Here is a 144,179-nt window from a genome sequence, read left to right on the forward strand (position 1 = left end):
TGTTTTGAATTTTTCAAAACTTTATAGCCACTTTTTGGGCCTCTTCTCATACATGGCCTTTTGCGTAACCTGTTTTTAATACATAAAATGTCTAATTATGAGCCTAATTTTGATTTTCATCAAAGGGAAAAGCTGTGTAAGTGCATTATTTGTTGTAACTATAGGTGTAGACTACTTGTGCAAGCATAGTTATGATTAGTTTTTGATAAAAGATGATCAAATTTTACATTTTTATTTTTTACAGTTTTTTTAGAACTAGGCGATAAGAACCTACTTAAGTGAAGGCCAAGTTAGTGTCATACACATCAAATTATGGCTTATTTATCTCATCTCAAGCATGAAAACCAATAATCAACATTCTCATTGATAGGGCTACATTATTTTTTAGTGGCGTGATTGAGTTTTGATAATACGCGTTACTTTTGCTAATTTTATGTAACTTTTTTGGAAAAAAATCTAGGAAAGGAAAATGATTTTTTTGGTGAACTTCTACCTCCTTGGACTGATGTATGCTATCAAAATATATTGGGAAAAATGCTATTGATATCATTGGATTTTTTTTTGAGAGAATGATGCTTGCATATTTGGAAAAATCCTGAAAAATGTTCATTTTCAAGACATATGCTACTTTATTGCTTATGTACTTCCAAATAAAAAGGCATTTTATATGTTTAGCATTTTTTACATAAGCATAGGGTTATGTTCTACATGCCCAATGAAGCATTTTGGTTTTTAAAGCCTACATTAGGAGTTTGATTTTTTTTTTGCAACCCCCAAAAAAGGACACTTAAGTGTCCTGTTTTGGTACCAAACTAGTGTTAAGGGAATGATTAGAATGATCCCTAATTGGATCATTAACCCTTAAAAAAATAAAGCATAGATAAAGAAAAACCATTAATTTGTGAGAGAGAGAAAAAACCATTAGAATTAAACATAAATGGAAATTTATATAATTCTTTACTATCATTAATTAATTAACTTCAATAACATTCAAAAACCATACCAATTAAGCTTCTCAAGCTATATATATATATATATACATACATATTGATCTTGACTTGAATTTGAAAGTGCAACTTCTCTACTTACACACACTAACTAATGCCAGGGAGAATGGAACCCATATCCTTGGGACTAACCTTAGAATGGAACCCATATCCTTGGGACTAACCTTACCACTACACTATTCTGGTACTGTGATCTATCCTTGGGCAGTTAAATTCTGGGCCGGGTGCTAAATCACAAGCCAGACAGCCAGATCCGTTAGTTGCAGTTTCCGAGGTAAATCCGCCGTGTGTCTCTTTCTTGCCCGAAGGATCGGTGACGGATTTATTTGTGTGTGCGGGGATTGATACAGGCGGGAAATCATGAGGCCTTTGGGATGGTGGCTCGTGTTCGTGGGCTTCATGCGTCTTTCGTCTGTGTGGTTCGGATTCGTGGACATCTGGGCGCTGCGCATGGCCGTCTTCTCGCAGACCCTCAGTAAGTGTTATGCTTCTTCACCTGGAAAATGTATCCATTTGTACATCGCCTTTCTCTTACTATCTCCTGAAATGTCAAATTCGACTTTTGAAGCGCATCGATCTGTGCAGCAAAGATTGCCCTAGTTTGTGTATGTTTAATGTACCTTGTTAAAGACAAGATAGGATATTCTAATTACTGCATCAGTGTAGATGGTTGAAGATTTGAGTTTCAAGGTTGGTTTTCAAAATTGTCATCTGAAGTAGCTTATGCTAGATTTTTGTGTGTATGCGTTTGACAAAGTTTGTATGTGGTTTTAACCCGTGTTGGAATGGGCCCTTTCTTAACTCCATGAAGGTACAATCATTTTGTATGACCATGTCCCTAACTTGATGATACTCTAATTAATGCTGACTAGCAAGCTGATTAATGCTAATTAAATACCTAAGTCCCTAATGTTACACATAGACCAAAGAGTTGACCTAATCTACTGTGCATTGCAAAATACAAATATTTACAATATTGGACTCAGATGTAGACTATGATGCAGTCTGGACTCTTTTCTATGTGTGTTAAGCTACATCCGGAAAAGATGACTTGTCTGGTTTTTTCCGGGCTGAATCTTCCTCCCTGGGAATGACCTTTTGTTGACCCAAAACTCACCACTGCTGCTGTAGGGTTCAGCAATGTAGTACTGGCATTGGATGCCTTCATCTGTCCCCCAACCTCCTATTTATATGCTCCTAATGGACTGGTCAGTTGGTGGACTGCTGGTTGAGCAACAAACATGCCCATAAAACACTATTTCACGCTTGGGCTGGTCCATCTTTGGGCTCTTGACTTAGGCGGCTGGGTGATCCCCATTTGGCTGCTTAAAAGGAACCTATTCTGCCTTTGAACTTGCCCTTGAGCGAGCCGATGCTTGCAACCATGTCCACACTGCACTCACTGATGTGATGTATGTGACATCCCCTCTTGCTAAACTAGGAGCACAAGGGAGCATGATTTACATTGCTCCATTTCCACCAGGGTTGTCTACTCCTTGATTATGACTTCGCCGCACTCCTCAATCGGAATCTGGAGTGATTGATTACACATGATGTCACAAAATGCATTATTCCTACAATCATTAAATCCCTCAACTTTCTTGTCTACCGAAGTAAGGACGAAACATGCTCGTCGAGGCATGTTTCGTGACCATATCCTCCATGCTGCCGCTGCCACTGTCAAACAAGACTAAGGTCACCTATGTAGCCAAAGGTCTTGAACAATTCATTGTGCTCATACTCCTGGTCTTGGACGCCCTTTTGCTTATCTTCGAGCTCCTAGCTAACGATTGCACCAAACGAAAAATTGGGATCTGAAGAACTAGGGACTGCTGTTGGGGTCTGTGTGGGAGCAGTGGAAGCTGGGGTGGTCGTTTGTGGAGTGGTAGTCTTCTTTGGACAATCCTTAGAAGTGTGTCTTTTTGTGTGACAAAAGAAACACCTACCCTCCTTATACTGAGCTGTCTCATCAGCACTTAGTTTCCACCGGTCTTGCCTGCCTGAGCTTTTTGGTCTGGAGTAAGCTTGGGCACATTGGTCGAGTTCTTGGAACCAAAGGTTCCCGTGCTTTGTCCCGGGGAAGATCCCCTCTGGTTTCGGCCTTTTTTCCCCAAGGCGGATGCTCGGGGAGTTGAAGGCTGGAAATTCTTGGGCTTTCCACTATTGCACTTCATCTCAATACTTTGTGCAAGCGAGAGTGTACCTCGAACGTGGTTGGCCGAAGCATACGCACTTCCCACTGGATTTGCGTGTCAAGGCCATAAAGGAGATGTCCTTTCTTGTCCTGGTTACGCGTTTTGGCGCGCCTTCCTAAACTCGGCTTTGAGTCGCTCAAGGTAATGGGGCGGTAGAAACCGCCGCTTAAGATCGAGGACAAACTCGTCCTAGACACAAGATGCCATACCTAATTTGGTGTGGGCATGAGTGCACTCGGTCCACCAAGGAATGGCCTCACCTTCCAAATACCAACTAGCCAAGATCACTCTGTCAATATCATTCTTTCTAACTGTAGCAAAATAAGCTTCAAATTGATGCAACCAATAATAAAGAGTTGTGGAGTCGAGTTTACCATTATACTTACTGAAGTTCATCCTCTCGGGAGGATGACTCGAGGAAGCCGTTGGTGTCTTTCTTGCATCTAAACCCGCAAGATATCTTTTGTGTTCCATGCGTTGCTTGGTGTCGTCTCGTACAGTAGCACGGGATGTTGCCACAGGGTCTTCTATCAATCGAATCTCCATTGCTCGCATCTGCAACTTGAGCATCGAACTCGATTGCGGTGGTAACCCTTCAAAAGGGTCATTCGGTAGAGGATTTGCTATCGGAATCTAAGAAACAGAAGGAGAGGGAGGAGGAGATGGAGAAAAAGGGGCTGGAAATGGGTGCGCTCTTCCAGGGCCAAGATTTGCGCCTTCTGCTCTTCCAATTTGGTGCTATGTTCTGTAATTGCTCGCATCATTAGTTGGAACATATCATACACACTCATGTCTGCCGCTCTCGAAGGACTGCCTGGTGCTCTTTGTTCGGAAGTAAGGTGCTGCTCATCCTTTAGCTGTCCCCACCGACTAACTTTAAGGGAGTTCAACGCTTCATGGGACATGTTGGCTGTATGCCGATATAGCTTGACTCCTTTACGGACTCTTGATCCTCCTTGAGTAGACAAAGGAATGCCAAGGCTTATACCACCCTCAAGAAAGCCTTGGCAAGTGCTCCTATTCTAAGGTCCCTAACTGGGACATTATCTTTCATGTCCACATCGACACATCCGCCTTTGTTGTTGGATGTGTGCTGGCCCAATCCAGTGAACACAAGATGGATTTCCCCATCAGCTTTGCCAACCGCCAACTAAATGAGGTAGAAAGAAATTATACCACAACTGAGAGGGAAGGATTGGCCATGGTTTACATCGTTCAGAAGTTTCGCCGTTATCCTTGTTGTGGAGAGAAGAAGGCACCAGGTGGTAGACCAAGACTAGGCGTGCAAGGTTGGGGCAATAGAACACAGGCGTGAGCAGAGAAAAGGAGGGGTGTGAGCTATCGAAAATTGAGAGAGGAGAGCAATTCGTAGGTTGGGGGAAATGGCCATACGATTTGTATTGTTGGCCTTTCCTTTTATCCAAGTGACTTTAAAAATAATGTGGCCATGTCCAATGTGAACATGGCCAAGGCTTTAAATGTTCTAAGCCTTTAAAATACATGTACAATATACACATTGAGGGGTCATTTAGGGCTTTAACCCAACAACCTCCCACTTAAAGGCATAAATGACGCCTTTAAGCTATCCAACTCCCACCATCTGTATGCAATGCTCATGTTGAGCCTTAGCAAGACTCTTGGTGAGAACATCTGCAGGGTTATCCTGTGTGTTGATCTTAGTCAAGGTGACTAGACCATCCTCGAATACCTGTCGTATGAAGTGGTACCGCACATCAATGTGCTTGGTACGAGCATGAAACATGGCATTCTTGGCCAAATAGACAGCACTCTGGCTATCACATCCCAAGACTGGAGTACTCACAGGCATGCCAAGCTCCTTTGCAAGTCTGCCCAGCCATATGGCTTCTTTTGAAGCTTCAGTAGCTGAAATATATTCAGCTTCAGTAGTACTCAATGCCACAATTTTCTGCAACCTAGAACACCAAGAGACTGCACCACCAGCAATAGTAAAGACATAGCCACTGGTAGATTTCCTGGTGTCCAAGTCACCTGCCATGTCTGCATCACAATATCCCTGCAACTTATAAGAGATACACTTTGGTTGTGTACCTAACAAGTATCTCAAAATGCATTTGACAGCTTCCCAATGTCCTTTGCCAGGATTCGACATGTATCTACTGACAACTCCCACTGCATGAGCAATGTCAGGACGAGTAGCAACCATAGCATACATGAGGGAACCACAAGCTGATGCATAAGGGATTCCCTTCATAGCTTTCACTGCCATATCATCCTTCGGGCAATCTGCTTTGCTAAGCTTAGTGTATGGAGGTAAAGGTACTCCAAGAGGCTTAGCATCAGCCATATTAAACCTGTCAAGTACTTTAGCAATGTACTTCTCTTGAGATAAAAACAGCAATTTCAGCTTTCTATCTCTTTTAACACGCATGCCCAAAATATGCTCTGCATCACCTAAATCCTTCATAGCAAAAGCTGAATTCAGCTTGCGTTTGAGAGCATCAAGACTGGTCTTATGTTTCCCAGCAATCAACATATCATCCACATAAAGAACAAGGATAATAGGACTTCCATCCTCATCCTTTTTCGTATACAAACAATGATCTGCATGGCTGCGTTTAAAGCCTTGAGACAGCATAAAAGTGTCAAACTTCTTATACCACTGCCGTGATGACTGTCTCAAACCATACAGTGCTCTTTTCAGCTTGCATACCAATTCCTCTCTTCCAGGAACAACAAAACCCTCAGGTTGCTTCATGTAGATGTCCTCTTCAATGTCACCATGAAGAAAAGGTGTCTTCACATCCATTTGATTCAATTCCAAATCAAGTATTGCAGCGAGAGCAAAAAGGACACGCAATGTGGTAAGCTTCACAACAGGGGAAAAGATTTCTTGAAAATCAATCCCTTCCTTCTGTGCATATCCTTTGGCAACCAATCTTGCCTTGTACTTGGGTTTTCCATCAACACACTTGACTTTGTACACCCATTTGTTAGGAAGAGCCTTTCTCCCTTTGGGCAATGGTACAAGATCCCAAGTATCATTTGCATGCAAAGATTTCATTTCTTCTTGCATTGCAAGCACCCACTTGCTACTCAACTCACATGACTTTGCCTCCTTGTAAGTAAGAGGCTCACCCTTATCTGACAACATTATATGATGCAAAGAGGGATCAAAACGTTGCGGTTGCCTTCTCAAACGAGTGGACCTGCGTACCCAATGATCTACATTCTCAGGCAATGGTTCCACATCGAGAGGCAACTCATTTTCAGCTTGTTCATGTTGCTGAAAATCATTTTCAGCCAATGCAGGTGGCTGTCCATCCTCATTAGGAGCATCAATATCATGTCCTACCTCTTCTGGCTCAAGGTTAACTGGCTGATTATCAATTTCAGCCTGTGGTAATGCATCATGAGGCTCTGTTTCAACACCAATGGGTGGCACAAGAGGCTGAAATTTGACTCTTTTCTTGTCAAACTCAGCAGATGTAGCATTTTTGAGCAACTTTGCCTCGTTGAATACTACATCACGGCTGCGAATTACCTTTCTAAACTGTGGTAACCACACTCTATAGCCCATTTCACCTTCTTCCCCATAACCGAGGAAGAGTCCCTTAATGGACTTCATATCAAGCTTTGTTCTCAAGTCATTACGTACATGAACAAAAGCTTCGCAGCCGAACACTCTCAAATGATCATAAGAGGCAGGTTTGCCAGACCAAACCTCCTCTGGAATGTCATTTTTCAGCGTACTATTAGGAGAGCGATTGCAAATATGAACTGCAGTTTTCAATGCCTCTCCCTAGAACTCTTGAGGGAGATTAGCGGTGGACAACATGCAACGCACTCTCTCACATAAAGTACGATTATACCTCTCAGCCACACCATTAGAAGACGGATTATGAGGGGCTGTCAACTCCCTTTTAATCCCGTTATCATCACAAAAACGCTGAAATTCAGCAGACACGTACTCTCCTCCATTATCAGATCTGAGACATTTAACCTTAGCATTCTTTTGAGTGGTAACAAAAGCATGAAACTTCTTGAAAGCATTAAACGTCTCACTTTTATTTTTCAACAAATGCACCCAACCCTTCCTAGTGCAATCATCAATGAATGTCACAAAATATAATGCACCACCATGAGATTCAACAGGCATAGTGCACACATCGGAGTGAATAAGGTCAAGAGGATTAGCTTTGCGAGAGACACCAGAATAATAAGAAGTTTTCTTTTGTTTTCCAAACAGACAATCATTACAAAAGTCCAACTTTGTGCCCTTTACATCAACCCTCTTCAAAGAGGAGAGCACATCAATACCCTTCTGGCTCATGTGGCCAAGTCTCTTATGCCATAACTCCAAGTGGGAGGCAATGTCAGCCACTGCAAGAAACTTGCCAGGCAAAGCTTTACAATGTAAATAATACAAAGTACCATTCTTGCAACCTTTGACAATGAGCATAGAACCTTTAAGCAACTTCCATGAACCCCCAGCAAATATGGTCGTATAGCCATGTGCATCCAATTGGCCCACTGACAGTAGACTCTTCTTAATGCCTGGAACATACCTGACATCATTCAACATAAACTCTTGGCCATTGTTAAGAGCCAAGCGTATGGTGCCCATTCCCTCAATGTTGCAAGCATGGTTATCACCGAGGTAAACTTTGCCATACTTGCCTGCTGTATATGTAGCAAAACACTCCAAAGATGGAGTAACATGGAAAGGGGCACCCGAGTCTACTATCCAAGACTGAGATAGGCCATCATTAGCACTCAGCAATGCATCAATGACATCCTTTCTTGAGATAAGCATGTCTTTTGCATTCAAAAGCATAAAATCTGAGGGCCATGAAGATGCAACCAAAATCTCCTCAATGTCTGACAACTCCTCAATGACAACACTAGAGGATACATTTGCATTCTCCGCATCTTTGGAAGAGTCACCTGCTGATTTTTCCCCTTTCTTCTCGTTCTTCTTCTTCTTCTCCTGCGCTTCCTTCTTCCTTTCCTGCTCTTTCTTGAAGTACCTGCAATCGGGCTTCTTATGGCCCTTTCAGCCACACTGATAGCAAGTTACATCCTTGTCCTTTGTCTTGCTTTTGCTCCTGTTTTGAGTCCTGTTACCTGCACCTGTATCCCGCTTTTGACTCCTGCCTCTTGCATTATAGGCAGAGCTGCCACCTTCCCCACTGGCCTTGCGTCTAATCTCCTCATTGAGAATAGAGCCTCTCACTCCATCATAAGTGAGACTAGGGCTATTACTGAGAGAAACCACAAGCGTTTCCCATGAGTCAGGCAAAGTCATAAGCAAGAAGATAGCCTTGAGCTTATCATCAAATGGTTGTAATCCTGTGTCTTGCAACTGACTCAAAACACTAGTAAAGGCACTTCAAGTTAACCAGCTTACGCATCAAGTGCACCTGATTGACAGGCGTAGCATTTTCATGAGTGGCCTTCAGTTTCTGCCATATAGCAAATGCAGTGTCCAAACCCTTGATGTCAACAAGAATGTCATCATTCATTGCCATCTTTATGTAGGCTTTGGCCCTCTTGTTGAGTCTGGCCCAATCCTCATCTGGCATGTCTGCAGGCTTCGTTTCCAAAAGAGCATCATCGCAATCTTTGAGAAACAGTATGCCCTGCATTCTATCCTGCCACAAATCAAAACCTGTACCATCAAAGCGTTTGATCTCCATCAAACTTTTGGCATCAGATGCAGAGGAAGTGGCGGCCATGATGACTCACTGCGACTATGTACCACAAGAGGAATGCAACACGCTGAAAATTTCAGCAATTGGGCGCAACCACAATGCTTGCGTACATAAGACCACAAATATCGTACATAAAAGCAGTCCGAATCTGAAATTTGCAGAAATTTCGACTGAAACTGCGTTTTCAAGTGCCTGTTTTCACCTGTTTGATCAATTTCGTGAGGGGAAACACTTATACATGTGAATTAAACGATTTGGTACACCTGCGTATTGCTGTCATAACCTGTTTTTGACCTAAAAACAGCCTGTTTTGGGCTGTTTTGGTACTCTAGGTACCCCCCTTGAGCCCGGGAACCCTCTTCTTCGCGATAGAAACAAAAAACATCGCCAGGAAAGCATCTTTCTTTCGCTGTCCAGCAGCCTGCGCAGAGGGTTTTTGGAACCCTAAAGCTCTGATACCAGTTGTTGTGGAGAGAAGAAGGCACCAGGTGGTAGACCAAGACTAGGCGTGCAAGGTTGGGGCAATAGAACACAGGCGTGAGCAGAGAAAAGGAGGGGCGTGAGCTATCGAAAATTGAGAGAGGAGAGCAATTCGTAGGTTGGGGGAAATGGCCATACGATTTGTATTGTTGGCCTTTCCTTTTATTCAAGTGACTTTAAAAATAATGTGGCCATGTCCAATGTGAACATGGCCAAGGCTTTAAATGTTCTAAGCCTTTAAAATACATGTACAATATACACATTGAGGGGTCATTTAGGGCTTTAACCCAACAATCCTTTGGCTACCAAATTTATCTTTTTTGTAGACCATCAAGCTCTTCTATATTTGGTAAACAAGCCCTGAACAACAAGAAGAATCACCAGATGGTTGCTAATCTTGCTTGAGTTCGACTTCACTGTCACAGTGCGCAAGGGCTCACAGCATGTCTTGGTAGACCATATGTCAAGAACCCCCAACGGTGGCAAGTCACCGGTGGGAGTTGATGATTTACCAAACGTCGCTCTGTTTCAATTATGTTCAATTCCGGAATGGGGAGAGGAGGTAGCACACTTTCTAGCCAATGGCTTACCAGTTGACCCCCTCCTCAACAAGGACCGTGCACGACGCCTCATTAAACAAGCGGCCCTATCACAGGTCCTTCGCCTTGCTTAGTATAATCCAAGTGTAACTCAAGTACATGTGACCATCAATCCACGACCCACAAATCCATAAAGCAGTTGCACTGCGAATCCATAGTCCGAATGTACGCCGGTGCCATGGCTAATCTCCAGCATGAATAGCCTTAATCTGTGGTTAATCATCAGTTAGCAACATTAACATCAGTAGCATCAGTATCAGATCATTAGCAGCATCATCATCATCAGCAGAACCATCAGCACCATCATCATCATAATCATCATGAAGAGGGTTTGGAACCCTGTTGGCAGCCATCAGGGGCATTCAGCCTGCTGTCGGCAGCCCATGGGGGACCTAGACAGCCTATCAACAGCAGCCAAGCAATGGCCAGCAGGTGTTGGGCAACATGCTGGGCAAAGCGCAGCATTGAAGATACAATATCATGAATATTTGTCCCGGCAGCTGCAGGTGCTGGCCTATTTCTACCTCAGCATACTATATAGGCAAAAGTCCTCATTTTCAGCAAAGGATTCAATTATTTCATCAGTTATGCATTCTCAGTCAGTAGAGCATATGTAGGGTTTGAGGTCAACCCCATTGGGGCTGACCAAGGGCCTCAACCATGTACATTCATTAAGCCACCTTTTTGTACCATATTAAATACAAGAAAAACCTTGACACCAATCTCTCTCTTCTTCTCTCTCCTCTGTCTTAATCATGTTTAAATCAACATCTTGTTCTTAATCAGGCTTAGGAACGCTTCTGCGCATGCAACATTGGTATCCCAAGGTGCACAGTTCCAGCAAAAGAATGCATCTGGATAGGAGATGGAGTGGTCTGCCAACATGCGAAGCCATAGGAAGCATTCCCGGAGGGTATGTACGCATAACTAGTACATCATTAAGCTCTCAGATCAGTTCCAAAGGCCTGGCAACAGGCACGATCAGTTCCGGTGGGTGACCCACCATTGTGTTAAGGGTAAGGGAAAAGCAGGCATGGGGACAACAGTGGAACAGATGCTCAGTTCTTCAGCAAGACTTGGAAGTGGAGATTAGAAGTGTAAGGTGTTTAGACCCAAAAAAAAAAAGAGAGAGAGAGAGAGAGTCAAAGTCAAAGTTAAAGTAGCAAGTTAAAGTCAAAGTCAAAGTCAAATAGTCAAAGGAGGAAGGATGACAAAGTATCCACCCCGTCATCAAGTTTAATGGGAGGGGATGTCACGTGCATGCATGTGCCATGGCTGATCTCTAGCATGAATAGCCTTAATCCGTGATTAATCATCAATTAGGACAGCAATTAGCAACATTAACATCAGTAGCATTAATATTAGATCATTAGCATATCAACATCATCTTCATCATCAGCAAAACGATCAGCACCATCTTCAGCATCACCATCATCATCATAATCATCATGAAAAGGGTTGGGAACCCTGTCGGCAGCCATTAGGGGCATTTGGCCCACTGTCGGCAGCCCATGGGGGACCTAGACAGCATGTCAGCAGCAGCCAAGCAATGGCCAGCAAGTGTTGGGCAATATGCAGGGCAAAGCGCAGCATTGCAGATACAATATCATGAATATTTGTCCAAACAAACAGGCTGACAGCTGCTGGTGTTGGTTGATCTGTACCTTAGCATAGTACATAAGCAAAAGTCCTCATTTTCGCCAAAGGATTCATTAATTTAATCATTAAGCTTTCTCAGTCATCCCCTTTGGGCCAGAGGTCAACCCCTTTGGGCTGACGAAGGGCCTCAGTCATGTACATTCATTAAGCCACCTTTTTGCACCATATTAAATACAAGAAAAACCTTGACACCAATCTCTCTCTTCTTTTCTCTCTCTTGTTTTAATCATGTTTAAATCAGCATCTTGTTCTTAATCAAGCTTAGGACTGTGGATGAGTACAAGGCTTCCACTACTCATGCAACACCGAAGTTACACCTCCAAACTCTGCTGAATGTTGTCATGTAATCTTGAATCAAATTTCCTCTTCTTCTCATCATGGGAAAGGCTCACAAGGTTTTTCAACATCCATTGTGTTGGCAATAGCATCAAGAGTGTACCTGCATGTAAACTGTCTCTTGATTCCCTGTTTCCTCAGAAAATCGTTGAACTCATTGGAGAAATATTCTCCCCCATCATCTGATCTCAGGTATTTTATTTGCATGCCTTTTTCTTTCTTGACCAAGGTTTTAAATCTCTAAAAGTGAGCAAACACCTCACTTTTAACATTATGTGCAATAGCCTTAGCCTTGGATTCCAAATCTTTCGTACATCCGGATCATCTCTCAAAGGTGTGAGCTCCTTAATCTCACGCATCAAAGTGTCAAAGTCGGTAGATGTGTTCTCGGCATTGATCCTGTCATTGGTCCCTTCATGCTACTTATGGTCGGTAGTTTTCTCCACACTCTGAAAACATGGCTGGCCACAGTGATCTAATCAAGTCTATAGTGAATGATTCCATGCCCAAACTCTTTCCCACAAAGAGGAAACCATGCTCTGATACCAATGTAACGGGGTGGAGCGTGTTACTTGGGATCAATTAATGGTAAACAATGCTAATCACACTTCGAAGAGAAGCTACAGGCCGAACGTAGGGCGCTGAAATAAACTGTACACCACACCCGGAGCCAAAATGATGGGCCGAACTCCCACCCCCCAAAAGGTATTTTATTACCCAAAGGAGTTTACTCCCAAGTACAACATCACGGGTGCCTAGGAATCTCACCAGTCTGTACTTGATTCTTTAAGTACATGTAATGAATACAAATCAAAACAATAGGGTTTGTGTGCTTCCCAACTGCAAAGTGTCCACCTCTCTCATTAGTTGATTTTGGTAAAGTACAACAGGAAGAGGCCCTTTCAAGATTTTTGTGAACATGATGTTTGTCTTCTGCATGTTGATGACCATAAGATGTTCAAGGACACCCATTAAGTTTTGGGCATCCTCCATGAAGTGAGTCATGAAAACCATATTATCAGTATAAAGAATGAGAAGAATGACTCTTACGAGTGCGTGCATCCTTGCATGAGAGAGAGAGAGAGAGAGAGAGAGAGAGAGAGAGAGAAATTGTTTTGTCAAAATACACAGTGACTGAAATCCATGGGAGAACTTTTGGAACATGGACGATTCTCACATGTACCTTATGCTTCCTTTGCGCATGCAACCTTCAAAATCGGCCATTGTACATTGCAACACTCTTGTCATTTGTTTATGCCCTTGGCCACTTTGCAACAGAGTACTTCATTTTTCATACCATGGCAACAAAGAATTTGCTTACCGTGGGATTTTTTGCAGGTATGTGCTAAACCTCAATATTTAGAAGAACTCATTTTTTCCTTGCATATGCTGCTGCCTCATGCAGATTTTTTGGGTTGCACACTTGGAATTTCATTAAGAAGAAAATTGCATGGTCCAGGTGCTTTCTTATACTCTCAAAAGTACCATAGATATCTAATCTATGATTTGACCAAGGCTTAAACAAGACCCCCACTACGGACATGACTGTCTTTGTATGGGAGATGGAGGTACTGGAGTTGTCCCATCAATACCTAAGTGCATGGAGAACATTTAATAGAGTCTGATTCAACGCCGGGGGAAGAATGTACAACATTATGAAATGCAGACCAAGGGTATTTTGTGTCTTATCTCTGCTTTGCATGTCTTGACGGCATGAGAATAGCTGTAAGGCCTAGCACAAATGAGTAATAGAGAAAATATGCAATGGAACTTGACCTAACTTGAAAAACTGCTCCAAGTACAGTCAATAAGAAGACGAGAACACTGCCTGCCTACTTTCAGTTGGAGAGGATCTGGCTGTTGATTTCCTCAATTCAGGCAAAGAAGACTGGAGAGGAGAGGGCTCAAGCTCAGCATTAGGATTATTAAAAATGTAAGAGGCTTTCCACGGACTTTCATAGATGATAGTGTTGTCTCAGAAGGCACCTTAGAGAAATGAAGATAGTTGTAAAAGTGTCTAATGAATAAGTGGTCACCAGTGGAAAGCAAGAAGTGACTCTTCTCGTATATCAGATGTAAGAATGGAAAGCAGCCTACGCTCGGTCCTAGACATTTTAGCCGCTTAGAAAGAGCAAGCAACATATGGGGTGAAAGAATGTGCACAAGCGGAAGCAATGAACATGAGAGAGAGAGAGAAAGATTGCAAGCAAGAACTGAGCTTTATTAGCTTGAGGTTACAGAGTACAAGAGCCAGCAAATAGGGCAGGAAATGATATGTTGGAATGAATAAGGGAGCAACTCTTATATACTAGTACATGAAGCAGTCGGCTGTAGGAAAACAGGCCGACAACTCCACGACAGCATAAAAGAAAAGATGCAATATTTTAACACCCCCTCTGCATCTTGAAGTGTGCAAAAAAGTCAGAAGAAAAACTGATGACGAAGGTACGACCATGGACACCTCAGCATGGCCAGTATTAAGTACACCTCGGAAAATGCACACGTCAGCTTGTTGTCTTCTGAGAACATAATGCCACTATAGAGAGCAAAAGAAAATTTGCTTGGCTCCAAACTCAAAGTAGAACTGTGAACACATCACATCCAATAACCTCGAACAAATGAACATAGAACACATCCTCTCCATAGTCTTTGCTAACCAATAGTTCTGGAACTCATCCGAACCATGAAGGAAACTTGGTTGATCCTGGAACTCATCCGGGCCATCAAGTGAACTTGCCTGTCTTTATACTTGGAACTCCGACACACGGGTCCCATGCTCCAGATTTAATATAAGAGAGCTTTTGAAAGCTCCCTCACCCGCCCACAAGCCGTTTCTAGAAGGAGCACGCGGGGGATGCCCTTAGGATCTGAGCAGGACACCAGTCATGTTCTCTCCAGATTGTAAGGCCTTGGGAGAGCTGGGGTTGTCACTAGACGAGTCTGTGTCAGTGTCATGTGACTTGTCTTTGCCCTTCTTGGAAGACTTGCCCTTGTCCTTGGCTTTGCCTTTGTCCTTTGACTGACAATCCTTTGACAGGTGGCCTTTCTTCCCACACTTGTAACACCGACTCCGAACTTTCTTCTGCACTGTCAAGAGTGCCTGATAAGGTCCAATAGACGATGGAACTTTCAATTTTCCCTGAGAAACTAGGATGGATTCCTCTTCCAAGAGGAGAGTACACAGATCATCAAACTCGAGGGAACGTGTTGTGATCTGACCCCGCAAAGCTCGGGAAACCATGTCATAATCTGCAGGAAGCCTGATGAGGAGAAGAGCAGCTAATTGAGAAGAGGTTAGGGTAGTACCCATTGCCACTAATTGGTCATGAATTACCTTAACCTTCATCACAAATGACTGCATGGAAGTCCCTGCTGTAAACTCCAGAGAAAAGAGCTGACCCAATAGGTTGACAAATTGCATTGTAGAGTCCCGTGCATATAGGTCTGTCAGCTTTCTCCAAACAGAAGCAGCTCAATCCAATGTTTGCATGATGGTGGGGGAGACCTCTAGTGAGATGGCTCGTACAAGTGCAGAGTGAGCTTTTGAGTCTTGATTCTCCCAAGCTGAAAGTTTGGTGAGAAAGGCATCCTCCTGGTCCTGAGTCCACTTCCTAGAGCTGGTAGGGCGTTCGGGCTTTCGTTCGTGGCCCTGAACAATCTTCCAGAGACCATTGTGTGTGAACCAGACCTTCATCTGTAGCTTCCAGTGATCATAGTTTGTACCACTAAGCTTGTCCTCCTCACACCTATATTCCTAACCTTGTACGCCTAATGTTATAAAGGCAACCTATGTTCAATACCACCTATTTCAATTTTCTTTCATAGTTGGTATTGAGGGGGGGTATTAAGAGACTAAGGTTTTGTAAAAGGGGAGGAGAAGGGTGTGTGTGTGAATGGACTTATGGTCCACTAGCTCACCTATTTAAAGGTGGAGCTAGAAGGCATTTCAGGCATGGAGCAAGAAGCCTAGTTGCATTTTGAGCAACTTAATAAACAAGATGTTTTCTTGTATTTTGTGAGTCTTTCTCCTCCACAATGATCTAGCATGAGCACCACGAAATTCTATCATAGATGTCAGTGGAGGCACTTGGTATGAGTGTCTTCATGCTAGAGTCTGACACACATCCATAAAATGTTGGTATTAGTGACCAGCCATGTTCTCTGTTAGAAGAGGGACCAGTTCAACACATCTGTTGCACTTGTAGAATGACCTTAGCCATATCTATCAGTGAGTGTCCTTGCAACTTGCACTTCTGGAAAAACTTTGGGATTTTTGCTGTGCAAGCATATTGATGGTTTGTCTGTTGCTGCTTGTCTTGTCACAGGTACATCTATAATTTGGATGCTGTTGGATTGGAATAAAATAGGAAGTCAGAATGCAGTCAAACAAAGTTGAGATTTTCTTGTGATGGCTTTTTGTTGGCAAATTTTTTCATGATTGAACAGAATGTACGCTAAGGTGAACTTTTTCTTTTTATAAAAAAAAGTGGCTCTGGAAATGCCCTGAGTGACTTCAAGTTAGAATGGAGAGAGGTACATTTTTCGCCCTCAGAATTCCAGGTTTGGATGCTTTTGTGCAATCTTATGCAAGTATGCTTTCTGGGTATGTTATAGCTAACTACTAAAAAGATGGAAGTGGTGTGCATAGTGAATGAGCAGTTGGGGCATCGTTTTATCTGTTTTGGTTAGCTTTGAAGAGACTACTATGCAGGCCCTTAAAACACAGACCTGAGCATGTGTGGCTTCAACTTCTGAAGCTGTACTGAACACATAGATTAGAATTGATAGTATAAAGGGGCTTCTACGGAGGGGGCCATGCTCTCAGAATAAAAAATTACAAGACACTTTGTTGTGCTCTCTGTGATTGAACATTTAGTATGTCATGTATCTTTTAAACATTCATGATTTGTAGTAAAGTTGCACTACGGTTATGGGATTCACTACATAATAGCGAAGGGATAAATGGGTGAAGAGGTTCCTATGAAAGAGAAGAATCCAACATGCTTATCTGTAGGATTAGAGACAAATGTGCATGTAATGTAAGTGAATCTGACAATGTTCATTGGCGGATTAAAGTGTTTCCTCCTTTTAGAAGTAGGGTTTTGTAGCATGTAAGCTTCTAGATGAACTAGAAGTGTGGAGAGAGTAGGTGCAATGTGATCGATTTTACATGGACTATTGGAAAGTGAATTGAGTGTCACGTGCATGCTCTCTTGAGTGAGACGTGGACATACTTCTATCCATTGGCCATCTCAGATGTCGAGTACGTGGCTGGATTCATGTGTTTGTAAGGGATTGTACTAGATCATTGTAATATTGTTTTGGCACCCAATGAGCAGCCCAATCTGGATGCTCATTGAGTGAGACGTGGACATACTTCTATCCATTGGCCATCTCAGATGTCGAGTACGTGGCTGGATTCATGTGTTTGTAAGGGATTGTACTAGATCATTGTAATATTGTTTTGGCACCCAATGAGCAGCCCAATCTGCATAGAGTTATTGGGTTATTGTGTGAACACACTTAGTTGCACATTATTATTATGAGAGTTGGTAGCAAACTCACCAGCGTTAAGAGACTAAAAATAGGAGTCTAGGCTTTAGCCATATTCATTCATTGATAAATGAGTATCATTGAGTCATTGAGAGCTCAGGAGTAATCCTACCGTTATCTCTATTCGCATTGTATGTACTTCATGTTAGTAATACGTGGTAGATTAGGTCATCTCTCTCTATTGTGTATTGAGCATGAAGAAAAAGTAGTTTGTTTTAAATCTGATCAGGTGCTAGTCACAATTAATCAATTGATAAACATGCTCCGCAAGCAGCCATGGTACATGCAACTCTATTTAGGTTGTAGGGCAACACAATGTTGGCAATAAAAATGCTGCCTTAGCATAATTCTTCAGTTGACTTCAAGGCTTCCACATATTACAAGTAATGTTCTTTCCCCTTGAGGCTAGGTGGGTTTTTGGCTCTAATTTTTGTTGGCTTCTTAGCTCTTTGGAGTAGAGCTTCTCTCTTTTTGAGGAATTCTATGAGAAGAGCTTGCTGTGTTTTGGCGACACTTGTCCTTCTTTGTCTTCGCTTTTGGGGGAGCTGCTTGGTGCAAGACTTGTAAGCCTCTAATTGGCACAATTTTTGGCTCTTTGGAAAACTTGTCTTATTTTGATTCCAAATTGATATATCTACTTTTAGAAGCATTTGGTTCCAGTCCTAATTGGGATTGTGTCTCTACGTTCTTATATAAATTGCGTTCCCATGGGTGTTGGACAGACATCCATCATTGCTAGCAAGTGCATCTAGTTTTCCACCTCTTCAAGATCTAGTAGTGAAACTACAGAAGCTTCATCTTCCAACTCACATCTTTTACCACTTTGTCCACTGAAGTGAAGTATGTGTATTAAGTCCGAGCGAGCTATTCGTGTCTGACCCCAAGTCGGTAGGCATTCTCGTGACTTCTTTGTACTTATGGTCTTTTAGCTTTACCTTAATGGTATTTTCCTCTTGACGAAGATAGATAATTTATCATTTTAGCTCTTAGTTGTTGTTTATCATTGTTTCTAGTCTTGCTTAATCATTGCTTCAATAGGGAAGTGATTTGTTTTTGCTAGTCTAGTTGTAATTACTTGCTGAGACTGTCCTTCACCTTCGGAGAAGTGATGGAAACTCAGCTCGTTGGTCTCTATATAAAAATTGCGTTCTCTTGGTTAGGATAAATTTTTTAATATATGTAAACTTGCATCGATGACGTGAGTAGGGATGTCGTAGCACCTAGTCCATGCTATGCATGATGAAGTTGATCTTGTACTTCATTATTGGGCAATCTTTGAGGTAAAGTTAGCACTTTTTGTATTCTTGTCTTTACTTGTTTTGTTTTAGTGAATTAGTCATTTAAAGTTTGTTTTGCTAATTAGTCATTAAAATTTTGTTTAGCTTGTTTGTTAGAAATTCTTTTGTTGTGGTTCAATAAAGAATTTGTGTGTGAGCGTGTATGAGTTATTATTACTATTATTATTATTTCTCCAGTCTCTATTAAGTTTTTATTTTTATTTTTGTTTTTTTTGTTTTTAGTGATTCTCTTCTTTCTTTTAAAGCTATTTGTAAGTTCAGATTCATTATAGATAATGTTATAAACCCAATCGTGGATCATGAACAATTGGTGCATGAATGGTCTTCCCGACATTACATCATAGTTGGTGGACATTCTATACTCATAGGTCAGGCCACACGATGTTACCTCCATATCCTTTAGGATTCCCGTACTAGGGGTTCTTAAATTTCCATCCGCTAGCTTGATGACTATTTTTGCTCTTTTTAAGGGCCTTGCTTTCCCATCTTTGCTACATGTCTTTGGTAGCAATGATCACTCTTGCTCCCTCGTCAAGGATTGTAGTGGCGTGGTCACTCCTCCCAATTTGATTGAAATGGTGGCATTCATATCATCACCTTCCAAGTACTTTTCCATTGCATTGAGACTCCAACATCCTTGAATGACTGTCGTGGGTTATCTATTTTAACTGGATGTGTCTCAAATTCCCCAATAGGTTTAAGTTTCTCTTTTAACCATTGTGATGGACTTCATCCTAAGCTTCTAGCTTGCATGCACTAAGTATTCAGCCATGGCTATAGTGACTAGGGTTGAGAGGGTTTCTCTTGAGGCTTTCATTTCTCCTTTCAATGTAGGCGTTTAAGATGGCACGTTTAAAACTGTCATCGACTCTTCATCTGTACCCATGTAGGATAGTGCGGGCGGTAATGCGCTAGGCTTACATTTACATAACACCCACACCCATATTCAGAAGGCAGTCTCTCGGTGTATTCTCACATGAGGGCATGTTGCCCCTCTTAGTCAAGCCTCTCTTTTATGATGTACTCGTGGAGAAACCTTATATTCTCTATTTTCCATATGCTCTGGGAGCTCTTTCAATGTTTTTGTTTCGTTTTTGAGCTCTTCATAAGGGGGTCTAGCTTTTCTATAGGAAATTATTATTCCTTAATTGAGACACTCTCCTCATGTGATTCCTCTTTGATAGTCTCTAATGGCGTTGTGAGACGGGGGTCCTCTCTTGGAACATAGAAATTGGTCCCGCTCTGGCCCTTCTATTTCTAGCTACGTCTGTTGCACCAACTCCTGCGTTCCATTTAACCTCAATATTTCCTCTCTTGGGTTAGGGTAAAGCTTGTATCTTCTTGGAAAGGTGTTCTTCTAATCCTCAAAATTTGTACTTCCCTTTTACGGCTTTCTTGGCCATTGCAAGAAGCTCGTCCTTTTGGTGCACAATGATTAATCCGACTTCACTTTTCTCCCTCCATTCTTCATCACAATGGTTTGAATTGGCAGTTCAAGGATGATTTCTAGCTCGGATTATCAATTAGTTTTAACCTTGGAGTTGTTTGTTCCTCTCTATGAGCTTGTGAGGCTCTTCCATATTTCTTTCGGAGTTCTAGGGTTCTCTCTACCAACGCAGGTCCATCAGGAATGTTTCACCCCTTCTCTTCATCCAAGCTTAGAACATCCTCGATCTCATTGTAACTTGGATAGTCCTTGGGTCTCTTACCCTTGTCTCTAAGGCTGGTGGTTTATTGGGTACTTTAGTTATCTCTAAGGGGGTTAATGTAGCTTTTCTTTTGTTACGATCCTTGCCTTTTTAACACCTTTGGAAGTTTTCGGAGCTTGGGTCATAGACTGAGGACTAGCTTGATTTTGCTTTTGTTGGGCTTGTGCTCTAGTCACAATCCTTTCTCTAGTACTTCCTCCTCTTCCTCTGAAGAATGTCTTACGACACTCACGATCCCAAAGGTTGCTAGTGGTGGTGGCTACAGTGCGATAGTAGATGGATTTGAAGTGGTGGACTTGTGCGGGCAATCGCATTGATCAAGTGATCTATGCCACACCGGACACACCATCTCTCAAATGGCAACAGATTTATTGTTACCACTTCTAGATTTGACTTCATGGGGCATCAGCCACTTTGTGGGGGCCTTGACATCTAAAGTAAGCAAGAGGGGCTCTCCTCCCGGCCATTAATGTCCCATGGTCTGTAAGCTCTAGATGCTATTTACATTATGGTAGAGTCAATGTTTATGTATCCCACTTCATTGGTCTTGGTTGTCCCGAATGATATTCACTTCTAGGTGGGCTTCCAAGGATTAAGTCTAGATAGTTAATGTACGATTCCCACGTGCTAGGGGGTTCATCTGATATGTGGTCCATCTACTAGCCTCATCGACCTGGTTCTTGGTGGTGTTGGTGGTAACATTGGAGGTGAAACTACCAATGTTTTGTAAGGGTTTCTTACCACCAATGTAAGGTTCATTGCTATACGAGTAGCATTTGGCCCAGCTATAGGTGGGGCTTGTAAAGCCAATGGCTAAGGACCTTCTAGTAGTGTAGGTAGCCTTTTGTTATTCTTATCATTCGTTGTGTGTGGTAGTAGTTAGACAATTCATGATTTCCCTATCTTCTATAATACCTACACCATTGGTTCCCTCTTACTCTCCAGATTGGGCACTCATGCATCGTGTGGTTGCTTTTGCATATTGTACACCAAGTTATTTTCCATCTTTGGAGCTAAATACGGATGGCTTGTCTCCCTAGGCAGAGGGTTTCCACACGTATTCTAGCCCTTTAATCATTGCCTTAGCAATGTCCTCTATGCTCTTGGGTTCTTTTGTTTTCCTAGTGTCTTGAATATTGACACTGGGTTCTGTTTTAACCAAAGATTTAGGTCTTCTGCTTTTTGTGGAAGGGATGCCTGTAAAGTTCGCATCAAAATCTATTGCATCTCGGCAACACTCCACTAGCATTATGTGTCTCCGAGTATTGTCTCCTCCTCAATTTCTCTAAGAACAATGCGATCAGCCTGGTTTGGCTCAGTTTTTCCTCAGTAGGACATTTGTTGTTTAAGTTCTTGTCTCTCACCATGCTCAAAAGCTACTTGAATTGATATAATTGTGTCACTTGATGCTAGTCTTTAAGAAGTTTGTGGTAAATACAGCTCAAGATCCTCCATGGTCCGTTTTTGTAAGTCTTCTAGCATTTAAAACCATAACAATGCATTACCTTCTAGCGTCAATCCAAAGGCATCAACCTTAGTTCTAGGATCGATTACTCTCTCAACCAATGCAAATTTGATTAAATGTTGCTAAATGCTGCTAGGTAGTTATAGGGATCCTGTGATCCTTCAAACTTGGACACTAGCTTAGATATATGCGAGGCTCTAAATCTCGGATGGCGATGGTCATATTCATCTCTCGTTCCTCTTGGCAGTCTGACCACCATGAAAACGACATCCAACACTTCTCACTTTATCAATTCGTGCTCTAGGTTTTAGGATCAACTGTTGGTTCTAGAGCCATCGGGGCTACATATCTAGGTTTGTCTCTAAGAGGTATATGTGCATAGGATGGTACTACAACTGATGATTTTGGTAACGGTTTGGGGAGCACATTCGTTGTACGTGTCATAGGGTATCCCACTAGCTGTGTTGGTTAACTTGTAGCTTGTCGTTCATGATATATAGTCTTTCGGTTTTCCCATGCTCCTTGAGCAGATACTCTTGGTTGTAAGGGAGTGGTTACCCTCTTTCGGAGAGGTACTGCCTCTCTTTTGGATGGCACTATTTTTCCTTGTCCTTTCTTCTCTGATTAGGTCCAACAAGGAATCCAAAAGTTGGTGTCCTCTTGTTTGTGGCTATAGAATGAGAAATCTTGCTCCTCTACTAGACTGCCTCTTCTTGACGTGATTTACTCTTGAGAGGTCCTCGCTACCCTTCCTCTTGTTGTCCTCTTTCTTTGGTAGGTGAAGGGTGGTGTGACTCCCACCTACCTAGATCTTTCTATATTTCTTATCTCCTCAGCAACAAGCGGGTATACGTGTTACCTTCCTCATCAACATGCATCATTTGATCACACTAGCTTGCTGATAACACTAGGGGCACTTCAGGGAATCGACGGATCCCTGTAGGTCTAGTACTATCAATGGTTGTGTAGAGGTTGTGTGAGGCATCCTCATACAACACCATTCCTTCATTATTGACTCTAAGCCTCCTTAAGAAAAATTTATCAATGGCATTAGGGAGATGAGTCCTTACTGTCTCTTATTGAGATCTGGTAGCTTCTTGCAATCTTTTGGGCCTTTTAATCTCATCATCCATGGCCAAAGGTCTATCCTTCTTGATTTATGTTGTTGGAATATACATCATCCCATCGGAGTCCAGATAGAACTCTTGGTTTTGACTAGTTGACAAATATCACTCGTGGGTTGTCTAAGAGGTCAGGCTCAATTCCATGCATTGATGGCATTGGCCATCTCTCCTAATAGTATCCCATTAGTATCAATGAAGAATGAGACTTGGTTAATTGTGTGGAAGCCATACCATTGTAAGATGTATGCTTCACCAATTCTAATGTTGCTAAGCCTGGCCTCTAACTTGTTTGCTTGTGGCCCTTCTCTCACCCATTGGACTTCCAGCTTGGGGCCTTTTGGCTTCTTTTGATGACTCACCTCTGAACACTCTATGGTCTCGTTTGACTATATCTAAGTTTGGATGGTGAATTGGTCTTATGCCCCACAATCATGATATGGTATCCTCCATTGTGAAGGATTCTAGGTGAATTATGTGGTGGCATTAGCCAGCTCTCCTAATAGTATTCCATTAGTGTCAATGAAGAATGAGACTTCTTTAGTTGTGTGGAAGCCATACCATTGTAGGATGTACGCTTCACCAGCTTGGGGCCTTTTGGCTTCTTTTGATGACTCACCTCTGAACACTCTATGGTCTTGTTTGACTATATCCAAGTTTGGATGGTGAATTGGTCTTATGCCCCACAATCCTGATTTGGTATCCTCCATTGTGTGAAGGATTCTAGGTGAATTATACGGTGGCATTGGCCATCTCTCCTAACAGTATCCCGCTAGTGTCAAAAATGAAGAATGAAACTTGGTTAGTTGTGTGGAAGCCATACCATTGTAAGATGTATGCTTCACCAGCTTGGGGCCTTTTGGCTCCTTTTGATCACTCAGCTCTAAACACTATATGGTCTCGTTTGACTATATCCAAGTTTGGATGGTGAATTGGTCTTATGCCCCACAATCATGATTTGGTATCCTCCATTGTGAAGGATTCTAGGTGAATTATGCGATGGTTATTACTTCTACTAGAATTTGAAATCATGGTGTCAGTTTGAAAAGGAACGTCACGTGTCAGCTTGAAAAGGAATGTATCAAAGCTGATCACACTTTGTCAAGAATTTTCAACAGGGAGGGACTAACATGGGTTGAGGATGATCTTCTAGATGTGCCTCTATTTCAAATGAACTTAGTGCCAAGGTGGAGTTATGAGATTACTAAAATACTTGAGCAATGGACGAGACCATTTCCCTAAGAAGAAAACGCCAGTTAGTGAAGGTTGCAGCCCCGTACACCCTCATTTCAGGACAACCCTATAGAAGAGGGAAAGGTGATGTCTTAAGACTTTGTGTAAATATGTGGATATTCTAGCACAATCTCATGCAAGATTCACCGAAGGGCACTTTCGAGGAGACATCAAAGTAATAAAAGTCGTATATGTAGGACTATGGTATGGCCGACACTATAATGGAATACATGAAATGTTGCGTGACACTTCACCATTCCACAATAAACGAGAAAAGGGTAGGACACCTTTACAACCAATCATGTCTATAATACCTCTTCACCAACAAATGGGCATTGACTTTGTAGGACCCATTAGCCTAGCAACCCGCTAGAAGCATGCAAGCGCAATACATCATCGTGGCCCTAGTGACTATGTGACGACAGAGAAGGCTAAGGCCACAGTTAAAGTGAACACGGGGATCACCGCCGCCAAGTTCATTTATGAGCATCTCATCACTAGATTTGTATGTCCTCTAGTCCTACTTAACAACCAAGGGACCAATTTCTTAAGTGACGTGGTGGAGCTTCTCTTAGAAGATCAGATGGTAGTGTACCATAACTCTTCCCCATACTATTCACAAATGAACATCCAGGATGAAAGCACAAACAAGGTCCTATGTACTGTGCTTACAAAGAAAGCAACACGGACGGATTGGGAGAAAAATATCTCATCCACTTTATGGGCTTATATAACTACCTACAAATCCTCAATTGGGACTACGTCGTATGACCTAGCCTTCAGACTTGATGCTATACTCTTGGCTAAATTCATGATCCCAACCTTGAGGGCAGCAAAGACAAAGGAATGGAAGAGTAATTAATTTTTTGAACAACTCATAGGGCTTGAGAAACTTGATGGAGCAAGGGTACACTCAATGTGTGCCAAGAAAAAAAGAAGGAAACGGTGATTTGACACCAATATCAAAACCAAGAGGTTCAAGGAAGGGGACCTAGTCCTACTTTATAACCTCAAGAAAAATAAAAAGAAATTTAAGTTGAGAGGGATGGGTCCTTTCAAGATCTAAGAACTCACGACTAGAGGCGAAGCACACCTAGAAACGCTTGACAGAGTCAAAATGGAAAGATTCCTCAATGGAAGAAAACTTATAAATACTATGGGCTTGTTATGGCTCACCCAAACTCCCTTCGAAACACATCCCAACAAGAAGATTACCTGGTGAACCACAACTGTCGTGAGGATCTTTCTCTATCCACATTACATCACATCCACATCATATCTCATTCATTCCATCCACATTACATCACATCCATATCCATCCATATCTTATCACATCCATACACATTCGATCTCATTCATCCACATCCATCTAGTCATCCACATGTACGTCTATCCACATCCATCCATACATTCCTATTCACATCCACATATATTCACATCACATTACATTTCATCCACATCTCATCACATTCACATTCTCATCCCTTTACACCACATCACATCTCATCGACATCCACATCCACATCCACATCCATTTACATCACATCACATCCTTTCACATAACCTCACATCTCATTCTCATCTCATCATTCACATCCACATTCATTTACATCACATTCTTTCACGTACACATGCACATCCATTTACTTTACATCTCATTCTTTCACATAACCTCACATCTCATTCTCATCTCATCATTCATATCCACATTCATTTACTTCACATCTCATCCACATACATTTACTTTATATCTCATCCTTTCACATAACCTCACATCTCATTATCATCTTATCATTCACATCCACATCCATTTACTTCACATCTCATCCACATACATTTACTTTATATCTCATCCTTTCACACATAACCTTACATCTCATTCTCATCTCATCATTCACATCCACATCCATTTACTTCACATCTCATCCATATTCATTTACATCACCCCCATCCTATCACATCCCATTCATATCTTATCATATCCATTTACATCTTATCACATCCCATTCATATCTTATCACATCCATTTACATCCTATCACATCTCATTCCCATTTAGTAGCTTTTTTTACTTCGATACCGACGATGGAACTTTTTCTAAATTTATGTCAATTGCTTGGCCTAGATAAAGGTTCTTTTTCTCGAGACGGCTATTTCATATTCTTTCTTAAATTTCTCAAGTGAAATATGTTCAATATTCTTCTTTTGAATAAAAGAATTCATGGGATTTACAAAAATCAATTATATCCATATTTCCCAATAATGTTCAAAATTTTACTTTTGATAAATATTCATAAATTAAATTATACTAAAAATTTATCTTTTTTCATTTAATTTCTTGGATCTCAAATATCATGGAAATTTCTCTTTTTGCATTTAATTAATTGCATTCCAACTGTCATGAAAAATTCTCTTTTATCATAAAATAAATTTATCTAAAATAAAATATCCATTAATTTCAATATGCTAAGAATTTTACTTTTTCTATTTAAATGATTGAATTCCAAATGTCATGGGAATTTCTCTTTTAAAATTTTTCCATGCATAAAATAAATTTATCTAAAATTTCTCTTTAAATTTAAATAAAATATCCATTAATTCCAATATGCTAAGAAATCCACTCTTTCCATTTAAATGATTGAATTTCAAATGTCATACAAATTTCTCTTTTATCATTTAAATAAAATTATCATAATTTTTTCTTTTCTTAATTATTTAATTATGCATAAACCTTAAAAATTAGTTTTCCATTGAATGTGATGAAAATCATTCTTTTAGCCTAGGATATTCAATCCTCGAATATGGTAGGAAGTTCTCTTTTCACGTTATGCATAAGAATGAATTATGTATCAATTTCTTAAAAAAATTTACCATAGCTCCGCTGCTATTACTAATAATTTTTAATATTTTTGAAAAGAATAAACTTAGTAATATAATTATGATAATATAAATATCTTCTAAACTTAAATCTAATTTATGGATTTAAATCATAAAATTATCATAATTTTAGAAGCATAAAAGTATAAAAAATCACTTTCTTAAACTCTAGCTTCACAAGCCTAGAGTTTGATTTGTGAATTAAAAATTTATTAATGAGAAGCATCATTTGAATAGAGAATTGGTCATAGAAATGACCATTCTTTTGGGAAGAGAGAGATATACATAAAAAACATCCTAAATTAAGCATAAAGATAAACTTTTCTTAATTATTCATTACAACTCTTAAGAAAAGCTTGATTTACATTATAAACACTTAATTAGAAACTTCTCAAGCTTGAGAGGGATTGAGAAGTGAAAACATTGAGAATAGTAGAGAAAAACCATGAAATTACATCTTACCTCTTGATTTTACTTGCTTCTCTATCTTAGAAGAAGTCCCCAACCAATCAATTGGTTAGTGTATTGAGAGGAAAGCTCCAAGGATGGTTGAAGAGAGAGAGAGAGAGAGAGAGAAGCTCCACTCTCTCCAAAAGTAGAGGATTTTTAAGGGATAATAAAAAATATCATTATTTTAATGTAATACTAGCATGGTATAGCTCAAAGATTTTTTTACAAAAGACTAAGGATCTATTTATAGGTGAGGGAACCAAGTCCAACTGGGTTCTAGAATTTTCCAGGTTCAGTTTGGCTAAATTTGGACAAGATTTAGACCTAGTTTGGCTCCCTTTTGATTTGGTTTGATCTAGGAGAGAGGAGAGATAAAAATATCACAATTTTATCGAATTAAAAACTCATCCACATGTGTGAAATAGGCACCTACCTTAAAGGTTTTTCCTTCCTTACCAAGGTGTTAAAAATTCATCATTCCTCCAAAATATCTCATTTTTTTGTAATATCTCATAGTTTTTAACTAATAAACCTTGTACTTAGTCAACTCTTCATCTTATGTGAGCATTTACTCATTCTTGGGTATTTTCTTTTATTCTTTGGATTTATCTCATCCAAACACTTGGATTAATCTTATTGGCTTATAGGAACCTTAATTGGACCATAATCTAAAATTTTTAAAAAATCTTGACTCTTAGGCTAAGGTCCTTTATACACATTTTCAATTAATTCCAAATGCGCATTGGAAAGTTCTTTTTGAATTTCTATTTCAGGAAAAATCATTTTAGACACTAGGAGGATTTTTATATCCAAAAATATATCAATTTTAGATTATCTCTCTAGATATTTTCTCTCTCTAGGCCAAAATAGGGTAAAATAAGATCTTTCTTCTATTTCAGAGAGGAAAATAATTACAAGAACAGAAGGGGAGGTTCTTACACCTTTACACCTCAAAAGCTGGAGGGAGGAATCTTACAGGGTCGTTGGGTCAGTTCTAGTTTCTTGATTGGATTGTGAGGTGCACTGAGTGATGAGACAAAACTTGTTTTGTCCTCACTAAGTGACGTACAAGAACTTGTTTCATCTTCTGACTTTTTTTGTATTGTCAGGTTTTCATTATGGTTGCTTATGCGATGAGAGCAAACTTTCTTTGAGTCCCTCTCGGGATTACCCTGAAGAATCCGCTACACATCATTGGTAGCTTTTGGATCTTTTGGGTTAGGTCTTCCATAGGCTCCTTTCACCAGTCCTTTATTTCAACCTTGGTTTCGACAGTTTGTTGGCCCTTGTTTTTTTTAAGGTTTAGAAGGTTTTGTATCCTCTTTTGGTTTCTGTTTTAAAACATGATTCTCTATCCATTTCAAAGTGTGTTCTTTTGCATTCTTTTTTACTATTTCTCGTGCGCCTTTGCTTGCAATCGTGTAAGAACATTCAAGGGTACCATGGACAATTACTCGTTTTGTACACTCAAGATGTTTATAGTTTTATTTTGTGAGATAGGTTGCATTGAAGCAATCTGCTTTGGGCAATCTTGGACTATGTGATCGATGCCACATCGTTCACATATGGGTTGCAAAGTTTCAGTGACTATAAGCATGGAGGTATTCCAAACCGTGCAGTCTGCCGCTTTGTGTGGTCCACGACAATAGAAGCACTGAAGTGTTCGCTTAACTACTTCCTGAGCAGTTTCTACCCTTCTGTTTAGGGCATGGGAGATTGAGGATTTGAGGTAATTGTAGGTGAATAGGGACATTGGGGTGTGTCATGACCAAAGTTTTTGCAATGTATGCAGTACAGAAAGATAGGCCTAGGATACGCACATTGGGGTTTGGGATGGATGTAGTGATGGCAATGAACACAAGGCATTTCGCTCATCACTTTGAGAGGCATTAAAGGTGTTTGGTTTTGAAGAAGCTCATCCTCTCTTGGAGATTCCGGTTCAAAGCTTTTAAGTAAGGCTGTGTAGAATTCAGGGAATGAAAATTTCGAGATCAATTTTTGTTTAACCTTTGCTTCACTTGGTTTAGATGAGGAACATCTCATCTCATGATCATCCTCCATTATGTTGTCATCTAAATGTATTGCTTCTTTACAACATTGATCGAATGTTTCTGGATTGGACACAATGATCAAGTTGTGTGAGCTATTTTTCGTTATGCCCATCATGAAACATCTCTTCAATTGAGCATCGTTTAGTTTCTTCCATGGCTCACATCGTGAGTCCAAGATCTTTATATCCGAAGGATAAAATCTCTAATGGTTTCGTTTTGTTTTCGCTCAATCGAATAGAGTTCTCTTGTTGTACTCCACTGATCACCTTCTCTTAGAAAGCAGTGGATAAAGGCTGCTTTCAAGGTCCTGAAGTTTGTCTTAATCGCAGGCATCAATGTGATGAACTATCGACTAGCCTTTCCCACTAACCAAAGGTTCAACGCATGTACATTGGTGGGGCAATTTGGATTTCCAAAGGCTTCACATATCTATTCAAACATTTGCATATGAATTGAATAGGACTGGTCGTTCCATCATACTTACCCATGATTTTGGAAATCTCTACGGCCACATTCTTGGATGAGTCACTGAGGCCATATGTGGGTGCTCTTGTGGGTTAGGACCTCATTTAGTCCTTGGGCAACCTCCCTTCCTAGATTAGTCAATATATCCAAGGTTTGGGCATTTAGGGACTACAAAGAGTTGGTACCTAGCACTTCTAAAGGATTAGGTCTTGTGGTAGCGTTAGACAAGGGAACAGATCTCAGAGGGATGGATGTGACAGGGGTGTAAAACCCGATATGACCTTACAGATATTTTTTTCGAAAAAAGTGCGCGCCTCATTGGGAGGATGTAATCTTGCCTCATTTTCATGCGTGCAAGTTATATTACACCTACTTATCCTTTTACAAGCCACATTGAACAACCGAAGTGGATGTAGGGCTACTCAATTGCTTCAATAGAGCTCACATGTGCCTGAATCCCATTCAAGCAAAAGAAAACTCGGTAGATCTGATTTATGTAGAGATTACGAGGGTGTTAGCCCTAAAGAATCCAAAATCTGAAAGAGCCCTTCCTGGGAATTGTACCCTTGCTCACAAGAGTCATTTATCAAGCCATATACTCTTTGGACAAGCTCTCACGACTGCCTAATAACAATAGGTGCTAGTTCCCAACAATAAGAAAGACAAAAAGGACAAGACGAACAATAGACCAAGGGAGGATAGCAGTGAGAAACCACCACCCAAGAAGCAGAAATTTTCTACCAATGATGAACATGGTAACATTACTGTTGAGTCTGGGTCAGAGTTAGAAATTGACAATGAAGAAAATAAAAAAGCCCAACAAAAGAATGAGAAGGGTAAAGAAAAGGAGGAATAGAGCAGAGACCAAGGCCAAGGTTGAAGCAAAGCAGCAAGGCACATCAACACCGCAGCCTGTCCCATAGCCTCCACCACTAATGCAGAGTCGAACCACCCCCTCTACAGTATTCATTGAAATACAAAAAGCCGGGTGGTTCTCCTTCAATACATTGCAACATTTGCAGTCACACACAACAAAGATGCAGGTGTATGAGACCGACCGCTTTGCAAGATGCACAAAAAGCAAAGAAAAAACCCTCCATTCCAAATGGATCATTCTTGAAGATCAAAAACTAAAGGTAGAGATCAAAGTCAAAGAAAAGGTGTGCACTCAAAAAATAGAGTTGCTGGATGACCAAAGGTGGTTGTGGTGGCAACATTGATGGTGGTAAAGGAATTAAAATTCATACTCCTTAGGGAGTATTAAAGAAAATATGGGCCTTCATGATTGAGATATTAGGCACATTAACCAAGAGACAATTTCTTAAGAAAGCTCATTAGAATAAGGCAAGTATTACATCCATTTTAAGATCAACAAGGATGCACGACCATTTTCCTTTTCATAATTATCTCCATCAGATCTCCACAAAACACTTGATCTCCCCTGGACTCTTTCAATTACATTATTCTTTCCTAGAATTTCTCAATCACCTAAAATCAATTCAACCTAATTCAACCTTTGGACAAGCAAAATAATTTGATCACACCATGTGAATTCATAAGGTCTTTTAGAACTTCACATGTACACAAAAATACATATATCAAGCACTCCCCTCAAACACACACCATCCATCACCACAATTTCTAACACCCCGTCAAACACACACCATTCATGACCACAATTTCTAACACTCCCCTTGGTGATGAGTTTCCCTTACATATGTGCGTGTGTGCCCCTATACTTAGAATCACATGGCTCAGGTAGACTAGGCATGTTGACTCTAGTTTTGGCTTCTCCCATAACCTTTTCACTAAGTGGGGACACTTAACAAGTTTGGTGGAAGACATGATGGTGGACACATGAGCCTCAAAGGCCCAACTAGATCTCCGCCCATATCATGATTGCTTATGTTAATAACTTGACCAAATCTCCATTTTATCACAAAATTTTTTAAAAGCTCAAGTATGAAAAGGGTACAAAAACATTTTATCAATGCTAAATGTAATGTCCATGAACCCACTGATGTTGATGAATCCCATGACAAAATCCATGTGAACCACCTAACCCTTAATGTGTGTGTTTGTGTAAGAGCATGTGAAGCACCTGTTGGTTATAGAGCCTTTTTATACAACATGATAGCCGTAAGGTTTAAAACCTTCATAGTTTCTTTTTAAAAAAGGGTAGTATCTTTACACTCTGGCTCTCATCGCTAAAGGTGCCAAGCTTCCCTCGTCGGTCGTCCCACAGAGAAACAGTCCTTTAGGCTCTATCGAATAAAGAAGACATGCTCATTTAGTAGTAATCTGTGTCCTGGTAGGAGCTCTAAAATTAGCAAGCAAGGCAACTCACAAGAAGCCTCTTATCGACATCACAAGCAAAGAAGCTGGAAACAAGAATCTCTCACTCTCTCTCTCTCTCTCTCCAAATACATATAGAGATTTAAAAACCATTGAAATAAAAGTTTCTATAATCTCCACATACATACTAAGAGCTTATAAATCAGCCTCTCTCTCACTCTCTCTCTCTCCCCCCTTTGCCTACCTTTGCCTAGCTACTATTCTATGTTAAGTGAGGAGGAATTCAACTTGTGGAGCTACTGCAAAAAGTAGGATTCTACTTGTGGAGCTAGTGCAAAAAGTAGTAGGAGCCTAAGATTGGCACACAATCTCTCTCTCTCTATATGTATGTGTGTGTGTGTGTGTATGCATGTATGCATGCCAACTTCTTTTAATGTTGCTTACTTGCTAAGTGAGGAGGGATTCTACTTGTGCAAAAAGTACTAGGAGCCTATGATTGGTAAAAACTCTCTCTCTCTCTCTCTCTCTCTCTCTCTCTCTCTCTCTCTCTCTCACACACACACACACACACACACACAAGATAATATATCTTTCATGATTCTTGTTTGCTATTTTTACATTCTTATGGTGCATCCTTCTACATTAATATCACATGACATTTCAGACGATGGTAATTAATTAATGCAAGGCAAAGAAAACGTTTTGGGTACTTATTAACAGTATACAATGCACCATATGAAGCCACATCTTGAATACTTACGTGGGTAACCTTATGGGTCTACACTTTTCAATGGAGGTATGCCTCAGTTGACAAAAATGGTCATAGAGTCTTTCCTGATGTCAAGGGAGCCATTATCAAAGGCCCCTCTCTCACACACTACGTCTTTAGTGAAAGATATGCGATATAGTCACAGATAGACTCTTTCTCTTCAGTGAAAGATACATTATCCTTGCTATAGTCATAGATAGACTCTTTCTCTTCTTATTTGAGGTTGTACATTTGTGCAATTGGACTCCATATCGATCCACTTCATCCAAATCTGATTGTTAAGGTAATTTTAAGCATAAGAAAGTTAGCTTTTTTCATGAGGTTGAGAATCTAAACCATTACCTCAACTTACCTTGAATACCTAAAGCGAGAAGACTTGGTACTTGTTAAGGTATCAGCACATTCCACAATACCAAGTATATAAGCTTTGAAATATCATTGTAGATGGTTTGAGGGTTCTGGCAGTTGGTGCTATTTGCATGGTCACCCCCTTTCCCATTTTTCTAGCCATCCTCAACATGTCTTTTGCATATTCTCATGGCGGTGACAAAAAGGATAAGGTACACCCGCCCCTCTTCGATGTAGTTTTGGGTCCATATGCCTAACTCGACTATGTTGTGCTTGAATTGGGAAAATGTGTCCTTTTGCCAATGGAACAATTTGAATAGATGTGTGCCATGGGTCACACTTCTCCTTGGAGGATGTCTTTATGGATCCCTACCTTATGACATTAAATGCACTCTATCGAGTGCAATTATACTCGCCTAATGCCTCTACTCGCCTCTAAAAATCATAGCTCACAATTGAATGCATCAATGGAAACTCCAGCTCCATAATTATTTTTTTCAAACCGTTTAAAAAATTCCTATGGCATAAAAAATGCATCATCCTTTGTGAATCCTCCCTTATGGCCTCCCCCTTCTCTCGCACCTCAACAAGATTTGCAGCCATTGCCTCCACCAAGAGGGGTTGCAACTTGGCTATTGGCAGCATGCAAATTTTGGCCAGTGTGATCGTTCCCGTTCATTTGTGATGCATCTGAGCCATTGGTTGTTTTGCATGCATGGGCCATTTGAGATGCCGAAAGAGCACGTGTTGCAGAGGCATACGCAGGTCGATAGCCATGGGATGACGGTGCCTTAATGCATCCCAAATGGAGACACCGTCCACTGCAAGGGGCTCAATCTCCTCAAAGGAGAATATGCCTCTGCCTTGTTCTGTTTGCAGTGGAGATGTTTCAAGCTCCTCTGTTGTAGGTTTCCCATGGAGTGATTCCGCACGAGAATAAGAAGCAGTGGAAGATGGCGGAAATGGTTAGAATGCTACGCTAGAGAAAAGGGGTATGTCCTGATAACGTCAACTATTTATGAGCCACCTTAGTTAGACCCACCCACTTCCTCTCATTAATTAATTGAATTCCTTTTCCCACTCATTGTAGGCCCCTATTCGGATATAAGGCTGAATTGATAGGAGGATCTCGGATTGTTAGATTCACTAACCAAATATGGGAGACCGTTACCCCCAATAATTTTCCCATATCAAAGGTGTAAAAAAGTTTTCTTGCAAGGTATGTGTGCACTCAAGAAACGCATGTGTGCAGCTTTTGTTTTTTTTGGTCTCACAAGAAAGTCCCTCCCGTTCGCTCAATCGTTTGCTCTAGAGAAGCCGACCTCATGAGAAGCCTTCTTATTTAAACAACCAGGAACAGGCAAAAACAATGAACAAAGCCTTATAAGTATCCCCATGGCAATATACGAGTACGAGTGTATTATAAAACGAGGTACCTTACTAAGTCATGGTGGGTAATGTGATAGGTAAAAAATACTTGGTCCTTATAGATCTAAGCTAAGCAACCCCTTTAAGGGTTCAGTTCTCCAAAACCATGATCCACCGTACACCTCAACCTTATGACTTGTCCAGCATTGGTTCTATCTCGCTGCAGGTGACAATTACTGGTAGACATACATACCATTGCCTAATCCACGTAATGCACTACCACTGTTTCATCAACCTTTGTAACGCTTTGGTCTTCCACACCCATTTGCGTCTTTAATAGACATTAATGGGGTGAATCTCTCTCTCTCTCTCTCACACACACACACACATATTCACGGAATACCATTTGCTTCCAGAAAAGCGCTTGACAACACAACAATCTATCTCAGAAATTACTCAGACAGACAAAGATAGAGAGCAGCACACTGATCCAAAGACAGCACCATGCCTAACACTCACATAGCTTAAAGAAAAAAAAAAGCATACGGAATTGAGTCTAAAACCATGCCTTTCAACAAGGATTGGTTGTTGAAGGCATCGCACCAAGAATAGGTGGAATTGCTGCCGATAAGACAGACAAACTACGCAAAAAGACCACAAAATACAGTCATTTTGAAAACTAATGATGCCTTTGGAGAAGGATTCCTCAAAGGAAACTCATCAAGAGTAAATAGAAAAGCCAGCTGAGTCCTACATCCACTTGTGGAGGGATGAATCCATTGATGGTGTGTCACAAAAACTCTCATAGAGCCAGAGCTTGGAAAATCTGGTACAGCATCGATAAATGCTGATACAGTTGTATTAGTCTAAACAAGGGTTTGGGGATCGATTCCAGCACTTCAAAGGTGGGTAATGATTTTGTACATCTCATTTTCTGCCAATTTTGGTTTCTTAAACTGGCAAACAGTGTCACTTCAAATTCATAAAAATTCTTGCTGTGACTACTCTGTTGAGCATTGTAATGATTTTAGGAACGTGCTTTTCTTCCTCTTCGTGGCCTGGGTGCCAAAATCTCTTCCTTTTCTGTTGCAGCCCCATCATCCTCTCTCTCCTCTCTTCCACGCTTCTTCCCTTTCTTGTCATCTTCTGTTTGCTCTCCCGTATTTCGACCACCCTCAGACATTTCGCCACAAGCATCACCATTGTCAACATCACCTCCACTGCTTTCTAGAGATCTATTGCCACTCTTACTCTTCTGTTTCTTCTGTTGTTTCTGCAGGGCTTTCAAGAGACACTTGAGCTCCACCATGTCTCCTTCCTGATCCATCTGAAACCAAAAAGAACTAACTGCTTATTACTGTAACTACACAATCAAGAACATGCACGAACACATCGGTCATGCAGAAGATTTAGAATAGGCCATACAACAGGGGATGGAATTGATTACCAGCATACTACGAAGGAGCTCCTCAGAATACTCAGGGTACTTCTTGCAGACATCCAAAAACTCCTTTTCTTTCAAGGAACCAAATGTCAGTTTTGAATCACTATTACTTTTTTCATGAATGTGCATGGCTAATTCCCCCTCTTTGTTCTCAAGCACAGAAATATCGTCTGTCGCAGAACAACCAGCAGTTTTTTCAACTGCACAGCTTTGCTCTTCCTCATTGCCCTTGTCCGTTTCTGCATCAGAACCATCCTCCTCAGCAGCAGTACGCCTAAGGGACTGGATGACATCCTCCATTTGTCGATTCACCTGAAACTCTCAACATATTGCTTTAGTCCATGTATTTGTACCAACGAACAACATAGCTTCCAGTACATTTAATATAGTCTTGTGCATCATTGCATGATCTGGAGAAGCCCTTGCCCTAGTGTACCAACCTGTGGATTGACCAAGAAGTCGTTGATATCTACTTGACAAGATGGGCAACGTTTGATAACTTTTTGCACACGCAAAGAGCGCCCACCAACACCATGACGTTCACGAACATCTCCCTGTCCCAGGAAGGCAGCTAACAGACATGACTTGCAAAAATTATGCCCACAAGGAGTTGAAAGGGGCAACTTCAACACCTTCTTGCATAGCCCACAGCCAAATTCTGCAACCACATGCATTACATAATTCTCTCTCTCTCTCTCTCTCTCTCTCTCTCTCTCTCTCTCTCTCTCTATACACACACACACACACGTGTGTAAATGTGTGTGCATGCGTGTGCCATCACCTGGAATCTCTCACCTTTTTCAGCGTCTTTACATTCACCTCTCTCCACATGCACACACGATCGTTGCTCTTAAGGTTTACAAACATTTTAGATCAACAAGCCAAGCAAGGCACCCAATTTCATTGACGCTACTTGCCAAGAGAGAATCTCAGCAGAACCCTAATGTTCTGATTTCTACTTAACTACATCACAAAAGATTTTGTTGCTGGTGAGCAATTAAAAGATAAAAGTCCAAAGTCATGAAGGTTCCGCCAAAGCACATACTGATGATGCTCACATTGGTGGACAATCAAATGATGTGGATGTGGATGGATCCCATGAGATTCCCAAAGCCATATGAACCCCCCCTCCTTAAGTGTTAATGTGAGACTCATGTGAAAGGAAAACTTTTTTACACCTTCAAAAAACTTTAACTTAGAATCCCAAAGTAAAAGTGTTGCCTCACATATGGATGCCACATGGAGCTCTTTTCAAAAAAAGAAAAAAGGCGTAAGGTTAAGATCTTCAACACCCAGCTACTCCTTCAAAGATCTCTGAAATTCTGGTTAAGAAAAGGAGAGGTGCACCAATAAAATGGAGGGTGTCGGAGAAGCAGTGCTGTAAAGCTTATGTCGGTAACGCTAATGTGCCACAGGTTCTAGCTCGCAAGTGAAAAAAATGAGTTGTTTGGGGTCGCCTGTTGAATGTGATGCAGCTGCTGCTTGAAGATAAAGAGATGCAGCTTCTCAGCTATCTAGCTACTCAGAAATGCCCACATAGCCAAGCCAGTTACTAGTGTCACGCTGAGCTGGTTTTGTTTTAGAGAACCGCCTTACACTCAGCTTAGATAGGCAATCCAATCAAGGCACCCAATTTCATTGACACTTGTTGCCAAGCGAGAACCTTGGCTGGAACCATAATATTTTCTAATTAAGGACATCACAAAAGATTTTGTTGCTGGTGAGAACAATTAAAAGATAAAAATCTAAAGTCAATGAAGGTCATCCAAGCACATACTGATGAAGCTCACGTTGGTGGAGAATCAAATGATGTCGACGTGGATGATCCGGATCCCATGAGGTTCTCAAAGCCATATGAACCCCTCAAGCGTAAATGTGAGATCCATGTGAACATATCCTTATGGGAAACTCCTCCTCTATGGCAATGGCATTGTGCTCATTTTAAACTCAATAGAGGGGCTACGGAGACACTTGGAAGCCTTACAGGCCTTTTATGAGCAGCAAGACTCGACACTTGGCACAGAGACTATCAAAGACGCTTCACTTGACACTTGGCACAGAGACTATCAAAGACACTTAGGTGCTCGCAGCAACCCAGCCCGTTTAACTGTCGCCCCGGTTACTATCCAGATTGTCCCGTTTTGTAACAAACTATTATTGATTAAGCTTTCTTGTTTTGTAACGGCTTCTTGCAAACAGGGAGTACCCAGATTGATGTAAGAAGTAAATGGGATTATTCTCGAGTGAGGAAATAGGGAGATAGATGAATGAATGGAGAGTTGAGCTTAGGAGTTCATGAACTGGGTGATTGCCAGGGTAGTGTACTGTTGACAGTCCAAGCTAATATTGAAGAATGTCTCATGGGTTGGTCTCTGACTTGTCTCTATTCTGCACTGCATAGTTATGTCTATTCTGTGTCCATTCTGTGTTAATTGCATGCCTGTTTGGACGTTAACGTCTATCCAGAATCATGAAGAACCTAGGAACTAACCTGCTTGTAGTCAGGTCTAACTCCCCAAGCTTAGGCAGACCAACAGCTCAACGAGGCAACGTTGGCTTGTCGCATTGGGTACAGTTGCATTAGTCACTGCTCTTCATGTGCTGACTAGGTGGTCCGGAACCTCGTAAGTGCCGGGTCTTGACTGGACATCGACACTCTTGGCGATCCTACCGGGGAATGGTACGCCAGGAAGGGGAATAGGAAGGTAGAGGTTAGTTTTGCACAAAAAGTCTGAATACAGAAGCTAATGGACAATCCGACCACGCAGAGTGCAAAAATGTGGAGACAATCCAAGACAATGACAGCTATTCTGGAGATGACCATAAAAATCAAAGGACAAACAGTGTCAAGGGTCATCCAGGATGGAGGATCATGAGTAAATATGATATCAGAGAGCCTAGCGAAGAAGCTAGGAATTACGAAAATGCAGCCTGCTCCATTCTAGGTCCGAGTGGCTAATCAAAGAAGATTCTAACCGGTGGAAATCATAAGGGGAGAACAAACTGAGGTGACAAGATGTAGGAATCATCAAGGGAGAACAAATCGAGATAGCAGGATCAGGAGTAAATATAATATCAGACAGCCTGGCGAAGAAGCTAGGAATTACAGAAATGCAACCTACTCCATTCTAGATGCGGGTGGTTGATTAGAGAAGAGTCTGACCAGTGGAAATCATCAGGGAAGAAGAAATTAAGTTCATTGCCATGTTTATAGTCCTAAAGATGATAGAGATCGCGGGTGCATATTCCATGTTGCTTTGAAGACCTGGGCTCATAAGTGGAAGAATCAAACACAACTAGGATACGGACAAGATAACAATCCGGAGAGGAAAAAAGAAGGTATGCATGTCAGTTGCAGGAAGGATAAGTTAAATCTGGCCAGCCGACCTTTGCATGCAGAAGGCCTAAACTACTTGGAAGGGGTGGAAGATGACGAGGAAGAGAAGATCCTGAAAGAAAATCCAAACCTGCTGTCACTCTTCGAAGTAGACATTGAGTGGATTGTCCAAAGATACGATCCAAAAGTCTTGGTTACTCATCATGAAGTGTTGAGGTGGCAGGATGTATGTTCATTGCCGTGTTTATAGTCCTTAATATGACAGAGATCGCGGGTGCATATTCCATGTTGCTCGGAAGACCTTGGCTCTCAAAGTGGGAGAATCAAACACAACTGGGATACGGACAGGATTACAATCCGAAGAGGAAAAAAGAAGATATGCATCTTGGTTGCAGAGAAGGATAAGTTAAATCTGGCCAGACCACTTTTGCATGCAGAAGGCCTAAACTACTTGGAAGGGATGGAAGATGACGAGGAAGGGTAGATCCTAAAAGAAAATCCAGACCTGCTGTCACTCTTCGAGGTAGACATTGAGTGGATTGTCCAAAGGTACTATCCAAAAGTCCTAGTCACTCATCCTGAAGTGATGATGAATGTAGAAAGTACAAAGGAAGATGAGGAAGACAATCATGACAAGATAGTAGATATACAGGCCGAGCAAGTTAAGGCCATGGTTGCTCTCAAGCACGAAGAGAAGAGATGTAATATTAGGATCCGGGAAGATTGAGGAAGTAAACCTAGGAGATGATCAAGAGCCCATAGTAATCAGAGCCAGCGCAAAGTTGAGTCAAGAATTCAGAGAAAAACTCCTCGAGTTATTGAGATCCTACAAGGATGTATTTGCATGGAACTACTCTGACATGAAAGAAATTGATCCCAGCATTTATCAGCACAAGATCGATCTAAAGGAGGATGCAATTCCTATCAGGCAGCGTAGGTATAGGATGAACCCTAACTACGCCAAGTAGGTCAAAGCCAACTTAGTCTCCCCTTTCCAATGGTGCCCTTGGCTCGTGGTCAATCTTGTTTGACTTTTTGCTTTTTCCTACTTTTTGACCAAGAATGGTGCTTTTTCTTAATCAATCCTTATGGACCCTGTCCCAGTGTTTTCTTCCACCTATTTGGTGTCCGGGCATGGATTTCATTATATGAAATAGAGCTAGGAGGGCCAAATAGTTACACAAAAAGAAAAAAGAAGAAAGAAGGGACTTCCGAGTCAGCTTTTGGTGAAGACATCTTAGAATGAGATTCTAGTCGGGAGTCAGACGCCGAAGAGCGAAAGCCCCGGAAGAAGAAAGATAGGAATCATGCAGTGGATGTTCAAGAAGAACCGAAGGCTGCCCTACCCTAGCCAAGCTTGTCGGAGAACACGTAGGAGATCCGGACTAAGACCGGGTGTCTGGTGCACGAAGTGTAATAACCAAGGTCATACAAAGGAAGAGTGTCAGATGAAAAGCACGCAGGAGCCATGTGCTATCTGTGGAAAGAGCAACCACACCACTGACACATGTTTTTACAACACTCCAAACAGGAATCCTAGAGGCAACAACGTTAGCCACAATAGGTCCAAGCTGTCAATCAAGTCACCACCGGGACTCAAAACAATAGACCTTATGGAAGAGGAGGTGGAAGATGTGGATAGAGAGTAGTCAGGCTGATATGCTACTACTACAGTGCCCCAGGGCATAGGCAAAATGTCTACCCCGTACTATAACGCCATCGACAGTAACTGCAAGAAGCAAGACCACAAAGAGAGGCAAACCCAACAGGAACTGATACAACGGTAAATATGGTAAAAATGGATCAATGGGTAGAAAAACAACATGAAAAAACACCTGTAGTCATTGTCTGTCATAGAATGACTATGGGTGATAGCCATTCTGCTCTGTCAATCGAATAGATAAACCCCACTCTCAATAGCTTATCTATCTCCTACTTGTGGGTCATCCCCGTGGTATGCTTGACATCAGAGATCTTGTGCGTCGACATCGACATCGACTTGGATATCCTACATCATCATATTTGTTTGTTTTGTATTCATTGATTGTATTGATCCTGGTCAGCGTGCTCGTGGATTGTTCCTAAATAAATTCCTAAAAGGGGGCGGGGCCTGTTCCCCGCTCAATGTGGTGTACTGTACAAGATCCCTGTTCCCTTTTCTCTCTCCCCCCTCTCTTTATATTTTTATCTCTTGGACACGTGGTTGAGTCTGTCACTGCACGCCCCACTGGGCTTACATTTTGTCTTTCTTTTTCTTCTTGGGGTCTTTGCTTGTCTGCTTCAAGATCCCTTCTGCTCTAGTTATTCCTGCTACAACTAGTTCAAGATCCCTTCTACTCTCCAAATCATACGAGGCTACCAAATAATCCTCTGTTGGCCTCTTCTTTTAAATCAGCCTTTGCATCTTTTCCAGTACCTCCGTGATGGTCTTGTCTCTCCGGAATCTTTTCAAGAAGCCCTTCTTCAATTTCTCAAATGTCTGGAAGTACTCCAAACCATATTGAGCGTACCAGCTAGTGGCCTTGCCACCTAGAGTTGTCGCAACGCACTCTGTCTGTTGCAGCAATGGGGCTCGAGGGGCCAAGAAGATGGTCTCGAAGGTGAAGATGTGAGCACCTAGATCCTCCTCACTCTTGTCCTTGAACTTCGTGTATTTGAGAGACATCCTTCCCACAGCTACTGGTTCTTCTTTTTGATCTTCTTGCCTCCTGTTTTGGAAGCTCTTGGTGTTCTTCCTCTCCCTCCTAATTTCTCAGAGGTTCCTGATTCTCCCATTCTTGTTGCCGTGGAATCCCTTCTCAAAGTCTTCTTGGACAATGCAGTCACCCTTCACTTCCTGAGACCTCCGACTCCCTACGGAAGTACCACATTGCTCTACTTAAGCTTTCTTCATTTTCCATGCACTGTCCATTGCACTCCTATGACTCCCTTTTGTGAACATACTCACACAAGGACGTACACACTTTCTCTCTTGATCTACCATGACTAGCTTCTCTATTCAGACTTTCTCTGACCGCTACCTTCCTACATCCCTTTCTTGGCATACCAATCCCCAGTAGGATCGCCCCAAAAGTGTCGATGTCCCCAGTAGGATCGCCAAAAGTCTTGGATGATGCAGTCGTCCTTCACTTCGTGAGACCTCCAACTTCCTGCACGGTACCGCATTGCTCTGCTTCAGCTTTCTTTATTCTCCATGCACTATCCATTACACTCCTATGACTCCTTCGTAAACATACTCACACAAGGACGTGCACACTCTCTCACTTGATCTACCCTGACTAGCTTCTCTATTCAGACTTTCTGTGCAGAACTAACCTCTACCTTCCTACTCTCTTTCCTGGCATCATAGTTGTCACGGTACAAAATACGATACCATACGAGAATTTTTGGTACGATATGAAATTTTCAGATACCGTAAGATAAAGTACGGTTTTTTTTTAACACTTATAAACTATGGAGCTTCAAGCTTGAAAGTGAGGGAAGGTTGGGGGAAAAAAGTCTACAGTGCTTGAGGAACCAGAACATGGAGATGTGTCTCTCCCAGTTGGATATCCCAATTGTCTCCAAAAAAGAACCTGCATGGGTAATGCAATACCAAATGTCTCCCAGTGTAGCGTTTATGACTAAGGGACCATCCTTGCACAAATACGAGCAGTGCATCTAGGGTCATAGGCCTAGGGACTCCTCTCTAGATCAAAATGGCCATGTCCAAATCTTCTCCATCGTACATAACTTGAGGATCTGACTGTCTAGCCTACCTATACTAGGGATCTCCAAGTGATGTAGTAAGATTCTCTTATCCTACCAATCAAGTGTACACTACCAATCTACCTTGACAGATTTTTTACGTCTCTCAGCAACCCCATATGGAATATTGAGTGGACATGAAAGTTGCGAGGTATTGCGGGCATTTGGGATCTTCGCTAAGCAAGATTTCTATATTTTTTTAGCATTTGGAATTTTTTTCTCAAGAGGGAGGGGGGGAACCTCGTACCGTACGATATCATATGGTTCTGTACCGTACAAACCATACAATACGAATGGATTCGTACCAGTACGAGAAACAACTATGCCTGGCATACCAATCCCTAGTAGGATCGCCAAAAGTGTCGATGTTTGGTCAAGACCCGGCACTTACGTGGTTCTGGATCACCTAGTCGGCTCATGAAGAGTAGTGACTAATGCAACTGTACCCAATGCGCAAGCCAACGCTGGCGCGTTGAGCTACCGGTCTGCCTAAGCTTGGGGAGTTAGACGTGACTACATGTAGGTTAGTTCCTAGGTCCTTCATGATTCCGGATAGAAGTTAACGTCAAGACATGCATGCAATTAACACAGAATGGACACATAATGCACAGAACTATGCAATGCAAAATAGAGACAAGTCTGAGACCAACCCATGATACATTCTTCAATATTAGCTTGGACTTTCAACAGTACAATACCCTGGCAATCACCCAGCTCAGGAGCTCCTAAGCTCAACTATCCATTCATTCATCTATCTCTCTATTTCCTCACTCGAAAATAATCCCATTTACTTCTTACATCAATCTAGGTACTACCTGTTTGCAAGAAGCCGTTACAAGTTGTTATAAAACAAGAAAGCTTAACCCATAATAGTTTGTTACAAAGCGGGACAATCTAGGCGGCAGACCTGATAGTTGGCACTATTGTAGCTCAGACGGCCGAGATTCCATCCCTTCATATCTGCATAGCCTCTCTGGAGTCAACAAGCCATGTCGCTTCCTCGCCTCTGGGGAGATCATACTTTGCATAGAGTTGAGTACTTCCGCCTCCTAGGCCAATGCTTCATGTACCGGTAAATGGGACACCTTGCTAGAGCAAGCACCCACTAGAGGTCCGCAGCAGGTGCCTCCAGTGGTCTTAGCCCCCCTTGTTCCCAGTTCAGATCCTCATCAAGGGGGTGGGGGGTACTCTTTCCCAGGCACCAAGACCCGGCCTTGGTCAATCCCAGTGCAAGAGTGGCAAACCTTAGTCCCTAGTGGGTGCCTCCGAGGGTCCCTCCCCCAGACCTCGTTCCCAATTCAGATCCTCATCACGGGTGTGGGGGGAGTACCGGCTCCTAGGCACTAGAGCACCAAGACTCAGGCCTCGGTTGATCCCAATGTAGGACAGGAGCAAACCGTTGGCCCGAGGCGGAACCACCTCAACAAGCTTCCAGAGCAAAGCGGCACTACCAACAGGCGCACTAGGCTAGCAAGACACGGGAGGATATGGTTTTGTCAGAGAGCCGTTATCTAAGCAGCCCCCCAATGGTGATGGGGCCTCCCATTACCCTCGAGGAACTTGCCTCCAACCCCCCTTGTCTAGAGCTCCTTGCCTCACCGAGACCCCTCTCCAGGCATCCAGATTCCCCCGAGGCTCACTGACCCTTCAGAGCCTTCAACGGGCCCGATCTTGCAACCCCCCCCCCCTCCCCTTCTGCTCTAGCTTTCTCCCATGCACCTCCCTCCGCTCAAACTTCATTGGAACCACCTCCGAACCCCCCTCCCCTCCCCTCCTCGCCTCTCCGAAGCACTCCCGTCGCCCTTTGGTCATGCCTGACCCAGACCGGAGGCAACAAGCTAGTTCAATCCGCCATTTGATCCATCGTTCCACGGAGTTGGTAGAGAAAAACATCATTGCCTCTCTCGTGCGGGCACTCCCTCCAGAGACAAAAGCTCCCTGCCCCACCCCCCAACGTGCTGGAGCAGCTAGTTCACTACAACATCTTCTCATGCCTTCCCATCGAAGGAGCCACTATGTTCGGAAACAGTCGCTCCCATTCGTATACCTGTGGTGTTACCTGGAGAGTCATGCGATGATCTCCTCCTTCCCCTTGACTGAAGCACCGGGGACAGATTGGAGTATGGAGTCGGTGTCTATAGCTATACCTCTCACGATTTGAATGATCTGCGTATCACTAACGTGCTTACTCACTTCTAGCCCTTGGCACGAATAGAGTTGGGTGGCTACGGCCACATAGATCCAGAAGAGCAAATGGTGTCTACAGCCAGCCTGGAGATGCTTCCTTTTGTGTTTCTTCATGTTACTCCTTCCCCCCTCTTACAAATACCTACATTGGGACAGGTGGAGTCCAAAGTATTGCACATAGTGGCAATACTATTTCCCCCTCCTACAAATACCAACATTGTGACAGGTGGAGCCCAGAGTATGCATATTCCAAGGCTCGGACAAAGTGGCTCCACATGGAGGGTAAGATTAGTGCCCATCTGGCGTGGCTTCACCCCACGACCGACAATGACTAGTCTCCATTGAAACCCACGCCCAAGACTCTTGAGTGGACGACAGTTTTGACAGTTCCAACAACCACAAATCTTAGTTATGTGGATTGTGTCATGGAACATTCACAGTTTTGGGGGAGGACGTAGTGCTTTGCGAGGCATGGAGTTGGTGGACCCATCAACATTCTCTTCATCAAGGAGCATCATCTTTCAGAGGGGCATACCCACCACTTGTAGGAAGATCCTACAGGGAAGGAATCACACCTTCTAGTCCTATTCCTTTGGCCCCTTCGGGACACAAGGTGGAGTATGCAGCAAGCAATTATTGCCTAAACGAGCTTAGCGGGTGACCCTAAGAATTGGAGAGGAAAGTGTGGGCTTTCTAAACGTGTAAGCGGGATTTTCACTCACGATCAGCCGCAGGCGCTCGGGATGCAAGCCTTGGAGAGATTAGCAGTTTATTACAAGAGGCACTACAGAGCAAACTGGCTATAGCTTCCAAGAGCAGGAGAGGACCATTCGCCGAAGCCTAGCTTCCTTACAACAGCTCAAACGAGTGCACAAGATAGGCCAAGGATTGAGGGTCAGTGGGCTGCAGCCCATACAGAGCTTAGATCCATAGAGGAGTGGATTGCAAGACCGCACATACGGAGAGAAGGTTTCTGCAGGTTGCAAGGCCAGGATGGATCCATTGTTACAAACCTCTCTCCCCCCCCCCCCCCCCATGTGAGAGACATTGCAACAGATTTCTTCAGGTCTGTCCTAACAAGTGCCCCCCCATCTTCCCAAGTGCTGGATGCACATGAGCAGGTTTGGCGACATACAAGAGAGGTAGTTCCTCCTGAACTCCAGACTTTCCTATTGACTCCCTTCACTGCAGAGAAGCTAGCGAAGGCTATCACGACACTACTTGGGGGGAAAATAAATGCCTAGGAGAGGACAGGCTTTCCAGTCTCCTTATTTCTTCGACATTGGGATCTCATGGAAGGCAGCCTCAGTGCTGCCTTCAATGAGATAATGATTACGGGAGCTATGCCAGAGAGGCTGTCAGAGGGATTGATCCATCAAACTCCCATATAGGGTGGAGACCGATTGGATATTTAGCACTAAAGACCCGTCACCCTCCTAGGGACCACCTACAAAATTCTAGCCAAGGCCATCAGCCGACGACTACAACCCTTCCTCCCTGACTTGATCCATGGTAGACAAACGGGTTTCGTTTAGCATTGGAGCATTCTGAACATCATCTTCACTTTCTAGGAGGCACCACATTGGCCAAGTTGCGGTAACACGATCTTATTGTTCTCCTTCTTGATTTCAAGAAAGCCTATGACAGAGTGGACTAGGGCATACTGGAGGGGACGATGTGCATGATGGGATTTCCGGAGGAGTGGGCCCAAGGTGTTTCTAGACTTTACTCAGCCTCAAATAGCCATGTTCTCATTCAGGGAGCCACAAGCGACAGAATTTTGCTTTCACGCTCAGTCCAGCAAGGCCATCCACTAGCACCTTATATTTCTGTTTGTGGCCGAGGCCATGAGTAGTTTTCTCTCCACTCAGAAGACAAGGCTCCAGGGGTTGTGTCTTCACATCTGCACGTAGGAGGAGCTGACTGATGTTCATTGATGTCACAACAGCATACCTAAACGGAGACGAGGGGAACCTCCACACACAGATTCGTCGAGGCGATAGAGATCCTCTACTATGCATCGAGAGCACATGTCAACTGGCACAAGTCATGTGGATTTCGGGTTCGCTCATCGTCCACCTCGACTTGGCGTCCAGTCAAGGGGCACTCCACTTCGTTATCTTGGATGCTACCTGGGCATCGATATCTCCCCGAAGCAACAGCTAGCCCCTCTTCTTCTGAGCATTTGCCTGAGTACGAGATTGATTTTCATGGAGATGTGAGCTTGTGGCTTTAGCCCTGCATTTGAGGATAGATTTGGAGCGCCAATCTCTTGCGTGCTTGGGACCATCTCAAGCCGGCCATTCAACAATCAACTCCTGTTGCCTCCGCGGAGCGTGTCCGACAGCCTATGATCTAGAACCCCCTAGTCTATCTCGCCAGTGGTAGCATGCTAAGGGCTTGCCCACATATATCGTGGGAAGCTTTGAGCATGGGTCCTGCTAGGTCACTTGGAGATTGGCTTACGTTCAGACAGTTGTCCCCAGAGGCCTAGGAGAGGAGCCTCGCCATCGACTCTTCCATCCCTCCAAAGTGGCTGGCCCCGATCCCAGACCCTTCTCCCCCATTGTGGCTAGGAGTGTTCAGGCGTGATATACCCTTAGTAGTCCATGACACGGATGAGAGCTCCGCCTTACCTTCTCTATTGGACCTCATGGCAGACTAGAGATAGCAAAGCCCCCCATGGAGGATTTCATGGGATGCACCTTGTAGAGGGTGAGGGTGATTGCTTTCCATGCGCATGAATGGCATATTGACCCTCCACCAGCCAAGGTGGTCAGAGAGGGACTCTGGTGTTAGTGGATTTGGGATGGCCGGCCTCTCACACACCTCCAATGGCACTGGAGGGAGTGGACATGCCATGACCTAGGTGATAGGGAGGAGACTCCTAGTACCCCCTTTTTTGCATACACCGCATGGCTGAGCCGTAGGATCTAGATGCCAAAGGTTGCAATAGCAACAAGACACTGGCAGTCCCAAGGCCACTCCCTCCAATGGCATGTCCACTCCCTCCAATGGCACTGGAGGGAGTGGACATGCCATGACCTAGGTGACAGGGAGGAGACTCCTAGTACCCCCTTTTTTGCATACACCGCATGGCTGGGCCGTAGGATCTAGATGCCAAAGGTTGCAATAGCAACAAGACACTGGCAGTCCCAAGGCCTCTCATTGCAATTTCTCTCAGATTTTTGGAAGCGGTTGCGGGATAGTTTTCAACTGCAGAAGATCACTCTCTTTCTATGGCAGCTCGCACATAGGAGCTTGGCAGTTGGCACTTTGTTGGCCATTGGAGATAGGCCAGCAATCTGTCCGATGTGAGGCCATTCCCAAGAGTCCCAACATCATTGTCTTTGGGATTGCATAAAGGCTCAGCAAGTTTGGTAGTGGATTCTTCACATCTTTAGCCGGCCCCCCTCCCACACTTTTACGTTAGGCATTGTTGCTTGGGCCACTGCAGCCGAGGCTGAGGCCATCATGTCATATGAGGAGGAGGGAGGGGACTAGCCCTTTAGGTCTCTCACCTTTGTATTTCCACAATGCCAGTCCCAGCTCCCTCTACTAGTCACTAGACTCCAGATTCTTGCCAAAGATGGGAGATTTGCAGCAGTATTGCCGCATGGCATATCTGGAGAGCTTGATGCAAAGAAGCCATTGAATACACCCTCACTCCGCCAGCGGAGTCCATCCAGAGCATTTGCCCCGATATCATTCATACCCTCCATACACAATGGGGGAAGCTTCTGGGTGGTTTAGACCACATACACTAGCGTCCAGAGGCCCTCTTGAGGATCAGGCGGCCCAGTCCCTTTCTCACTGACAATGGTGGTGAGCTTGCTTGGCAATGATTCCATGCATGTAAGAGGTGACCCTGGAGGAAAACGCAAGGCATTGTAGGAGGTCTCATGGAGGAAAACGCAAGGCGTCAGGGTTGCAGTCCAGCAGTATAGAAGAGGGCACCCAGGCCTCCTCTCTTCTTGGGTGTTTTGCATGAATTCTATGGTCAATGTTAGGTGCTGATTTACTGCACCTAGGTCAGTCCCATACACGTTCAGCAATAAAGGAAAATAAACCTTTATGGTGGGGGGTCATTCAGAGGGTTATTAGGGACCCAATCTGGTGTACTATCCTTCGTCTCTCTCTTCTTCACTCTTTTGTGCAAATTGTCGGTTTATGCATAATGAATTCTGCTCTGACCGAGTAAACGATTCTATCTCCAAACTTCCGCATGTCACAATTCGATATACCACACCCCCCAAGGGTCACTCTGAATAGGGCGCATCAGCTACAACGCACCAGTAGACGACGACCATCCAAATCGTAGCTTCAGATTTGTGAGATAACTCAGTGGCTCTATCGAGTGTCACACCTCTCGGCCGAGCTCCTACACTAGCTTGTGGTCCGGGTACGATGGGTGGATCACACCTCGGAGTGCTTGTATGGAAGAAGTCGGTGAGAGAGCTTTGTGTTGGTCCTCGAGCAAGTACAGCCGATCTCGATCTCACTAAGGACTCCCTGTAACTACGGAGCTCTAGAAGTCCATGATCTCACTAAGGACTCCATGTGTCTACGGAGCTCTAGAAGTCCCAGGCATCTCTGATCCGGAAGTCCATGATCTTGGAAAGTGGTCCGAACCCAGCTCAGAAGAGGCAGTGGAACCTCCTCCGAATCTCATAGTATACAAGGCATGGATATATGTAATGATCCTTTGTCTCGGGCTCTATGTGACAGAGCTGGCATATCCTATCCTTTGGTGCGGCCGCCCTAGGCCCATATTTGGCAATCTCCACTCTCAGTTTTGGTGGGAGGAGGGGCAGATCTGGCTGATCGCACATCTCACCCCAAAAGATAGGTGTGTCCATGTAGCGTGGGCGGATGATGAAACCATCCTCTGTCAGGCATAGGAGGTTATCTCTGTAGAAGGCAGCAGGCCATATTCGTTCCCAATGGACGATTAGGTGAACTCCATGTCCTCTGAGTATCCAATCTGACAATGTCCTTCTTGATAACCCTGTTTCACTTTGTGCGGCTAAGAGAAAATGACGAGGCCTCTATGATGTACTAGACCAGGGGAAGTGCCTCCATCTGCATACCGTGCATGCCAAACCAAGTGCCTACCTGTGCATACCAGCACTCTATATCTCCCTCCTGTGTCAGCTGTCTCGAGGACTCCAGGGCTAGCCGGCTCTTTCTCTCTCTCTCTCTCTCCAAGGGACAAAGGTATGGATAGTTGATGAACTCACCCCGCTACAACTCAAGAACAGATCGGCAGTGCTGAATAAAGTTAAAGAAGCAAGAAAGAATGGCAAATGGGCAATATACAGAGGAGGACAAGCAATCATTAAAGAATTCCGTACCCCACCCCCCTCAAGAGCAAATTCATCCATGGATGAAATATAGCTATTTTTATTTTGAACCTCAATTTCGAACTAGATGCAATAGAACCCATTGTAATTTAAACTCTTAAGAGTCTTAAGAGTTCATTTTGAATTATTTTTTTTCACTTTTATGCCTCTTTGGCATCGATACCCAGAGTGGAATGTAAATGGATGTACCTGATCTGTCCCACAGGTCGGATTCGGCCTCCCGTGGACGTTAATATAACTTTCTCTCTCTCTCTCTCTCTCTCTCTCTCTCTCCCACATCCACTCCGTTGGTTTACATGGTTTCATCCACCCGACCTACCATAAGCACTTTGCCATCTTACTTGCACGAGAATAGACAGTTGACTATTGTAAGACAGCACTTGAACATATAAAGCAACCTTACCATGCATTTAATGTCAAATAGGGAAAGTCTACGGACCTAGTTTACATAGTTACTTAAGACTAGTCATAGAGAGAGACCACACCCATTTTAAGTTTAGTCGTCCTAGTGTGAAAACTAGTCACTCATTTTTTAAAATAAGCAATACACAATCATTCCCTTGCAATAGCTTACTTGTGAGCTCTTCCCTCTTCTTGCTTGCTTGATGCTTTTGAATCTTGCTTGCTTAATGAATGCATGCTAGATAGGTTTGATTGCAAGTTTTCTTCTTGCATTAGCTTCCTCTTCTTCCCCCGTCTTTTGTGAGAGAGAGCTATCACGAAGGCGGATCTCTTGTTGCCTCCATTAAGGAATAGAGCGCTCTCCCTTCACCACTTTGTGACAGAGGAGTGCACCCACATGGGAAGTTACATTTGCGGCTCTAAGACAAAATCCAATGACACATGCTTTGGCAAGGCCATAGTTGTTACGAAAATACGATACCGTACGGTGCGATACCATACGGGAATTTTTCGTACAATATGAAATTTTGGGATACCTTACAATAAAATACGGTATTTTTATTAAAGATTACTTACAAGCATAGACATTTTCAATTTGGAAGGGTAGACTCTAAAGAAGTTTCAAACCAAAATTTCATTAAAAACAAAGTTTGAAGTGAAACAAAAGTACATAAACATGGAGGTGCGATGTCGCTCAACACGAGTACAAAAAACTAAGTACAAAAAGAGGACCAAGGCCCAAGGAGAGACGAGACAAAGGCATCACTATCAGAGCTCTCACTGAAATCATCCTTATGAGAAGAGGACACATCGGTGGCCTCGCCGCAGTCGCCATCGCTAAAGAGGTTGCTCTCATCATCAAACTCCTCACATGGCTCTCTAAGCTCATGTGAGAAGCCAAAGGGAGCATCCTTATCTACAAGAGCGAGTGTGGAGCTACCTGAACCATGCCACACATAGGTATGGACCATGTCCCTGGAAGCACGACAAGTCGTGCATCCACGGCTTCCTACTTGCACTCCTCAGCCACTACCTCCACGCCCATGACGAGTGCGAGTAGGTCGTCAATCAAACGACTCGAGCTCTCGATAGATCTCTGCATAGATCCTCTCCTCCTTCTCATCATGCTCTTTGTTAACACTCTAAAGAGTGCCCCCTGTGAGCTTGAATGCATCCACATTCACCTACATTGTACAATGATCAACTGACAAGTAATGTATTAGAATTTAGTTTCAATAAACATTGAAGTTTGAATGTTTATAACTTATACGTTATACCTGTCTCGCCGATTCAACCTTTTGCATCATGCGCACCATGCGCAAGTTAGTGCAACAATACACTAGCCGCTCTAATTGTTGCGTGCTCAAGCGATCCACCCCACTAGGCTGGAAATGATTGGTGATGGTGTAACTATTGGCCCTCCAAGCCTTTTTCACATGATAGAACTCATGCCCGGACACATGGACAAGTTGATGGACACATGGGATCAAGGTTCCTAAAGCTAGAATTGAAAAAAGCACCAATCTTGGTAAAAAAGCAAGAAAAACCAAAATGTCAAACCATGTCAACCAAAAAGTTGAGGGCACCATTGAAAAGAAGACGTCGAACTGGATCAAAAAGCTAAAAGCCGCCTTTCCAAAAAGCAAGGTCCTGAAGCTACAAAAAGTAAAATCAAGAACTTTGGCTATATTTGACTATTATTAAAATATTTAAAAAGAAAAAGACAAAAGGCAAGCAAAAGCAAGGCAAGTCAAAAAGCAAAGACCCCCATCAAGTATATAAGAAGCTTGTATCTTCTTAGAGAATCATCTTGTGTGTGGAGATTTTGAGAAGAACCACCTTGAAGATTTATCATCATCATCTTCCCTCTCTACCTCCTCACACCACCCACCTCCTCCACCTCCACCTTTGCAACGCCCATCTTAGCCGTTGCTCCGCCGCTGCCTCTGCTCCGCCTTGTGAGAAAGCACCGCCGCCGCTGCACCTCTTTGTGAGCAGCGCCGCCACCATCAGCTATGCACCACTGCTTCTGTGCAGTAGCCCGCCCCCTGCTTTAGCAACTTCACCCTCTTCCGCTTGCTCTGCCTGCCTCAATTAGTAGCGCCGCCTTGCCCTATAGCATCCCTTGTAACCAACCCTTGCGCCGCCTGAAGCTGCCTGTTCCGTGCGTATGTGATGCCTTGCTCGGCCTGCACACGCCGACTGTGCGCCTGCGCCTCCAGTAACGCCGCCGTGCACCGCCCACCAGCTGCCGCCCGTGCCGCCTTTTAAGGACTACCACCAACTGAAGAAACGCTGCCACCACACCTTGGGAGAAGAGCCTTGGGCTGCCTTGCACCATACTTTCTCATCTTTCCATCTTCTTTATCCCAGTGTGTGCCTTTTCAAGATTCTTGTCCAGATTGGGTGTAGAGACTTTTGTGGGTATTTGAGAGCATCAGACTTGATTCAGACATTGGAAATTGGTACTAGATCGGTGCGGGACACTTGTGGGTCATCCTCGTAGTAGGCATCAAAGATCTTGTGCCTCTTCGTCGACACCGGCCCAACCTCGACATCGGCATACTTGTTTGATTTTGTATTCATTTGTTGTATTGGTCCTGGCTTGGAAAAGCTTCTGGATTGTTCCTAAAAAAGGGAACGGGGCCTATTACCTGCTCAGCGTGGTGTACTGTGTGAAACCCCTCTACTCATCTCTCTCTCCCCCTTCTCTCTCTCTCTCTATTTATATCTCTTGTACACGTGGTTAAATCTACTATTGCACGATCCGTTGGGCTTACAGTGGTATCAGAGCACCATTTCTCTTGAAGAAATCTTTTATGGGGTGACAGAACTATGTCAAGAGTCGAGGGAGACTAAGGGCCTCAAGAAGGGAACAACTACGAAGCCAACACAAAACTTCTAGAAGGGAATCAAAGCCCCCAATCTATCTCTCATGAGACCACGGCCATGACATTAGCAGAATATCAAGATTTTCAAAAGTTCAGACACTATCTTCAAGAAGAAGAGTTCCTAGCTTGGAAAGCCAAGACCAAACAAGACCAAAGAAAGGCTCAAATGTTCAAAGATTACATCAAGGATCAAGCCACCGAAGCCGAAGGAGTTGAAGCTACTAAAGCCTATCTTCGGGCCAAAGGACTCACACCATTGAAGAAGGATCCAGAGTTACCCAGTCTATTTCTCCTGGAGGAAACAGGGAGGCTATCCCTAGGCCCGCTCTCTCGGAGGTAGCTTCTTTAGGACAGGTGAAGGAAAGGAAGGCAAAGAAGCCTTCATCAACCAGCAAAATGGACTTCAAGCCAGCAAACAAGAGCGTCAGGTTTGATGTTATTCATGGAAAGTAGGATACCCAGAAAGCTTTATCTTTTGTCAAGCAATTTGATGCTGCTTTTGGAGGTGACGACTATTGCGAAATTCAAAACTTTGCATGGTTCGTATACATTTGAAGGATGCCGTCTTGAATTGGTGGCTCAAAGTAGTACAAGAAGGGACCGAGCCGAAGACGTGGACCGACTTTTAGAACTTGTTCAACATGAAGTTTCTACCCGTAAAACTTTGAAGCTGATGTGCAAAAGGAATGGGATGAGGTAAAGCAAAAAGTTGGTGAGAATGTGGCATCATATCTTAACAACTTTTCAGCAGTTTCTTTGAAGTTTACTTCTTATACCCCCATTCCATCACTAATGGAGATACGTAAGTTTGTTAATGGATTCCAACCTCAGCTTATGCAAGCAGTTTACATGGCGGGACCAAAAACATTGGAAGAAGCTCAAGACAATTCTTTGCAAGCCAAGGCCTTGTACATGCCTTAAATGGATAGCAAGACCAAGAACGACAATCGGGATCCATCTCAAAGGAAGAAGTTTAAAGACCGATCCCCATCAACAACCGAATCTCAACAGAAGAAGAATGGGAGTGGGGACAAACCCCACTTTGTGTGAAAAAACCTAAAATTGGTATTTTTTGCAGCCCAAAAAGGTTTTTTATTTTAGCCATTTTTCAGGCCTTGCTGCTGGCCGACTTCTTTCCCTGGCCGACCACCAGCCCAAACCTCATATAAATGAGCGCATCATAAATCTGCAAAGCCAAGCAACTGAAGACGATCTAATCTACTGCCGGTGCTCGGTTCATATCAATCTGTTCATATCTGCTCTACTTCAACGTTTCAACATCAACTTCATCTCTACTACACAGCACACCAGCGTTTTCTTTTGCAACTCATGGGACAGCAGCCCTCTCTGCTACAGTAACAAATATCTGCATTTTCTTCCCCACTTTATGGGACAGCAGCCCTCTCTGCTACTGTCACCATTTGACCACCCAATTGGTTGACCCGTGCTTTCTCATCATGTATGTATATTGGACTTGTGTCCATGGCAGTTGTATATGCCGGGGATTGATGCCACTCATGTGATACTGTGGCCTTGGCTTTCCGTTGGGACTTGTGCCTCTGTGTACATGCCCAGAAATGCTTGGTGGATTGGTGTTTCATTGGGTCTGGTACCTCATGTACTTGCCTGGAGCACGTCTATTTTGGTATGGTCTCATGAACGGGGATTGTCCATACCAATGCTGCATTGCATAGCATCTTTATGTGCTTGCTTGCAATTGAAATTGCATCCAGTTTTCAAACTTGCTTGACCAATGTGTAGTTTCGGGTAAGGGGACGCCCGCCCATGAACCGTGCGTGTGAAACTGTCTGCTGACATGGTTATGTGGCATGTGACAGGTGGTCATAAACCTAGCCTTAGGAATCAGCACTAATTTAAGTGAGTGTGTACACACTTCATTAACTTTTGGGCAACCAAAACTCATAAATTATGACCAACCCAGTGTTCACACACACTGATGTCCCGAGGTGGACAAAACCCAATGTCCACCGCCCATACCTTATCCCCTTTGTACAAAGGGTGTAACCAGCCATGTGTCCACTCTAGCTTGCTCCACAAAGCACCTCCATGCAACCTACACTGGACAACTCACCACCTCACTCCTCCTCCTCTCTCTAGAGATGGTTGCCTCCTTCATGAGGACTGTTGGGCTGCATTTTCTGCACTTTCTCCTTCCCAACTCCATTTCCAAGCATCCTAAGGTGTTTCACAACCTTCCAAGAGTGTTTACGGATGCTAATCACTCTCCTACACACTCCCAATGACAAAAATTCGGCAAAACAACTCTCTTTATTGCTGTAATTTCTGGTCTTTTTAATGAAAACCCTAATTTCAGCCCTCCTTTCTCAAGTTGAACCATAGGGGAAGCTTTCCCAAGGTTTCCTTCATCCTCTTGAAGACTTGTCACGAAGAAATGCGACAAATCGAAGATCTCATCACTCCAAGGACTTCCATCGCGAAGACTACCGCCGTCATCAACTCTACTTGCAATTGGTAAGCTTTATTGCTTAAATATGGAAGCAAGTAGCAGGAAAGAGGAACCGGAATCCAAGATCACATACCCTGTGTAGTGTTCTCTTGTCCTACGTGCTCTCTTGCAGATTGTTGCTACCATGTGTTGGTGGAACAATAGAGAGCAGATGCTAGGGAACATGGGCACTTGAGAGGATAGTGTGGGTTGCAAGTCTACATCCACAACCACTTGTTTGTGGTGATGTATCCATATGCATTGGTATGGAAATCTGGTCAGAAATGCTCATGACACTATGTACTTGTTTCTCCCAAGATCAATATACTTTATTTGAGGGAGGGGTCGGCTGTTCCGGCTCATTGTGTATCTCTTGTCAATTCAGCAAATTACTTCTTGTATTTGAGCAAGTGTCCATCAAATCTTAGTGTATTTAAGTGTATTGATTAGCATTGTGTTCAACCAGGTTACATTGGTATCAAACCATACGGTTCTCTTTCACTTCTATCGTGAGAGACAATCACCGTGAACACTAGCTATCTCTACACTTATAACATTATTGACAGCTATACAGTGAATGTTGGAGATGCTAACACAAGAGGCAGGGACAATGAAATGCATGCCTCCAATGCTTAACAGGATGAGCAAACTCATGTGATGCACAATAGGGAACATGAATATGTGGGACAACCGTCCCGTGGCAAAGATAAGATGCCAAAAGAAGAGTCCATAGTCATGACGACTGAACTCGGCCGCGAGGATCCATTGATACATGACCGTTTGAAGAACAAGAAAGCTGAATCTTATATGGATCATACAATGGCAATGATTGCTCAAGAGTTGTACATGCACCCGAGGGATGCAGCACGTGCATACATGGCTCGTACCGAGGATGCCTGGCAACCATCCCACATGTCTTGGAATCCCCACAGGTGCTTGACCAAGAACTTATGTCTAAGAGAATGAATCTCCATACTATGGGAGAGGAACAATCAGTGACTTCACACCATGCAGGAATATCTTATGTAGCCCGTGAAGGACACAATGTTTATGGCAGTGGTCAAAATGTATGTCAAATGCCATTGGCGGCTGAAAATGTGCATACACAACACATGCAACATGGGCTGCAATTTTCTGTTGGTGCAGGTATTGCACGTATCTCTCATGCCACTCATGTCTTCGAGTGTGCTCGTGATGACGAAGAAGCTATGGCTGAAAATGTACCAATGCATGTTGAGGGACCAGCCATGCCTCATGCTTACAGGACACATGTATCTATGCCTTATGCATCACCTTTTGCTCCTAAAATGATGCCAGTCACAAGGGCTGTCCCAATGGACAAACATGGGGGAAAACATGTTGAGCTGCAGGCACATGCATCAAAGTGTCGTGACTTTAAAGCCGAAGACAAATCTCTGAAGTTTGACGCATATCATGGGGAATATGATGCATCAAAGGCACTTGCTTTTATTGCCCGGTTTGATATTGCTTACAGTGATGAGAATTTCAATCAAAAATACATGATCCGACATGTAAGCATGTTTATGAAAGGCACTGTTGCCCATTGGTGCCTCACGGAGAAGCTCTCACCGAATCCTGTTAGATCATGAAAAGAGTTCAAGGAGAGGTTCTATGCTCGATTCTTGCCTCCCAATGCATTGAATGAGATGACAATGAAGTGGGATTGGGTGAAACAAATTGAGGGGGAATCAATGAATGCATATGTACAAAAGTTTTGGAAAGTGCTTTCAGAGGTGTCTCCATTTATGCATGTCACCGAGCCGTAAAGAAAGAGAAGGTTTCAATCGGGATTGCAACCCATGTACAAAGCGGGACTACAAATGTATCCCGGTCACACCTTACACCAATTAATCGCAACCGCCACAGCCACCGAGCAATTGAAACTCAAATTGAGTCGATCCAATAAAGATAAACCCTCATTTCAAGGCAAAGAGAGGGTTGTCCACCAAAACCTGCAAAATAATGGACAGCCACCTAAAAACGACCAAAACCAAGATAAAAATGGTCCAAAGGCTGAAAATAACACTACCAAGAAGCGTCCCTTCAAAGTGAAAGACTATGGTCTCACTCCGGAGCAAAAAAAGTAATATATGAGCGAGGGGAAATGCTTTACTTGTGGTAGCACCGAGCATATTGCAAAGGCACGCCCAAACAAGAAGAAGCGTGATAATGCAAATGCATCAAAGCCTAATGTGCATATGGTTCCGGATCTGCAGGGCAACACTTCACATGATAGCAAAGACAAGGTTGTATGTAAAGCTTGGGGACAGCTTAAGGATCAGCCCGCTTGGTTCATGTTTGATGATTGTGCAACTGAGAACTTCATGTCTACACAGATGGCAGTTGCTTTGGATATTGAAGTGGAGGACATGGGTCCACAAATTGAAGCAGGGGTTGCCTTTGTTGGTAGAGAAGTGCAAGTCATGCCTATTATTGGCAAGTTGCGCATACACATTCAAGGATATGTGGATCATGAGGATTTTCTTGTGGCGCTTTGAATGGCTGTGATGTATTGCTCGGAAAGCCTTGGCTTACACGTATTGATCCATGCAAGGCTTACAAGACCAACAGGATCACCTTCATGCATAAAGGCCGAGAGCATGTAATTGATGCTGGTAAAGAAGGTGATACCATTCCCCTTGTATCTCATGTACAAATTAAGAAAGTAATGAAAAAGAGTGTTTTTGCGTACTTGATTTTTGTACGAGATCATGTTGAGGAAAATAATGTATACATGTAAACACTGTTAGTAATGATAGGCTGAAATTCTTGCAAGCACACAATGATTATTTTGCTGATGAGTTACCAAATGAGTTGCCACACATAAGACCGGAAGATCGTCGCATTGATCTTGTGCCGGGTAGCTCACCACCTAATAGACCAGCCTATCGTGTAAGTGCATCCCAAAAAGAGGAGATCATGAAGCAAGTGAATGAGCTTCTTGAGAAGGGTTTGGTTCAGCCAAGCTCTTCCCCATATTGTTCACCCGTCCTCTTGGTTCAAAAGAAGGATGGATCCTTTCGTATGTGTGTGGATTATAGCGTTTTGAATAAGCTTACCATCAAGAATCGGTTTCCGATTCCACGCACAGATGACATCCTTGACGAGTTGGCTGGATCGGCATGCTTTAGCCGAATTGATCTCAAGAGTGGGTATCATCAAGTGCGTGTAGTACCTGAGAATGTACACAAAAATGCTTTCAGGATAGCATTTTGGCTTTATGAGTATCTTGTTATGCCTTTTGGTATTACGAATGCCCCGGCTACATTCAATAGATTGATGGATCGCATATACGGCCGTGGGTACAGAAAATTTATAGGAGTCTTCTTTGATGACATCCTAGTCTTCTCGAAGACCGAACAAGAGCACAGAGCTCATTTGGCCATTGTTTTTGAAGAACTCCGTAAGCATAAACTCTTCATAAATGCAAAGAAGAGTGAGTTCTTCTTGTGAGAGATACATTATCTTGGGCATATTGTGTCCAAAGATGGAGTGCGGATGGATCCTACAAAAATTAATGCAATTCGGAACTGGCCCAAATTGAGATCGGTGCATGAGATCCGTAGTTTTCTTGGATTATGCTCTTACTACCGCAGGTTCATTCGGCACTTTGCATGGATTGCTTCTCCTTTGTATGATTTGACAAAGAAGAAGGCCACATTCAAATGGACTAATGTAGAGAGGGATGCATTCCTCAAATTGAAAGATGCAACTACTCATGGTCCAGTGTTCATCATTCCGGATTTGCAAAAATCTTTTAGTGTGGAATATGATGCATCTGGAAATTGCATAGGAGGTGTCCTTAATCAAGAGGGACATGCCGTGGCTTATGAGAGCCGTAGATTGCATGATGCAGAGCTATCTATTGGCATTCATGACAAAGACCTCTTGCCTGTAATTCATGCACTTACTATATAACATTACCTTCTTGGGGCTGATTTCACTATGAAGACAGATCACTAAAGTTTGAGGTATTTTCTTACCCAAAATAAGTTGTCAGAGAAGCATATGAGAATGGCCAATTTCCTCTCTATGTTTCATTTTCAGATCTTGCACACCCTAGAAAAGAAGAATGTAGTGACAGATGCATTGTCACGAAAGCCGTATGTAGCAACTATCTCGGTTGCCTCTCATGGAGACTTGTCTGCTAAGTGTGATTACCTCATGAAAGATAATTGCCTGTGTGGTATCTGACTTGAGAGCAAAAGGTTTTGGATGAGTGCCATGCTCCTCCATATGCTGGTCATAGAGACATAATGCCTACTACACACATGATTGAGAGGTATTTCTTTTGACCAGGTATGCGGAAGGACATAGAGACACATGTACGTGCATGTATCACCTGTCAAAAGGTTAAAATTTGATAAGCAAAAGGCACCAGGTTTGCTTCAGCCATTGCCTACTCCCACGCAGTCGTGGGAAAGTATTACAATGGATTTCATTATGGACTTGCCACGGACCCAACAGGGTAATGATGCAATTTGGACAATTGTGGACAGGTTTAGCAAGCAAGCTCATTTCTTGCCGATCAAAAAGACCATCAAAGCTGAGCATATGGTTAAAATATATCTTGCACAAGAGTTCAAGCATCATGGAATGCCGAAGTCCATTGTGGGGGATAGAGATCCCAGGACTACAAGTCTCTTTTTGCGAGCCTTATTTCATAACATGGACACCAAATTGGACTTCTCATAAGCTTATCACCCTCAAACGGATGGGTAGAGTGAGGCTACAAATTCAGCCGTGTTGGATCTCTTGAAATGTTATGTGGGCATCAGAAGTCTTCTTGGGAGAAGTACTTACCGCTTGTAGAATTTGCATACAACAACACGGTGCATGCATCTACGGGAAAGGCCCAGTTTGAGATTGTTTATGCTAAGGTGGTTTTGCCACCCATCCTTCGCACAAAGGATGAGATATTTGCAGCAGCTGATGAGTATGTAAGAGACTTGAATATTACTTTTACTCAGGTGCAGATAGCCATTGCAAGGTCACATGGCTGTCTGCACCTGAGTAAAAGCATAGAAGGCAACTGGATGTTAAAGAGAATGATTGGGTATTGCTGAAATTTGAGAAAGCAAGACTTGCAAAGAGGGTGCATATCCTAAGCTTGCAACCAGGTACTATGGGCCTTTTCGAGTGATCGAGAAGATCAATGAAGTGGCTTTAAAATTGGCATTACCATAGGCATATACACAATGCTTTTCATGTGAGTCTCCTTCGCAAATATGTAGAGGATCCACCAGAAGTGGATGAGCTTGAGGAGATCTTGCAGCAATAGCAGATTACGTATCACAAGGAACGCCAGCTTGCCTGCAAGCACAATTATCAAGCGTTGCCTTGTGAAGTTTAAGAACTATCTTTCCATTGATGCTAAATGGGTACATGAAGAGTTCTTCAGAGATTGCCCGCATGTGCTTCAAACATATTTGGATGCTTTTTAGTTGCGGACAACTGTTTAGAAGCCGGGGGCGATGTCATCATTTGGCCACCCAATTGGTCCACCCGTGCTTTCTCATCATGTATGTACACTGGACTCGTGTTCACGGCAATTGTATATGCCGGGGATTGATGCCACCCATGTGATACTATGGACTTCGCTTTCCGTTGGGACTTGTGCCTCGGTGTACATGCCTAGAAATGCTTGGTGGATTGGTGTTCTATTGGGTCTGGTACCTCCTGTACTTGCCTGGAGCACGTCTATTTTGGTATAGTGTCATGAACGGGAATTGTCCATACCAATGTTGCATTGCATAGCATCTTTATGTGCTCTCTTGCAATTGAAATTGCATACTGTTTTCATGCTTGCCTAACCAATGTGTACTTCCGGGTAAGGGGACACCCGCCCGTGAACTGTGCGTGTGAAACTGTCTCCTGACATGGTTATGTGGCATGTGACAGGTGGTAAGTATTGGTCATAAACCTACCCTTAGGAGTTAGCACTAATTTATAAGTGAGTGTGTACACGCTTCATTAAGTTTTGGGCGACCAAAACTCACTTATAAATTATGACCATCTCGGTGTTCACACACACTGATGTCCCGAGGCGGACATAACCCAATGTCCCCTGCCCAGACCTTATCCCCTTTATACAAAGGGAGTAACCAGCCATGTGTCCACTCTAGAGGACCTGCATGCCACCTACACTGGACAACTCACCACCTCACTCCTCCTCCTCTCTCTAGAGATTGGCGCCTCCTTCATGAGGGCTGTTGGGCTGCATTTTTTGCACTTTCTTCTTACCAACTCCATTTCCAAGCTTGCTAAGGTGTTTTACAAGCTTCCAAGAGTATTTCCGGATGCTAATCACTCTCCTACACACTCCCAATGACTGAAATTCAGCAAAAGAGCTCTCTTTATTGCTGTAATTTCTGGTCTTTTTAATGAAAACCCTAATTTCAATCCTCCTTTCTCAAGTTGAACCATAGGGGAAGCTTTCCCAAGGTTCCCTTCATCCTCTTGGAGACTTTTGTCACGAAGAAATGCGACAAATCGAAGATCTCATCACTCCAAGGACTTCCATCGCGAAGACTTCCGATGTCATCGACTATACTTGCAATTGCTAAGCTTTTATGCTTAAATATGGAAGCAAGTAGCAGGAGGGAGGAACCGGATTACAAGATCACATACCTTGTGTAGTGTTCTCTTGTCCTACGTGCTCTCTTGCAGATTGTTGCTACCATGTGTTGGTGAAACAATAGAGAGCAGATGGTAGGGAACATGGACACTTGAGAGGGTAGTGTGGGTTGCAAGTCTACATCGACAACCACTTGTTTGCAATACTGTATTCATATGCATTGGTATGGAAATCTGGTCAAAAATGCCCATGACACTGTACTTAATTCTCCCAAGATCAATATACTTTATTTGAGGGAGGAGTCGATTGTTCCGGCTCATTGTGTGTCTCTTGTCGATTCAGCAAATTACTTCTTGTATTTGAGCAAGTGTCCATCAAATCTTAGTGTATTTAAGTGTATTGATTAGCATTGTGTGCAACCAAGTTACAGCTACAGTGGACCTCTTCAACGTTTTCACCTCAGATCATACTACCTCGGGATCGCAGCCCTCTCCCCTTTCATCCACCATCACCGGGACAGCAGCCCTCTCTGCTCCTTTACCTCGACATCGGGACAGCATCCCTCTATGCTCATTTCTTCGGGACAGCAGCCTACCATCTGTTAGAATGTATGCATATCGGTGTTTTGGGGTTGTACCATTTATGTGGTATTTTATTTATTTTCTCCTCTTTTTAGTAGGTCGTGAGCTGGTTACCGTTTATGTGGTATTTTATTTATTTTCTCCTCTTTTTAGTAGGTCGTGAGCTGGTCGGCTTGCTTTAGTGTAGTTGGCCTGGTCATGCATGCACTATATATAAGGAATTCCCCATTTCGCACTTTATTCATCCAATTCCTTGCACAAGTTCAACATTCTCTTGCTGGCCAATTGCCATTGTAAAGCTTCAAGCTAACAAGCTCTCTCTACTCTCTCTCATCTTGTTTATGCTTCCGCCTGTGCATTCTCCTCCACCATCTCCCTTGGATTGTGGCCTTCTCCACCCTCAGCATCAGCACGGGTCAGCAGCCCTCTTTGCTCCTTGAGAGTCTCACACCGAGCTCTTGTACTAGATTTCATCATATATACACTAACTCGTTTCATGCTGTGTTGATTTGCTCTGATCTCTCATACATTTGGTCCTTTCGTCCTTTTGCCCTCACACCCTCTTTCGAAGAAGATAATCCCTCAAGCAACTCGACCAGACAGGACAATCCATGAACAGGAGGATCATTACTTGTGCACTGCATATTAATGTATGTTTGAATTTCTTTGACTTCGGGTGTTGTTTTTGTTGTGTGGACAATGCTTGGATTTATGGCATGTGATAGTCCACTTGGCTCCAAACTACCTAGCTAATACCTAGAATACCCAGTAGACGCGAATGATGCATACTTGTTTGTTGACTAGCTTGTGTCTAGTTTTTGCAGAAGGTGAGTATGCATTTATTATATCCAACACATGTGACAAGCTATAAAGAACATGTACCATCAAGATCAAGGACATCGGTCAAAGAAAGGCATAAAGATGTTGCCATAGGAGCAGAAAGCACCACATATATGAAAAAAGACTAGATGCACAAGAGCACCAGATGGGGCTAGTACCACAATCATATGGCATATTTGTACCCCACAGTTGAGGACAATTGTGATATAAGAGGGAGGAAATGTAACTATTTGGCCCTCCAATCCCTTTTCACATGATAGAACTCATGCCCGGACACATGGTCAGGTTGATGGACACATGGGAACAGGGTTCCTAAAGTTGGAACTAGAAAAAGCACCAATCTTGGTCAAAAAGCAAAGCAAAAAGTCAAACTATGTTGACCAAAAAGCGGAGGGCACTATTGGAAACAAGACATCGAACTGGATTGAAAAGCTAAAAGCCGCTTTTCCAAAATGTAGCTCCAGGGCCAAAAAGCAAGGCCCTGAAGCTACAAAAAGCAAAATCAAGAACTTTGGCTATATTTGACTATTATTAAAATATTTAAAAAGAAAAAGACAAGGAAAGCAAAAACAAGGCAAGTCAAAAAGCAAGGACCCCCATCAAGTATATAAGAAGCTTGTACCTTCTTCAAGAATCATTCTGTGTGGAGATTTTAAGAAGAACCACCTTGAAGATTCATCATCTTCCCTCTCTACCTCCTCACACCACCCAGCTCCTCCATCTCCACCTCTGCAACGCCCCCCTTCGCCGCTACTTCGCCACCGCCTCTACTCTGCCCTGGGAGGAAGCACTGCCATCGCTGCACCTCTCTGTGAGCAGGAGATTTTAAGAATAACCACCTTGAAGATTTATCATCATCATCATCTTCCCTCTCTATCTCCTCACACCGCCTAGCTCCTCCATCTCCACCTCTGCAGCGCCCCCCTTCGCTGCTACTTCGCCACCGCCTCTGCTCTGCCCTGTGATAAAGCACCGCTGCCGCTGCACACCTCTGTGAGCAGCGCCCCCACCATCAGCTGTGTGTGGAGATTTTGAGAAGAACCACCTTGAAGATTTATCATCATCATCATCTTCCCTCTCTACCTCCTCACACCGCCCAGCTCCTCCATCTCCACCTCTGCAGCACCCCCCTTCACTGCTACTCCGCCTTCTGCCGCCGCCTCTGCTTCGCCCTGTAAAGAAGCGCCACCGCCATTGTACCTCTCTGTGAGCAGCGCTGCCGCCTCTGTGCACTGGCCCGCCACCCTGCTCCAGCAACTCCGCCCTCTTCTGCTTGCTCCACCTTCCTCAGTTAGCAGTGACGCCCTACCCTGTAGCATCCCCTATAACCAGCCCTTGCGCTGTCACCAATTGGCCGACCATTTGGTCCATTCCTAGTTTTTGCGTCTCGTTCACTTGAGGCCAGGCCGGTGTCTCATGTGAAGAGGCCAGTATTTTGCTGACATGGACGGGAGCCAGACTGGTGCCACCCGTGTGTTAGCAGGATGGTGTCGTATGGACGGGAGCCAGACCAGTGCCACCCGTGTATGACCTGGACTGTGTTCGATCCATGGGACTGTCACGCCATGGAAGAGCCAGTATTCGTGCCGTGTTTTACCTATGGGACTGTCACACCATAGGGAAACTCGTGCCTGGAACTGTGTCTTACCTATGGGACTGTCACTCCATAGGAAGACCAGATTTTTATGTTTTTATGTCGTGCCAGTTTTGTGCCGACAGATATTTTGTACATGTTCCATGAACGGGAGATATGTCCATGTTACTATTTGCACATGCACACATAATTTGCATGCTTGAAACTGTTTTCGCATGACATGTATTTGTGTGTTTGCCTGCCTGACGTGTTACTTACTGAGCAGGGACGCCTGCCAGTGAGTCGTGAAGTCTGCCCTGTATTCTGACGAGTTTTAGTGCATGTGAACAGGTGGTAAGTATGTTGCACATGTTATTTTTATTATTTTATCTCTAACCTCTTATTTTATAAGGTTAGGTGTTCACATTTACTTAAATATGGGCACCCACTTAGGGGCCAAGGTGGGGAGCCCCACTTTAAGTGAGTGTGGGGGTGGGCATGGGCACCTACCCAAACTCCCCACCCACATGCAAACGTGGGCATCACAAAGTTAACTCCACCTTTTCATTTTATTAAAAAGAATCGCTTCTTGCGTTTGAGGATCACCCATCGCTACCACCTTCTTGCGTGGAGAAACCGGCGACCATCTTCTCTTCGCTTGTTTTTCCCAAGCGGCTGGCTGCCTTCCCTGCACGACTACAGTACCCTTTGCTGCTGGCTGCTACTGCCCTGCAGGCGGCTACTCTTCCCAGGGGCTGCAACTACAGGCGGCTGCTCTTCTCCTTGCGCCTGTTTTCCTACAGGCTGTGTTACCTACACAAAGGCGGCTGCCCTAACCTCTACGCCAGCTTAGCCTGCAGGCTGCCCACCTTCTACAATATCCTCCTGTCTATACAGGCTACGTGAGCTTTCCTGCTGCTGCTTCACATCATACACAGCCGACTACTTCTATTTGGCTGCACTTCAGTACCTTCTGTTGGCGACTGGAATCCCTATTGCTAAGGGCTACGCTGGTTATCTAGTGGGCTGCCCACCACACAAGCAATCAGCTGTGCAGGCTGCATCCTCTACAGGCGCTGCTCCCTCTGTTTACTACGGGCGCCTCTTCAACTGTGTGCTGTGAATCCTCTTCAATTGTGTGCTACAGGCCGGTGGCTGCAAGCTACCCCTCTCGACGTGCTGTGCCTCGGTGTATTTCTCAAGTAAGAGCGCACATGGGTGTTGGACTTCCTCAACCATCCACAAGTAAGTGACTTTCAGATTTGAGTAAAGTATTATATGTTTAAATCTGATAAGGGATTCATCCCTCTACGGCCACACCCGTTCGGTGCCGGGTTGTCCAAGCTGTATTGGCGAACCTCGGTCCAAAGGTGCTGAGATCGGGAGAGCAAGGCGTTAGTACGAGAGCGCCTGTTTGTGCGTGGTCTCGGAACACCAGTGAGGCGCTCTCTGCGGAGTCCAGTGAAAGCACAGGACCGTAGTGATTGGACCACACTAGTGGTCGTTCTGCTTCGAGTTTTCTTCATTTAAATCCGAGCCTACTTGTTTGGTACTGTTTTCATATGTACATGGACATTATCTGGTTCTCAGAACCCATGGAGCATTGTATTCATTAAATACTCCCAATAAATATATCATATATTGAGGGGGGGGTCGGCCCGTTCCGGCCCCAGTGCTGGTGTCCGTCTTTCCATTTCTGTTCATTTAAATTTCAAGTTGTTTTAAGTTGTCCATTTCATATTTGTGGTTTTAAAGTTGTGCTATTAAGCGTGTGGGTGTCCAACGGAGTCTTTCCCACTTGACGGGATCGGTTTCATTGGTATCAGAGCACGGTTGTTTCCCTCTTCCTAGTGGGGAAACGAACCTGTGTACTGGACATCCCGCTTTTAGCAAACTTTGAACACAATGGACAGCCAAGGCAACGCTTTGGAAGTGCCAAATTCGAGGGGTCCATCTAGTGCCTCTCCTGGGTCTGATGCCCTGCGTGGTAGGCACAAGCCCCTTGAAAGGGTTATGGATAGTGAATCCAAGGGTCAACTGTCTCCAGGAAAGACAGTTATGCTTGAACAAGAGCCTGATGCTATGAGGGCTGAAATGGAACATATGAGAAAACTTTTGCAGGCTCAAGAGCAAGAATTAAAGTTTTTGCATGAAGATCCACATCTGCAAAGTGCTATTGAAGCCAGGAAGGCTGATGCTATGGTTGATGTAACCTTTGAATCAATGGCTCGTGAAGTGGGCAAGAAACCAAGGGAGTTGGCACTTGCCTATTTCCTTCGCAAAGGTGATATCAAAGAGGGGGATGACGGGGAGCTGAAATTCAGAAATCCACCTCGTTTGAAGCATGGAGATCCCGCATCCCAGAGGCTGAAATCTTTTATGCAAAAGGAAGAGGTGACTGTCACCTCTCGACATGCATCCTCTCCCCAAGGCACTAAGCCTGACAGATATATGTATGCCAGTGCTCATGGAGGGCACGAAAGTCACATGCATGCAAGATATGTATCTCATGGTGACAGGTCTACTTCCAGAAAAATTTTGCCTTCTGAGTTGTCTCATGGAGAGACCATGCCATATGCAGGTAAGTCACATGCATCTGAGTTTCGAGTTCGTGGAGCACATGCCACCGTGCCCCATGAAGCTTCTATGACGGCCCATGGAGCCCATGCAGACAGGGCTACCCCGTTGGATAAGGGGAAAAGAAAAAGAGAGGACCATGAGCCTCATGCCAGGAAGCTCAAGGAATTCAAAGCAGGTGATAAATCTGTCAAATTTGATGTCTTTCATGGTGAACATGATGCTTCTAAGGTGTTAGCGTTTGTGGCACAGTTCGACATTGCTTTTAGCGATGAGGACTTTACAGAAAAATCAAAAGTGCGCCATGCTAGCATGTTTCTAAAAGGGACTGCTGCCCATTGGTGGATCACTGAAAAGATCACCAAGGATCCCATCTCTACTTGGAAGGAATTCAAAGATAGATTTTATGCTCAGTTCTTGCCACCCAACGCGGAACAAACTCTCACTCAAAGTGGGACAGGCTGGAACAAAAAGATAATGAGAGTGTGCAACAGTATGTTAACAAATTTTGGAAAGTGTTGCTGGAAGTGACTCCCTTCATGCTAATCACAGAAGATGAAAGAAAGAGGAAGTTTCGTTCTGGATTGCAACCTGCATATAGATCGGGTATTGAATTGCACCCGAAACATACGTTGCAACAACTTACAGCTTCTGCTCTTGCTACGGAGCAATTGGTGCTCAAGATCAAGCAAGATCAAGGAGGTTCCAAGGGGAAGGACAAGGCTGTCCCAAATCACCAAAAGGATGGACAGCCACCTAAAAAGAACTTCCGGGAGCCTTACAAGGGTGGTAAAGCTGAAAATAACACATCCAAAGAACAGGGCCCAAGGAAGAACAAATTTGGATTAACCCCGGAGCAAAGAGAGCAATATGCCAAGGATGGAAAATGCGTTTCTTGTGGTAGCAAAGACCACATGTTTCGGCAATGCCCAGATCGTAAACCAAAGCACGAGGACAAGCACACCAAAGCAAATGTTCATGCAGTTCCTGATGTGCAAGGTAATACAGGTCATGATGCAAAAGAGCGAATGGTTTGCAAGGCTTGGGGGCAAATCAAGGATCAGCCCGCACTCTTCATGTTTGATGACTGTGCAACTGACAATTTCATCTCTATGCAAATGGCAGCTGCATTGGGTATTGAGGTTGAAAACATGGGACCTCAGATTGAAGCCGCCCGAAGCTGCATTTATTGGTAAAGAGGTGCAGGTTACCCCTTTGATTGGGAAGTTGCGTATTCATATACAGGGCTACCTTGATAATGAGCATTTCCTAGTTGCTCCTCTGAATGGATGTGATGTATTGTTGGGCAAGCCGTGGCATCATAGGCTTGAGCCCCGCAAAGACTACAAGTCTAATATGATTTCCTTTATGCATAAAGGCCGCATGCATTTTATTGATGCTGGCAAAGAAGGGGATTCCATCCCAGTTGTATCACACATCCAAATTAATAAAGCAATGAAAAAGAGTCTTTCAGCGTACTTGGTTTTTGTGCGTGATAATCTTGTGCCAAATCATCAAAATGTGGATGCTATGTCTAATGATAGGCTGAATTTTCTTAATGCATTCAACGACTGTTTTGCTGACTCGTTGCCAGGTGAACTACCTCCTCAAAGGCCCGAAGATCACCGTATAGATCTTGTGCCAGGTAGTTCTCCTCCTAACAAACCCGCATACCGAGTGAGTGCTGCACAACAAGAAGAAATTATGAAGCAGGTAAACGAGCTTTTAGAGAAAGGTTTGGTTCAGCCCAGTTCCTCACCTTACTGCTCTCCTGTGCTTCTTGTTCAAAAGAAGGACGGATCATTCCGTATGTGTGTGGACTATAGAGCTTTGAACAAGCTTACCATCAAGAACAGATTCCCAATTCCACGTATTGATGATATCTTGGATAAGCTTGATGGCTCAGCTTGCTTTAGCAGACTTGATTTGAAGAGTGGTTATCACCAAATACGCGTGGTGCCACAAGATGTCCATAAGACTGCATTCAGGACAGCCTTCGGATTATATGAATTCTTGGTAATGCCTTTTGGTCTCACCAATGCTCTTGCTACTTTTAATCGTATGATGGATAGGATATTCCGACCCCATCGCAAGTTTACAGGAGTCTTCTTTGATGATATCTTGGTTTTCTCCAAGAATGAGCACGAACACAGAACTCATTTGCTCACAGTGTTCGAAGAGTTGCGGAAGCATAAACTTTTCGTCGATGCCAAGAAAAGTGAGTTTTTCCTTTCAGAGATTCATTATTTGGGACATATTGTATCCAAGGATGGAGTTACAATGGATCCTGCAAAGATAGAGACTATTCGGAATTGGCCCGAATTACAAAACGTACATCAAGTACGTAGTTTTCTGGGATTATGTTCGTACTACAGGCGTTTCATAAGGCATTTTGCTATGATTGCCACTCCTCTACATGATCTCACAAAGAAGAAAACTGCTTTTAAATGGACTTCAAAGGAACAGGATGCTTTCTTGCAGCTCAAGCATGCGATCATATGTGGTCCAGTATTGATTGTTCCTGACTTGCACAAGTCATTCGTGGTTGAATGTGATGCTTGTGGTGATTGCATAGGAGCTGTCCTAAATCAAGAAGGACATGCAGTTGCATACGAGAGCCGTCGTTTGCATGATGCCGAGCTTCATATGGATATCTATGAGAAAGAGCTCTTGGCTGTAATTCGCGCCTTAAAGATATGGAAACATTACCTTCTTGGGGCTGAATTTGTAGTCAAGACAGATCATCAAAGCTTAAGATACTTTCTATCTCAAACCAAGCTTTCAGAGAAGCAGATGAGAATGGCAAACTTTCTTTCCATGTTTCATTTTCAGATTGTGCATACTCCAGGAAAGAAAAATGTGGTGGCCGATGCACTATCTAGGAGGCCTTATGTTGCTGCAGTCTCAGTGGCCTCTCATGGAGATCTATCTGCTATGAGAGATTTCTATCATTTGGATGCTGATTTTTGCCATATATGGACTGATTTAATGGCTGGTCATTCACATGCCTCTTATGTTATCAACGAGGGTTATCTCATGAAGGATAATTGCCTATGTGTGGTGAAGGATTTGCGTCCAAAGGTTATGGACGAATGTCACGCTCCACCATATGCTGGTCATAGAGGTATTATGCCTACTACTCGCATGATTCAGAGGTATTTCTTTTGGCCAAGCATGCGTAAAGACATTGAGGCTTATGTGCGTGCATGTATTACTTGCCAAAAGGTGAAATTTGATAGGCAAAAGCCTCCAGGTTTGCTTCAGCCATTGCCTATTCTCTCGCAACCTTGGGAAAGTATCACGATGGATTTTATTATGGATTTGCCTAGATCCCAGCATGGGAATGATGCTATTTGGACTATTGTGGACAGGTTTAGCAAGCAAGCTCACTTCTTGCCCGTCAAGAAAACCATTAAAGCTCATCATATGGTAAAGCTTTTTCTTGCTAATATTTTCAAGCATCATGGTATGCCTAAATCCATTGTTGGGGATCGAGATCCCAGGACTACAAGCCTATTTTGGAGGGCTTTATTTGATAATATGGGTACTAAGCTTGAGTTTTCATCAGCTTATCATCCCCAAACGGATGGCCAAAGTGAAGCTGCAAATTCAGCCGTGTTGGATTTGTTGAAATTTTATGTGGCAGATCAAAAGAGTGCATGGGAGAAGTATCTTCCACTTGTTGAGTTTGCCTACAACAATACGATCCATGCTTCCACAGGAAAGGCTCCGTTTGAGATTATTTATGGCAGAGTGGTCTTGCCACCCATCCTTCGTACAAAGGATGAGATTTTTGCAGCTGATGAATATGTTCGTGACTTGGATGTTGCCTTTGGTCAGGTGCGGACAGCCATTGCAAGATCTCAGGATAAGCATAAAATGGCTGCTGACAAGCATAGAAGGGACATGGAAGTCAAAGAAGGTGATTGGGTATTGCTGAAATTTGAGAAGGCTAGGCTTCGGAAGAGGCCAGGACGAGAAGGATCATATCCTAAGCTTTCTCCTCGCTATTATGGACCCTTCAAGGTGATTCAGAAGATCAATGAAGTGTCCTACAGACTTGCTTTACCTAGTCATTGGAAGATTCACAATGCTTTTCATGTGAGTCTATTTCGGAAATATGTGGGGCCAGATCCTGATGAGCCTGTCACAGAAGATCCGCCAGAAATTGAAGAGCTTGAGGAGATCCTCCAGCCAGAACAGATTGTTTTTCACAAGGAGAGAAAGCTACCTGCAGGAAAGCTTTCCAGGAGATAACTTGTGAAGTTTAAGAATTATTTGCCTATTGATGCCAAATGGGTAAATGAAGATTATTTTGCAGATTATCCGCAATTGTTGCAGGCATATCTTGAGGCTTTTAAGTTGAGGTCAACTCTTTAGAAGCCCGGGGGGATGTCACCAATTGGCCGACCATTTGGTCCATTCCTAGTTTTTGCGTCTCGTTCACTTGAGGCCAGGCCGGTGTCTCATGTGAAGAGGCCAGTATTTTGCTGACATGGACGGGAGCCAGACTGGTGCCACCCGTGTGTTAGCAGGATGGTGTCGTATGGACGGGAGCCAGACCAGTGCCACCCGTGTATGACCTGGACTGTGTTCGATCCATGGGACTGTCACGCCATGGAAGAGCCAGTATTCGTGCCGTGTTTTACCTATGGGACTGTCACACCATAGGGAAACTCGTGCCTGGAACTGTGTCTTACCTATGGGACTGTCACTCCATAGGAAGACCAGGTTTTTATGTTTTTATGTCGTGCCAGTTTTGTGCCGACAGATATTTTGTACATGTTCCATGAACGGGAGATATGTCCATGTTACTATTTGCACATGCACACATAATTTGCATGCTTGAAACTGTTTTCGCATGACATGTATTTGTGTGTTTGCCTGCCTGACGTGTTACTTACTGAGCGGGGACGCCTGCCAGTGAGTCGTGAAGTCTGCCCTGTATTCTGACGAGTTTTAGTGCATGTGAACAGGTGGTAAGTATGTTGCACATGTTATTTTTATTATTTTATCTCTAACCTCTTATTTTATAAGGTTAGGTGTTCACATTTACTTAAATATGGGCACCCACTTAGGGGCCAAGGTGGGGAGCCCCACTTTAAGTGAGTGTGGGGGTGGGCATGGGCACCTACCCAAACTCCCCACCCACATGCAAACGTGGGCATCACAACTCCACCTTTTCATTTTATTAAAAAGAATCGCTTCTTGCGTTTGAGGATCACCCATCGCTACCACCTTCTTGCGTGGAGAAACCGGCGACCATCTTCTCTTCGCTTGTTTTTCCCAAGCGGCTGGCTGCCTTCCCTGCACGACTACAGTACCCTTTGCTGCTGGCTGCTACTGCCCTGCAGGCGGCTACTCTTCCCAGGGGCTGCAACTACAGGCGGCTGCTCTTCTCCTTGCGCCTGTTTTCCTACAGGCTGTGTTACCTACACAAAGGCGGCTGCCCTAACCTCTACGCCAGCTTAGCCTGCAGGCTGCCCACCTTCTACAATATCCTCCTGTCTATACAGGCTACGTGAGCTTTCCTGCTGCTGCTTCACATCATACACAGCCGACTACTTCTATTTGGCTGCACTTCAGTACCTTCTGTTGGCGACTGGAATCCCTATTGCTAAGGGCTACGCTGGTTATCTAGTGGGCTGCCCACCACACAAGCAATCAGCTGTGCAGGCTGCATCCTCTACAGGCGCTGCTCCCTCTGTTTACTACGGGCGCCTCTTCAACTGTGTGCTGTGAATCCTCTTCAATTGTGTGCTACAGGCCGGTGGCTGCAAGCTACCCCTCTCGACGTGCTGTGCCTCGGTGTATTTCTCAAGTAAGAGCGCACATGGGTGTTGGACTTCCTCAACCATCCACAAGTAAGTGACTTTCAGATTTGAGTAAAGTATTATATGTTTAAATCTGATAAGGGATTCATCCCTCTACGGCCACACCCGTTCGGTGCCGGGTTGTCCAAGCTGTATTGGCGAACCTCGGTCCAAAGGTGCTGAGATCGGGAGAGCCAGGCGTTAGTACGAGAGCGCCTGTTTGTGCGTGGTCTCGGAACACCAGTGAGGCGCTCTCTGCGGAGTCCAGTGAAAGCACAGGACCGTAGTGATTGGACCACACTAGTGGTCGTTCTGCTTCGAGTTTTCTTCATCGAAATCCGAGCCTACTTGTTTGGTACTGTTTTCATATGTACATGGACATTATCTGGTTCTCAGAACCCATGGAGCATTGTATTCATTAAATACTCCCAATAAATATATCATATATTGAGGGGGGGGTCGGCCCGTTCCGGCCCCAGTGCTGGTGTCCATCTTTCCATTTCTGTTCATTTAAATTTCAAGTTGTTTTAAGTTGTCCATTTCATATTTGTGGTTTTAAAGTTGTGCTATTAAGCGTGTGGGTGTCCAACGGAGTCTTTCCCACTTGACGGGATCGGTTTCATGCGCCGCATGAGGCTGCCCGCTCCGTGCGCCTATGACGCCTTGCTCAGCATGCTCATGCCGATTGTATGCCTGTGGCCTCCAGTAACACTGCCATGAGCCGCCTGCACCGCCTATCAGCTGTCACATGTGCCGCCTTTGAAGGACTCCCGCCAACTAAAGAAACGCCACCACCACCCCTTGGGAGAAGAGCCTTGGGTTGCCTTGCACCATCCTCTCTCATCTTTCCAGCTTCTCTATCCCGGTGTGTGCCTTTTCAAGATTCTTGTCCAGATTGGGGGTAAAGACTTTTGTGGGTATTTGAGAGCATCAGACTTGATTCAAACATTGGAAATTGGTACTAGCTCAGTGAGGGACACTTGTGGGTCATCCTCGTGGTGAGCTCGGGCATCAAAGATCTTGTGCCTCTTCGAAGCCCCTGGATTGTTCCTTAAATAAATTCTTGAAAAGGGGTCGGGGCTTGTTCCCCGCTCAGCATGGTGTACTGTGTGAAACCCCTATACCCATCTCTCTTCCCCCCTTCTCTCTCTCTATTCATATCTCCTGTACACATGGTTAAATCTATCATTGCACGCTCCGTTGGGCTTACAACAGATGGAAAGCTGAAAGGAGGGTTGTTGGGGGCGCGGATCTCTGAATCGTGAACTGTCTATGCGGCTGAGCTCCAATAGGAAGAGTCCAAGGCACCTCTGATCCGGGAACTCGATGATCCGGGATAAGGGTCCAAAGCCCTCTCTTAATAGACAGTGAAATCACCCTCTAATCTCATAGAGACTAGGCACTGGCAACGACAGTGCTCCTGCGACTCAACCCTCGGCTAACAAAGTCTACATGTCCTGTTGTCTCTAGGTATCCCCTCAGCTCTGCTAGTCTCTACCCTCAATCTATGGCATGATACCCTAAGCTGGCCAATGGCTATCCTCACAGCATGGGACATCGAGATAACTTGGTCTCTATGAAACCATCTGCTGTAAGTCTCAAGAAATGATCTCTGTAGTACTGCATCTTGGTAGATCGTATCGGATCACCTGGTTCTTGTCCTCATGTGTCAGCCTAATGTATGGGGAATATAGATCAAACTGAAATGGAGGGAGTTGGTCCATTTGTAATGCATGTGCCTGAAACCAAGTGAGTATTGTGCCATACCAAGATGAATGCTCTCCTGCAGCCGCTATCTGTTGCTGTGATGATTGTAGTGCAAGTCAGGGGGGTCAAATGGATCCATTTCCCTCACCCTCTGTATATAAGTGTCTATTTGGAATGGGGCCTCCATCAACATAGGATGGCCACAACAAACTCTACGTCGCCAATCTGGTGGGGAACAGATGGCTTGCTGTGTATCATCCATGATAGCATCATGATTTAAGGACGCTCTATGTGCTGCCAATCTACCATAAATCTAGTGCTGCATACATGAGTCTATCCTCTGCTGCTTGTCTCATAGAGAAGTGTGGACTAGTGAAAGTAGCTTCGAGATAGACATATGACCTCAACCCTGCCACCCATGTAAGTGATCTTTGCATGGCCTACAATTCGCTAGAAGGTGTGGAATACCATAACCTTGGTTTTCCCAAGGTTTATTGAGAGCCCCCTCTGTGTGCAAAAATCCTGTAAAGTATCCATGTGGTTTTGTAGCCTCTCCTCAGAATCTACAATGAGTACAATATCATCAGCATATAAAAGGATGGAAACAAGAATACCTCCTAGAAAATCTCTTCCACAAATAGTGGGAATCCTTGTTTCACTCCAAAGGGGGTCGGAGATAGTGGGCATCCTTGTTGCACTCCAGTGGTGCTAGAGACCTCCTCAGATAGTCCTCTCGGGCATCTCACCCTCTACCAATAACTGACCCATATAAGGCAATGATGGCCCAGATCATGTCAGACGGGATCCCAAGATGCTGGAAGTTTTAAAATATGTGCATCTCATGTGTCATGTGGGAACTAGGTCTTATATAAGGGTTGGCACTTTATTAAAGGCTTTCCTATATAAAGGCCCCTCTCCCCTCTTGTTGTATCCATTCATTCTCAACAAATGATTGTCTCCAACCAACTCTTGGCGAGTATAAGCCTTGTGTAAACCTCTTGCTATAATCAAAGCTTGATCTTGTTTGACATCTCTCTCTCTCTCTCTCTCTCTCTCTCTCTCTCTCTTGCTTCCGCATTGTGCAATTCTAACAGGAAGCATTGTAGGTGACGGGCCCGAGGCACTGTATCAAAGGCTTTCCCGAAGTCCACGAAGCAACAGTACAATCGGCGGCCATCTACCTTGGCCTGCTCAATGATATGTGATCTAGCGTGGAGAAGGTCCTCCTAAACCCTTCTTGCCCTCGTGCCCTATATCCCTCTCCCTCTCTGCCAGTGTGCTGAGCTTAAACTCAAGTATAGATCCATAGTGCTTTGCCAAGATATAGCCAATCATGATGGTTCTGTAGTTATAAGGATCCATGGGGTCTCCCGCCTTATAGATAGGTGCAATAATGTGTGATGTGACCACATCAAGGGAAAGCCCTCTAAGAGGGACCTTTTAAACATATGGGCTAGGAGGGGTGCTAGGGTGTGGCATGCATAAGGGAGGTGCTCAGCCATAAGCCCCTCGTGATCTTGTGATCGGCCGTTTTGAAGCCTACATATAGCCTTCACACCACCATGTCTCCTCTGAAGAAGGTGGATGTGGTGGGACGTGCGTCAGGTGCTTGTGGGAGGGGGGGTTGGTGGGGCATAATATATAATGCGTATGCATATAATTGCGTAATATGTGTGGGTCTGTGATGGGGATGGGTAAGCAGCGTTCCCAAATCCTACGCCAAGCCTCGTCAAAAATCATGCTCAAGAAGAGTTTGTGTTGTTCATATATGGTGTGGCTTCTATGCCCATTTTCCAACAGTGTGATGGCGTCAGCCTTGGCAAACTCCCCTTCTTGCAACCCAACCACCCGCACATGTAATGCCCAAATCTCCCTTCTTTTATTCTCCTCAATCGTGTCATGAGTAAGAGAGAGAGAGAGAGAGAGAGAGATTAACATCTTCAAAAGACCCAAAGGGTCTATGAGACCAAAAAGGTAGTACAATGTAACCCTGATGAATATTGGACAATGGACAAGAAAAAACTGTGTGAAACGCTGGATAAGCAAATGTATCCATATGTGTGATGCTACATCTGACCAAACAGTGATACCATCCTCCTCGAGAGTGGAACACAAAGTATCCATAATATCTCCCTTTTGTGATGGAAGCTCGCCATGTCGTTGAAGCAGATCACGAATTTGAAGTCCTTGAGTGGAGGTGATGGAGGTTTGGGAGGCGCCTCACCCACACTCTCTCAGAGTGTTACCTAAGCATGAGCTCTTTTATGGCAAAGCTCTTGTAGATACATGCCTAAACATCTATGATCTTCATACTGCATGACCCAATGAGAGGGGACCAAATCCGTCCTAGAGAGAATGAAATCCTCCTCCTCATTGTAGGATAGGCATCTCGTCCTCCACCTCACCACTAGTGCATACTCTACATATACACACGACTCGTGGAGTGTCGTTAGCTTGTGACACTGAACAATACAAAACCATTTGCCTGCAATAGAATACTTGTGAGCTCTTCTCTTCTCTACTCTTGCTTGCTTGTGCTCTATTGGATTCTTGCATGTTACAGTTGCTTGCTTCAATATGATTGCTTGTAAGTTGCTCCCTCTTATTAGGTTCTTCTTCCCCTACCTTTTGTGAAAGAGAACCACTACGAAAGACATTTTCTTTTTGCCTCCATCTAGGCATAGAGAGCTCTACCTTCACCCCCTTAGCAAAGGAGCATGACAACAGAGTGAGGACGTGCCGGACAAGCTAGCGAACCTACATTGGGGAGTTGTGTTGCGGCTTGAAGGTGACACCCAAAACAACACTAATTCGGCAAGGCTAAGGTAAGCCTTACTTGACTTGAACATACTTGCCGCCACCGACGAGGACTTGCCTAGGGCTTAGCTCTGTTCTTATTGCCTGGTGGTAATTGGGAGGTCACGCTCCGAAAGAGACACGGTTTTGGAGCTTTGGATGTATTACTTTATTGTTTTTAGTTTGGTTTTGAAGTTTGTTCCATTCTAACTTCATATCTTGGAAGGGGAAACCCTAGTTTCTTGGTGATTTGCATGATTTTGAAGCCCACAAGGCTTAGATGTCACTGGATGGACACTTGGTCCCTTAACTTATGTTTGGACTTAGATTGGCTTTTGAACACTTATTCCCTAACTGATGTATTGCGACACGCGGGAGTTTCCATTGCCTCTTCCGTAATGGTTTAGATCCCCTTTCAGTGGTGGTGCAGTGGACACCTGGACTGCATGTAACATCTTTTTGGTCTCATAGTGCCTTTGAATCTCTAGTAGATGTTAATATAATCTCTCTCTCTCTCTCTCTCTCTCTCTCTCTCTCTCTCTCTCTCTCTCTATATATATATATATACATATATATATATATATATATAACACACACACACACACACATACACATAAAGAATGCACCCTGTTCATTTGTTTGTGCTCTAGAAGTTCTGAGTCCATTGTTGTTGTTGTAAATATGAAGGCAGTCCTTCCTTGCATTGGTGTCTAAGGCTGCTATCATGAAGTGAAGTGACAGCCCCTTCCATAATAGGGGCGATGAGAGCTGCCTCGCACAAGCATTGATAAGGTGGGCCTGCATGTCTAAGTAGCCTAATTGTAGGAAGTTGCAGATTGGACCACAAAATGGTGAACTTTTTCCACATAGTTTCAGGGCCTCCAAGAACATTAAAGAATTTCATTACTTCCTGTGAGTACCTTTGAGCAAACGCTGACCCATGGACAAGGACTTTCGGCTTCCTTGCTTCTGTCCACCTCTAACCCCATCCTCAGCCTTCTTGCTTGTTGGCTGTGGTTTCACCCAACCCCAAACTCCCTCCTCCTCCTTAAGAAGAAGCAAAACCCCACAATCCACATTAGATATGATATTTCTTGTGAAACTTCATCAAGTTACATGGGGAACTGTTACCTTCCAATCCCATGCTGGTTGGCATTTCCTTTCAGTCAAGTCAATGGCACCTTTTAATTCATCAATTTGTGGCAATGGCCGAGGTCTATCGCCAATCTCATCACTGAAAGTTGTAAGCATTGATTAACTCTCTCTCTCTCTCTCTCTCTCTCTCTCTCTCTCTCTCTCTCTCTCTCTCTCTGTGTGTGCGTGTGGGGTGTGTGTGTGTGTGTGTGTGTGTGTGCACTTCCTGCAAGGATGATGGCACCCAGATATGCAGAGAACTGGGGATTGCAGAGGACCTTTTTATGGATGTATGGAGGGCTGGCAAGGATAGGGTTAGAGAGCATCAGCTTCTCTTGAAGTTCAAGAACAGCCAAATATCCCTCGACTTCTTGAAGAAGTGCCTGGTTCTACGTGGCACACACATGAATTGGAGAAGGACCACATCCCATTGTAAGAATTAACATACAGCCCTACATAGGGACATGGGGCCTATGAGATCATGGATGCTCTGCACATGGCTACGGTATTCAATGGTCAGATCCTGAAGTTTTGGGAGAAACAAAATACAGGGACAGATGTCATTTTCTATACAGACACACATCAGAGTCCAAACAAAGGACGATCCACAGTCTCGCTTACAAATAGGAGACTACCTATGTGCTAGACATCATCATCCCCTTGCTGCTGGCTTCTCTTTGGTGTCCAATTTGAGCCTCTAGGGCTGACCATATTAGCTTGAGGGGCTGGTCACCCCTCACGCCTTTTTCCCACCTTTTTCCCCCATTTTATGGAGTCGTGGGCCTTTATGCCCAGTCTTGTGGTGCTGGTCGGCTGCCCCCTTTTGGGCATACATATAGCCGGGCCTTCCCCCCCCCTCACGCACACTTTTGTGCTCGCCTTGCATGCCTTGTGCCTCTGCGTTTTTGGCTTGCTGCAGACCCTCACATACGAGGTGATCTTCCCCCTCCTGCTTGGGACTTATACCAGAATGTTCATCTTGTTTGGTTGATATTGAGAGCAAGTATACACCTGCGTTTTTCTCCATCTCTCTCTCTCTCACTCTCTCTCCTGCGTTTCCACTTTCCCATCTTCCGCTGTGCATTCCTTCACTACAGAGGCAAGAGACCCAAACCTCTAGGAGTCCACCACCCTAATTAGTTGGCTAACAAATTGGCAAGAGCCAAATGGATCAAGGCCAAAAATATAATGCTTTGGGCAAGGATTAGTGGCTCAAGGCCAAGAAATGAAGCAAAGTGCTTGAGGACATGAGGAAAAAGGTCTGAATACCAATACACAACGCAGCATGAGAATACACACCACACTTGCAAGTTGTAAGTGTGAACACCAGTCTAAGGCAAGCTGCCAAAGGAAGGGTTAAGCCAAGTAAGCTAGAGAGTGAAATGATGTGTATGCATGAGGGAACTAATCTCCAGGGGGTAAAGATCAAGTGAAACTGATCTAGCACGTTCACAGAAGGGCACCTGAATTATTAGTATATCGGGGGCAGGTGGAACATTCTCTTGATGCCATGCTAGTGTTTTTCTATTTTGGTTTTTCTGCTTGCTATCTTGAGGTCGTCTTCTTTTCATCATGCACAGAGATGAAGGTGAAGGTAAGGTTTCACGTTGATGGCCCACAGGCTTCATGTTTCGTATTACAATCCACGGCAGTAGTGTCCTTTTCTTAAAGCAAGCTACTTTCTACTTCGCTGCATCTTTGTCTTCTTTCTCACACTTTTTACTTTGTGAGGTGAGAAGACATGTAGTCATGCCATCCTCTTTAGTGGTACATTTTTGTTCATCAGCATGTGTGGGCAAAGCTTTTTACCCCAGCAAAAGTGTGCAAAACAGCAAGTGTGGGTGCTTCACAAGGCCAGCCTCGGATTACTCAAACCATCATTGTCTTCCTCTCCTATCGTGCATGGCCCATAACACAAAGCATGCCAAAAGCATGCAGCTTCAGCTTTCACTGATGGACAGCAATGAGCCTTACCACTACATCCTTTTAAAATGATGCTCTCTCTCTCTCTCTCTCTCTCTCTCTCTCTCTCTCTCTCTCAAAGACAATGCAAGCCAGTAGCCTTCCTCTTTAAGGTGCCCTTTCAGATAGAAGGTTATATCATTGAAACTCAAAGGAAGCCTTCTTCTCTGAAAAACTACAACCAGAGACAACAAATTGTTGGCAGTTATTTTAGGGCCAGTGGGGAAAAATTTTAAAAAAAAGGGTCCTGAGACCGAGGAGATGCAAAGGTTGCAAAAGAAGGCCTTGCCTCCTTGCCCAACCACCTCAGAGAGCCTGAGTGGGCACTCTCCACCATTGGCAAGGTAAACAACACCCTTGCGGCCAAGCACAAAGAGCTAGCTCGCAGACCTCACCCAAGCGGCGTCCGGCCAATGCACCTCCACCACTGGCAAGCTAAACAACACCCTTGCAGCCACGCCCAAATACCTAGCTCGCCCAAGCTGCATCCAGGCCAATGCCTTCAAGGCCCTCCAACTGCAGCAGAATGAGGTGTTGGAAAAGGCAAGATGCCTGCAGCAATTGCAATGCAGCACTGTTGACCTTTTAAAAAATGATTTTTTTTTAAAAAAAAAATCTCTCGTATTTCTTCACCATTAATTTGTTTTTTTAAATCCTAGAGGTTTTTCATATAAAGAGGACTCCAAGGCCGTAAGAGATTGTTCGCACAGTAGAATGGCACATCAGCGGTAACATCTATTCTTAGCAATCAATTGACTATTTTAGGAAGCGACTCTTTCCTATATCTTGGTGGTCCTTTTATCTATATTGAGCAGTCGACAAAACCTTTCTACTTTTGGCAGCTTAATGTGCTTTCTTGGTGGTGATTCTTCTCTGGTTCAAGGCGAAAGTCCTAATCCGATGTTCGTAGTGTTGCTGGTCTGCACAGCATCAACCATCTCCAACTTTGGAGCCATGATCAGGAGTGTCTTCACTGACCCACCTCCCAAATCAAAGCGCAGACTGTACCTAGCACAGAATCACCCAGTCACCTCACAGCAACTTAGGAACCCAAATTCTTTTCCTCAAAAAGCAGCAAGAACTGACTTTGAGGTGCGTGGAGTATACTTTGAATCAATTTGCGCCAAAAAAAAAGAAAGACAACAATAAATCCATTAGCACAAGACCAAGGAAAGTGCCTAACTCCATGCATGAAACAAAGAATCATCTTGCAGATACACAACCAAGAATTAGACTCGCATGCATGAAGTGCCTAAGTTGCTCTGCTACCAATTAAAACAGCCCCTTGAACACCCCAGTAGCTCCTACAAGATAAACACTCATACAAACCAACATAGATATGGTGCCGGCAACGCACTACCCAGCCATAGCTCCGTCCAGAGCACCCTCAAGTAGAGGCTAGACCTACTACACCACACCTGCAGCCACATTCTTTGCCCAAATCCTAGCGTCCCATACCACCATAGTAGCCAGGCATTTGATGCAATGCATTTCCTAAACGTTTAAGAAATGTTTCATAAAAATCTCATATGTTTCAAAAACGTCTCATGTAGATAAGGCTTTAAAAATGCCATATATGTTACTTATATGCATAAATAAAGTTGACAACTACAGTTCAATGTTAAAAACAAGCATTCTATCATTCAAATGACACAATACCTGCATTCAAACAATGACAAGAGAGCATGGATAAAAAGAAAGGCAGAGTTCAAACTTCAAACACATGCAAAATAAGTAGACAAACTAGCAACATGCTGCATAAGTGATATCAAAACAGCACCAAGTCCAATAGACTGAAATACAAATGTCAAGAGTGTTTATGAAAGGTGTTTCAAACATCAGGTATGAAATGTGCTCCATTGCTACTGTGCATACCACTGGAGCCCACTGTCCAAGTGTGTGGCTCAAGCGATGGCCAAGGCCTCGCTTAGGTCTTGTCCCTAGAGGGATGTGCACTTATGAGACAATAACTCACTTGGGGTCTAAACAAAACAAGAAAGCACACTTATAACAAATAAACCCTTTCACACTAACCCATGTCTAAAGTGCTCATTAGTCTCCCGTTGCATCCCCATCCACGGCTTAGGCTCAAATCACATGCCACCCATGTTTAAGACCTTTAGGCCCGTAACACAACAGCCCTTCCTAGGCCTGGGAAACCCTCGTTACCAGTTGCATCCCCATCCACCGCTTAGCCTCAAATCATATGCCACTCATGTTAAGACTGATGGTATAGGGTTTAGCACACAGGGCTAAGGAGGCTCATACAGTTCCATCGTGGAAAAAGAGAGAGAGAGAGAGAGAGAGAGAGAGAGAGAGAGAATGATGAGATAAAAAGGAGACCACACTATTACACAACTCAATGTGTATTGGATTGATATGAAGTACACAAAGTACATGCTTTTTTAGGTTGCAAACCTTATCTTTTGACTCACATAAATCACATACACATACGCATATGACACATGTCATACACTTATCTTATCCAGTTAAAAGAGTGTGTTCACACCTAAGCACATGTCCACACACACATATACATGAATAAGGCTACACACATACATATGAACACATATCTCTTTGGGGGCAGTTAACACATGGATACACATACACAAGACCTCAAAATACCCCCCTTCGGAGTGAAGGTGGAGAAACCTCAGATAACCTTCAACATGTCTATGATGGCCTCCTAGCTGTACCATGTCTCCTACTAGACGTGTTTCCCATGCCAACTCAGAGACTTAAGTTTGAGCATCGTTTAGGCTGACTGTCAGGATAGGCCAGCTGAAGGTGTAGAAGGGTAGAGATAATCTTTTTGGGCTGAGAGGAAGCCAGATAGGGTCAAATCTGACAGCCAGAGGTCTGTCTGAGTCAAACAGTTTATTGAGCAGGAGGATGTCTAACAGAGTCAGCTGGAGGTCAGCTGATGTCAAATAAGGGGCTGTAATGATGAATCATTGTGGGGTCTAAGGTATTCGAGGATTTCTAAGTGTGAAAGGACACAAAAGAGGGAATACCGGAGTCAGCTGAGTCGGGAAGGTAGGAGTCAGCAAAAAGTCATAAGAGGGGAGATAACAAGATCAATAAGGTTCTACAGCAAGGGGTGTGAGGGTTGTTGGTTCTGGAGGAAAATCTGGGAGTCTAGAGGACAAGAAGTTGCTTGAAAGTTTAATAAAGTCAGCCGGGATCAGACAGGAGTAAGCACAGCAGTCAACTGGGGTCAAATAAGGTCAGTAGCAGATCAGAGGAGGTCAGCTAAGGTGTTAGGACTGAAGATCAGGTTGTTGAGAGTCAGATATGACCCAAGTCGACATTTTGGTGGGTCAGCTGATTCAAATTGAGGAAGTTTAGGGGTCTGAATGCATCAGCAGAGGATCAGAGGATAGATGCAAGGCTGGTGGGTGTCTTGAGCTAGGTGTTTTGAGTGATTTGGATGCTATAGAGACCAGATTCAGATTCTGTTTGCTCTTCCCATCTTTTGGTGTCCCCATTGAGGATCAAAGAGTTCTTGTATAGGGCTTCGATCAACAAGTTGGTGACCACTTGAAGATCAGCTCTAACACCTAGGCAAGACCAGGGTACGAGTTATTCAAAGGAAAGAGGGGTCAAGATGTAGACCAATTCCTAAGGAGAATTGAATTAGCGGCATTTAGCAACAAGAAGGATGAAGATGCTTACAAATTGAGAATAGTGGGATTGCTTTTGGAAGGAGAAGCCAATGAGTGGTACGAAGATGTGGCTACAAAGGAAAAAAAAGGAAATTGGGACCAGTTGAGGGGAGCCTTGAGAAAGAGATATAGGAAAGTCCACAACTGAGAAGATCTTTGGAGAGAACTTAGCATGTTATATCAAGGGGAGGAAGAAGAGATTACAGCTTTTGTGAGTAGAAGGATTCTCACGGTTTTGGAAGAGAATCAAGCGCCGCCAAAGTTCCTAAAGAAAGACAAATTCATAGGATTGTTGCATGGAAGCATTAAAGAAAAAGTGGAGCTTAAGGATCCAAATACTTATGCAGAGACAATGAAGATGGCCATAGAGCAATGGAAGAAGAAGGTGAGGAAACAAGAGTTGACATGAAAGTGCATAGCATCTTTATGTGGGTGCTCGCAATTGAAATTGCAGGCTGTTTTCATGCTTGCTTAACCAATGTGTAGTTCAGAGTAAGGGGACGCCCGCCCGCAAACCATGCATGTGAAACTGTCTGCTGACATGGTTATGTGGCATGTGACAGGTAGTAAGTATTGGTCAACCTAGCCTTAGGAGTTAGCACTAATTTACAAGTGAGTGTGTATACACTTCATTAAGTTTTGGGCGATATCTATACATACATACATACATACATACATACATACATATATATATATATATATATATATATATATATATATATATATATATGTATGTATATGCATGCATATGCATGCATGCATATGCATGCATATACATACATATATATATATATATATATATATATATATATATATATATATATATATATATATATATGCATGCATGCATGCATGCATGCATGCATGCATGCATGCATGCATATGTATGTATGTATGTATGTATGCATATATATATATATATGTATGTATGTATGTATGTATGTATGTATGTATACATACATACATACATACATATATGTATGTATGTATGTATGTATGTATACATACATACATACATACATACATACATATATATATATATGCATGCATGCATGCATATATATACATACATACATACATACATACATGCATGCATGCATGCATGCATGCATATATATACATACATACATACATACATACATGCATGCATGCATGCATATATATATACATATATATATGTATGTATGTATGTATGTATGTATGTATGTATAGATATATATATATATATATACATAGATATATATATATATGTATATATGTATGTATGTATGTATGTATGTATGTATAGATATATATATATATATACATAGATATATATATATACATTATATCTATGTATATATATATATATATCTATACATACATACATACATACATACATATGTACATATATATATATATATATCTATACATACATACATACATACATACATATATATATATGTATATATATATATATATATATCTATACATACATACATACATACATATATATATATATATATATACATATATACATATACATATATACATATATACATATACATATACATATACATATACATATATACATATATATATATATACATATATACATATATACATACACACACACATATATATGTATATATATATTACATATATATATATACATAGTATCTAGTCAATACTATGCATAATGAAGTTGATAGTTATATAGTCTTGTGGGTTGACTACCATGAGTATATAACATGCACGTTCCTAAAAGGTGAATTTGGACATGTTCTTGGATTCATCTAGGTATATATATATATTATAAATTATAACCAGCCCGGTGTTCACACACACTGATGTCCCGAGGTGGACAAAACCCAATGTCCACCGCCCAAACCTTATCCCCTTTGTACAAAGGGAGTAACCAGCCATGTGTCTACTCTAGCTTGCTCCACGAAGCACCTCCCTGCTACCTACACTGGACAACTCACCACCTCACTCCTCCTCCTCTCTCTAGAGATTGGCGCCTCCTCCATGAGGACTGTTGGGCTGCATTTTCTGCACTTTTCTCCTTCCCAACTTCATTTCCAAGCTTGCTAAGGTATTTCTCAAGCTTCCAAGAGTGTTTCTGGATGCTAATCACTCTCCTACACACTCCCAATGTGACTGAAATTCAACAAAATAGCTCTCTTTATTGCTGTGATTACTGATCTTTTTGCTAAAAACGCTATTTTCAACCCTCCTTTCTCAAGTTGAACCATAGGGGAAGCTTTCCCAAGGTTCCCTTCATCCTCTTGAAGACTTTTGTCGCGAAGAAATGTGACAAATCGAAGATCTCATCACTCCAAGGACTTCCATCACGAAGACTTCTGCTGTCATCGACTCTACTTGCAATTGGTAAGCTTTTATGCTTAAATATGGAAGCAAGTAGCAAGAGGGAGGAACCGGATTACAAGATCACATACCTTGTGTAGTGTTTGTTCTCTTGTCCTACGTGCTCTCTTGCAGATTGTTGCTACCATTTGTTGGCGGAACAATAGAGAGCAGATGGTAGGGAACATGGGCACTTGAGAGGGTAGTGTGGGTTGCAAGTCTACATCGGCGACCACTTGTTTGCAATACTGTATTCATATGCATTGGTATGGAAATCTGGTCGGAAATGCCCATGACACTATGTACTTGATTCTCCCAAGATCAATATACTTTATTTGAGAGAGGGGTCGGCCGTTCCAGCTCATTGTGTGTCTCTTGTCAATTCAGCAAATTACTTCTTGTATTTGAGTAAGTGTCCATCAAATCTTAGTGTATGTAAGTGTATTGATTAGCATTGTGTTCAACCAAGTCACATGACATACCGAGGAAAGGTTCTACCTTCAACAATCGATCCCCATGAGAATACACGCATGGGTGACGAAATTCTACTCTTGTGCGAGATGGGACCTCAATGCCACTCTAGGTAGCCGGCATATGCTTTTCATAAATAGAAACCATATATGAAAATAATTCCTTTAACAACGAGTAGGATTTCAAACAATTTATTTAAACTTTTCTTTTAACATGATTCACGATCACAAGAGGAAGTCGTCTCTCTTGGGAGATTGCTATTTGAGTTAGATTTCCCAACCCATTTACGCATGTGCTGTTTTGAAGGTATTCCATGTTTTTTCAGAAATGATTCCAATCAGGGAACCAACTTGGACCTTGCTCATAGTTTTGGAAGTTGGTCGATGAGGGAGTCCTTGCTGCTTCGCACCAAGGAACTTGGTGTGATTTGGTGAAGAGAGAGTGATTAGAAAGCTCCACAAGGTGATAAGATTCTACTCCAGCAATAAGAAGCTCATAAAAAGCTCGCGCTTTTTGCAAGAAGACTAATGCTCACAAAATGCAAATAGACTATGCCCTTTTTCAAAAGCCTTACTCCTGATACCAATGTGAAGCCCCCAAGCTAACAGACCCTACAATTAAGCCTAAGCAAAAAGAAAACATAGATAAACACTAGCATCTAGCTCACCGCCCAACCACAAGTCATTCAAGCTCTCCTCCGAACTCAAGGGAATAGTAGCATCCGAGACATGGCTCCACGTGCAAAGTCCCTCGTGCCCCATACCACCAATACACACCCGTCTGAGATAAGCAGGAAGTAGTCTCAAGGCCTCGAGTCCAAGTCTGAGGAGCTCTCTGTCTCACGAACTCATTAGACACTTATATAGGCCTTCTATAAACCAAGAGCCAAAGACTACTAACCCCGACTTTGGATGCCTAACCCCTAGGCTATGGTTAACCTAACCTAAAGGTCTTAACCCTGATTGGCCTTGGGAAGTAACACTACATGTATGGCTTGCCATAATATTTAAACACACTGACAATTAGTGTATGCAAGATAGAATTGTCCTCCACACAGATACTAATCTTATTGCCCTGGACAAGGTTGAGTACAATCTTGCCACACACTTCAACTATTAATACTATTAAAAAAGATGGAATGGCAAAAATACTAATGCTGAAATTTAAATAACAATCACAATAAGGCCAAAAAGGACTGACCCTCTTGTAATATTAAATTTAATAAAGGGGGATACCCACTATGCTCTCCACACCAATTTAATAAAGGGAGATACCCACTATGCTCTCCACACCAATTTAATAAAGGGGGGTGCCCACTATGCTGTCCAACTGTCTACAACCAACAAGCAAGGTCAGAATATAGATTCATGCGCACGGTTCATGGGAGGGCATCTCCTACCCGTAGACTACACGTACAAATCTTGCATGCAATAAAAACAGTTCACACGAAAGCAGTTCCAGGCATGCACATATGCCATGCAGTGCACAAAATGTATTGGACAACTTCCCTTTCATTTCGCTTGTACCTAGCAGATATTCCGAGTAGACATTACATCCCCAAGCCAACCGGAATATCGTACTCTAAATTTGAGCGTTCACAAAAGTCCCCAACCTACTCACTCTTGGTGTAGACATAAGTCTCCTAGCATGAGGTGTCAATCCACGTGACCCTTGGCGTAGACATAAGTCCCCTACCTTGAAATGTCATGTCGACACAAAATAGCCTATTGTAAGCGCAAAATGCCCAAATAGTGACATTCAGCTTGCTACAACAGCAATTTAAGAAAGCATAGGTTTGCATTCAGCCTACTCAATTCCTTGTTATCCATCCCTGCATTTTGTCTTCCGATTCTTTATCCGCCAAAGGCAGCCTGCTGACGATGCATGCAGCCCAGACACCTATTTACACAATTTATACAACATAAGAAAATTCCTCATTCAAGTCACATTAGACCTCGAATAATGTATTCATTTAAATTCAGAAATAAAACAAATACACCAAAAGGTTGAGGGGCAGCACTAGGTCAATGGGACCCAATCATGTGTTGGTGGATTATCTCTCTTTCCCTTTTCTCTTCATAGTGAAAGAAAAGTAAAAATAACGCACCGAAAGACAATGCTGCATGCCTTATCACTCAAGTTTACACACGTGCATATAACAGGTCAGCTGCCAACAGCTTGGCTGAGTGACAAGGGAGAAAAAATGTCTTCGTCTCATTGTGCTAAAGTTGTGGTTGGAGCAGGATGAAAAGGGCCCGAGGATAGCAAGCTTGAATAGTGCATCGAGAAGAAAGTACAACTAATTTGTGAGTTGAAGGGAAAGTCGTGAAAACCAGGAGCTTTTCACCAGGAGCTGGTGCCCAGCTTAGGAGCCTGACTCACAGTTATAAGCCGCTGGTTGACCGTGAGCTCCATGGAGGCAGGAGTGCTTGGGAGGGAACTTATTTTGAAGATGCTCATGAATGCTGTATATGTCAAAGCAATGCTGCAGGGCAGTTGCGAAAGAGTGAATGCTGAGCTAAATGCATCATTAAGCCTTCCTAAAAGAGAAGACACATTCGACATTTTCTATAGTGGCATCTACCTTGACATAAGAAACCTCAACCCCTAATCAGACCTCTTCATCCAAGCTTAGGCATACTTGGGCATGCTGATAGATGCAAACCAGATCGAAGAGGAAAGACAAATTGCACGGTTGGGCATGTGAAAACAGTGAAGACCCCTAGCAAGTCATTTATTCAACATTATACCCTAGACTCAAACGAGGAGCTATACAAGTAAAAACTTAGAATTATATAGACTGACACCTTAACATATTTGAAACTGTGTTGGAATATGTAATATTATGTATACAGCCATAGTTCATATCATTCGTTTCATAATGCCATACGTTAGGGAGAATGATAGTTATGATAAAGTATGATTCAGCTTCTGGTGGAGTTTCATACATGGCCTTAAACTATATATGCATGTGGGAGTTCGGAGTTAAAAATATTGACAATTTGACACTTTAAGGCTGAAACTTGGAACTTGAAAGTTGAAGGCTGAAAACTTGAATGTACATACTACATAGTACATAGCACATAATATGTACTATATGTACTAATAACTATGTGCAGTACATTGGTACAGTGTGGGGCTTTTTCATAGTATAGTGCCCACTGCCCAACCTGAGACCCAGATTCTTTACAGCCTGAGCCTAGTACCGACAGGGTGCAACCAGCCACGGTGTCACTTTCAGCGAAAAAATCTCAAAGTTTTTTTTTTTTTAAAGCAAGAATGATAGGCTAGTTCCATATGCTGTTTTACCACACGTTAGCAAACGTTTGCTTCACCAATCATACGAGTATGATATGAAAAATGTATACAGCCATATACCTGGTCCAAGGTGCAGGCTCATTGTCACATCTGACAAACAGATAGCGGCAGACTTTAAAACCCTGTTGCAACAATTAACAAAAAGAAAGGAAAGAAGAAAATCCCTTGTTTTAGTCAGTAGTTGATTAATATGGGTACATGAAACAAGTAAACAAAAAGACTGCTTGCTAACTTGAACGCCATTTTTCCGCCAGCACTTCTCAATACGGTAAATCCCATCATAACGAACGCCATTCTCTGGAGCATATGAGGAGCGTTTTTCTTTGTGAGATCTGTGCCAAAAAACAGTAACCAGCGAACTTCAGACTCAACCCTTCAAAATCCAAGGGGAGCGATGCAGAAAGCAAGCCCAGGGTATTGAGAATCACCTCACTACCCGAACTGGGTATCCCCTACGGCAGCTGACTTTTAGGGCCAAATTACTCTTATCAAATTGTTGATCGAAAGACTGCTTGTCATTGGTCCGTTTGTTTCCACTTAAATCTCTTCCACCACTGCAGTAACATCAAAAAAAGAAGAATTCTCCATTAGGCCCAACATCTGCTAGGACAGAGCTCTACATATAGCTGCAGATAGGTGTCACATGGCAACCTGCCAGTGTAAAGAAACCATTCGCCATGGTCTTCATCATCCTCGTATCCGCCAGATAATGCAACAGACTGAGCCCCATGTTCTGACTGCCCGGCAATACCAGCAACATGTGGAAGATGTGCTCCCCACTGCCTACACTCCATCCTGTCTTCCCATGTTTCCCCAACAAGAACACCTTGTGCTCTTACTGGATCATTCTCAGCTGTTATGGGGCCGAAATGGTCAGGAGGGACTGTCACAAAGATCTTGCCACTGGCAGCATTAGATTTTCCTGACCTTTTTGCCCTTTCCGTGGTAAAGCACTTGTCAGGCCTGTCTTGGTTCTGTATATAGTGGTATGGCTTTGGAGGCCCATTGGAGCAAGGAGTTGTTGCCGACTTTGCCATGCGGATGGCCGCAACAAGGGCGGAGTTAATACGTGGTTGGCTGGCCATTTTTGCAGGAATAGGTGTGCGGCATTTACCACAAGCTTTTTTCCCATGTCCAATCCAACGCTGAAAGCATTTGAGGCAGAAGTTATGCCCACACGGAGTCTGCAAGACAGCAAACAAACACCTGCATCATCAGATGAAGATTGAAAGGCTAGAAGATTGCAAGGCATTCAGTAACATGTGCAGCATGCCTCTTAAGGACAGATATGCATAGAACCGATGGCAAAGAGGCTAGATGATCATGCTAGATTAGAAGACTGAAGGATTTACTTCAAATCACCCATGATTCTTGAACACGAGTCAAGATTGGGCTTAGGTTATTCCAGAACTTAACAACAAGAAAAAGTGTTTCTTAAAGCTTCAAACCATCAACTCCATCATGCATAGAACAGCTGATGTTGCCAAAGATTAATGTGCCATGTGATCTAGGGTGAAGCATGGACGCACGGTAAGCCCTAAGAAAGATATTCATTCTGCTTTAATGCACGGCTAGGTTGATGCAAGAAGAGTCTTTACCGTGACTGGGCGGTCCGCGAGCTGCATACAGAAAATGCAGTTGAGGTTCTCGTCAAAGATTTCAAGCATCTCGTGCTTCTTGGACTTGCCTAGGGCGTCTGCACTCTGGCCACCGTTGGTTGTGCTCATCATGACGTCCTGGCACTTCCGGGCCTTCTCCTGCTCGGACAGGTCAGGGTCAGCACGGATGGCCCTTATCCGGCTCAGCACGTCGTCGCCAAGGGCGGCCGCACCATTGGCGTTGGTTGTGGATGGAGGGGCAGGCGCAGCTCCTGCTTGCGACGAGGGCTCGCAGTCCGGGCAGAACCAGTCCCCCGCCGGCACGCATGGCATAGGAGGGTTGAGGCAGCTCATGTGCCATGGGCTGCTGCAGCTGTTGCACAGCAGGACTTCGGCATCCGAAGGCGTTACCTTGCACACCATGCACATCCCATCTGCATCGCAGGGTAGTTCCGCCATCTCCTTCGCCCTGTGCTTCTTTAGCTTTTTCGAGCGCGAAGAACTGCAGTGACTGAGGTATCCAGACTCTAGGCCCGTCGTCGTCTCCCGCCCATGTGTTAACGGTCAGACGACATACAGGCTTTTCACACGGCCAAGGCCCAGTTAACTTTGGCGACGACTTATGAGCTTTTCACACGGCCACGTCACTTGGCCAATGCCCAATTAACTTTTCTGTATTTGTGCCACTAACCTTGATTTTCACTAATTAGAGTGGGTGAAGCTAGAGTAAAGAGGCCAACTACCCAACCCATAGAAAATTGTCTTACTGACACGTGGAGCCCAAGAAAATAATGGAGAATCTCCAGATGTGTCACTTTTCAGCAAATCCATAACAAGCACCTACAAAATTCTTAAAATATGTTTTTTTTGGAAACATTAATGGGGTATGGTGTGGTTGTTTCTGGACATGTCATGCCATTAACCCCCTTAGCCTAGTTGGTGTCTACCTACAACCACCAGCATGAATGAATGCGGTGGTTGTGTGGTCTTCGTGAGCAAAGCTCCCCAACCCAAATTCTCATTGGACAGTTAGTGAGATAAATCAGAGAAGCTCAAGCACAATTGAGAGATTATCTCAACTATGCGTGCTCTATTTTGGTTTTTTCTAACTAATTTTTGAATTATAAGGACTCTTCAACCAAAGGCCTAGCTTCAATTCTAGATTCATATTTAAAAAATATAATAAAAAACTAAATAGCCTTTAGCTATATCAATTTTCATGGTTTATTTCATTAATAAGACAAATTATCTTAGTCATATAAAGGCTTTTTGTATTAATAAGGTTATCAAAAAAATCAACACTACATAGCAACATTTTAAAAAAACTAATGTAGCACTAAATAAAGCATGTGATGTTCAAACAATATAGAGAAAAAAACAACTTATATAAGGGTTGTGTAGCTTAACATTAGTAGTATTATTTGATGTCTAGTGATATAAGATAATGGAGAGAGAGAGAGAGAGAGAGAGAGAGAGAGAGAGAGAGAGAGAGAGAGAGAGAGAGGAGAAGGATTTAAAATTTTATTCTATTTTGAGAATAAAAAATAAAAAGTGTCGCAAAGCAAAAATAGCAAAGTTCAAAATATCACAAAGACCTGCTTTTTTACAAAGGGTTGCTTCAAAAACATCCCAAAAAAAAACTAGGGAAGCCTAAGTATCGTTGAGATCTACCTTTTCACAAAGGCAAGCCAATAATACTTCCAGCCACATAACTTTGAATCTATTATAACACTTGCCTAAATGGGTCATGTTAAAGGCATTGGCTCTTCATATGTGACCGGACTTACATATTTGTGAAGCGAGAAAGTAAGAGAGAGAGAGAGAGAGAGAGAGAGAGAGAGAGAGAGAGAGAGAGTTGTTTGTATGGAGGAAGAGGAAGAAAATTACAATATCAAAGCATACATAGTAAGAGAAAGGGGGACATTGGAACTCTTATAGCTTATTCCAACAACAATCTAAGAATAGTGCTATACAAAGATTTATAACAACTTTAATAAACATGCTTTTCATTTCTATGGGTGCTTTCACAAAATTCTTTCCAAGTGATGCTAGATGGTTTTAGCATTTTATGTAAGAGTCCTCTATTTTTGGTATGTAGATTACTTTTTGTTAATTTAATTTGTCTATGCTCATGTAGTATTAACAAAATTGGTGCATCTGCTCATTAAATACAAGAATTGCTTAGCTTTGGAGATAAAGTAGTGCACTAAAGTATAGTTATCAATTTTAATACTTAAATAAGTGCATAGAAACTTAGACTTGTAAAAGTGCTAATAATTATATAGATTTGTGTAAAAGGAAGGAAGAGAAATGAGGAGAGGAGAGGAATGAGAATGCCCATGTGTAAAAAATAAAGAAGTACTTGCTCTAATTGTATGTGTAAGTACATATTTGAAGCCAGGGATATGCTCTAATTGTATGTGTAAGTACATATTTGAAGCCAGGGATATGCTTTTGATAAAAATAGAGAAGTGTGCTTCTTGTCAAAGAAAAGAAGAGTGCACAAGCACTTTTTGGCGTCTATGTCTATGCTCTTATTTAACACAACCTATTCCTCCTTCCACGTGGCCAAAGGAGAGAAGGGAGAGGGCCAATGGAGAAAAGGGAGCATTTACGATGCCCCTTTCTCAAATTTGAATTTTCTCATCTCATCACAATTTTTGAAAACAGAGCTATCCCTTCTTACCTAATGATTTCCTTGAGAGGAAAAATAGGGATCTCCCTCTTAAAAGGTGAACTTCATGATGAAAACTTCAACATGTAGGTGTCACTCTCTTTCTCTCGCCCATTGTAAAGAAAAGACAAAAGACATTACATGTAAGATATATTTATTTGAGAGTAACACACCTCAACCATGCATCCCCACCCATTAAAATTTAATCTAAATTAAAATTACATGTGTATATATATAATTATTTATATTCATAAATATACATAAATATGTATGTATATGTATATGTATATGTATATGTGTCTAAATATAGAAAACATAGTATTATATGTGTACAAATATATATTATATATATTTTATATTTACATGCATGTGTGTGTGTGTGTGTGTGTGTGTGTGTGTGTGTGTGTGAGAGAGAGAGAGAGAGAGAGAGAGAGAGAGAGAGAGAGAGTTTCAACATTTGAGTGTGTGTGTGTGTGTGTGTGTGTGGACCTTTTAAGACACTTGGAGAAGGAATTATAATTTATCAATGCAATAATTAGAGCATAACATATATTTGTACAAATTGATAGCATAATCTTCCCTCTGGATTGTTGGAATTAGGGTTGCAGGAAAGCATACAAAGCTTGGAGAAGAAGAAGCAAGAATGCACACAACACACAGTGTATTAGATTTTGTCAATGTACAAAGATAAGTTAGTCCTGGGCATATATACAAGCCGGGGGAAAAAACCTCCTAAGGAGGGAAAAAGTGCCTCGGCGGTCCTAAGTTTGTTCACACACATCACTGCCTATATATATGGCAACAAATCCCCTCTAGGAGTGATGGTGTGAACGAGAGCTGGCACTCATGTATAGGGAAGTGCCATGCCCGAAGTAGATCAATCCACAAAGGGGAGCAAGCCCAAAGCTTTGCGGAAAGCTTCAAACTTCTCACGAGGAAGCGCCTTCGTGAAAAGATCAGCGAGGTTGTCCTGTGTTGGCACATATGCCAAGCTGATCTCTCTTGCTGAGAGTCTCTCCCTGACATAGTGATAATGCACCTCAATGTGCTCTGTGCGAGCATGAAAAACTAGGTTTCTCGCAACTGTCAATGCGCTCTGACTGTCAGTGTAGATAAATAGAGGTGGCAGACTCCTGTACAATACCCAAGTTAGCCCCATAAGCTGTCTGAGCCACACACACTCAACCGTAGATGTGAAAGCTGCCATGTACTCAGCTTCACAACTAGAAGTGGCCACAGTGAGTTGCTTCTTGCTCAACCAAGATATGCACGAGCTACCGAGCATGAAACAAAAACCACTTGTGGACACTCTTGTGTCATAGCAACCAGCCTAATCTGAGTCCGAAAAAGCATGTAAATCTGGCGGCAACGATCTCCCCTTGGGATAAAACAACCCAAGGTGTATAGTGCCACTCAAGTAGTGAAAGATGCGTTTAACGGCCTTCCAATGCTGAGACCCTGGGCTATGCATAAACCTGCTCACCTGTGAGATTGCAAACTGAATGTCCGACCTCGTAATGCATACATAAATGAGGCAACCAACAGCTATCTGATAGAGTGTGACATCAAAGTGATGTCCAGCATCATGAAGACTCAACTTCAAACCTATCTCCATTGGAGTAGTAGTAGGCTTGCAGTCTTCAAGGCCAAATCTCCACAACAATGTCTCAATATACTTTGTCTGACACAAAGCAATACCTCCATCACACTGCTTAAATTGTATCCCCAAATAATGATGCAAATGTCCCAAATCTGACATCTCAAAAGAGGCTTTCAAATCAGCCTTAAAATCAGTAATATGACTCTCATTTGGTCCTGTGAGCAGCATGTCATCGACATAGAGAGTAATGATTAGATGTACATCATCCACACGTTTAACATACAAAGTGCTTTCTGTTGGACTATTCTGAAAACCATGTGCAGTCAAATCTCGGGGGGGGGGGTCACTCGTATAAATATGTAAGTATCACGTGGGTTCAACAGAAGGATATTTTAAATATTTAAAATTTATAGAAATATATTTACAGAGGGGATTTATTTATTGTATTTTTAAAAAAAATTACAAATTTGAATAGGAAAGGATACATTATATTCACTAAAAAATTCACAGATAAGGGACTTTTTAAATAGGCCTTGAACGCACGTGATATAGAGGATTTACATATAGTGACCCCCCCGAGAGTCAAATATGCATGTATCTTTTCATACCAAGCTCGTGGAGCTTGCTTTAAACCATACAAAGCCTTTTTCAACCTGCACACTTTGTTTTCCTGCTCTCTTTAAACAAAACCACGAGACTGCGATACATACACCTCCTTATGCAAATCTCCATTCAAGAACGCAGTCTTTATATCCAATTGATGTACATTCCAACCATTATGAGCTACCAATGCACAAATGCTACGAATGGTAGTCATATGACAAGTGGGAGCAAAGGTCTCATCAAAATCAATGCGCTTTTCTTGAGCATAACCCTTTGCAACAAGTCAAGCCTTATAGCGATCAACACTGCCATTTGGCTTTCGTTTCAACTTAAAAACCCACTTACATCCAATGACCTTTTTACCAATAGGCAAATCACACAAAGACCATGTACCGTTCTTTATTATAGCATCATATTCACTTTGCATTGCAGCCAACCAATTTTCTGATTTTTGTGTCTCATCAAATGAAAGAGGTTCTTCCTCTTCACACATACTAGACACAGCCAAAGCATAACAATCTGATGCATAAGAGGCATGCTGAAAACCTGAACGAGTACGACTAGAAATAGGTGCATTAATTTTACTATCACGCAAGGTTTGCACCAGCCATTTAGGCATACCTCTAGCCTGCTTATTTTCAGCCCTATCCTCATAAATTACATCCTGTAAATCTGCATCAGAAATAGGCTGATTTATGATGTCGTTTGAAATCTGCATAGGCTGAATATTTACCTCATTAGGACTTACATTTGAATTCCCACCTGTAAACTGAGGCAACAACATATCAAATACATCCCGTGAGCTCACACCTGTCTCTTTGGTACATGATAACAAAGGTTGCACAGCATCTTCCACAAAAACAACATCTCGACTAATCAAGATACGCTTTGACTGCGGATGATACAATCTGTAATCCTTGCTCTCAGCACTGTAACCAACAAAAATGCATCTGACAGCCTTATCATCCAATTTTCTACGTTGTTGCACAGGCACTAAAGCATAGGCCAAGCAACCAAAGACACGCAAGTGACCAATAGAAGGCCTCCTGCCATGCCAAGCTTCGTATGGAGTAATAGACTGCAAGGCCTTAGTGGGGCACCTATTGAGTACATATGCAGCAGCACACATGACAGCCTCAAGCCAAAACGCATGTAGCAAAGCTTGGCTCTTGACCATACATCGTGCCATCTCCATAAGTGACCTGTTTTTCCTCTCATCAGTAACACCATTTTACTGAGGGGTATACGGCACTATACATTGGTGTTTTATCCCACGACTAGCCAGAAATGCATCAAACTCTTTAGACATGTACTCCCCCCCTTGATCAGAACGGAGGGTGCCCACAGTATAATTAGATACATTTTCAGCCATAAGCAAAAATTGTTTGAAGCACAAAAACACTTCGGACTTTGCCTTCAATGGATATACCCATGCATGCCTTGAGTAATCATCAATGAAAGTCACGAAGTACAAGTGTTTACCAAATGACGGAGTTTGCATAGGCCCACATACATCACTATGTACAAGTTGCAATTTGCGAGTGGCCCGCACAGAACCATTCTTTGGAAACGCAGAACGCTGTATTTTGCCCAAAATACAGCCTTCACAAACATGTTTCAATGGTGCCTCAAGAGGGGGCAATGAAGCAACCATATCAAATTTCTGCAAATGCAGCAAACGCAGCAAAGTTCAGATGACCAAAACGAGCATGCCATAGTTTTGCATCTGAAACTGCCTTTTCATCAGAAACTACATTTGCTGAATCTTCCACACACTTGTCATAAGAATTGAGCCTATACAACCCACGAAACAAGGTGCCAGATGCAATAATCGTATCACCAGAAGTCAAATCATGAACAGTACATCTGTCATCCACAAATTTGACTACAAGTCCAAGTCTAGCAAGCGCAGAGACAGACAATAGATTCTTCTTTATCCCTGGCACATACAAAGCATCTGAAAGTGTGAAAGCGCTGCCATTTGTAGCAGTAAGCATAATTTTACCAACACCCTTCACTGGGTAAGAAGCATTATTGGCACATGTGACAGTATTCCCATTAGAGACAGCCTCAAGACAAGTGAACATATCACGATGCGAGGTAATGTGCTTTGTAGCACCACTGTCAAAATGCCTTACATCAGAGTCAACAGAAACTGCCAAACATGCATCATGTACAGATGGGTCATACTGGCAATACACACTAAACGCCCATTCTATATCCTGCACAACATTTGTAGAAGCATCCGCTATTGTGGCTGCATTTGACTCTTTCTTCTTTGCCTCTTTAGCCTTTAGCTTAGGGCAATTCTTAATGACATGATCAGTTGCCTTACAATAGTTGCACCTGATCTTTTTCTTGCCTTTATCAAGAGCCTTCTCAGACCTATTGTTGCTACATGTGGAAGGAGAAGAAGTTGCAGACCTACTAATAGGAGAAGAAATAGTGGAAGGGGTTGCCTTACCACTTCTTCTCTGTTGGGCAGCAACAAATGCCTGATGAACTGCATGCTACCTAGCCCTATTTTGCCTGGACTGCGCTTCTTGCAAGAGCTTGTTGACTAAAGTATCATACTTGACATCAGGTCTGTCCTCAGTAATAACAAGTCTCCACGTGGAAGCAAAAGTCTGATATGACTTAGGTAAAGTATCAAGAACAGTCTGCACAAGAGAATGATCAGGAATAATCTCACCTGCAAAAATCAAATGTTCCTTGAGATCTTTAATCTCAGCAAGAAAAACATTCATGTCATCATCTTCCTGCATAATCTTCGATTCTAGCTCTTTACGCAGGTAAGAGATTTTTGCCTTGTTATGACCTGCATACAATATCCCAAGCCTGTTTTGCTGTTTTAGCTGAACGAATATGTGGAGTGATGTTACGTTTGACAAAAAGTGCAATCAAGGCATGAGCCTGCAGATCTTTACCATCCCAATGAGCTTGTTCAGCAGGGGGTAAAACAACAACAATAGTAGAGCTGTTAGAACTTGCAACATCCTCAACAGATCCTACATCCACAGAACCTGGACGTACATCCATACCCTGCACAATGTTTCGCACTCCTTTTGCAACCAAAACATGATACATCATGTATGCCCAAAGTGGGTAGTTGATGTCTCCATCCAATTTGTCATCAGCAGATAACATGCAAATACATCATTGCTGTTATCAGCCATGGCCACTAACTGAAACTGATGCAAAAGCTACCTATAATGAAGCAAAGACTGAACAGAAAACAACTCGTACTATGTAGCACGATCCATAATAGAATACGTATGCCTGTTTTGCAGAAAACTACACTGTCAAAATTTCTGCACAAAATGACAAAAACACGTGTACAAAAACTTGTAATGCAAAAACGGAGCCCAAAAACAACCTCAAATGTAATTTTTGAGAACGCACAGCCCTACGAGCTAATCTGCAGAGTATAGGGACTTGCAAGCGCTTGTGAAAGCTCACCTCAATCGGAGAACATGAGTCGTCAGAGGGTGCTAGCGGCGTAGCCCTGGGAGCCGATGCCTGATCTGATACCAATTGTTGGAATTAGGGTTGCAGGAAAGCACACAAAGCTTGGAGAAGAAGAAGCAAGAATGCACACAACACACAGTGTATTAGATTGTGTCAATGTACAAAGATAAGTTAGAATAGAATGATGGGCATATATACAAGCCGGGGGAAAAAACCTCATAAGGAGGGAAAAAGTGCCCCGACGGTCCTAAGTGTGTTCACACACATCACTGCCTATATATATGGCAACATGGATTTCAGACTGCACTAATCCGTTTCCAAATCTTCTAAAAGTGGAGGTGCTTCAATTGCTGACAAAAGCATGTGGCACAAGAGTGTAAGGGAAAAACAAGCTACTCTTTGCTCTTGTCTCTTCAAGAGACATCGGTGGTGTGCCCATGCCGTGGGGATCGTCTGATGGCCTTGCCACTACTAAAGTTTGCCCGGTTGTTTATCCTGTTTTGGATCCACATCGGGTGTGTTTTGCCGGTGGGTTGGAGTCCGTTGTTGCTGGTAGCTATGTGCTGTCGAGGATGATGTCTGTTGGCGAAAACCGTGTGCTATCATTTTGCTAGGCTGTGTGCCTTACTGTTGCTCTGACTAGTGTCCCTTGGTCAAGACTTATGCTCACGGCCTAATGCTTGGTTTGACGTTCACGCGAGGCGGATCCTTGGATGTCGTGCCAACGCTGCTCTGAGTACTTAAACACATGGACCTGTTAGTATCGAGCCGTCGTAGTGCCCCACACAATTTTTTTCGTTACCGATAGCCATGTGCCATCGTGGGGACGATGTCTGTTGGCTGAAATTGTGTTGTTACTGTGTGTCATTGTTTTTGCTAGGCTGTGTGCCTTGCTGTTTCTCTGATCAGTGTCCCTTAGTCGGGACTTGTGCCCGTATAGTTGATGCTTGGTTTGACGTTCACGCGAGGCGGATCCTCAGATGTCATGCCAACGTTGCTCTGAGTACTTGAACACATGGATCTATTGGTCTTGGGCCGTCTGAGTGCAATTTTTTACAGACAGAGCATAGCTAGGCTCTAATAGGCAGCTTCTAGTGAGCTGTAAGAGAAGGAGAAAAAGATAAGAAGAAGAAGAAGAGGAGGAGGAGGAGAGAAGAAAGAAGAAAGATAAGAGGAGAAGAAGAAGAAGAAAAGAGAGAAGAAGAAGAATAAGAAGAAGAGAGAAGAGGAGAGAGAAGAAAGAGAAGAGGGAGAAGAAAGAAGAGAGAACAAGAAGAAGAAAAAAGAGGAGAGAGAAGAAAGAGAAGAGGGAGAAGAAGAAGAAGAAAAGAGAGAAGAAGAAGAAGAAAGAAGAGGAGAGAGTGTTGGAATTAGGATTAGGGTTTCAACAATGCACACACACAAGATAGAGAAGCTTGAGAGCACACAAACTCACTAGAATAGAATAAATAAATGTGTGCCAGATACAAAAGACAAGTACACACCCCAAAATGAGTAGATAAGAGGGTGTACATACGCACAGGGGAAAAAACCTCCTAGTGAGGGAAAAAATGCCCCGACAGTCCTAAGTGTGTTCACACACATCACTACCATATAATGCTACAAATCCCCCCTGGAGTGATGATGTGAACATGTACAGGGTATGGCCGATCAATCCTAAAAAGGCAGTAAGCCCAAAGCTTTACGAAAAGCTTCGAACTTTTCACGAGGAAGAGCCTTCATGAATAAATCTGCCATGTTGTCATGTGTAGGCACATAGATCAAGCTTCGAACTTTTCACGAGGAAGAGCCTTTGTGAATAAATCTGCCATGTTGTCATGTGTAGGCACATAGATCAAGCTGATCTCTGCTTGTTGCAGAGTCTTTTCCTGACATAGTGGTAATGCACCTCAATGTGCTTAGTGCGAGCATGAAATACTGGGTTCCTCGCAACTGCTAATGCGCTCTGGCTGTCAGTGAAAATGGTAGTGCTAGATGACTATCCAACACCCAAATCAGCCATAAGACGTCTGAGCCACACACACTCAATTGTAGCTCTGTAAAAGCTGCCATGTACTCAGCTTTACAACTGGAAATGGCCACTATAGGTTCCTCCTTGCTGAGCCATAATATACATGAATCACCAAGGCAAAAGCAAAACCCACTAGTGGACACTCGTGTGTCACACACACTCAATTGTAGCTCTGTAGTAAAAGCTGCCATGTACTCAGCATTACAACTGGAAATGGCCACTATAGGCTGAGCCATGAATCACCAAGGCAAAAGCAAAACCCACTACTGGACACTCGTGTGTCATAACATCCAGCCCAATCTAAATCATTAAAAGCATGCAGCTATGACTTAACCCCCCTTTGGATAAAACAATCCAAAATATTGAGTGCCCTACAAATAGTGCAAAACCCGCTTGACAGCCTGCTATAAATCTGCTCAACTGTGAGACCGCATACTGTATATTTGGCCTTGTGTTGCATACATAAACAAGGGATCCAACAGCCTGCTAATACAAACTAGCATCAAAAGAGTCTCCTGCATCTTGAAGACTAAGTCGAGTACCTGTCTCCATAGGTGTAGCCACCCACAGGTTTAAAGTATTCAAGATTAAACCTCTTCAATAGCTTTTGTATATATTTGGACTGTACCATAACAATGCCATCATTGCGCTGCATAAATTGAATCCCCAAATAACAATGCACGGGCCCTAAATCTGATATCTCAAACGATGACTGCAAATCAGCCTTAAAGGCTGAAATCTGATCTATATTGGGTCCCGTGAGCAGCATGTCATCAACATATAGAACGATGACCAAAAATGTGTCCTTACTCCTCTTCACATAGAGGGTACTCTCTGTTGGACTGTTGCAAAAATCATTTGCAACCAAGTATGCATGAATCTTCTCATGCCATGCTCTAGGAGCTTGCTTAAGGCCATAAAGAGCCTTTTTCAACCTGCATACTCTAGGAGCTTGCTTAAGGCCATAAAGAGCCTTTTTCAACCTGCATACTTTAGACTCTTTCCCTTTCACATCAAAACGAGGAGGCTACGATACATACACCTCCTCATGTAAATCACCATTCAAGAATGCAGTTTTAATGTCCAACTGATGTGTACATTCCACCCATGATGTGCTTCCAAAGCAATGAGACACCTAATGGTAGTCATATGAGATGTGCTTCCAAAGCAATGAGACACCTGATGGTAGTCATATGAGATGTGGGTGCAAAAAGGTCTCATCATAATCAATGCCCTTTTGCTGGGCATACCTCTTTGCAACAAGTCTGGCCTTGTAGAGATCAATGCTACCATCTACTTTGTGTTTTAACTTGTAAACCCACTTAGTACCAATGGCCTTCTTGCCATGAGGTAGATCTATCAAATACCAGGTGTCATTCTTGAGTATAGAGTTATACTCAGCCTGCATAGCATGCATCCAATGTCATCATCCTGTGCTTCCTCAAAGGAAACATGTTGCTCCTTATTACATAAAGCAGAAATGAGAACATGATCCACATGATAATAATCTGCATGATAGGAACCTGGACAAGTTTTGCTGGGTAAAGGAGCTACCAACTTGCTATCCCTCAATGTCTGCACAAGCCATTTTAGCACACGCCTAGAATCTTCTATGGCTGCTCTCTCCTTATCCACTACATCCTCAATAATTGCCTCATCAAAAGGTTGATTTGCAGACTGATTTTGCACCTACAAAGTCTGAATTTCAACACTTGGTTGAGCAACTCTACATATGGCTGCCCTCCATTAAACAAAGGTAGGAGCGAATCAAACATGTCCTGTGAGCATACATTGTGCTATTTTTTGCATGAAAGCATGGGTTGAACTGAGTTTTTGACAAAAACAATATCTCTACTTACTAAAATCCACTTTGAGGCCGAATGGTAGAGTCTATATCCCTTACTTTCTGAACTGTACCCCACAAATATGCATTTAATTGCCTTATCATCAAGCTTACTGCATTGTTGCTCAGGCATAAGAGCATAAGCAAGACAACCAAAAACACACAAATGAGCCACATAAGGCTTCGTGTCATGCCAAGCTTCATAATAAGGAGTTTTAGACTGCGAGGCCTTGGTAGGGCATTTGTTCAACACATAGTTTGCGCACATAGTTGCCTCTGACCAAAAACCATGAGGTAAATATTGGGCTTTCACCATACATCGTGCCATCTCCATGAGAGACATGTTCTTCCTCTCAGCCACACCATTTTCATGAGGTGTGTATGGCACTGTACATTGATGCCTTATGCCTTTTTCAGCCATATATGCATGAAATTCCTTGGACATATACTCCCCCCCTCGATTTGAACGAAGGGTGCCAACTTTAAATTCACAGGCATTTTCAGCCATGGATACGAAGTGCTTAAAGCACATAAGAACCTCTGACTTCTGCTTTAATGGATACACCCAGCTATATCTAGAGTAATTATCAATAAAAGTGACGAAGTAGAGATATCCCCCAATAGATGGTGTCCTCATAGGACCACATACATTAGTATGTATAAGCTGTATTTTCTTAACAGCTCTCACAGATCCATCCTTTGAAAATGATGCCCGATGCATTTTACCAAGAATACACCCCTCACATACATGTCTAGTAGGGGTCTCAAGAGTTGGCAACTCAAACACCATATCATGCCTTTGAAGGCGTAACGAATTACCATAATTCAAATGGCCAAATCGTGCATGCCATAATTCTACATCACTCATAACACTAGTAAGAGACTGAGCAAGCATCATGCTACAACTTCTCAAATACATCCATCTTATATAGGCCATGAAACAAGGTACTTGAGGCAATGATAGAATAAGCATCATTTCTATCCTGAACTGTACATCTATCATCCACAAATTTCACCGTCAAGCTGACAAGGCTAAGACTGAAACTGACAGCAAGTTCTTCTTAATTCCTGGCACATATAAAACTTTCGAAAGAGTTTCCATGAGGAACCATTTGCACATGTGATGGTTCCTAAACTTGGGCATATTCCAGAGATGAGAACGAACCTTTTTGTGAAGTAATGTGCTTACTAGCACCACTGTCAAAGTACCAAGCATCTGATTATGCCCCCACTGACATGCATACATCATGAATAGAAGGGTCATAACTGCAATGTACACTCCATGCCCAATCATCTTGAGCAAAACTTGCAGATTCCTTCTTCTCTACACTTGGTGCAGATGCATCAGCCCACAGCCATGTCTGATTCTTTCTTTTTTGCCTTCTCTAGCCTTTTCTTGCACTCATGTCTGATTCTTTCTTTTTCGCCTTCTCTAGACTTTTCTTGCACTCATGTATATAGTGCCCTGGTTTTATGCAATAGTGACACTTACCCTTCTTTTTAGACTTATCACCTTCTTTCTATGCATCCTTACCTGAGGATTCTGATTTTGGCTTATAGCCACCATGCGACAAAGCTTTACCTTTGCCTTTCTAATTGGCAACAAAAGCTTGGTCACCAACACGCATATTAGATCTGTTTTTACCTAGACTACTCTTCTTGCAAGAGTACTGAAACCAGTTTATCAAATGTAAGGGCATTTGGATTTCCCTTCATCAAGAGTCTAAGGGTAGAGGCAAAACTCTGATAAGAATCCGAAAATGCATTGAGAACTATGGGCGCCAATGTACTATCAAGATATATCTCATCTACATTAGCAAGCTGCTCTTTAAAATCTTTGATCTTGGTCAATAAGCTATCCATTGAGCCTCCCTCATTCATGTGCTCAGACTCCACTGTTTGCGTAGATATGCAACACGTGCTTCATTGCGCACCTGGTATAATGCAACAAGTGCATCCCATGCCTGTTTTGAAGTCTTACATGACCGAATATAAGGAATAATGCTTCGCTTCACAGAAAGTGCAAGCAATGCATGTGCCAGTGCATCTCTTCCATCCCATCTCGTTTGAGCAGCAGTGAGATGTACTGGTGGTGCATGTGGAGGAGCCACATATCTGTATCAGATTCTACTTCAGATATACTTGCAGCACCAGGTTGCACTGGTAGTTGTGAAACAAGACAAGTTTCACTACCACTAACCACATTCCAAAGGCCTTTAGCAACCAGTACATGTCTCATCATATAGGACCACAATGGGTAGTTCGTCTCATCAAGTTTGTCCTTAGATAACATGTTGAATACATAACTACTTCTAGCCAGGACTTTCTACCAGACGCAAAATCTTTCAACACACTGCAAGTACTCACTGGATGCAACCCTGGATGGCTGCCAATTGACTGAATCATCTGTAAAGTATATGAAAATTAACACAAAGTAGAGAATAGAGTATTACTGGCAAAAGTATGATGATGGATGTTGTTGAAGACACTATACACCAAATCTTTGCCGCTATACAATCCAAACACCCAAAATCAAGCAGAACCAATCCAAAATGATGCCTCTCCAGAACGTCTACAGAAACCTTGCAGTGCCCAAAACGCACCACAGACCCCAAAAATGTTGTATACATTGTATACAGCACACTACAATATACACCTTCTTCTCTTAAGAGGGTATCTCAATCGGAAATTAAAAAATAGGGTCGTGAGAGGAGGGAGGCAGACTATTTGATCAAGTGTCAAGGAAGCTAGCTCTGATACCAATTGGAATTAGGGTTAGGGTTTCAACAATGCACACACACAAGATAGAGAAGCTTGAGAGCACACAAACTCACCAGAATAGAATAAACAAATGTGTGCCAGATACAAAAGATAAGTACACATCCCAAAATGAGTAGATAAGAGGGTGTACATACACGCGGGAGGGAAAACCTCCTAGTGAGGGAGAAAATGCCCCGACGGTCCTAAGTGTGTTCACACACATCACTACCATATAATGCTACAAATTCCCCCTGGAGTGATGATGTGAACATGCACAGGGTATGGCTGATCAATCGAGAGAAGAAAGAGAAGAGGGAGAAGAAGAAGAAGAAGAAAAGAGAGAAGAAGAAGAAGAAAAAAGAAGAGGGAGAAGAAAAAGAATAATAAAAATAACAAGAGAGACAAGAAGGAAAAGAAGAAGATAAAGAGAGAGAAATAAGAAATTATTTTAACGATTAGTGCTATACTTTCATCGTTTAAACTTTGACTCTAGATGTGTTGATAGATATGTGTATCACTCTAGTGGCATCATGATGAGATCAATTCAAGCGTTATTGTCAAATGGTTACGATGATTATTATATGCTTTTGACCAATCGTTCGATTCCATGCTTTTAGTTATTTTCTCAGCTCCACAGAGACTCATGATTAGGGTAGACTTTCAGATTATACACCTAACCTAGACTACCATTATTCTAGGCTGTGTGATTATTACTTAAGCAGTTTATGTCGTAATCATGAAAACAATAGTCTTAAGTTTATGCATGAGTATAGGCATGTCAAACGGTTACGATGATTGTTATATGCTTTTGACCAATCGTTCGATTCCATGCTTTTAGTTATTTTCTCAGCTCCACAGAGACTCATGATTAGGGTAGACTTTCAAATTATACACCTAACCTAGACTACCATTATTCTAGGCTGTGTGATTATTACTTAAGCAGTTTATGTCGTAATCATGAAAACAATAGTCTTAAGTTTATGCATGAGTATAGGCATGTTATTATGTGTGGTGTAAGCATGATGTGTAGGTTATACCAATGATCTCTACCATGGAGCTTCCAACAATTTTTATCTCAACTTACACATGATAAGTCCTCATTTTTACCGAATAATTACATTTTCAGTTATTCACAAATTGTTTTAAATTCTCTATTTCTCTTAACCTTTTCATTTTGTAGCCAACAATACATCAAGGTAAGACTCTCTTACTTTTGGATTTAATTTTTATGTCATCAAGTTTTATTTAATATTTGTTATTTCATTTGGACTCGATGATGATGAAGAACAAGACTACCACGATGACTACTCTGACTCTTAGGGTAACATGTTCATTTGTTTATCTTTACAATAAATTTATTTAAGACTTTTCAAGGAGAGTTCTTATGCATCAAAAGTAGAACTTCTCGGAGGAACTGGCCCTTCCATCTTGAACTATACTTTATGAAATTTTCACTATGAATTAGTCTTGTGGTATGGGATACAAGATTAATCTTGTGTGAAGTATTCTAATGTATACTTATCTCTAGATTTATGTGGGATAATTTCTGGTGGTATGGGACGCTAGAATTTATTACATATAGAAGTCCTTGATATGATGTCTCTTTTACATGTCTATGATGAATACTTGGTGATATTTATCAATGATGGATAACTTATCACAAATTGAGTGGTTGTGAGTGAATCCAACCGATTGTGGCATGTGTGATGCATATAAGAAATGTGTGAGTTTGATTGTGAGTTAATCCGATCAACTCTTCTGAATTAATTCTTTATGAGAGTAACCCAGTGTGGTATAAGAATCGAGAGTGAATCTGATTCTTTAGAGGGCGACCCTAGTTGGTTGTGAGCGAATCCAACCAACTGTGACACATGTGAGACATGTGGTATACTCTGTGAATATGTGTGACACGTATGAAAACATTGTGAGTGAATCCAATGTAGGAGTTCGATTGTGAGTGAACATGATCAACTCTAAGGCACGTGTGACACATATAAAGGTTCTTTGCGTTTGATTGTGAGAGTGAATCCAATCAACTCTAAGAAACGTGCAACGCGTGTGAGAACATTGGGAGTGAATCCACTTAAATATGTAATGACATTGTGAGTGATTCCAATGTGGGAATGATTAATGCGTTTGATCACTCGCATGTGCTGATAGTTACAATCGAGGACGGTTGTCTCCTAAACCGGGAGGACTATCACAGGAGTGAGAATTTTGAAATATTTTATTATCCAGTTTTTGTAAAAAGAAAGCTTATAGAGCAAGTTTGGGATAGAAATAGCCATGTAATCTATTTTTGATGGAATAAAATACTATAAAAATACTCAAGCGGGATGCTTTTGGCACACGCTTAGGGGGGCAGTTGGGACCCAATATGGTATTCTCTCCCGTTTTTGTGTTTTTTTTATGCGTGCGCTTCCCGAGGTCTCAGTATTCCTATTTTAGAGGCCTTAGCCTCAAAAATATAGATGCTAAAATATGAAAGCATAAAAAGTGTTCACATGTCTTCCAAAATATCTCAAAGTGGTCCAACACATGTTCTAGCCACGATTAACACATAATTCGTCACTTATTCTTCACCTACATTCAAAATAATAATAGTCAGTGCCCATGTCATACCAGTGTTCACAATTGATTAAACACATTAATCTTGGTAAACATCATACTAGTGTGCACACAGCTTGATTAAACACATTAATCCTGGTAGATGATATAAAAAGACGCATCCAAAAATAAAATATCCTGAAATAAAGTAATGGGGTCCCCATAGAGGTTATGTCTAACATTCCCTCTTGCTCAGGTTGCAATTGACCTTGATTGCATGGATGATATGAGTGGATGGGATTTTGGTAAGAATGGAAAAACTTTTATGGCATCTATTTGGCATGTTCAATATTCAAGATATTTGTCATATTAATTGTTGCCTGTGCGTTAGTAATGGTCTTATGGTCAATTATAGACTAAGGTATAGGATATTCTTGTAACTTTAGCAAATGTTATTTTTTAATGCTTTCAATTTTATTATCATTTATTTATTTATTTTTAATTATTATTATTTATAAGCATATGAGGTGAAATTGTATTTTCTATAGGTTTAGGCATACTTGGTTCATTAAAAATACGTTTATGTTTAGTATTACCCTCTTGCTTGTTGAGAGAGAAGTCAACATCCTTATGGTTGAATAAAATATTGAAGAAGAACGAAATCTTGATCCTCCAAGCTTTGATTTAATGTGCGAAGTAACCTTTGAGAAAAACTTTTGATACAGCTCTTGATTTTTTAGAGATGTAGCACTTTGGATATAGCCATTTGGAAGAAGTGTCGAAGAAGTCCAAAATATGAAAATTCTTAATGCCCAAAGTGACGTTGAACCCTTTATTTAATGCAATTCATGCAGAGTAAAAAATAAACCTTGTCGTCCTCTGCTTGATGTCGATAAGAAAAAATATTTTTTAAGCCAAGTGCAATCAAGAAAGAAGATGGGAAAAATAACTCCTTGATGTTGGATAAAATGATTTATAAATTGCTTATTAGCAAGAATTTTGAGTGATTTAGAATTTGGGGAAGCCCAAGAAATACGTCAAAGTGTGTGAGATTTGTTGCGAAATTCCACTTGAAGATATTTGTTCATGTCTTTCGTTTATCAGTTGAAATTTTAGGATTGTTGCTCCTTGATGATGCATTGTCATTTGAAAGCCTTAATTTAATGTGCAAAAAGAAAATGTTGACAAAACCTTTGAAGCTAAACACCTTGCTCTTTGTTTGTATGCCTTTAGAATCTTGTGAGAAAAAAAAATGTAAAAGAAGTCCAAATTCGCCTTTGTCCCCAAAATGAACTCTAGAACAATGCCCTTTTGTATTAATTCATCCTTTTGAAATTTTCTTAACTCTTTGAACTTAGGAAGCCTTGGAAGTTAGCTTTTTGAAGAGAGAGAGAGAGAGAGAGAGAGAGAGAGAGAGAGAGAGAGAGAGAGAGAGAGAGAGAGATAATAAGTAAGGATAGTATACTAATATATTATAATATAGTGTTATATATATATAATACACACGTATAAATAAACATTTAAAGACATGTATATATATATTATATAATATTATATTATTAAATTAATAATTTATTATATAAATATATATTATTAATATACATTATTAATATATTATTATTAATATATTATTAATATAATATATAAATATACATAATAATATAATATATAAATATAATCAATAATTTTAAATATATAAAATAAGAAAATTAAAATATATGATAATATTATATTAATACTATTATATACAAACACATTCACACACACATATGTACGCATACACACAATCACGCACATATGTGTAGAGGTGTGTGTGTGTGTGTGTGTGTGTGAGAGAGAGAGAGAGAGAGAGAGAGAGAGAGAAGTTGGTCATGGAGAGTAAAGTGGATCTAGAGATGGTCCTTGAGAGTTTTAAATAGATGTGATATATTGCTCATTTTAGAGCTTCAATCAATGAGACTCATTTGGAGTTGCATTAATTAATATACTATTGAATAATATTATTCAATCCAAGTTTAATTAATTCATTATCCCTATAACTAATTTTTCAGAGCAACTTCTAATTATGAAGTTTAGAACTTGCTTTGAACCTCCCTAGATCTTGTTGATTTCAAGTTAGTATCAAAGCCTCCTAGTAGCGAATCTAATTTAACGAGAGAGAGAGAGAGAGAGAGAGAGAGAGAGAGAGAGAGAGAGAGAGAGAGAGAGAGAGAGAGAGAGAGAGAGAGAGAGAGAGAGCACTGAGCACTCACAACATTGCACTCCTTTAATAGCAACCAAAATTTGTGCATCTTAGATTGTAGCAAGCTTGGGCACATCTTCTCCTTAACCATCAGAACTCAAACATGAGCAATAAGAGCACATTGACCCTTCCTTAAGCAGTTGAGTAGCAGTGAAAAAACAACAAGTTAGTTGTTTCCCACCAAAGTGACCTACACAACTAGAGCTTGAGATCAACTTCTATCACAACTCAACATTTTGACCTCCCATAAATCTCCAATGTAGCAATAGCAAAGATTGTGCCACCATCGTGTTTGGTGCGATGAATCACTAACTCCTTAACTATGGCCTAAAACCTAAAGGGCTCTCTTGAGATGCATAAAAATGAAGTTCAAATATATGGACTGAGAGTCATCACCATGCGCTAAAACCTAAAGGGCATGCATAAAAATGAAGTTCAAATATATGAACTGAGAGTCATCACCATGGCCTTCAAGACTTCACTATGGGCCCCACTAACACATCTTCAACAACAAACTTTTTGCTCATGAATCATAAATGCATAAGCATAATGATCATCAGTCTTTAGATTTTAATCATATATACAAACATTAAGGTTTTGTAGTAATTTCCTATCACATAATTCCACTATGGTGGAAAGAGGCATCTCTCTTGGGTGCTTGGCCCAAGTAAAATGACACGTCCCTCCTATATGTGTGAAGAGTCTATTGGTGTCTAGAGGCTAACCAAGACACTTGTTGACACCACATGGCCAAGTAGATATCCACTTGCTATTGCAAATGTATACTTTGCTAGTGGATTTAGACTTAGTCTTGCTTTTATACACTTGTCCAGACATAGCACTAGGTGATGCAGATGCTTGGACTTCTTTCCAAACACACTGAAATTGTCAACAAATACCCTCATGAATGTGGTGAGGTATTCGTCATCAAAGATCTCTTATACCATTCGTCGCTCGGTGTATTCCCAAGGCCAAAGGTCATTACATTTGATGTAAATACCTCCCATTCTATGATGAATGTAGTCTTGTCTTGACCTTTTAAAGCCATTTGCACCTAGTTGTAAACCACTAAATTCATCTAGGAAGAAGGAGTGCATTTCATGTCCTACTATTGCATCCATATAAGTAAATCAGTAAATGGTAGTAGAAAAGGATATGCATTTGTGGCCGCAATTATTTTTTTGGTAATTAATATAGATTCTCAGCTTCCCATTCTTCTTTGGTACTATCATAATGGTGACAAGCACTCTGCTCTATGGGATAAATGAATCCTTCCTTGAGTAGCTAGTCCATTGCTTCCTTCACCTATCTTGCATGATTTGGGTTCAGTCTATACCTATTCTGTTTGATGGGCATGATGTCTTCCTTAAGGTTGATCTTATGCTAATAAAAGCTTGGCTTAATGCCCTTCATATCTGTATAGTCCCAGATAAACACATCCTTGTATGTTGTGATCAATTGTGTTAGTTCATCTTTCAGCTCCTACACTAGTTACCTTGATAGTCTTGGGCTCATCCTCATTACCCAGATTGATCTCAATGAGTTCACCCTCCTGAACTCTCAAGTGATGCTTTATCCCTTCTTTTTCTTCTTTCTGGACAACCATTCTGGCTTTTTCTTCTTCTGATAGTGGCTTCTCTTTTTGAACCTCTAACTCTTTGTTGCTTTCATCTGCTTCTGCGCCATTGGCTGGATTGTCAATATCTCATGATCATATTTTTAAACGATCTTTCCATGTTCACCTCAAACAGTGGTAACAGATCTGGATTTTCCCCTTAAGATTTTCTCCTCTTCATCATTCTCTACTCCTAAACATTTTAATCCTTCAGCATGGAGAGGTCTAGTTGCCATGTTCAATTTGTCCTTGGCCTTAATGGAGACTCGCATCTTCTTTTTGCCTTTCTAGATGCTTCCTAGTTGTGTTTAATCTTCCCACTTCCTAGTTGTGTTTAATCTTCCCACTTCTTAGCCATGGTCTCCTCAATAATATTGGGTAAACTCCAGATATCTCTTCTATTTTTAGCATCGCAAACACCATAGGAAAGGCACATCCTACTATCTCTATCTCCTCTCCTCTCATAATTTCCACTGGTCGTACTCTTCTTTGATTTTCCATCCTACTATCTCTATCTCCTCTCCTCTCATGATTCTTCCAACTGCCTAGACTCTTCTTTAATCTTTCATTTTGTCCTGGCTGTATTGTAGTTATGCCTATTCACTTGGCTAATCTTTCCAACAATAATAAATTCACTCTAGATTCTCCATCTAGAATGACACATGGTATGGTTTGTCCTCTCATAGCTTGACTATGACTTCCGAAACTACTGTGTCACTATCTGCCTGCCACTTTCTATACATTGGTGTAATTAGCTTTTGTGGCTTCCAGCTACTATCATTGGCAATGTTGTCAGCTTCTATTGAGGTACTAGCTTCTGGAAGTAGCTTTTGCCTATAGTTTAGTACAAGCGACAAGAACTGGTCTAAGGTAATGTTGAGCTTCATCTTGCTAAGGTCCTCCCAAAGCTCATATCTTGCTAGATTCTTCTCATTCTTTCTTGCCCTTAGCAAGACTTTCTAGTTCCACCCATGCTTCATGATTGGGGTGGTATTTCTCTTTATTTCTTGTTGGTTTTATCCCATCATGTCTAGGTTAATGGCTCCATTACCCATCTCCCTTTGAGTTGCTTTGGGCTCTTTTTAGCACTCCAACACCTCTCCACTTATGTGAGTTTCTCCTATAGGTCTCTTCCCAAAAACTATTTCTTTCCTTCTCTTGTTAAAGATGTCATGTGTTTCAGAATTTGCCAGTTGATTTCAGATGGTAAAATCTTTCCTACATAGCCTAGATCACTCCTTGTCACTCCCTAGGCTTCTTTTACTAACTTGGTGAGACTAGTTGCCAGACTATGTGCTACCATGTCCATTTTTCTAGCTTTACCCTTCCCATTTCTAGCTTGTCCTCTAGTGTTTTGGGTAATTGGCCTTGTGAACTAGTAATAGCCATCACATCTAGGGGCTCCCCTTGCAATCTCCTAGGTACAATTTCTACTCTTACCATGTTTATTGTATGTGCTTGTCCTCCTTGGATTGCATCACCCTGTTACGTTGTGGTTTGAAACTCTTGCTGATGTCTTTGCCAAATCGGACAGTTAGTCCTTATGTGTCTGGGTGCATTATAGTAATAGCAAGTTAATATTTCTCCTCTTAGCCTAAATCTGCCACTTCCTCCTTGTTCATATTGTCGAGAATTTCGGGGTGCTGCCACCACTTGATTCTACTCTTGGATTCCTATTTTTCATGTTATCATGGTGTGATTTATCATATCACAAATGGCACATTGCTGTGAGAAAGGGCCATCTTACACTCTTCCTTAGTGTGTCCCTAGTTCTTACACTTTGTATAACACCATCCATCCATTCTCACTCTAGAACCATCGTTTCCTATGTGTCCTTCGATTATCTTGGTAGCACCAAACATCCATTCTCACTCTAGAACCATTGTTTCCTATATGTCATCCATTATCTTGGCTCGGGTGACTTTCAATTCTTCTTGAACATCCACTGCTTGCTTCTTGCCTCTCTTCTTTCAGGGCTTCTACTCTTCAGTGGTTTTTGAGTTAAGGCTGCTGTCTTTGAATTTTAAAGTGTTCTCTCCAAAATTTTAAAGTGTTCTCTCCAGAATTTGACTCGGAAGATTCCTCCTTTCCTTTGCCTTTCTGAGTCCTTTGCTTCTTCTTCTTAGGCTCTTTCTTCAAAACTCTCTTGGCTTTAATACCATCACTAACCTCAACTGGTTCTAGTTGCCTACACTAGTAGCATTGAGAGTGCCATCTTCCATGCAGCCTCCATGACTACTACTTTATTAAGCATCTTGTTTCTTTTTTTATGGCTCTTACTCACACAAACCTTTACTATGAGTCATGACTCTTTGAACATGTATTACTAAATCTAGACATTCTTTTTAGCTATGCCTATTTCTTCTTGTAATTCCTAGTCAATGCTAGAGTCTTATTCTTCTCTCCGCAATGCCCTTGGTGGCTGCTCATTCCCAAAGAGGATCGCCAAAAGTGTCATCGTCTGGTTGTTGAACCTAACACTTCAATCATGCAACCAATAGCTAAACTTGCTTTATTAGATATATAGGAGCACAAAGAAACTTAATGTCATATGAGACTTGGGTCTCATTAGGAAAACCTACCCTTGATCCAACTCAAGCTCTGTTATAAACTATCTCATGCCTTTATATAATGAATGCAAAGGGATGTTAAAGCTCAAGTTCCATATCAATTCTTATCATGTGGTGGAAGGTAGCTTCTATGTTATGACTATAGGGACAATGTAGGAAGAGATAATCCTTTGAAGGGGATGGATAGCCAAAAACCATAGCATAGCTTGGAGCATGAGGACATCCACAATTAAGCTTGTGCAATGGGTGATAAACATTCTTCTCATCACCAAAGGAGAACTGTGATAGATCTTTACTAAGATCCAAAGGTTATTAATGCCATTGAAAGCAAGTCCCATCGAGCTGATAAGTGTAATTATCCATAAGCTTAGGGCCTCATCCAATTAATGGTCTCCACATTCCATTAAACTTAAAACCTAGGAGGCAAAAACCTAACCAAAAGAGGAAAAGCTTCATTAGTAGGCAACACTACAAGAGACACCAAAGGCCAACAACCAATATTTCTAATCCTGCTACCTTAGTCTCTCATAAAGTCCGAAGAACCAAATGAAGTAACGGTGGTGGGTACCAAAGGTGCCGAGGAAGTCAACTTATGTGCCCACCAAACTGCCAAAGCTCAAGAACAAAACCTAAATAGGTGTGGATTCCAAAGGAAAGTATCCCCAAAATGCCAAGACGAAAGTAGACAACAGGCTGGTGTGGATCCCTAAGCCAAGAAAAAGCCAAAAGGCATACACAGTGATCCAACCACATAGGGATGGGTGACCACACAAAGGTCACTAATAGCCCAAGGATACTACTAAGGAAGAAGCCAAATTTGGGTGTCAAAAATGTAATCCACTTGGAGATGCAACCCTCCTAGAGTGACAAAAGAAAAGTCAACAAAATCATCATCATGCTTAAGGACCGTGCATCAGCAAGTCACACCACCAAAGCAAGTATGGGATGTCCAAATGGCAAGATAAAGGCAAGCTCATCAAGATGATTCAAACCCCATTACCTCAAATAACTAAGCTAAAGACAATGTTGCTTAAAGCACAGCGCAACAGGGGACTGCCAAGTAAGCATCTGACTCTAAGAAGTTGTCGGAGGTTAAAATACTCCAATGGAATAAAAGTTCAAAAGTTAAGTCACCAAGGGCCAAAATGAGCCTAAGGCATAAGAGTCAGGTTGAAAAGGCCAAAACGAGCCCAAGCATGATTCCAAAAGAGTTCACCTTATGTACACACATGAACAACAATTGCTACTTCTTCACAAGTCGAGTCGCCTATATGGGATGCAATAGGCATAAGGTCAAGTCCAAAAGAGTTAGGAGGAGTGACAGAGCTAAGTCCTTAAGATACATAAAGGACCAATAGAAATAATTTTAATGAGCCTTGCCATTAGGAGTCTAAGACCCTCTACTCACTGTTCTGCTTTTGCACATCATGCTTAATTGGGATAATATTTTCAAAAGCATTTAGGTATCACAGCTATCTAACACATGCATTAGGCACTCTTTTATTCATTAGTCTCCTAAGGATTTGCAAAACACCACATCACTCATGCATTGAACTCATAGGCTGAAAAACCTCAATATTGAAAGTCCAAGTATCTTGCATAACATGATAAAACTACATTGAGCATGACGATGGTACTAACTTTACATGGTGCAGCTTTAAGCACAAAACTTGTTGTTGAGACCCAAGCATCAACACTTGGAATTTTCTAAAAGGAAATTCTTGGATCATGATGATCCAACTTTGAAACGATCTTACTTCATGAATCAACAATCCAACTAAAGAATTGTTAACTTTTAGGATCACCAGACATCTCGAACTATCTTCACTGATCAACGATCCTACCTCTATAATGGCCATAATCTTACTTCTTGATGATGATCCAACTTTGAAACGATCTTACTTCATGAATCAACAATCCAACTAAAGAATTGTTAACTTTTAGGATCACCAGACATCTCGAACTATCTTCACTGATCAACGATCCTACCTCTATAATGGCCATAATCTTACTTCTTGAATCGCTCAATTTTTGAATCGCTTGCTTCTTGGATTAGCCAACTCTACTTATGTGATCCTGCAATCCAACTGAAAGGATCATTGATTCGATAATTTGTCATGTCATCAAGTGGGTATATAAGATAACCTACACCAATTTAACCCTATTACTTCCCTCAAAGTTTTGGTTTGCAGACGACCAGGCTGTCAACTCGTTTGTAGATCAGATCATTGTCGCCTCTAAACCTCCCAGGTCTATAGTTCTTCTCTCCAAGGTTGGCACCATATTACTTATCTGGATATTGGTTAAGAGTGTTGCAATTAGTCATTACACATAGATCTTGTGCAAAAGCATAGGCCCTTGCGGGTCGAGTGTTGGGACACACATGCACTAGCAGGATATGTGCAAGTAGTGCAGTACTTTGTGGTTGTAGGTACATGCATTCTTAACATGTTATCAGAGCCTCCCCTCTCCCCATAGCTTCCTCACATCACCCCTTGCTTGCATCAGTCACCATTATTAAGCTTCACTAATCTCATCTTATCCATTCACTCTACTAGTGGCTCAAATTCGTGGAGCTTGGCATTGCTAGTTCCCTCAAGCATTGCCAAAATCCTTTTAAGGGAAGATACCTTAGATTATTGCTAAGTGATTCCCTAAAGAAATTACCTAGACATTGTTAAGCTCTTTTTCTACACACAGTAAGGAGTCACTTAGAAATGTACCCTTTCCCCATAGTGTTAAACATTATGGAATATAGAATGCTTACCTTTGTCATGGGGATATTGGTGTGACTTGTTTAGAGCTTCCTAAGGGAGCCTCTCCAACCGCTTTTGTTGTAGCTAACCTTTTGAAGTAGCACCATTGTCACCCGCGGTGTTTGATGTGGAAGTGCTTTTCACAAACTAGGATTTTTTCCCATAATTTAAACATGGCCTATTTCATAGTCCTACAAGGTCTCACCTCATTTTGAAGCTATTTTCTATGTTTTTGGAAGAAAAGCGGGTTTTCATGCTATTTTTCAAATTTACCTATCTTGACCCAGAAATTGAATTTAACTAAACCGTCAGAGCTAGAAAAGCATATTCTAAGTCTTTTACCTTTACAGGCACATGTCATGGGTCATTGCCAAAGAGCCACATAATCATATTCTATATATGGATACACTAGCCTTCCTACAATGCCATCTCCTTATTGTCATATCGAAGAGCTCCTTACTATTGAGGTGTGAAGGGACGGATTCCCCTACCTAGATGGAAGAAATCAAAGGTTGTTCTCAATTGTTGGCTCATAGTCACTCAAGAGGGAAAGAGAGAAACTCTAAGTGTTAAGGATGCTGCTCATCATCACTTCTAAGTGTTCAAGCATCCATCTTCACTAAGGTATGAAATAAACCAAGACAAGCAAGAGAAAGAGAACCGAGAATGGAGAGTAAAGAGCTGACGAGTCATGATTTACAAACTATTCTATTGCTTAATGTAAAAAATGAGTTGCTTAATCACGCTTTCCCGATGAAGAATTAAAAATAGTCATTGGCAACTAGTCTATGTATTTTACTACAAAGTCCTACACTTCCCCATATTTATTATGAAGCATATCCTAAGGCTGCTTTATATGTGTCTCAACACCATATTAAAAAAAATGCATATTTATAATACAAAAAGATGTTGTGGCCTTCAAAGGTGAGACAATGCTATAACTTAAGTAGTTAACATTATTTTGATAATTTGGACTGTATAATAAGTCTCGTCTAATAAGAAGTCTAGTCTAACTGGTGTCCCTTTTACCACACAAATTTCCAAAAATTCTCACCTTATTACAAGTGGAATAAATCATGGTCATCAAATCATTATGCAAAGACATGATCTTGATAAATAACAAGGGGGATGGGTGTTTGACACCTACCTACCCCTCAAACATTTTCTAAACTATGCTAGTTTATTTTTGGGATAATGGTAGGTGAGAATCCATTCCTATTGACTTTTAGATAATGGCATGTGGTCTACTTTAGATACTCTACACTTTAATAAAAATACCATATTTTAATACTAGTGCTAACTGTCATATTGGAATTTCTGTGCTAGTACAGTCTTGGAATCCTACGTAACCTTGAGGAACAATAGCAGCAATGGGGTTTGCTCCATCGTGTAGCTAGGCACATCACCACATATGTGGGATCAGTAAGGTTTATTGATGGTGTCTCCATCTCCCTCAAGGTAGGATCTCATGTATTGCTTATCCCAACCCATGTCACAGGAAGTTGCATGGGCACGGTGATTCCCTGTCTAAGGCTCTCTTGCTGTACAATAGTTTGAATACATTCCATGACCATCCAAAGTCGCTCTTCCTCGTCTATGGAAGTAGAGATGGATTTCTTAATTTCCTCCCAACTAACACTATAAATAAGGCCCGTAGCCAGGTCTGTCAAGTTTTCTTGGGTTGCATCAAATTCCCAGCTCTTAGTTTATAGTAATGTGTCTATGAATCTTACACCTAGATCCACCCTGGACATGAATACATGTGGTCTAGCACTCTCTAGGGTATTAGTCACATGGGAAATTGGTGGAATTTGGGTGGCTTGCACAATTGGTACAGTTTGGATGCTGCTGTTGGAATTGATGTAAGGTCTCTTCCTCTTTCGCCCCTAGTAGCTCGGTAGTAGTAAGGTTTAGGTAGGCTTTTGGTCTATAAGGTCTCTTCCTCTTTCACCCTAGAAGCTTGGTACTAAGGTTTGGAAAAGGTTTTGGTCTATAGGCATTCGGTTACCGGTCAAGATTAGTCCCATGAGGATAGGGATTTCCACATGCATGGGGCTCGTGTGTAAGGTGACATTAGGTGTGGCCTTGGAGCTAACCTCAATCCCTTATCCCCAATTGATATGTTGCCTGGTTAGGTGTAGAGGTTGCAACCAAAGCCAAACCCCTAAAGTAATTGGTCATGTAGCCTATCAAGTTGGTGGGGCAGGTCTAGCATTTGTTGTTTAAGAGGGGTTTTCTCCCCCTTGGTCTAGTATCCCTTCCATTGATTCAAGATTAGAGTAAGTGTCGCTACTTATTGAGAGTCTCATGCCTTGTACCACACTGAATCTCATTCCTAAAGAGGGTCCCAAGATAAAGGTGGGTTGATAAGAGCTTAATTGGTTTGAGCACTTTCCTCTAAACTTGTCACTAAAACATGCCCATATTGCAATTGCATATCATTATAGGCTATTTTAGGGCTAGGGGATGTTTTAGATTTTTAATCAATCAATTAATATAATAATAATTATTTATATTTTGTCACCAAAGTATGTTCAAAGTGGGTTTTAAGCACTCATGGACACTACTGTAAAAAGAAATAATGCACTTTTTTCTAGCCAACTAGGTGTGGTTTCCTATAGTTAAGGTGGGTCCTTTAACTATGGGAAATTGTAAATTTTTTGGGTCTTATATAGGTTGGGTCAAAATGGGCACAAGGGCTAAAACCTATAAACATGCAAGTTTGTACATGCACTTATATACACACACACACACACACACACACACACACACACACACACACACTCACCGTGGGCAACTATTTCTTTCCTTTTTCAAATTTTTATTTTATTTTTTACAATTTTTTCAATTTCACACATTACTCGGAAACCAATTTTAAGGTCTATTTAATCCAATTGACTCAATTTCAAGCCCAAATTAATGTTTTTTTCTGTGCTAAAATGAAAAATGAACAACAAACAAAAAAAAAAAAAATTGACCAAAATAGGAATTGTAGGAATTAAAAGACATACAATTTTAAGGGTAAAAAGAAACTAAACACATATTTCTTAAGATAACAAGAAAAGCAACATAAAACAAGAATACTGCAGCATAATAGATAGTTCTTTGGAATTTCTTTTCTACTCCATTCTTGAAAAAACTAGAAATATGATAGATTTGAACCATTTTACAAGATTTCAAAATACACTATAGCTATGCGATGGGGCTATTTTTTGATAGCGATGCTACTTGTGGAAAGGCCCTGGTGCCATGGAAAGGATGTAGGGAATACTCCAATGTCGTGGGGCTTTGCTGAGTTACACTCGAGAAGACCACAAAAATCTCAACCGAGAAACTAGTATGTTGTGGCCTAGCTCACAAATACAAAATCGGGGTGTGTCACTCACCCCGATTAAAGCAGGTTTCCTGGGATTCTCATAGGTAGTGTTTTGCTGTCACGTAGAAGCACCCAACCGCACAGCAAGGAAACTTGACCCTCCTATCTTTCAATCTCTCTCTCTCTCTCTCTCTCTCTCTCACACACACACACACACACACACACACACACACAACCCAATCCTTCCCCTCACAAGCACCCAAAGCCCCTCGTCCCCCACATCGGCAACAAACTCACCAACCACAAGCCTATAGGGTACAGGACAAACACAGGCTTAAACATTGCCCGGCACTCCAGTCCTCAATTAAACCCTTAACCGTACCCAAAACCATCCTCGGTGGATCCCCAAACCTCTCCTAAAAGCCCAACACTTCTACGAGGGCAATCATCGTATTTGGATCCCCAAATCTCCCTAACCTCAACTTCCATCCCGTGTCGCTCAACAGCCCCCTATCTTTCAATGGAAACCAAAGGTAACCTTCACCACAAAGACTGTCCAGGAAAAAGGGAAGCAGAAGCTAAATCTTTCCACGGAGGGAATGCTGCTAGATATCGTTTCTATGAGAGAAGAAGCCCGACTACAGTTAGAGAAGATGTCTATTGTTACACAAGATTTAAACCAACTGCATATATAGGCTTCGAATATAGACGATAGGATGACATTCATAATGCGGGGTATAGTTTACCTTATAAGTCTAAGGTGGGCACTTGCAACAGGACCCGAGGTGGTTAATCAGGTGTTATCGTTTAAAAAGGCCCTTCTCGTTCTCGGAGGTCATAGAACCAATAGTATCGAAGGTCATCGAACCAACTGAACAGTATCGACTCAGACTGATGATATGGATTATGGTCTAATCCATGAATTAATAATCCCTTGTGTTGTAGCATATGGTGCAGTCCGTGTCTTATGGAGGTTGTGCTCAACACCTCTTGTGATTGGTAATTCAACAGAGCTCTGACCCCCATTCGTCGATAGAGCTAACTAATGATATACCCTTAATGTCAGCAACGCCCCCACCTATCATTGTGAGGTTGCAATGGAGTACTACAATGGAATCATCAACTCCTTCAATCTTAGGTACTTTCTTACCACCCGCCTTAGAATCCCTCAAGGAAGTACTACCCCCCACCTCCCCATCACCAAATTGGAATCAACTTCTTACCTTGGCAAATTGGGCACGTAGTCATTACAAAACCCACAATGGGGTGCTGGCAAGATAGCCTTTGGGTACAAAACCTAATACAGGGTGCCCACCCAAAAAACAAAAGCCACGAGGGTTCCAGATTTGGCACCACCGTTCCAACCCACATAGTGAAATACCTCGGCCATTCCATCTTCAACTATCTACCACCACAGGCATGCAAAATTTTCCATGACCGTACCAAATTTTAATCAAAAGGCCCCGCTAGTTCCCTTCTCAACACATTCGGCACGCTCGGTCCAACCGTGTGAACGCTCGATCCTTTCAGATTTTGGAAGCGAACGTCCGTTCCCTTCTCCATTTCAAAAGCCCACGCCCATTACCAACACCAAATTTTGATCCTACACCCGTTCGCTCCTATTTTACAACTGCCACCGCCGTTTGCTAGAGTTACCACGACCATTTGCTTGAGATCCCATAGCCATTCGTTTCAATTTGCCATAATCATTCACTGCTAGATCCCACGGTCGTACCCTTCTGACAACTATAAATATGGGCCCCACCCCCTCATTTCCTCACTTTTTGCTTCCTTTATAGCCAAATCTTGTAGTTTTTTCTCTTGAGCTCTCACACCCTCATGCCTGCTCTACACCATGAAAGACAATTTAGCCTCATCTAGGGAGGTCCTCCACCATACCTCCATCAGGAGAAAGCAACTGGCAAGGGGCAGATTTCAGGAGTATGCTTGGCACCCCACACAGTTATCTCACCTAGGGGAGGCCTTAATGAAGCAAGTGAATGGCCACACAGTGCACTCCCTCATGAAGAATAACCACAAGGTGGAGCACAAGGTCGTATATTTCACACCGGGCCATGCTACAAGGCAATAACAGCCAACTGTGCAGTTGTACAGAAGCTGGAGTAGCTGGGCCTGGGGAGATTGCCTACTATGGAGACATGGGGGCTAGATCTCTACAACAGCCTTTATTTCATAGAGACTTATGACACCAACCTTCATACATGCGAGGTTTTGGACAATGACGGCCAGAGACACAGGGTTCAGCTCACAGCATTGAACCAGAGATGCCCTGCAACTCCCCAACCTAGATAAGCCCTATGTCAGGCTCACCAATTCCCCCAAGCTGACGAGGGGCATATGCAGAGGCAGCCTAAACAAAGATGGGGTGGAGTGGGCAAACATCACATAAGAGAATCTGATCATGCCAGCCGCGGCGCCCTACTTAGTGGTGGACAGATCGGTTTAGCAGGTGTAGTATGACCACATTGGCACATGTGCACCAAGGCCAAATGGTGAATTGGGTAGAATACCTCTTCAAAGAGATTCATGTGGTATGTTTGAACCCCCAAGGGAAGATGGCAGTGGGCACACTACTTATTACGAAGGTGCTCTATCATGCGGCAGAGTGGGAGGAGTTGCACCGTGCCATACAGCTCAATGGTCTCAATGCAGTCATTACATCTCTGCCCCCTCCACAGACATCTCCCAGCTCCCCACCAACAAAGAGGCAACACCAAGAACCCGCGGGCACAGAATAAGCACTCCCACCACCTAGTCCAGGCCCTACACAGGAGGAGCTGGGAGCTGAAGAGGCACGCCAAAAGGCTACGGAGGAGGAGGAAAAGCAACAGCAAGACTTTTTCTATAAAAACTTGTTTGAAACACCACCCCCATACTGTTTTGCAAATATCCCCTCTTTCCTAAAACCTGGACCCTCCTCTCCCAATCCTCTCCCAATGTAGCTCAGTAGAATATAATAAATACTCTCCGTTGGGCGTGATCAGGAAGTTTCTGCTCTAGCCAGGCTTACGCCGAAAGTGTTCATGCAGCCCATGGCGACGTGCTAAATTTTACTTTGGGATTTTCACATAGGGCCAGAGAGCTAATCACACAAATGATGGATTGCATCTACCATCAACAGGAGGTGGCTACTATTTCTTAGAGGGAGATGCTGGTCGCTAAGGCACAGGAAAGACAAGTCTCTCACAAGACCTCTACCAAGTCAATCTTCGATACTTCCAGCTACAGAGAAAATTTGATGAGCAAACTTAGCAACTTGGGCATGCCCTTGCCCGCATTACAGACCTCCAGTAGCAACTCCAACATGCACATGAAGCTGCTTAATGGGCACACCACGAGCTGTTGGTCATGGAGAACCTTGTCCAAGACACCCAAGATCAAGCCAAGACTATGGAGGAGGCCCTTGAGCAAACCAGGCTAGACTTTCAATGATACCGTGAAGTCTCAGCAGGCACCATCCACCAGTTGCTGGGGCGACGTCGAAGCTCGCGCAACATAGCCACCTTCCACCCCCTCTACTCCTTCCTCCAATACCCTGGATTGCAAGGTGGATGCTTTGATGGATACAACCACGGAGCTTCCTTCCCTTACCCTCCCCCCCAAAAAGTGTTAAATTTGCACAGCAATGTGATGAGCTATGGTGGATCAAATGACCTTGGGCGCTATATATGCAGACTAGTTTGGTAGGCTTTGTTCATTATCAAGTTCATTATGATCAAGAACTCTTGTAAGTAAGACATTATCCATTTAAAGTATATCTAAATTGCCATCAAAGCTCCTTTATTACGAAAGGACTCTGTACACCCTCTAATACAAAGATAGGTTCTAGGTGAAAGATCCTAAAAGAACCACTTCATAACTCCCATCGTAACTAAGATCATGGTCAAGGCTAAGTTATTGTTAAACATCCAAGCATAATTTAGAGATGGTTTACCACCAACACTCTAATGGAGGCATCGGGGACTCTCATTTTATGGAGAACAGGAAGTTAAACTGCTCTTGCTCCTTGGGCTCAGGGGAAAATTACTTGCTTGATGAAATGCTTGGCCCTTGCATCGCATTCCTTGCTCTCCTAGGTGGGAAGCAAGGAAAATGCTATCATGTCAACTTCCATGGAAATTCTAGGGATTCCCGACAATGAGGGTCAAGCCATCTCAATTAAGAAGATTTTGACATTATAGTATACATGGGGATCAATCATGGATCCTTAATTTATAATCAAATGTCATAGAATATTTAAGTCAAGTTACAGAAGATAGAAAGAATACATTTGGAAAGCCAAAAAGATAGATATATTTAAGTATCATAGATTTAATTACGCTTTAGTGACTCTCTCCAGCCCTCTAAAGTCTACACCTCTTGCGGCATAAAAATATTTCCAAACCAATATACCATAACAATAGATCTCCTGAGGGAGACGATCATCACAATCAAGATATCATGGGGTACATAAAGAGTAAGTACTTGATGGATAGCCACCTTTGGATATATGTCAAAGTCTCAAATAGGAGCACCAACATGCTCTAGCCCACTCATCGATGAATGAGGAGTAAGAGGAAGTTCTCTCTCACACGGAGAGTCACCAAGCAAAGATGTGAATTTGGCCTTTGAAATCCCACATAAGCCAGCAATCTAGCGAGGTTAGGAAGAGAATCTTCACAAAATTCTCAATGATGCTCTGATCATCATGCTCCTCATCCAAGATAGCAAGGCAAGTGAAGGTAAAAGTGATCATTTGATCCTCATAAGAAAGAACTAGAAATAGACATTGAGCCATCTTGTTAAGGAAAAATTTGATTGATTGGTCAGTGAGATGAAACATAACAATAACAAGTTTCTTTAGTTTTTTAAAAGAACTAAATCATGCTTTGATACCATGTGTAAGACCCCTACCCTCTATATATAGCTACAAAATGAAATGTTGAACTGAGGGTAGAGTGACTTACTTCGGGCCTCATATGTCAATATCCTAATGCTTGGCTCCCCAACTCGCTCACTTAATGGCTGTAGAATAGTCCTTATGTTAGGCATGGGTATGATTCCTCCAATAAAGTCCTACAGTCCGATTCATAGTCATCTTAGACTCCCTTTTCATGATTGGTGTTGTTGGCCTTGCCCTAACTAGTTTGGGATTTGAAGGATTGGGCTGGTAGTGTCGCAAAAAGGAGATCTAGCAGTAGCTTTATGTTTTCTTTTGGGAGCATTGTTATGAGTTGGAGTAGCAAGAAATAGTCGATAGTTGCCTTAGCGAGTACAGAGGTAGAGTACATGGGCACTGCTATGGCAGCTTATGAGGTAGCTTGGCTTCAGTAGGCTACTTGGTGCTATGGGTGAGCCCGTGGATAGGGCCATCGTCATTTATTGTGACAACATGAGTAGCATACAATTGGCCAATAACCTAGTATACCATTCTAGAATGAAGCATTTTGAGGTGCATTATCACTTTGTGAGGGAGAAGGTTCTAGCAAGTGATGTAGATATGTTATATGTCAGCATTTTGAGGTGCATTATCACTTTGTGAGGGAGAAGGTTCTAGCAAGTGATGTAGATATGTTATATGTCAGCACAAAGGATCACGTAGCTAACTAATTCCCATTCAAGAGCGGCTCACTCTACTTATTAATGAGGAACAAGTACCAATTATACAACCATTCAAGAGTGGCTCACTCTATTGATCAATGAGGAACAAGTACCGATTATAATGAAACTTATGCATAGGGACAATGTTACCTACAAGAATCCCAGGCAACTTGCTTTCTAAGAGTGTTCATCTTCTCTACTCTCTTGCCTCTTGCCTATCTTTTGCCCATTGTGATTAGATCTCTTGTATGTGTGTGTGTGTGTGTGTGTGTGTGTGAGAGAGAGAGAGAGAGAGAGAGAGAGAGAGAGAGAGAGATTGAGTGATAGGAGGGTCAAGTTTCCTTGGTGTGCGGTTGGGTGCTTCTATGCCGACAACAAAACACTACCTATGAGAATCCCAGGTAACCTGCTTTAATGGGGTGAGTGAAACACCCCGATTTTGTATTTGTGAGCTAGTAGGCCACAACATACTAGTTTCTAGATTGAGCTGTTTGTGCTCTTGAGTGTGGCTCGGCAAAGCCCCATGATATTGGAGTATTCTCTACATCCTTTCCATGGCACCGGGGCCTTTCCACAAGTGGCATTGCTGTCAAAAAATAGCCCCATCGCATAGCTATAGTGTATTTTGAAATCTTGTAAATGGTCTAAATCTATTATATTTCTAACTTTTTCAAAAATGGAGTAGAAAAGAAATTCCAAAGAACCTATAATGCTGCGTTATTCTTGTTTTATGTTGCATTTTCTTATTATCTTGAGAAATATGTGTTTAGTTTCTTTTTATCCTTAAAATTGTGTGTCTTTTAATTCCTATAATTCCTGTTTTGGTCAATTTTTACATTTTCTAATTTTGTTCATTTTTCATTTTCCCACAGAAAAAAACATTAATTTGGGCTTGAAATCGAGTCAATTGGATTAAATGGACCTTGAAATTGGTTTCGAGCATATGGGGTTTATCCCAATTTTGACTCCTTACACACAGAGGATTTGGGATAAAAACAATGATTTGGGTAAGATTTACAAACTATATTAATTTTTGTGTTTTGTAGGTTTTTTTTTACGTTTTTGCATTAGTACTAATAACATGGATTAACTTAGCTTAATCCTCATAATATTTGGGCCACTAGTTGTTGTTAGCCTTTAATGTGTGCAAGATTTTATGTTCCAAGTCAAAGAGCAATTCTAAGAAAAATCTAAAAATCATGACACCACCCCTTTTTTTAAGTAATCTGTGAAATTGAAAAAATCACAAAAAGTTCAAATAAAGAAAATTGAAAAGGAAAAGAAATAGTTACCTACGCAGGAAGCATATATATATATATGTATATATATATATATATATATATATGTTTGAAAAAGTGCATGTACAAACTTGCATGTTTTTATATTTTAGACTGCGCCCATTTTAGCCCAACTTATATAAGACCCTAAAAATTTACAATTTCCCATAGTTAAGGGACCCACCTTAACTATAGGAAACCATACCTGGTTAGCTAGAAAAAAGTGCATTATTTCTTCTCTCGAAGTAGTGTCCAGTAGTGATTAAAACCCACTTTAAACATACTTTGGTGACAAGAAATAAATAATAATAATTATATTAATTGATTGATTAAAATCTAAAACATCCCCTAGACTTAAAATAGCCTACAATGATATGCAATTGCAATATGGGCATGTTTTAGAGACAGGTTTAGAGGAAAGTGCTTGACCCAATTAGGCTCTTATCAACCGACCTTTATCTCGGGACTCTTCAGGAAACGAGATTCAGTGTGGTACAAGGCACGAGACTCTTAATTAGTAGGCGACACTTACTCTAATCTTGAATCAATGGAAGGGATACTAGACCAAGGGGGAGAAAACCCCTCTTAAACAATAAATGCTATACCCACCCCACCAACTTGATAGGCCGCATGACCAATTACTTTAGGGTTCGGCTTTGGTTGCAACCTCTACACCTAACCAGACAACATATGAATTGGGGATGAGGGATTGAGGTTAGCTCCAAGGCCACACCTAATGTTGCCTTGCACACGAGCCCCATGCATGTGGAAATCCATGTCCACATGGGACCAATCTTGATCGGCAACCCAATGCCTATAGACCAAAACCTTGTCCAAACCTTACTACCAAGCTACTAGGGCAAGAGACATTATAGACCGAAACCTTGCCCAAACCTTACCTACCAAGTTGATAGGGCGAAAGAGGAAGAGACCTTACATCAAGTCCAATGGCGATTAGCAGCCCAAATTACACCAATTGTGTAAGCCACCCAAATTGCACCAATTTCCAATGGGACTGACAGCCTAGAGAGCACCAGACCACATGAATTCATGTCCAAGGCGGATCTAGGTGTAAGATTCTAAGACACATTACTATAAACCGAGAGCTGGGAATTTGATGCAACCCAGGAAAACTTGACACACCTGGCTACGGGCCTTATTTGGGAGAAAATTAAGAAAGCCATCTCTACTTCTCTAGACGAGGAAGAGCGACTTTGGATGGTCATGGAATTTATTCAAGCTATTATGGTACAGCAAGAGAGGCTTAGATAGGGAAATCACCATGCACATGCGACTTCTTGTGACACGGGTTGGGATAAGGAATACGTGAGGTCCTACCTTGAGTGAGATGGAGACACCATCAATAAGCCTTACTAATTCCACATATGTGGTGATGTGCTTGGCTACATGGTGGACCCACTGTTGCTATTATTCCTCAAGGTTACGCAGGATTCCAAGAATCTACTAGCATAGAAATTCCAATATGATATTTTTCACTAGTAATAAAAATATGATATTTTTATTAAAGTGTAGAGTATCTAAAGTAGACCACATGCCATTATCTAAAAAGTCAATAGGAATGGATTCTCACCTACCATTATCCCAAAAATAAACTAGCCTAATTGAGAAAATGTTTGAGGGGTAGGTAGGTGTCAAACACCCATCCCCCTTGTTATTTATCAAGATCGTGTCTTTACATAATGCTTTGATGACCATGATTTATTCAAACTTGTAATAAGGTGAGAATTTTTAGAATTTTGTGTTGGTAAAAGGGACACCAGTTAAACTAGAATTCTTATTATACAAGACATATTATACAGTCCAAATTATCAAAATAATGTTAACTACTTTGATTATAGCATTACCTCACCTTTGAAGGCCGCAACATCTTTTTGTATTATAAATATACCTTTTTTAATATGGTGTTGAGACACATATAAAGCAGCCTTAGGATATGCTTCATGATAAATATGGGGAAGTGTAGGACTTTGTAGTAAAATACATAGACTAGTTACCGATGAACTATTTTTAATTCTTCATTGAGAAACCGTGATTAAGAAACTCATTTTTTACTTTAAGCAATAAAATAGTTCCCCGTTTGTAAATTAGGACTCTTGAGCTCTTTACTCTCCATTCTTAGTTCTCTTTCTCTTACTTGTCTTTGTTCAATTCATGCCTTAGTGAAGATGGATGCTTGAATGATTAGAAGTGATAAGTAACATCCTTAGCACTTAGAGTTTCTCTCTTTCCCTCTTGAGTTATTATGAGCCAACAAGTGAGAACAACCTTTGCTTTCTTCCATCTAGGTAAGGGAAGCCCTCCCTTCACACCCCAATAGCAAGGAGCTCTTCAATATGACAATAAGGAGATGGCATTGTAGGAAGGCTAGTGGATCCATATGTAGAATATGATTTTGTAGCTCTTTGGCAAGGACCCATGACATGTGCTTGTAAAGGTAATAGACAGAATATGCTTTTATGGCTCAGCCAGTGTAGCTAAATTCAATTTCTACGACAAGGACCCATGACATGTGCTTGTAAAGGTAAAAGACAGAATATGCTTTTATGGCTCAGCCAGTGTAGCTAAATTCAATTTCTACGTCAAGATAGGTAAATTTGAGTATTTTAGACTAAAAATAGCTTGAAAACCCACTTTTTCTCTGAAAACATAACAAATAGCTTCAAAATGAGGTGAGACCTTGTAGGACTGTGAAATAGGCCATGTTTAAATTATGGGAAAAAATTGGTAGCATTTCGGCACTCTCAGTTTGGCCATCAGCATGTGGGTGGTAAACAATGCTGAGATCTAGGGAAGTGCATAGCAAAGAAAGAAGTCCAAATTCTTGAAATGAATTGGGTATCTATATCACTTATAATGTTTTAGGGCAACCCATGCAACCTAAAATTTTCTTTCAAAAATATTCTAGCAACATCTAAGGTAGTATAAGTCTTCTTAGTGGGAATCCAGATGAGCAACTTTGGTTAATCTATCCACCTGACTACAAAGCATACTTGTTATCACGAGGTTAATGTTTCAAGTGATAAACATGTACTTCAAGGTAGATGCAAAAGGATACAAAGTAGGGTGCCTTCTTAGTGTACATTGTAATACTTAAGTGGGGAGCATTCATGGATCTATGGTGAGCCATAATATTTTCATGTTGTTTGCATGGTTTAATAATATATGCTTGAGCACATTTGTAATCATTATAATCATGTCACTTGAGCAGGCCTACAATCTCATATGTGTCCATTTCACAAGACTCTTAGGAGAGCACAAATTTGATCATCCCAAGATAGATTATGTGTATGATACTAGCTGTACTACCCTTTGGAAGAAATCAATAGATGGAAAGGTTTTGTGAGGTATAACTTGAAGGAATTTAAAAGTACCTGTTGTAGGAATGTATCATTTAATGGCACTACATTCACATTAACATTATGGTAATATTTATAAGAGGGATGCAACAAGGTAGAGAGCTATGGACATTTATTCTAAATACCTTCATAAGAGAAATGGATTTAACGCTTGACCTATAAGCTAGTGGTAGAGATTTCACACAAGAGGCTCGTTCAATCACACTAACATGATGGTAATATTTGTAGGAGGGATGCAACAAGGTAGAGAGCTATGGACATTTATTCTAAATACCTTCATAAGAGAAAAGAATTTAGTGCTTGACCTATAAACTAGTGGTGGATATTTTACACCAAGAGGCTCGTTCAAGAGGATTACACATGTAGTCTATGTAGATCCAAATGAAATAGTAGTTAAATTTTCTTTAGATAAATTGAGTTTGTAAGTTAGCTTTTACTTAATTGAAGGTTCGCAGCATTCAAAACATGTTTTTGATTGCATAAGTGAAATTCCTTTTTTTTGTCTTGATCTCTCTCAAATTCAGTTGTATTATAGAACATTATCCCTCTATCTCTCTGTATGGTGTAGTAGAAGATAAGGCAAGAATAAAATTTCATAATTGTGGCTACTCCTTCCTTCTATGGAGGATGCCACCGGAGGGAGGGGGTAATAATTGTTGTCAATTCATATAGCTTTTGTATAATAATGGTATTTATCACTTTTGGACACTCAATCTCTCTTTGTCCTCTTTCATGTGAAATTCATTCAAATAAATTTGCTTTGCCAAATAAAGCGGTCTCTTGAGCTAAGGGTAAAAAAGCAAAATTGCAACAAGAACAAACGTCATACATAACTTATTTGTATAAATGAGCGTAATATGATTTGTGTGTGTGTGTGTGTGTGTGAGAGAGAGAGAGAGAGAGAGAGAGAGAGAGAGAGAGAGAGAGAGAGAGAGAGAGAGAGAGAGAGAGAGAGGACATATATAGAGAGATAGTAGGAGAGAGAGAGTGAGAGAAGAGAGAGGAAAAAGAGAAGAGAGAGTGAAAGAAGAGAGAGATGGTAAGAGAGAGAGAGAGAGAGAGAGAGAGAGAGAGAGAGAGAGAGAGAGAGAGAGAGAGAGAGAGAGAGAGAGAGAGAGAGAGAGAGAGAGGAGCTAGACTGGGCTGGGCTGGGAGGTGGTGGGAGGAGAGAGAGATGTATAGAAGAGAAAGAGATGGTAGGAGAGTGAGAGAGAGAGAGAAGAGATAGAGAGATATAGAGAGATCGCAAGGAAGAGAGAGAGAGAGAGAGAGAGAGAGAGAGAGAGGGGAGAGGAGCTAGGTTGGGCTAGTAGGCTGGGAGGTAGTGGGAGGAGATGGTGGTAGGGAGAGTTAGAGAGAGAGAGAGAGAGAGAGAGAGAGAGAGAGAGAGAGAGAGAGAGGTAGCCAAGAAAAGATCCCTCTAAATCTCCCTCCACCAAGCTCCCTCATTGACAACCCCCTTTCCTTTACTTCACCTACCCCTATCAGGGGGTTAGTGACCATGGTGATTGTAAACAAGGAGGGCATCTTGCTGAGCACATGTGCAGTCACATTTTGTTTTATTGTCTATATTTGACCCCAGAGTCAAACTCTTGTAGAGTTTGCATCCACCTTCTTTGATGCATGTTGAGATCAGTTTGGGAGGAGATCACTTTAAGCTCTCATGTAATTAGTTAAAAAAGAGTGAATCTTTGCCCCAAAAGATAGTGCCTCCATAACTTCAATGCATGAAATATTGCAAACTCTAGATCATGGACATCACAAGTCCTCTCATATGGCTTGAGTTTCCTAGATTCACAAGTATCATAACCTTAGATCTATTTTTATAAAGATATTGTCACCATGTATTTGATCTAAGGTTATAATACTGTCTAAGGTTATAAAAATAGATCTAAGGTTATGATACACTCTACCACATGACCATATCTTGCATGACAACACCACCTATAGTGAACCCACTTGCGTCAATGAGACTAATTCAAATGGCTTGCTAAAATTAGGTAGTTGCCATACTGTGTTAGTTTAAACTTTTAGCTTGTCAAAGGCACTTTGACACATGGGGTCCATTGAAATGGAATGTTTTTCTTTAGCAAAGCAGAGAAGCTATCTAAGCATACTGGGGTATAAAGATATGGTACCATCATGTTTACCCTAGTAATCTCCTAAGTTCATCTAAGGCTCTAGCCAATCTATTACTTCTTGAACTTTGACAGGAGGATCACCAAAGATATGGTACCATCCTGTTAACCCTAGTAATCTCCTAACTTCGTCTAAGGCTCTAGCCAATCTATTACTCCTTGAACTTTGACAGGAGGATCACCAAATATCTCGTCCTTGAAAAGAGTCAACAAAACCTACTTGATCTATGAAGAATATACATTTTCTCTTTTTGGGAAGAATATTTTCTTCCTTAGAATCTCTAAGACCTTTTGCAAATGTGTCTCATGTTCACCCACATTCTTAGAATACAACACCAAAATATCATCAAAGAAAACTAGGACATAATCATCCAACTACTCTCTGCCAAACTGCTCTCTGAAAACCTCTTGTATAAGACATTTAAGGTAACAGGTGCATTAGTTAACCCAAATGGCATTATTATGAACTTGTAGTGTCCATATTGAGTATTCAATGCTATTTTTAGAATCTCTTGACTCTTGATTCTGATCTGACAGTATCATAACCTTAGATCTATTTTTATAAAGATACTGTCACCATGTATTTGATACATGCACACCATTTAGTCGATTTGGGAGTTCATCAATCCTAGGAATGGGGTATTTATTTTTTAATATCATCTCATTCACCCCTCTATTAGTTAATGCATAGCCTTAGTGTTCCATCTTTCTTTTTCTGAAAGAGAATAGGTGCACTCCATGGCAATACACTGGGTCATATAAAGCCTTGTTCTAGTATAACTATTCTTTCAGTTCTATAGCTTCTAGAACTACCATTTTGTAGGCACACTTTATAATAGGCTCTATAGACTCTAGGAGTCATCTCAATCTCATGGTCTACTTCTCTAGTCTCAGAGGCATTTCTACTAGCTCCTAGGAAAGACATCTACATACTCACTTAACCATTCTGGTTCCTTCCAGGTTAGACTCCTTAGTCTCACTAAGTTTAGCTTCACTCCCTATCTTATTCTGAGGCCTTCTAGTAACCTGGAGGCTTCCACTAGCTCAAGTGATGAAGAACGAGAAATTTCAATTGCATAAACTTTGTTCCCTTGTTGAAGGTCCAAAAAAGTGATGGTTCTTTTATGGCCAATGAATATTGCCCCAATTTTTGGTGAGCAAATCTATAACAAGAATGCCATTATATATCCCTAAAGGTAAAATTTTGAACTAGCATTCTATGGCATTACCATCCCAACAAAAATTAAAATAATTTAGTTTCATGATGGGTGAAGAGTATCTTCCCACCACTTGCCAATTATACTTACATAAGCTTAGTAGACTTTTGGCTTAACATTAGCTTATGCATACATCCTGGTGACATAAAAGGATGAGTGCTACTAGAATCAACCAAAAAGTTTGAATTGCTTACCCTGAAATTCAACCAGAGCTTGGATAACCAAGATGATGGATAAAGAGTATCTTCCCACCATTGGCCAATTCTACTTACATAATCTTAGCACTGGCCAATTCCACTTACATAATCTTAGCATTGGCCAATCCCACTTACATAATCTTAGCATACTTTTGACTTAACACTAGCTTATGCATACATCCTGGTGACATAAAAGAATGAGTGCTAATAGAATCAACCAAAAAGCTTGAATTTCTTACCCTAAAATTTAGGATAGAACGAATAAATTATTTTACATCTCCCCATCTTAATGTCTAATCTATTGAACTCCTGGCTATATTAACAATCTTTGGGCATACTAAGGCCATCTCACTTCTCTCATTGTAGCTCGGCACATCAAAATATTAATCCATGCCTCTGTTAGCTCTTTTAATTTTTTTCCTTCATCCTTAAATGGACTTGGTTGTGCCTTGTGAAGGGCTTCTATGGCATCATTATCGAGGGGCTCTTTTTCAAGAGTCTAGAGTGATGTTGTTGAGATGTAATGCTCAACATGAGTTGATACTCATGATGTGCTTGGGTGACCATTCCACTTTTACACCACTGGCCCGTTTTGGTAGTAGCTGACATGATGGATCTTTGCCAATGATTCTACAGCTGGACTACACATACCTAGGGGCCAGTCAATTTATGGCATACTTATCTTTCAGCTCAACTTTATCATGTTCACATTATGGATCGCTTATACATAGTACTCAAGTACTTATGTTGGTTTTCACTTATCTTTTAGAGACCTCTTTTGAGAGAAACAAGAAGAAAAAGATTTCATCCTTCCATCTTTGTGTGTGTCTTATCCATTGTTATGTGACTATGTGTGTGCTTGCAAGAGAGCTCAATCTCTCTCTCCTCCCCCAATCTTTTCATGGTATCAAAGCCTGGTTTAAGCTAAGGATATAAGTAGCAAGCAAAGGAAGCTACAAAGGTAAAGGAAGTGGTACACGGGTAAGAGCATCATCATCTCTTCCCCTTCTTGTTTTGATACAGCACCCCCTGGGTAGCTGTTAGCATCACCTTGCTAACATGGAGGAAATCACATGCTTTTACATACATACATACCCATGGAGTACACACGTAACTTATGAGCATGCAGTAGGAGGCATGGATCAAGAAAAAGATAAAAGACACAAGATAAACATACAAACATAACAACATCACATCATAGTGTATTCCATATCCATCATCTTGTGTGTGTAAGAATCATGTACATACCATAGTCATGTCATGTCATATCATATCATATCATGTCACAAGCAAAGGAAGCTACAAAGGTAAAGGAAGTGGTACACGGGTAAGAGCATCATCATCTCTTCCCCTTCTTGTTTTGGTATGACACCTGGGTAGCTGTTAGCATCACCTTACTAACATGGGAGAAATCACATGCTCCTACATACATAGCCATGGAGTACACATGTACACATGAGCACGGAGTAGTCCAGGAATGGATCAAGAATAAGATAAACATACAAACATAACAACATAACAACATAACATCATAGTGTATTCCATGTCCTTCATCTTGTGTGTCCAAGAATCATGTACATACCATAGTCATGTCATGTCATATCATATTATATCATGTCCAATTTGCAAACAAGAGGGGCTTTATATAGCCATCCAACCATGTGACTCTTGGGATACCCATGTGACTCTTGGGCTACCCATGTGACTATTGGGCTCCCATAACGTCCACAAGATCCTAACTCCCCACTAGCCCTCTTGTAAACATTGCTTTATATGACATCTTGTAATAACCAAATCCCACAACTCATTAGCCTAAGCTAATGCTACTAATGGTAGGGAGTGTTCACACCCAAGTTAATGCCAAAAATGCTAGGGAGTGTACACACCCATCAACACCTCTCTTTCCCTTTGTTTATTAGTTGGGAGTGTACTATCTCCTATCAATGCCAAGTACATCATGAAAATCTGTGAATAAGTGGCTGTCAGAAGGTACAATGCAAGCCATTTCAAGTTATACAATATATCACGTAGAACCACAAAAGTTAGAACAAGGAGTGGTGGGAAGATGATTTCCACCAATCTGATGAAGAGTCCACAAGTATATGCTGATGAAGAATCTCGTCCATGGGCACTCAAGTGTGCTACCATCTGTGTCGATTTAGCCATCTATTTCTGCTCCGTATGTCATCTCCGGAAGTCCACAAGGTGAGTCCTCCTTTGGGTCTTGAAATTACAACACCCAACAAGTAACTGCATTCTAGAAATAATTACATCATTTTCTTATGCTTTTAATATTTCTATTTTGGTATTTGTTTGTTCCTTTTCCTTACATGCAACTCGGTAGGGACCTCAATGAACCTTTTATGCGGACCTCATGCCTTCTCACTGGGTCTTACGAGCATCTCGACAGGGAAATCTTCCCATGTTAAATGTTCAAACACGTTGAGGGATGGTGTGGATTGAGAAACTGATTGCAAAAGGCAATCCTTGTAGTAATGGTAAATTCCATAGCCACCATGACATTGTGGTGTCATTGGCACGTGTTTCTTTTGAGGGCATTCAGCCACTCTATGGAGTCCATGGCCATAGAGAAAACACAGAAGAGGTGTTTTCCCTGCAAGTGCACCTATAGTGTTGTGCACAAGTGGTTTAGGGTTCATGTGAGGCACTGGCAGCAAAGGGAGATGCTGTGTTAGGGGTGCCGCTGGGGATGGTGGAGTGCATGGGCTCCATAGATTTAGCAATGGACCTAGTTGGGATCTTTCCATGGGCAATAGGGTTTGCCCGGAGAGGCAACGGTTGGAATGGAAAGATTGGTACCGGAGAAGGTCATGGTGGCGCTGTGTGTGAGTGGTTAGTTTTAGGTGGTGCCACCAGTAAGGCTTGGGCCCGGGAGGAGAGGAAGGTAATGTGACAAATGAGCTTTGGGTTGTCATTGGCATGGTGGCCAATTGCATGGAATAGCTTTCTCACATGTTGTCATCGAGAAATATCTCCCATTTACAAGCCTAATCAAAGTTGGAGGGGTCCTTGACTAACATGTGGTCATGTAGCCTTAGATTGTGCAACCCCAAGGGTGGTTGCAAGATGAGGTTATCTAGTTTCATGTCGTGGGCGCCCTTGGCTTTAGCTGAAAAACAGGCATTTTTTCAAGAAGAATAGCCAATCTCTTATAGTTAGCCAAGGAGTTTCACTTCAAGGTCTTCTAATGAAACATCATATGCAAAGTTGGGCACCTAAAACTATAATCTGATCGAATATCCAATAATTGCAAATCCCCTTTTCTTTGGGAACCAAGTTTGTATACAGGCCCTGTCCTAGGTTTAGATAGGTATAGTGAATGTGAGTAAATTGCCTATAACTTTTACATTATTACTCATACGATGTTCCCACTTTGCATATCACAAATACAAATAACATAGAGCTTAACTTGATTTATCGAGTAATTTTTGATGTGTTCTACTATTTTCTATATTATTTAAAAGATATTAGAATTGTTAAAAAACATACTATTTTATCCTCCCACCACATCTACCATTTAAAATGCTCAAATTGTATGGATCTAGTGATGATTAGATTGGGAAAGATTAGTATAATGTGGGTATAAGATAAAATTACAAATCTAACGGTTTGATTTTTGTAGATTTACTTTGGAAAATTTATTATGACTGTCAGAGGCCCATTAAATCAAGAGTAATTTAATTCTAGAAAATAAAATATTGAATCTTTCAATCGAAAAACTCAAGGGATCAATACTCTTGTTGCCATGAATTTATCAAAAAAAATTTGGCTTGATTTGAGTATGGGAAGGTCCATTTTCAATCCTCCCAAGTGAAAATTCCCATATTGTGTCCACTCTCCCCTTTTCAAGTCTAAAACCAATCCTAGTTAGGTTTGGAAATCTAGGCTTGGTAAACTTCACAGCTTAGGTTTCATTCCATGTGTGAGGCTTGGGTAGGCCCAAACCTTATATATGCATGTCACTTTATGTCCACGTGAGCATCGAGAGGATCCACATAAGCAGCTTGCCACCTCAGCTTGCCACCTCCACCCTCCATGTCAACATGGTCAACCTAGTTGACTCCCCACCTCATCATCCTAGTCATCATTAATGCCACATCATCTTGCCACCTTTGCATGCCACCTCGCACATGGTGACATGGCATGCCACATCAGGAATTGCCACATCAACCATAATAGTGCCACATGTCAAGAGAATGCCACGTGTCATGCACGCTTGTGACACGTGGCATCTCCTTCCCACCTCCCCTCTTTTTTCAAAAACATATTTTTGGAAAAGTTAATTTAGTAATTTAGAAAAATAGAATATAGAAATTTATATAATAAAATATATGTAACTTATTAAATAAAAGAATTTAAAATCACTAATTTAAAAGGATTATATTTTGGGATTAGATCAATAAAAATATTATTAAAGATCATATTATTAATTTTAAAAAAAATAAATTTTTTATTTTTATATTTCTTGAAATTTTTTTATGTAGAATAAACCTTTGAATAAAATATGAAAAAAATACATTATTTAAAAAAAGCAGTTATATAATTATAAAATAAAAGATTTCTTTAAAGATATATTTATATATCTGGTAATGATAAATATTTAGACTTGTTAATAAATATTATAAATAATATTAATTTTTAAGTGGATAATAGTTTATCTTTAAATATCTTTATGTTTATCTTAGTTATCCAATCAATCTTAGATAGGAAATCCAGTGAGATTTGAAGTGGATAACCTATTTTTCCTATATAATCACACATCTCTAGTACTATCCCACACTTATCTGTAGTACTATCCCATCATTGAGCCCTTATAATATGTTCTCTCTTAGCTTCCTTGAGAATGGGTTCTCAAAGTCGTAGGAGTCAGAAACGTGATAGGACTAGACTCCCCCCCATCCACCAAGTTCAAGAGGAGGAGAGGAGAAGGGTAGCTCGTGAGAGAAAGAGAGAGTGGAGAGCACGTCAACGAGCAACACCTTCCGTTGGCGATGATCCAAGCCTTGCTCCTCCTCTTCCACTTCCTCTCTCTTCGCCCTCTTCCCCCCCACTACCCCTTAGTTTAGATAATCCACATGAACCCGCCCTTCTTGAGTCCTCTCTTCTACAAGAACCCACCCCCCCTCCTTTGGGCGCCCTTCGTGTGGATAGGAAAGAACTATCAAAGTCAGGGGCACATCGTCGTGCCCATGCAATCTTCCAATCCTATTTCAAAGACCTCACGTCTTCATCACAGGCATGTGTGCTTGATGCTTTGATTGATCTGCCCAACATGGCCAACTGCAGGGCGCTTTCCGACATTGGAGGTCGAAGAGAGAGGAGAGCTGGCATGGCGGTGCTACAAAGTGTTCGTCATTCCTATATAGTTAACAAGAAGAGGAACTCTGCGGACGCTTTGGCTGCTCGACGGGCTATTGTGGCAGCCATAAGTAGCTCCCAAATGAAGGGTAAGGTTAGTGCCACATCTCGCATCCTTTCCATAGCACCACACGCACTTAGAGTTGGGTCTATTAGGCGACAAAGTTTAGATGCCAATGAGGTTGGTGCTATGTGGGCGAGTAGTGGTCGTGTAGCTAGGCATGATCGCCTACTAGATGAAACCACTAGAACCTTGATAGAAAGTTTTTGGGAGGAGAATTGTCGTGCATCGCCAGTTTTCAAGAAAGCTTTGCGTAAGAGAGTGACAAGAGGAGTGTTCATTGAGCACGGTGCTTGCTTTCTTGAAATGTCCCAAACTGAGTTGTATTCTCAGTTTGTGGCTTCGTATCCAGAGCTTAAAATTGGGCAAAGGTCATTTGAGGGGTGTAAGCCTTGGTTTGTGAGGTACTCACGTCAGCGTGACACATGTTGTTGTCGCTACCATGTTGAGTTCAATCTTTTTTATGATGTGTTCCGTTCTCTTAGTGGGCATAGAGAGTTGCCTCGTAGTCCACGTGATTTCATCCACTCTCTTTTGTGTGCACGCACGGAGGATGCCCAGTTCCATAGGATGCCTTGTGTGGAGAGCAATTGCACATCATGTGGTTCACTTGCACATCTACAGATGGTAGATCTTGATGCAAGTGACCAAGAGATAGTGGCATGGCAACGTTATGAGTATGTGACACACCAGCTCCAGAGTGGTGGACAGTCCAGGAAGTTGCAGCTCGTGGACAAACATACACCACGTTGTCACTTCACAGCCACATTTAGGGAGCAGATCTACCCCTACATACGGCACAGTCATTGTGCCAAGTGGCAGGATCGTCAGTTCCGAGCATGCCTAGCAGAGTTTCCTATTGGTGTGGTCGTCTCTGTGATTGATTTTGCAGAGAACTACACTTTCACACCTTTTCAGGAGATACAATCTGAGTATTACTTCTCAGAGCAGGTAATGGTTATATTTTGTAATATTTGTTTTATGTTTGAGCTTCATTACTTAATTGATTTTTTGTGTCCTAAACGTATGTATTGCTTCCCTCACCAGGTTGCTATTTTGGTCCACATTAGCTATCGACATGCAGAGGCTCATGTAGATGGGATAGCGAGTACCCCCGAGACCCGTGTCATTATTCGAGAG

General features: G+C 42.1%; 2 protein-coding genes across 4 annotated transcripts; one reads left to right on the forward strand and one right to left on the reverse strand.

Moving 5' to 3' along the window:
- The first annotated feature begins 1,087 nt into the window (after positions 1-1,087).
- ERG28 (ergosterol biosynthesis protein) lies at positions 1,088-16,910 on the forward strand. Of its 2 annotated transcripts, none has more exons than XM_086818095.1 (4): positions 1,088-1,281; positions 1,358-1,482; positions 13,248-13,307; positions 16,295-16,910. In XM_086818095.1, exons 2-4 carry the CDS (start codon positions 1,368-1,370, stop codon positions 16,363-16,365), a joined length of 246 nt encoding a protein of 81 aa, XP_086674221.1. In that variant the 5' UTR covers positions 1,088-1,281; positions 1,358-1,367; the 3' UTR covers positions 16,366-16,910. The 2 variants fall into 2 exon arrangements, with proteins under 2 accessions (XP_086674221.1, XP_086674220.1); XM_086818094.1 differs by having other exon boundaries at positions 1,115-1,281; positions 13,101-13,307.
- An 18,546-nt stretch (positions 16,911-35,456) lies between these two features.
- Positions 35,457-94,504, reverse strand: LOC147624863 (E3 ubiquitin-protein ligase ORTHRUS 2-like). 2 transcript variants are annotated; one of them, XM_086818098.1, is made up of 10 exons: positions 93,788-94,504; positions 92,841-93,373; positions 92,618-92,743; positions 92,422-92,521; positions 92,250-92,311; positions 80,425-80,527; positions 80,214-80,337; positions 36,855-37,072; positions 36,418-36,726; positions 35,457-36,297 (listed from the first exon to the last, which is right to left on the reverse strand). In XM_086818098.1, exons 1-10 carry the CDS (start codon positions 94,244-94,246, stop codon positions 35,998-36,000), a joined length of 2,334 nt encoding a protein of 777 aa, XP_086674224.1. In that variant the 5' UTR covers positions 94,247-94,504; the 3' UTR covers positions 35,457-35,997. The 2 variants fall into 2 exon arrangements, with proteins under 2 accessions (XP_086674224.1, XP_086674223.1); XM_086818097.1 differs by having other exon boundaries at positions 80,214-80,340.
- Between the last annotated feature and the right edge of the window lie 49,675 nt (positions 94,505-144,179).

This window comes from Cibotium barometz, chromosome 24, assembly GCF_041138505.1.
Source record: "Cibotium barometz isolate CiBa-2024 chromosome 24, ASM4113850v1, whole genome shotgun sequence".
Taxonomy (NCBI): domain Eukaryota; kingdom Viridiplantae; phylum Streptophyta; class Polypodiopsida; order Cyatheales; family Cibotiaceae; genus Cibotium; species Cibotium barometz.

Coding starts and splice junctions, on each gene's coding strand:
- LOC147624863 (XM_086818097.1), bottom strand. CDS start 94,246: ATGGCGGAACTACCCTGCGATGCAGATGGGATGTGCATGGTGTGCAAG. Junction 80,341..80,424: donor AACCAGCATGGGATTGGAAG/GTAACAGTTCCC, acceptor CTTCTTCTTAAG/GAGGAGGAGGGAGTTTGGGG. Junction 37,073..80,213: donor GGGTCAGCGTTTGCTCAAAG/GTACTCACAGGA, acceptor ATGTGGTTGCAG/AATTTGGCTGTGGGCTATGC.
- ERG28 (XM_086818094.1), top strand. CDS start 1,368: ATGAGGCCTTTGGGATGGTGGCTCGTGTTCGTGGGCTTCATGCGTCTT. Junction 1,483..13,100: donor CGTCTTCTCGCAGACCCTCA/GTAAGTGTTATG, acceptor CAAAATACACAG/TGACTGAAATCCATGGGAGA. Junction 13,308..16,294: donor TACCGTGGGATTTTTTGCAG/GTATGTGCTAAA, acceptor GTCTTGTCACAG/GTACATCTATAATTTGGATG.